The sequence below is a fragment of the Pelophylax lessonae genome, assembly GCF_965119305.1.
Source record: "Pelophylax lessonae genome assembly, chromosome: 5".
NCBI classification, from domain to species: Eukaryota; Metazoa; Chordata; class Amphibia; order Anura; family Ranidae; genus Pelophylax; species Pelophylax lessonae.
The window spans coordinates 459,396,765-459,540,943 of NC_138772.1; the positions used below are offsets into that span (position 1 = coordinate 459,396,765).

At 42.6% G+C, this 144,179-nt stretch overlaps 1 protein-coding gene across 1 annotated transcript; it reads right to left on the minus strand.

Annotated features, from left to right (window-relative positions):
* Nucleotides 1-15,187: 15,187 nt before the first annotated feature.
* Nucleotides 15,188-79,573, minus strand: ZNF704 (zinc finger protein 704; the record flags this gene model as incomplete). Its single annotated transcript, XM_082257500.1, has 8 exons — nt 15,188-15,299; nt 18,349-18,440; nt 26,576-26,674; nt 28,773-29,037; nt 32,129-32,229; nt 39,011-39,240; nt 41,239-41,339; nt 79,425-79,573. 8 exons carry the CDS (start codon nt 79,571-79,573, stop codon nt 15,188-15,190), a joined length of 1,149 nt encoding a protein of 382 aa, XP_082113626.1.
* Between the last annotated feature and the right edge of the window lie 64,606 nt (nt 79,574-144,179).

Consider the following 144,179-nt stretch of genomic DNA (forward strand, 5'->3'; position numbering starts at 1 on the left):
ACTTATTTTACCTGCTGTATATTAAAGTGCTAAAAATAAACATTGCAAACAAATTAATTAACCAACAGCTCCTGCATGGCTAAAAAAAATGAACACTGAAAGGAATCAGTGGAGCATTGCTTCTATTTGCAAAATGAGCATATGTTTATGGGTTAGTCAAGGATTTTTTTGTGATATCTCTCTAATATTACTCACAAGAGGCAATAAGATGGGGAAAGCCACATATATCTGCAGCCTTCTGTTCCCTGTTTTCCAATTTGTGCAATTTACCGCATGTTATCAAATAGGGACCCAAACTAGTTTGCGTTCATATTTGAAAAAGAGATTCAGTTTCCAGTCTCGTTACTACTGTACTACTGTTGCCTGAAATTAAAAAAAATCTGAGGATTATATAACACAGATACCTGTCAGAGGCGCTATAAGTTACTTGTATGCACAGGCCACAAATACTGCCAGTGAAGACTGCATTAGGGAGGTAGTGGAGAACTCATAGATCCAAGGGAGTTTAGACCTATCACATATGGGTTCAGTGGTTCTAATGTGGTCTTCCAAAGAAGAAGATAAGGCTGCAGTGAGCAATTTGAAGTATGCCACAGCAAATATGGAGAGATCGGTGTATACATACTAAGTAAAGCAGTGATTTTAATTGCTTTAGTTCCTGATTATATGTATGATAATATACACTATATTACTAAAAGTATTTGGACACCTACTTTCCATGCACATGAACTTTAATAGCATCCCAGTCTTTGTCCGTAGGGTTCAATATTGAGTTGGCCCTCCCTTTGCAGGTCCATAAAGACATGGATGGACAAGTTTGGGGTGGAGGAACTTGACTGGCCTGTACCTCAACCTGACCTTTGGGATGAATTAGAGCGCAGACTGTGAGCCAGGCCTTCTCTCCAACATCAATGCCTGACCTCACAATTGAATTTCTGGAAGAATGGTCAAACATTCCCATAGACACACTCCTAAACCTTTTGGACAGCCTTCCCAGAAGAGTTGACGCTGGTAGTGTATAGTTGCAAAGGGTGGGCCAACTCAATAATGAACCCCACGGACTAAGATTGGGATGCCATTAAAATTCATGTGCATGGAAAGGTAGGTGCCCCAATACTTTTGGCAATATAGTGTATATAGCATGGCAATAGGTTGGGTCCTGTCCATGGCAATTATGGAAACATATGCTATCCATTCCACTATGGACAGTAAAGAATCAATTTTTTGGTAAAACACATTTCACCTTTTGCATTGTTCAAGTCTCTGAAATCTACCTGCTTCTGGCACCACACAGGCAGTAAACCGACCTGTCTTGGCTGTCTTAGCCAATGTCAGATAGGGGTGCTGAGGACAATACAAAACAACATGTTCAGTTGTTCCTATTTAATGAAATAGAACAATGTCCAACCTAACTCATCTCCTTCATTAGGTTTGATGTTAAACATAAAAAAATCTTCCAAGACTTTAGAGATGATACAAAAGTGATTTTACGATGTAAGTATATGGCTTCCAAGATCTCTCAAAAGGGATAACACCGAAGTTGAAGACCAGAGCTCCTAAGTTTCTATGTACCGCTTTATATAAGTTAATCAGAAGTTAAAGGACACGGGACATTATCAAAATGCTGTTAGGTGTTCATAATCCTGTATAAAAGAATATTGCTATGTGGGCTTTAATTTACTTTTCTTCTAGATTTCTTATTTTTCTAATCTTGCTTAAATGAAAAATGTATTTTCTGTGAGGCATTATGTGAAAGATTATTCAGTTTCTATTTGTGCGTTGATTAGCAAAAAGCTTCAATAAGAATGAGCACAACTAGGTGTCTTGCCTGTCCCTCCTCTGTATTATTTGTCTGTATAGAGACTATTGGCTTCCAAGGGGCAATAATCATAGGCAAATGGATGATCATGATTATGCCTGCATAGTAGGGATCCATGATCTCCATGGAGGAAAAGACAGCCCATGGTAAAAGGGTTTTTGCTGTGATGGATGGGCAAAATGTAATCTTTTCCTGCCATAAAAAAACAACAGAATGGATATGAGACAGTCAAGAAACCACTTGTGTGCACACATTTTAAGTGAAAGGGTCAGTGACACAGCAGAAATTAACAGGTTTCTAAATCTCTCTGTGAATCTAAGGCCCTCTCTAGTGCAAAAATGATTTACTGTAACTTAAAATGATTCTATATCACAAATTTAACACTATTAAAATTGGTTACTTGATTTACACATACTGTATAACATCTATCACTAATCATATATATAAATATGCCCATCAATAATACATAATGTAAATATCCATCAATGTCATCTTATATTCTCATGAAGTTCACTTCATCAACAAATCACAATTATCTCTTTAACTGTTAAATCACAGTATAATTATTTTAAAATGGATTAGAAAAGCTAAACTGTACTTATGTGCATGTGTACAGTTCTTTTTTGTATTCTTCCTGAACGGTACATAACTCATATTTTATTCACAGTATAAAAAGACAACAGAAAGAGTTGTCAGACTAAAATGATATAAAATCATATAAACTAGCTTGAGCTTGCTGTAATACACCGGGCAGTGTGCCCACAGCAAAAGAGGAAACTATGGTGCAATAAAAAGAAGATATTATATAACATCACTAACAGTGCTTCATGAATGGCTGTCCAATCAATGGGCCATGTAAACTAGAAATAAGAGCAGCTTCTTATATATCAGACAGTACAAAAACAGTCTTCAGAAAAAGATATAAACAGAGTACCCAAGATCATACTGAAATAATAGTTTAGTCCTCAACGGGCACTCATAGCACACTCAAAACTTCAGGTAGTGAGATTTAGCCAACAACCATACTACATAAATTTAGCCCTACTGGAATAAGGGTGGCCATAAATGGCTGATCATAGCAAATGCCCCGAATTTTAAAAAAATGCTTGAGATAATGAGGGTATTTCTGAGTTCATAGGGGGTTAGAGTTGCTTGTTGGAAAAAATTACAATCCTCTATTCATCCTTGAAAATAGATTGAAGGATCAAAATTGTATGCATGGAGCTGTCAACCTCAGAAGACTATAGTGCTGGTACGAGTGGCTGGAGAATCAACAGATATCTGTTCGTGGCCACTCTTAAGATCACTGTGTTTAAAGCTGTACTCCATGCAGGTATAAAATACACAAATCTGTGCATCTCTACAATTATTAACACATTAAATGCATTTGTTTAGTCACAGTTACAGAAAGGAAAACAAGATCTTTCGTTTTTATCATGGGTTATTCTATATGCATCAACCTTCAAGTGATTGGACACTGGCAAAAAAGAGAAGACTTCAGGGGCATCTCTCTATAAAATCCCTCCCACTCCCAGATAGCCTCAGTTTTTTTTTTTTTTTTTTTTTTACTAATGTTCTTAGGTAATAGACCTCTTCTTTCTACTGAGATAAGCTTACCCTTTTCTATGGAAGTTTTTTCTTTTCTGATGATTCTCCTATCAAGCTCCCAGACTGTATTATAGCCACTGGGGCTCCTTCTGCTGTTTTCCCAGACCCTGTTGGATAGAAAAGCCATGCTGGCCTGTAATGTTGCCGAAATGCACTGGATACTGCTGTAGGCACTCCAAGAGGCATGTACTGCGACATGTGGAGTAAGCCCCGGTGGTAAAGCCCTGTCCCTAAAGACTCCTTTGGGGTATGCCCATCATGGAGGGTGAAGCCAGGACGGGGTGTGTTGCTCTTTTAATTCTGCCTACACAGCTTCAGCAGCAAGTATAAGGCAGAAGCCCTTTAAACATTCATTCCCAGGGTGCCATGGATTAATTTAATCCCCCAATGGGGTGTGTGGTGTGAGGCAGGAGTGTTGGTTTATTTCAAATAACCTTGCATAACCCTCCCTGAGCAGCATCCTAGAAAGTTTGCTTGACACTATATCTGTGCAGCCTCATTCTCAAAAGGGTTGGTACCTCTTTCTTTTTCTGGGCATGCCTTTTGACCATCAACAGCTCCTGGCTCTTTCAATGACACACACAGTGGTCCAACCGTGTTACCTGGGTTTACAGCTCCATACAGTGCTTGGCAACATGGCCTTCCCCTCCCTCTTTAGATCAGCTGATCTTATGAACACCCCTCTGAGTACAACATTTCACAGAGCATGGCAGGCAACAAGAGCAAAGGAAAAAGGTCAGATGGACTTGCTAACCTAGGTTCACCTGATCTATATATTTCCTTTCCTTGCAGATTCCCCCTTATCTTCTCCTCAGGATCAAGTTGGAGGGTGATCCAGTGATTCTTATCACACCAGATTATCTGTCCCAAGGGCCAGTGCTCATCCTCCTTCTTAGTTGCTGGCTTTAACTCTTTCGTTGTCAGAGCTGTTTTTTGCGCAGGCTTAAAGAAACCATTTTAAGCCTTAAAATTAGTTTAAACCTCCAAACATTATATTTTTTCTAAAAGCAGAGACATTGGAGAATATAATAGCAGTAGTAACAATGGTTTACCAAACGCAAAATTGAACTTAAAAATATATTAAATTTAACTTTAGGAAACAACAATATGTTATCCATTTTCTAGTTAAATATAACCAATGAGGTTGGGAGTAAATGGATACCCAACATGTCAACCTATACATTTGCATATGCCTGCAAAATTAAGGTAAACTTTAGGGATCACACCAGGGGAAGCAGAGAGAGGCTGGCACACACTCAGGGGGTCACAGAAAGCGATCAGGTGGCAGTACACCCAGACAGCTGTCTTACTGCGGTGGCAGTAAATGGGTTATTGGCCTGGCTGTTAAAGCCACAAGCCTGAGAGAAAGGGGCCTATCAGGACATGGCCATCCTAGAAAATTGGCTTCTCCGAAAGTTTACCATCACACCCGGAAGGCTTATTTTGCTTGATGTGAGTCAAGGATCTTATGTCATCATCCTAGTATTTTGTCCTTCTGTATTCTGGTGTGCACCAGCACCTTGGTTTAATTACCACCAAAAAGACAAATCTCAGCCTTGGTCATTCACTCCCTGGTTAAGGCCTTTGTTCAGGGTGTCGCACACATCTCTTCCCCTGCACGCCGTTCTGTGTCTCCTAGGAATCCTAATCTGGTTCTCAGTTCTTTCAGAAGCCACATTTTGAACATATTAGGAATATTTCTTTGTATGATTTCACTAGCAAGGTGTTCTTTGTTGCTATTACCACTTAGCAGATTGTCCCTGAGTTAGAGGTCTTATCTTGTAAGAAATTATTCTTTATGTTGTACATGGACAAGATTGTCTTGAGGCTAAAACCTTCTTCCTTTCCCTAAAATGGTTTATTCACCTTAAACAGGATATTGTCCATCCTTCTTTATGCCCTGTTCAGAAAAATTGCAGGGTAATTTCTCGCCACTTTAAAGGGTTCCTACAGGGGTATACTGCTTGTTGCTCCCAACAAGTTATCATTTCAACTTATGGTTTTAACCACTTTACAACCGGAGGATTTTGCTGTCTTCCGTCCAGGCCACTTTTTGCGATTCGGCGCTGTGCGACTTCAACTGACAATTGCGCGGTCGTGCGACGCCGTACCCAAACGAAATTTACGTCCTTTTTTTCCCACAAACAGAGCTTTCTTTTGGTGGTATTTAATCACCTGTGCGATTTTTACTTTTTGCGCTATAAACAAAAAAAGAGCGTTTATTTTGAAAAAATAACAATATTTTTCACATTTTTTTATATGAAATTCCCCCCAAAAAAGATGTAAAAACCAATTTTTTTAAAAGTTTTTGGCCAATTTGTTTTATGCTACATATGTTTGGTAAAAAAAATCGCAATAAGCGTATTTTGATTGGTTTGCGCAAAAGTTATTGCGTTTACTAACAAAGGGAAAGATTTCTGTCATTTTTGGTGTTTTTTTTTTAACGCGTAATGGCGGCGATCTGCGATTTTTTTTTGCGGGACTGCGACATTGCGGCGGACAGACCGGACCCCTGACTGACATTTTTGACACTTTTGGGGGTACCAGTGACATTACTGCAGTAATCAGTGCTATATATATGCACTGTTACTGTAAAAATGACACTGGCAGGGAAGGGGTTAATTTTATTGGAGAGGGAGGGGTTAATGTATGCCTGGTGCTTACTGACGTGTAGGGGGGGAGGTGACTGTGTGATTCATGGACAGATCGGATGTCCAGCTATGCTGAACAGTCCGATCTGTCACTCCCTGTCACTATGGAGATCCGCCCGCTGTGTTTACACACAGCGGGCGGATCTCCAGACTCGATCCCCGACGATCGGGTAAGAGCAGCGGCGATCGCCGCTGCTCCTCCCCTGGTCCGACTCCCGCTGTGAATGAAAACAGCGGGAGCGAGCCTCCGGCGGCGCGCAAGCGCCGCCCAGAAGGGGAGGAGTCCAGTCACGTTAATACTACGTGGCTGGACGGGAACGAGCCACTCTGCCGCAGTAGTATTACTGTGAGCGGTTGCAGAGTGGTTAAAGAGTTCCTTCCTGCCCTGTTAAGGCCCACTCTACAAGATCTGTTATTGCTTCATGAGCTTTTCAGCTTCAGGCATCTGTGTCTCAGATTTTAAACATTGTCACCGGGGCTTCTGTTCACACAATTGTTAAGTTATACCAGGTTGATATTTCAGACATAGGGTGCTACAAGCTGCTCCCTGAGTTTGTAGTGCTGTTATTGACCCATTTGTTATGTGGTCCTGCTAGCGCTTGTTTGCTGTGTTGCCCATTTCTCAGTTTGACTGCTTTTGGACTTCCCATAGTAGGACTAAATATCCTGTACAATACAACCAAGAAAACAGATTATTTGACTTACCAGTAAAATAAGAATCTTGGAGTACAGTATGGGACACAGGCCCTCCCCAATGTTCTTATGACCTCCCTGCTGCTTGCTACAAACTAAGGCTAACTAGGAGATGGGGAAGAAGGGGGTTGGGGGCTATATAGGGAGGTGTTTGTACAGACTTCTCTTTATTGTCAGTTTTTGTTCACTTGAAGGTAGCAAATAACCCATGATAAAGACTAAAACTCCTGTATTTATAATATACTTCAAGAAACAGATTTGGCAAATTTGGTGTACCCACCTTTTTCACTTCTGTTTTTATACGTCAAGTTAGACCAGTGGTTCTCAACTCCGGTCCTCGGGACCCACCAACAGGCCAGGTTTGCAAGATAACCAAATTACATCACAGGTGATCTCATTTGCTGCTCAGTGATTGTGGTATTCTAGTCTGCATCCCCCAAGGTAATACTTAAAATCTGGCCTGTTAGTGGGTCCCGAGGACCGGAATTGAGAACCACTGAGTTAGACAATAATCAAGGAACTCATTTATCAAAGTGTAAGGCCGCTTTCACACCTGTCCACTCCATTGGCAGACTCCATTCTGCTCACCGGGGGATCGATCCGGCGATCCCCGCTGTGTGCGGAGACGGAGGTGTCAGATCCCTGCTGTTCTCTATGGGGGAATCGGATGAGATCATCCGATCCGCCAGATGGATGGAAAATAGGGTTTCCATCCATCAGGATTTGACAGACATGTCTCGGGATTTGACGCATGTGTGAAAGGGGCCTAATAAAAAAGGAAACACATTTAACTGGTAAATCAAAAATTAGATTTTTTATAAAAATGCAAGCAGTGTAAGTACATACACTGCATTTGAAAAAACATGTTTCCTGACAGACTTCCATGGCAGCATACATTTGGCGTAGCCCCACCCTTGCTCCCACCCCATAGGATCCCACTCTCATATATTTTTAGGCTGAGGCAGAGGGCGTGATCCTTTTTGTTCCTCCACACTCAAAACGACCATCCTGTATGAATTTTCCTACCTTTTGAAAGACGTGGCGACTGGGGTCTCATGTGGGACAGCCGTGCGGATATTGGGAGCATCCTGTGGTGTCCAGAAGTTCCAGGATGGCTCCAGTAGTCACCGAATGCCATGTAGGGTGGTGAATGGCACACATGCACAGAAGATTGACACCTCCGATAACAGAAGCTCTGCCAATGGCGAGCAGTTGCTCTAGGTCGGATGCCCTGATAAAAGAGGTTGACTTATAAAGTGTGCCCAGAATGATGGTGTGCTCTGATGTTCCTGGGATCCAAGTTGACCTAAGGAATACGGATGCATTGATTGCTCTGTGGACGAGGTTCAGGATACGTGAGTATGTTTAGCTTGAGGTCAGCAGAAGGGACCAGGCGCCATGCGGGCTGCTAGGTAGTAACTCCACTTGTGTTAAAAAAAAACAAAAAAAACAAAATGAAAACTTATGGAGACGTCTATGCTCTAATGTGCATTGTAGCATTTTTATTAAAGTTTGGTGCAGTTGGTTTCTGTCCTGAACAGATATCTGTTTGTTTTAGCAAATTTTTCTTGCTGTGTTGAATGCTCTATCTAATGAAATCACCTGTGTAGAGAAGTCTGCTGTGGTAGTATTCCTTTAGCAGTGGTTAACCCCTTAGGGGTTTTCTCTCACCTAGCAAATAAACAACTGTTACTTTATCTCTCTGAACAGGTTTAGAAATTTCAGCAGCTGCAGTTTGTATTGGGAAGGTTATTTAATAAATTACTGCATGGCTTGAGTAGCAATTGTACATGTTATAATATTCCGTTTCTTAACAATGTGGAGTTCTCCCTTAAACTTTCTGAGATTTGTTTATTTCTGCAACAAATCCTCTGCAGCCTTATACCTCTATGTCTTGTCTGCTCTATGCAGGTTATAGCTGGAGGGGGGCAGTGTATTCCTTACTGACACTGTTCCTGGATTGTCAGCCCTTATGCGGGTCTCTTAAAGCTAGTGTATGAAAAACTGACTAATAAACACTTGCTATTAAGTGTCTCCAGATCTACATGCATACAGTAATACACACTGTAAACTGGGCCTTTGCTGCTCATGCCTTGGCTGGTAAAAACCTGCAGGAATTTCCTGCCTTGATCAGGCATCCAGGTTGCAAGATGACAGTGACCATCAGGTTGCCACGGGTAGTCAAGACACTCTAAAGGAGTCTGTTACAACTCTCCCTGTGTGAGGATTCTCTACTCTGACAAGCTTTCCCTTGCAGGACCAGTCAATTGGCCAATTTAACTCTCTTCAAACAATTCTTAAAAGGAATATGGAGCTGAGAAAGATCTTTGAGCAGGTTTTTTGGTACCTCCTTTCGTAGGCTGCTAGGATGCCTAAAATGGCAGCGGTACCTCCAATGCAAGTATTTAGCACTTTCAAAGGAGTGCATTGCCATTTTTCCTATGATGTTTAAGCTAGAAGATCATTCTTCAAGAGGGGTGTAAATTGAACAGAAGGTCAGAGCAGCAGAACGTCTTAGTGGTCAGCACCTTGCAGTACTGGTTTGCTCAAGTTCAAACCCCAACCAGGACACTTCTACCTGCACTGCAGGATGTCAGATTAAGGCACTTATGGGGAAGAGGTTTTCCAGCATAATGAGTCACCTGTTTGGTTATTGTGGCCTTCATCAGCTTAGCCGTATACACAGAGTTGTTGTTAGGGGATGCTGTGCCCTTCAAATGTATAATCAATCAGGATGATTGGGTGAGTTCTTGGGGGGTGTAGCATGTTCTGGTGATAGCCTTGTGTTGGCCTTGTTCCTAAGGGGTATATCTGTCTGAAGTTGCAGCCTGGGAGCTTGCCTTAATCCTTGCCTCTCTTATAATGAAATGGAAGTTGGGATGAAGAATAGTCTTGCCTAAATAATAATTCTGACGAGTGGAACAATCTGGTCTGCATTGCAAGAGCTTATTCTGCCCCTTCAAGGGCTAACTTTATCCTGATGGCAAAAAGCTGGAGATGATTCTACAAGTAGAACATTCTTGTCAGCATTGTGAGAGTCTAAACAATCCCCTTAAAGGGCTAGCTTCATTTGATAGCAAATAAGTGGGAATAATTCTACAAGTGGGACAATCATGTCTTCATTTTGAGAATCCAAACAGTCCCCTTCAAGGGCAAGCCTCATTTGACAGCTAAGAGCTTTGTTTAGTCTGGCATATTTCCCTCAGAATACATGTCTGCTGAATGAAAGAAGACTGCAGTTCAAGAGTCAGTGTCTAACTCCAAAAAGGTTTGCTCCTGCAGTCTTGGCCTGGAGTCCAGAAAGAATTGAAGAGAGAAAGAGTTCTCAACCAAGTAGTCAGCAAAGAGCTCCACTTCTGTGGGAGAGGTTGCTTACTGGCCTTTTTCATATTTGTGCCACCCATACGTATCTTATGGGTACCTGGTTGCTCCTCTTCTGCTAGGAAGACACAGCTTTGGTCTTGGATGGTTGGACCTTCAGGTCAAGCACTTAAGGCCATGTTGGTCAATTAGCCACCTTCAAGCCTCTGACTGTGCCAGGAGGAATCCTTTGCTCCAGCAACAATAAGCAAGTTCTGCTAGCCAACGTGGTTCTCACCGTCTCTGGGGATGTCAATTCCAATTCCAGCACATGTGATTTTACAAGGAATACTATTGTTGCTCAGAGGGATTCCTATTTCCAATTCCCAGAGCTGTCTTCTGACATACCCCTGTTTCTACATGGATTAAGATGTCATGCAGCATATATGTCTGCTGGTTGGGTTCTCGATCCACTCTTCCTTTAGACAGGAATTCCTGTCAAATATACATAGGGAGTTCTCAGAACCCTACAAGAGATTGGCTGGCTAGTCTTTCAAAAAGGGTCTTGTGACTCTTATGCAAATCCTTGTGTATTTGAGAGCTTATTCCATCACGGTTCGGGATACATCGTTTTCGCCACTAAACGTACTGGTGGTAGTATGCTGGGTATTCCTGACTTTCCTCTCTTCACCTGTCAGTGTCTCAATATCTGATGATCAGGGCTATGATCTCTCCTATCCCTATATTGAGGTGTGCTCTATGGCCTCCTGTCCTGAAAGGGTTTATCATGCACCCAGCGATTAATGTCTTGCAAACAGGCAAATAAAGCCGTGGGTGCTGGCACAGTAATAAATCTTCTGTGCTGCTGCGGTATTGCCATTGTAATTCCCTTGTCAGGACGTTGTTTTGCCAGTAGAACTCCCCGGTTGGGAAGTTAGTTTGAACACTCTTTTTTTATGGCCAGCTCTTTCCTGCTCCCTTCGCCTTTTGTCACCTGACAGCAGGCTTTTTAGTGTCCAGTGAGGCTGAAAACTTCACAGTGGTGTCCTACACCGGTGGACTGGTCAGAACCTGCAGGGTCAGTCCAGAAGAACAGGTGGAGAAGAGGTAAAGATGGCTGATCTGGGTGGAGTAGAATCTTCCTTATCTCTTTTAAATCTACATAGCATTTCTAGGAAGAATCCATATTCTGTTGCCCAATTGGGCAATAAGTGGTTCCTACATACAGGTAACTCCAAGTGGATTTTATCTCTTGACAAGATTTTAGAGTTAGATCTGGTACCATGTCCTTACTGTTACAAGCTGAAAAGCTTTTCCATAGGGGCCTGGGCCAAGCCCTGGGTTTGGATTCTGGGTCAAATCAGGAAAGGTCTCACAAGCCATATGCTTTCCAGTTTGATCCATATAAAAATTTTTGGGAGGTCTGTTGCTAAGACCGTGGCAATGTTTGCAGTAATTCCCTATTGGTCAAATAGGCCTTGGCTCCTGCCTTTGATATCGGGGCATCGGATTGAAGTCCTTTCTCTCGGATGAGATCTTCTGTCGTAAAGAGAAGTCTTTCACCTTTGTTCATCTCTTCCACTTTCTCATCTTTGCAGGAAGAGACTAATCAGGCTTGGCTAATATCTATAAATCCTACAAAAGGATTTGAATAGAGCTTGTTCAGTTTGAACTGCTTTGTTTTCTTTGCTTCAGTCCTCTGGTCAGGTGCGTTCCGGACTTTAACTGATCCTAAAGCTCTCTTAGAGGGCAGATCTCTGTAGTCCCTGTCATATCCAATGTCTCCTGGGTAGACTATCCCTTACTCATTTAATACCTTGATTGGAGGTTGCATCTGAGACTCGTAGGAGAACCAAGCCTCTCTAGGCAGGGTTTACTTCTTGCTCTGGGCTTCCTTGCTGGCTCCAGATGAGATATTTTTGCAGTTCAGCCTGGGTAAAGACTGAGCTTTGAAGACATGCACTCTAAGGGCTATCTCTTCAGCCAGGATGTTTGCCAAGATTAGGCTAGGAAGGATCCTTTGGTGACTTACAGCTCCAGATGGGATCCTCTCCAGTCCAGTTGGAGTAGGGATTGAGCCATGATGTCAATCTCTCTAGGTCTACATCCTCAGCAGGAAGCTTGGCCAGAATCAGGGCTCCTTGACAGCTTGCTGCTCCAGGTGGAATCCCTTTCAGTTCAGTTTTGAGTAAAGTCTCAGTCATGAAAGCAGCCTTTCAATGGGTTATTTTCAGGAGACGGGACGGGATCTGGGCCTTGTGCCAAGAGAGATCCTTGTGTCTTTCTGTCTAGTACAGGTAGTGTTTATATCCATACTGGGCGGCAATCTGAGGTGGCTTCGGTATTCTATGAGAACAAAGGATTTGTTCCTCCCATATGCAGGACCACCAAAAAAAAACTGGTTCCATGCCATGGATATTGGGAATTTTCGAGCATGCTCTCAAGATACTGTTTTGCTCAGAGTTTTAAGACATATTTGTCACTTTCTCTGGCAGAATCAGTGGGACAGAGATGTCATCCAGAAGTTTTGCTGGATGGGTCATTCCAGCTAGTCATTAGGCTTCTAATGTTTAGGGCTTGGTTCCTATGAAAGAAGTCACCACACACTCATCCAGGAGTGTTTAGGCTTTGTGGGCTTCCTGTGAAAGGGCACCAGGAATAGTTGGAGGATGACATATCTTCCATTAAAGCTGTTCTGACTCTTTGTGGGGTGTAGCTAACTTCCTTATGCTGTCAATAATTATCCATAGGGTTTGTTGGCTATGATTGAAACCCTACTTTGCCAACATACCACCCTTGTTTTTTGGGCTAGTTAATTCCCAAATGTATGCTGCCATGGAAGTCTGTCAGGAAAGCGGAAAATGTATTATCAAATACTTACCATCATTTTCCTTTCCTGATGGACTCCATGGCAGCAGGAGTTTCCTCCCAGAGTCATGAGTAGTCTAGTTACAGAACATGGCCTCTGGCTCAGCCTAAAACTTTATGGGAGTGGGGTCCTATGGGGTAGAAGTGAGGGCGGGGCTACCCAAATGTATGTTGCCATGCAGTCCATCAGGAAGGGAAAATTATGGTAAGTATTTAATAGTAAATTTTCTGCTCTCCTGCCCTTCCAGACAGGGCTGTGTGGTAGAGCTGTGTACATTTTAGGACTGGACAGACAAAATTAAAAAACTATTAGCAGGTAAAAAAGCTCCTATAAACATATTTCATCTGTGTATTTAGCGGTTTGTCTGGAGTTTAGCTTTAAAGAGGGATATACGTACATGTTAGATTCTGGAAAGATCTCACTAATAAACAAAGTTTCTCATTATGAATGCATATTTAGACAGCTATGGGCAGCTTGCTACAATGCCTTATATGTGGCCCCTCTTCTTGTGTAAAAGACTGCATATTTTTCAAAACCATTAGATACAAATTATAGAAAAGAAACTACCATCTGTACCAAAGATTACATCTATGATGTTAAACTTCACACCCAGATATACTAATATTTATTAGTATTCCAGCAGTGACATAAGGGTAATATATTTAGTAGAAATAAAAGAGAGACTGTTACCTAAACTGACCTGTGCCATACCTTTTGCAAACACATCTAACAGTTCCTGTACATACAAGTAGTAGGTTTGTCCTAATACAATTACATCATCCCTTCATTTGCGTTTTCCTGGAATAATTGTTTTTTGGATGACCACAGCTTTTTATAGCTGCTAGGGATTTCTACGGATCTGGGACATGAAAGAAAAGCAATAAAAAGCCTATAACAGTTTCTGTGCACAACTACTGTTATATAGGATAGCAACAAGAATGGCACGAGTCACTTAATATTTTCACTATATATCTTATAATATTTAATTTAAAACAAATACCTGATGGTGGAGATTTTTCCTCCATATAAATGATCTGGCCATACATGGAGAAATCTCCTTCACCTGAGATACACATCCGCCATTCGGTGCATGCTGCGCAATCCCTACATTACCACCCATTAAATATTAATGTAAGTGCCAGGAAATTCATCTGTTTATCGGCAGAGATGAACAGAAGGATGGACAAGGCTTTCCAAATCTCCTGATCTCTTTGGGTGCTTACGTACCATATACAGTAACAGTGTCATGTAACCATTTGTGGCCACCTTTGTGTTTTTAGAACTCCCAAAGAGTCAAAATGATCAAAATAGCAGCTGCTGTCTATTCTACACTATAGTTACTTAATAGTGGGCCAGTCTTGTTGGGCCCAGACAAAAACAGTTCTTATTTTTTGCTCAAGAATAAAAATTAATTATGATTAAAAATTGCATTGGGGAGAAAAACTTTGTATTCTGTATGGCTGTCTTCATATTAGGAAGGCGTTGGCTAAAATCTCTGCTATCCACCAGATGTGGTGAGTGTCAGCATTATTTAGCATACTTTGGTGTGTCCACCTTTTTCCTATCACTTTTCATGTGTGATGTTAGACAACAATCAAGGACCTCATTTATCAAAGTGTAATAAAAAGGACTTTCTGTATTAGCCAACAGCATTCTGGCTCAACGTTTCTTCTCAGCAATCATTTTTCATATCATGTTTAAATCTAACTTGTTGCTCTATTGCAACAAGACAATTCTTAGGAAAAATATTATGATGCACAAGGCCCTTATGTGCTTTACACACTTCCTGGTCCTCATCTATTTTTTTTATGCACTTCCTGGTCCTCATCTATTTTTTTTTTGCACTTCCTGGTCCTCATCTATTTTTTTATGCTTTTTAAGTATTTTTGCCCTATCATTATTTCTTATTAACTTGCAGTTATCTCCAAATCAGGAAAATCAATAATGATGTTTATGTATAAAGTTGTGCATCTGTTCCGAGTCCAATAAGATCACTGATGTACACGTGTACGATCACAAATACATGTAGGAAATGTTCAAAAACTCTGGTGAGCATTAAGCTCATACATCATCATGCAAACATGGATTGAACATCCCTTTAGTTTTAGTCAATGTTTCACCTTTGTGTGAACCCATTCCTTCCCAGGTGATGTTCCTTTATCTGTTTATAGAGAGCATGATCAAAGACATGAGCACTTGAGCTCTCCATCAGTGTCTTACACAGGTGGAATTTATCACTTCATCTAGTCAGTCAGGAAACCTCTGACAGGCCTTCTTCCAGCGGCAGGCTGTACACCATTTATCCCGATTCTCCATCCCGTAAACTTTACGACATTTCTTGCCTTCACCGCGAGGTTTTCTGAAAAGAAAAAGAAGGGGGTATTTTTCATTTTAGAACAGCTGAACCACAGTCATAACTCACATAAATGTAAGTCAGGCAGAGATACAAAGGAAATAAAATATGAATATTGTAACTGGCATGTCTGAATGTGTTTTTACATTAAATATCTTACTCATTAGTTAACTTGATGAACGGTACAGTAAAAGTTTGATTTTATTTGAAATCTTTATTTTTTTACTTTGCTTTTACTTTGCTCGTCCAATTAAAATCATCTCCTATTTGAAACTAGATGAACGTGCTCCTGGTTTGTGCCTATTTGCCTGCTCCACCTGGGTAAGCACTACAGTATTCAAAACCTTCTTCCCTCCTCATATTCTATTATAGGATTGGTTGTCACAATGAAATAATATTTCACTGCTTTATTATAGATGATTCGTATGTAATTCCTCCTGATGAAGCGGTTTTTGCTGTAAAACATGTAGAGCAGTGGTTCTTAACCTGGGTTCGATTGAACCCCAGGGGTTCGGTGAGTCAGTCTCGTGGGTTCGGCGGAGGTCAAGACACACACCCGACATATGATTCGTGATGACACGCCCCGCTCATTGGCTGTAGGTCATCACGCAACATTGCTTGGCCTATCTGTGCTGCAGGGAATTTGGCGCGTCCACTAGTCGAATTGTAACTGCTGTGATGGTACGTCGTGTGATTTCTTTCTTAATATTTTAATCCCTTCATACTAACTATGTCGAGCAAAAAAATAAAGTGGTCGGACGAATATGTACAATATGGATTCACATGTATAACGGAACGTGATGGGAGTCAGCGTCCTAACTGCATGATTTGCAATGCTAAGTTGAGCAATTCTAGTCTAGCACCGGCAAAACTAAGAGAACACTTCCTAAAGCTGCATGGAGATGGAAAATTCAAGAACACAACGCTCGCTGAATTCAAGGTGAGGAGAGCCAGATTTGATGAAAAGGCTAGTCTGCCTGTTCCTGGCTTTGTACCCATCAACAAACCGATCCTCATAGCATCGTACAAAGTTGCTTACCTGATCGCAAAGCAGGGCAAACCACACACCATTGGTGAAACACTCATAAAACCAGCTGTGTTGAAGATGGCGAATATCATGCTGGGAAAAGCGGCTGAAGTTAAGTTATCCCAAATTTTTTTCTTTAATGGTTTTGTTCATTTTGTGCACCTATGTATAAATTTATACCTAAATATATACCTATGATTTGAATTTGAAAAAATCATATTTTATTTTTCCAATTGAGAAGGGTTCGGTGAATGCGCATATGAAACTGGTGGGGTTCAGTACCTCCAACAAGGTTAAGAACCACTGATGTAGAAGATTCAACATAATTCCAAGCATCTCTAATGCCCCATGCACACGTGCAGATTATCTGCAGACTTTTGTCTGCAGACTTACCAAAACCATATAATATGAGGTCAAACCTAAACACTTTCAATTTGTATGCAATCCGGCAGGCCCTTGCACTACATAGAAAAGGTAAGTCTGCAGACAAAAGTCTGCAGATAATCTGCACGTGTGTATGGGGCATAAGAGCATAAATATCCTCAGTTTCATCTGAGGACATTGTTTCTTCAGCAACACCAACTTGGACTAGTGATGATACCAGATATGTCACTTTAACAAATGTTTTATAACTATGGAAACATGTCTTGATTGATTTTAACTTTGGTTTATTAAAATTGTATTCTGTACAAAAACATGTTTGTAATCCTTGGGTACCGAGATAGTCAATTCAGTTCCTTTTGGTGGGCATTTGAGGGATGCCCCTAAACCCTTTCTTTGTCCTATTTGATACTGCAGTTGTTAATGTAAATTAAATGAACAAAATACTGATTTTTAACCTATAAGAAAACAGCTACGTATAAATGTTTGTTGTGTCTACGAAGCACCCTGAAAGATCTACCCATTGTCTTGAATTCTTCCTGAAAAATAGCGGTTCACTTCCCTTTGTATTTTGAGCCTTATAGCTTTATATCTGCAGTGTGAAATATCTGCTAGTTTCACAAGATTTTGAGTGAGATTTGGTGAAGTCATTACTGTTTTCTGTGCTGGAGAGAAAACTGTACATGAGGGCCTACAAGTGCATGCATCTCCCTGCTTCATTCATTTTGTGAATCTGTGCTTTCTGCATCTCTCCTTTTACTTTCTGAACATGCCCCTGACAATCAGTCAGTCATCAGGAGGCAACTAGGACATGAGGAAGACAAACCCTGCACCAGTGTTGCTAACCGTCAGTATTTTTATGGGCAGCCAGTAAAAACTGGGTACGTTTCTCCTGCCAGTTAATGTCCATGACAGGAAAAGGTTGTTCATATTTGGCTGTGGCGCTCGACCAAGACCATCAGAGTGCCTGCTACAGCCTGCTACAGTGTGTTCGGGTGGCACCGGCGGGGGTTGGATCTGGCGAAGGTGGAGCCTGACTGTGTTGTGTGATGTCATGGTGCAAGGAAGCAGAGCGGCCAGAGTCTCGTGTGCGTGTCTTCTGGATGGGAGCAAGGCAAGCTGGGATCAGGACTGTCAATGCTGTATGGAATGGAGTGGACTGAAAGGACCCCCTGGTGTGGCGAGAGACTGTTACAGTGATTCAGGAAGGAACGTGTCATGTCGGTGAGGTGTCATCATTATCTGTGCTGCTGCACACTGCTGTCAGTGTCACTGTGAGAGTCAGTTTCATGTGTGTCTGTCCATTCCAGATTCTTTCCCTCGTGTCCCTGAGCTACTTACTATATCAAAAATAAAATAATAAATATGATTTTGCCTTAAAATCTACCATAAATCACATTGCTAATTGCATATTGTACTTGTTTGTAGTTAAAATACTGAAATTTACACTTAAAACTGTAATTTTGTAACTTTTGAAAATGGCAGTAAAAACTTGGCTGTGCCAGTAAATTTTGGGTGTCATGTCAGTAAATTTCAATCTGGTCAGTTGGCAACGCTGCTCTGCACCTACCAAAAGCATATAGTGTATTTTGTGCCTTTTTTTATTCTCCAAGCTGGCAGTCTGACACTTACAGTGGTTTATCATACCTTGTTACTACAGCAGCTCTGGTAGAGGAAGATAACACCGTCTGAACTGGTTGTGTATGTTCCTCAAGTTTTGTACTGCATGGAAGACGGACCTGAAAATATAAACAAAAATATTATATTATCATGCTAATTGTTCAGCAGTATGCACTTTGTATTTCTTCCTTTTTCTGAAATAATTGGTGATCCTGCCAGTTCCCCTGCTTTCCTATTTAAAACTGACCATGCATGAGAACGCATCCATCTCAGCCTGGTCAGTTTTCTGGCTGTGCTGGGAGAATGGCCTGCCTGTCCTCAAATGGCCAAAACTTGTGCTCACATGCTCAACTGCACAGCCAATCACTGGGAAGATCAGTGTACTGCTGTTTTCCACCTCTCTAAGCTCCTTATGCAGCTTAGAACAGAGGTTATGTGATCACATATAAAACAAGAAAAAAACGTGTTTAAAATTTTCTATTTTATATACTGTATATATACACATTTGCCTTTCATTTCTATCTTAAGCTGAGTGCGTTGTTTTACAAGGTAAAGGTTCACATATACTTTAGTTACCAATATGGTTCTCAGAGCCATCAATCAGATTCAAACCTAGCTTGAAAGTGTGAATGTAGCATGAATAAGAGAGAAAGTTAAGGCCCGTACACACGTACCGATCGTCGGCATACAAACGTCGGTGGACGAAGGATCTGCCGATTGTACGCGTGTTAGTATGGTGCCTCCGACAGATGTCTGCGCACAATCCGCGGACAAAAGTCTTTCGTGCAAACATGAAAATATTTGTATGCCGACACCAGAACGGACGATTGTTCGCCTGTCAGTACACAATTCGGCCGACAGACCGCAGATTTGCAAGACTGGGCATGCTCAGAAAATAGAAAACACAGGGAAAGTTAACCATTACATGACATCACTTCTGCAGTCGGCGGACAAAATTCTTGTGCTGTCCTTGTGCTGTCTTTGCACTTTTCAGCAGACACCGACATCCCGGGGAGAAAAGAGGAACATTTGTAAGCCGACCATCGGTACGTGTGTACGGGGCTTTACACAGCACAGGTTTTAAGTACACTCCTGCTGAACCTGTGAGGTGGTCTGTTTGTGCTGTTAATGCAATACATTACAACAAAAACTCAAAAACAAGCTAACTGGAATGCTTTAACCACTTAAGCCCCGGAAGATTTTACCCCCTTCCTGACCAGGGCCTATTTTGCGATTCGGCACTGCGTGACTTTAACGGACAATTGCGTGGTCTTGCGACGCTGTACCTAAACTAATTTGACGTCCTTTTTTTCCCACAAACAGAGCTTTTTGGTGGTATTTGATCACCTGTGCGATTTTTTGATCATGCGCTATAAACAAAAAAAGAGCGTCAATTTTGCAAAAATAACAATATTTTTCACATTTTTTATATGAAATTCCCCCAAAAAAATGTAAAAATCAAAATTTTTTAACATTTTAAGCCAATTTGTTTTATGCTACATATTTTTGATAAAAAAAATTGCAAAAAGCGTATTTTGATTGGTTTGCGCAAAAGTTATTGCGTTTACTAACTAAGGGAAAGATTTTTGTCATTTTTGTTGTTTTTTTTAACGCATAATGGCGGCGATCTGCGTTTTTTTTGCAGGACTGCGACATTGCGGCGGACAGATCGGATCCTTGACTGACATTTTTGACACTTTTGGGGTTACCAGTGACATTACTACAGTAATCAGTGCTATACATATGCACTGTTACTGTAAAATTACACTGGCAGTGAAGGGGTTAACTTTTTTTTGAGAGGGAGGGGTTGTGTGTGTGTCCCTAGGGGTGTGATTATAACTGTGATTGGCTGTGGCTTGAGGTGTAGGAACAGTGATCAATGGTCCTACATAGTAGAACCGTATGATTACTGTTCTTACACAGGGGAGAATGACAGGCGGCTTGTTTACATCAGCCGCCTGCCTTTCTCCCACTCTAACGGACGATCGTGAGTGCCCGGCGGACATCGGGTCCGCCGGGCACATGCGCGGGGGGGTCCGTGACCGAGCGGGAGCACGCCTCCGGCGGCGCGCGCTCGCTCCCCAGAGCCTCACAGGCTAGTGACGTACCCATACGTCACTTTGCCTGTGAGGGGCTGACCGCCGCAGTATATGTACTTGCGGCGGTCGGCAAGTGGTTAATAGGTCACTATCTGGTATAACTTGTTGATTTGTTGGTGTGGGTTACACATATCACAGTTCTTTGCATTAGGCAGTTATATAAATATCTTTCAGAATTGAATATAAGTGCACAGAGAAATTTAAAATAACCTAAAAGTGATCAAAACGTTAAATAATCTTTTACCAATAGGGTGAATATCAACAAACAAAACTGTTCTTGCAAGAAGTTGCTTAAGAGAAGTCATACTGGTTTTGGGTAAACATTATTTTTGTATTTTTTAAATATTTACGCTTCTAAAACATTGTTGTATTTCTGTTTTTGCAGTAATGGCAATCTTTGTTTTATATGTAGCAGGATTTCTAGGCCTTGAGCCTAAGGTGGGTCTGCCATTGTTACCAGTAACACTTTCAGCACATTTGAGATGTAAACCCAGGTGTTAGAACTGAGACAATGACCATTCCAGCATCTTTGGTTTGTTTGTTTTATTGTATTTAGGGGATGGGTGAAGGTAATGATTGGATTACTCCTCTGGCTCAACTAAGTACACTTTGGGACACTTGAAGAAAAATGCCTGTTGGCACTGTCTTGACGCCAGCTGAATAGCGACCAGCGCTTTGATGCTTATAGATACTATAGCACTGAAATTGTGCTGGAACCTCGACTTTAATTCAGAAGATCCAGGACTGTAGAACACTTGACTCCTGACACTGCTTTGGCTCAAAAGTCACTGAACAGCTCCCTCCAGACCTGCACTGGCTGAGGTAGCTCTGTGTAGACACCTGTGCTACTGCAACTCTCAACTTTGTACACTTCCCACTGTACACTGACTCTTCAGGGCCCAAACTGCAGGGTCCTCTGACTAGGTACCCCCTTTAACAGTTAGCTGACTCCTGGATCCCTAGAACCTTCTCCGGAGTGGTCCCCTCTGACACTAGGCAGACCCCCAGGGGCAGTCCACAGTACTCACAACCTTTGTAAGCTTTCCTGGAACTGGACCCCTCTCTCTCCCTCCGCTGGTTCTCAACACACCGGATCCCTCTGCAGCCCAGCTTCACTCTCTTTGGATTCCCAGGCCGCCACCCAGGACACCCGCTTCCCTCCTGGGACTCTGCTTCCCGCCAAAGATGCTGTGTCATGCGCCCCCTTCAAACTTATACCCACTCCTAGAATCCTCTGTGGCAGAATCTGCCTTCTGGGGTAGATACAAGCCTGACTGAGCCACTGATTGGGTTTCCTCCACTGCCCTATGAGAATCCTCTCACAGAGCCAGTGGGGAGACTCCCCTCTCAGTAACCTCACCTGGGAGACATGACAGTCCAGCTGAAATCATGGCCCTGCTGTTAAGTAGCCAAGGCCCACTATACTTTACCTAGCACCTACCTGTAGGGTGCTACATACAAGTAAACATTTAATCTATGACAAAGGATTCCCAGAGCTAGAACCCAGCCACAGAACTTGGAATCTTGGAACTTGGAAGCTGTCATTAGCCTGGCACTGCTGTAACAATAAATATCACCTTATCGATAATTTGCATTTTTATTCTCGTGGGTGATCATGTAGGCAGAGCCCCAGTGTACTGCATTGACCAGGGGCCTATAATGCTCTTAAGATGGCACTGGAAGAGGCACCTAAAAGGAGATATGATATGATATAATATAATATGAGCACAGGAAGGAAACTATCCAGTCTTAGGTTTTTAAGAAGACACACAGCCCCTCAGTGAAGTTAGATGAGAAGCAGATTAACCTTAAACAGTTGGTGATGTCAGTAGGGAGTGTCAAAAATTTCAACAAACTTCTGGACAGGCATTTTAGGGAATGTAATATACAGGGATATGGGAAATGGTAGCCACAAAGGCACACACACAGTAATCTGGATAGACTGGTATCTTTAGTCAATCTTACCAACTATGTTACTATGTAATGTAATGGACCTGCACTCAGCACATAGTGAGAGGTAGGGTCCAGTGACCTTGAATGGAGAAGTCAGGCACTGGCTGTCCCAAAGAAGTTCAGCAGTAGAACCTGAGGGAAATTTGCATGGAGATGTAATCATAGGGTGCCAATGGCTGCATCTTCATCAACTTTGGTCACTGATAGACAACATTTCATGCTGAAGTGCATGTACGTATAATAATATGAGGATTATACAAAATGTTGTGCTGAAGTGAATGTATTTATGATGATATGAGAATTGGACCCACATAACTTGAGCAGTACAAGGTCAAGTGAAGGAGTCTGAGAAAGGGGCAACATCCACTGCAGAGGAAGGTGAAAGCTTCAGTGTTTGATTCTATGGTGACAGATTTGATTCCGGAGCTTTTCAAGATAAACAGTCTCCAAGACATCCAGGAATATGAGGGCTTAGGGTTTAATTAAGGGTCTAATGATATAACACCACAAACTGAGGTGAGTTTCCCAAAGTAAAAACTACACTAAAGTAAGGATATAGTAGATGAGGCATAAAACCCATCACATTGCAGTTGCTATTAAAGGCAGAAGATCTCTCATCAGAGAGATATAATGATAGGTCAATAGGCTAGGTAGAAGCCCACTGCTACCATAGTCTTAGTGACAAGTTTACAGGAGATCAGCCAGGAGGTGGGTACTGCAGTAAATAGAATACATGCTTTTAGGAGCATGATGGAACACATTGTTAAGTGGATCAGGGTCCATGTGCAGGATTTCAATCCTTGTAATCCACCCTAAGAGAGAAGGAAACGATTACCCATTGTGATTTAAAGCGGCAAGGAGGTGTAGGAAAAAACATTCTGCCTTGTGATGCAGAAGGTAAGAATATGTTACAGGAAAAAGCACAGAGAGAATACAGCAAAACAGCTTCTTTGCGTACCTCTTTGTGTTTACAGAGTGAAATAAAAGGCTAGGACATGTTTTCTCTAATGTGGAAAAATTGTTAACAGATATAGCTCTCCCCTTTATTAAGAGAGTTAAAGGTCCATAGCAGAAATGTCAAAATTGTTATGGTCCTTAAGGGTTATACGGAGACAAGAGCTATTCACACAAAGACGGTGTCTGGGTACTGTCTATAAATACTAATAGTTAAAAATAAATTATGCACAAAATAAGTATACTGTACATTCCTTTTAAAATAAAAGGCTAAATGAGCAGATTTTAGTTTAAAAGTGTATTTTTAAATGCCACATTCTTTGCTCAAGCTGATCTGTTCAGTCTCTACAAAGGGCTCCACAGCTGTGATCAATTGTAGTCACACTCTAGGAATAAATGCAGAATAATGAGGTAGGAATAACTACAATTCTGTTGTCTCGCCATAAAGTCAACAATTAAATTCATGAACTACCCAAACAATTAAACAATTTCTAAGCTCAAACAAGTGACAAGTTAATGAATACTGTGGTGCAGAAGATGTGATTTTCCAGCCATGCTTAATATTTGGACTGGGTAGGGTGCCATTGTTAGGCACTAAAATGACAATGCCTATGAATGGGAACTATAGCTGGATCCTTCATGGAGGATTGTATGAACTTGTGCTGAGGTTTCTAGGTGTAATTAGAATTTTCTGTTCAACTTCCTCTTTTGTATGTATGAAATAACCATGCTCTCTATATAGAATCAAGATTAATATATTGAAATCCCTGAGGCACCTATGGGTATTATTTTATGACATTTGGCTAAGCAGGCCAGAAGCTCAATGCTGCCACAAGGAAAAAGAATTTGATCTAGCAGATGTCATGACCAGGACTTGATAAAAGAGAACTTTAATTTTTTAAATGATATGATGCCAGTCCACTTTTTTTCATATGTAAGCCACAGGATATGGGTAAAGTTATAAAAATGTATTATTAAGGAGTTTGGTTAATGAAAAAGTTTTTAGTTTTTGCATATAGATTTTACACATTATAGCAGCAAAGAAGGAACAGAGATACAGTATATTATGTTATATGAATAAAGCATGCACATGAAAAGGCTTCTTCCAGGTAAAATTCTTTATTCCAACATGGATAGCGGTGACAACATGACAAATGCTGACGTGTGATGCTATGAGGAAGGCGTAAAGCCGAAACGCGTCAGTATATGTCACAGCTATCCATGTTGGAATAAGGAATTTTACCTGGAAGAAGCCTTTTCGTGTGCTGGCTTTATTCATATAACATTTGGTTTGGACGTTCAGCCTGAGCACAGACACTTAGCTCTTTATTTTCTCACAGTGCAGTGGAGCTTAGGGTGAGTTATTGTTTATACAGTATATTATCTTATGGAAACATCATGAGTATTATTCTTTCCATAACACAGGATAGTCCATTTTACCTATCCGTCATCTCTTATTGCTTCAACCACTCTAATACCTCTCAGGGCTCCTCTTTGCTCTAGATGCCACCATCTCATGCTCTTCACAATTTGTACTTCTTGCACAGGCTCAGATGCCTAACTCCTCTTTCTTTTTAAAAATATTATGGCCTCCTATGCTCTGCTTATCCCCTGATATCCTTGACTCCTAAAGCCCAATTTCATACATTTTCTTGGTTTGGATATAACAGAGAAGGACTAAAACTTTTGTCAAATTTTATTGCTGTACATGTTTGGGAGGTTTTACTTCCGCACCTCCTGTCCACATGACAAGCGTCAGGGAAAACAGGAAGTAAGGGAACATCCCTGCAGAAAGGATACAGGCAGTATTCAGGATAATTATTTTTCTCACTTCCTCTCTAAGTGAAAACAGAATGACTCAGTTGGCTAGAGGTGTCATTGCCGTCATCCCTGATAAATTATCAAAGACTATTTTAAACCTCATTGATTGGGAATTGAGGCAATCCAGACAAATTTATATAAAACAGGTATTTTATTCAAAGCATTTTTGTTAAAAACAAATAAAGACAATTTGGATTAAGAAGCATGTGCGATTGTAGACATTGGAAGCAAAATAATCAAGAAAAAATTATTATATATCAGTTAGTTACAAAGTGGCATTCACCAACTGGCTGCTGTATAGATCCATATATGGTAACAGCATAGATGATACCACAGAAAGGGAAATATCCAACACGTTTCAAAATATGTAACAGATTCTTCTTCAGGGATTTTTCTGCAACTTCTGCAATATATAATAATTACATTAAAGTTGGGTGCTAAAAAAATATATTTGCCAACATTAATTTGACATATAAAGTTGAAAAAAAGCTTACATAGTATATATGACCCTTTGATTTGAGTGCTTCCATAGGCTAAAATACCTCCAAGCTGCAATTAACTCATAGTGTTGCAACAAGGGTCGCTGGAAAGTATATCCAATTTCAATGTCCAACTTAAAAAAATAGAAAAGAAAGAAAAAGGGGAGGTATTTGGATCTATACAGCAGCCAGTTGGGGAATGCCACTTTGTAACTGACCTATATATAACAATTTTTTCTTGAATATTTTGCTTCCTATGTCTACAAACACGCATGCTTCTTTATCCAAATTGTCTTTTTTGTTTTTTAACAAAAATGCTTTGAATAAAATACCTGTTTTTATATAAATTTGTCTGGATTGCCTCCAAAATCGCACACAATGAGGTTTAAAATATTCTTTGATGACTTCCTCTCCAAATGACAGCTGTCAGACAGAACAGGAAGCGAGAGGAAATCTCCTTAACAAAGAAACAATCAGAACTTAAAAGACCTGACAGAGTTTCTGACCCTCTTACTATCCTAATTATTTGACTGCCGTTGGGCTTTAAGGTATTAACAGATAGAAGCTGACTGTAGTTGGGTCAGGAGACAGCTTCATTTCTGTGCTTTGTTGTAATTCTGTGTCTGATGTCTTCCGACAACTACAAGTTTTTGCCTGCTGTTACAATAGCCCATACTAAGACTTCTTTATTGCCATGTAATATGTGTGTTGTGCCCTTCCATTCGGAAGTGATATGCTTGTTTCAGTCATGCCATGGATTATATACATTGGATCTGTATATTGATTTTGTTTTTCTATGCTAATGTGAAATGAATAATTTCACTATACTTTCTTTTATTGTTTATTTTGCTTCCCCAGTGTTTCCACTATCTGTCTTGGATCTTCACCAGTGATGTGGTCTGCTCCACTCAATACTCCTTATGACTTCCTTCTATTATATTTACTCACTGAGGTGCCTTTGTAAGTAGTTTGAGGCAGGAGTCGAGGAACACTGAAGTTGTTGACATTACTTTGTCTTGAGTTTGGAATGTTCACTGAAGGAGTAGCCTAAAAGAAAACAAAAATATTCTATATAGTTATATACTTTAAATAGCAGGCCACCAAAGCTCTTTTGTAGACCATTCCAGGACTCTGAAAACCCAGTTTTTTTAGTCACTGACACTGTTTCCCTCCTTCCCTCCACACTTTATATCCCTTACTATTGGCTAGCAATGACCATCACAGTGATTAGCTATTATGAAGGCTTGAGAGGGTGGTGGGGCCAACAACTAAGAAGCACTTATGTTTTAGTAATCCTGGACTAATCTGCAAGAGATCTGAGATGGTGTACAGATATGGATAGGTGTTTCCTATTTATAGTACTGCAGAAATGTTTTGCCCCCACAAGTTTGCTTAATTCGTTTCTGGCTAATGCCACAGTGCTTTTGGAAGTTGCACTCATCCAGGAACTAGCCACCAGATGAAATGCAACTAATGAGGTTCTGTTTGAAATATATTATGGCACTTTTCCACTGCAAGTACTGGCTCGGCTCCACTTGGCCCGGTTTGGTTTTCCACTGCATGGTACCGCATGGTATGGTGTTGGAACAGTTCGGTACGGTTTGCTTTTCCACTAAAGTAGTACTAAAGTAAGTGGGTGGGATAACAACGATCCTCTGACCAATCAGTGGCAAGTAGTGACAAACAGTCAAGGCTGCATGCAAAGGATTGTGGAATATGGTACCGGTACGGCCCTCTTGGAACCACAACTGAGGTGATACTGTTTAAGGTACTGTTTAGAGAGCCATACCATTCGGTTCCATGTAGTGGAAAAGGGCCGCCGTACCGTACCGAACCATTCCTACACCATACCATGCGGTACCATGCAGTGGAAAAGCACAAAAGTGAGCCGAACCGTTCGGTTCCATGCAGTGGAAAAGCACCATTAGTGAGACCACCTAAATCTTTAAATTCAAATACCTAACTCATTATTGGGGCAATCATGACAACCATAAAAGATATTCCTTATCACATTGCATCCATACAAAAAGCACATCTATGGCTTTGTTATTATCAAGTTGTTAGTATCTTGCTGAGCTGTAAGGAGACTGTTGAACAAACCTTGAATGTTATCAGATGATGAGGTGGCCAAAAAGAACTTACCTCTATTTAGGTAGGCTGGTTTGAATTATTGACTGACAAGCGAACAATACAGAACAGATGTAAGACATATCTTTTTTTGTGACATCTTGTCCCATTTCAGACCCACCCATTACAACAGCTATAAGAACCAAATCAAAAGCATTGATCAATTACAACTAAGAACTCATTTGAGATTTTTGCTGTTCTAAATTCCCTCTCTTACTCATTTTCCAACAGTTCCCGACCTTCAGACTGAGCAGGCGTGCTTCTTCCTGGTTTCCCCATTCTCTTACGTGTCTTCAGCTTCAAACCAAAACAAAGAGAGGACACTGGGTCCTCCTTGTCCTTGAAGCCATCTCTTTGTGGTGATGAGTTTTGGCCTTTCCTTGTGATGGTGAACGCTCATATCCCGAATTCAGTGCAGTGTTGTTAAGCATGTCTTCCAGGACTGGGAATTAAAAACGAATGATGGACAATGTATAGGGTCAAACAGAAAATGGTAAAGTAAAAATGTATGGGACCTGTTAGAGCCAAAATAAAGGACTTGCCAATTAATGTATTCAGCTAATATTCTGTATATTGGTGGAGATGAATTATAATTGGTGGAGAACTAATTGATCATTTAAGAGCACACCATAAAACATTGAAATAAATGTCTTTAGTTACTAAATTCAAAATAAATAACTAAATGTAAAACACTTTATTTTTTTCCAGATGTAGTACAACTCTTACGCCATAGTATTTATCCATAGTATGGCGCCGCCATTTCTCTTCTTTTTGAAAATCCTGGCATTGTTTTCACATATCAGTGTTGTGGCAGGAGAAAAAAAAAGTTGTTCCACCATGATATACACAGTGGGAAAGTGAGTAAGCTCTTTCTAACACAGCAGGTAAGTGAGTGACAGTTCATAAATATATCCAGACCTGGATTTCACAATAAAACGTTTATCAGCATTATGAACCTTGCTATGTGGTAGGCAACAATAAATTTTCTTTACAGATATTAACTTACATCATGGTTTACCTGATAAGCATGATCTGAGCTCACTAAGTAATAGGTGTTTGGAGCTGATCTACTCAGACGGGTATTTAGCTTGGTCTCTGTCTTGGTACAAATGGTTTCATAACTTCCAGCACTAGGAAGGAGTACTGTAGACGGAGCTGATGCATAGGTCGGTGATACTTGAGACAGGCTGTACAATCCTTCACTGCCAGATTCATTGTTTAGTCTGATCTCTGTATAGTAGAAGTCTTCTTCACCATCACAGTCATCAGATTCTCCACTGCGGCTGAAGAAAGAAACATTGAAATAAGAATCTCAAAATTAGCTCTTTAAGTGAAAGCTTTGTAGTTCACATGAGTGTTTGAAAAATACAGTACAAAGACATGACTAGTAACACACACACCAGTGGTACTTCACCAATAAACTTCTGAACAAATAGGAATATAGTATTATAGAGCAGAGGTTCCTCTATATCAGTGATGGCGAACCTTGGCACCGCAGATGTTTTGGAACTACATTTCCCATGATGCTCATGCGCTCTGCAGTGTAGTAGAGCATCATGAGAAATGTAGTTCCAAAACATCTGGGGTGCCTAGGTTCGCCATCACTGCTCTATATGCTATGTGATACCACCATCTGCCAGCCCCTATGTCACTATAGGACATACTAATGACCTAGGAGCTGGTGAATAGAACCATGTCCACTGTATCTCTGCAACAGAGTGCAGATCAGCGGTGTGGGTAACAGGACAGGTAAGTAATAACCTTTACAGAGAGCCAGTTTTTAACCACTTTACCGCTATGTACCGGAGTACTACTGCGGCAAAGTGTCACGATCCCGTCTGACGACGTAGACCTACGTCACCAGACTCCTCCCCCTGTAGGCGGCGCTCGCGCGCCGCCGGAGACGCGCTCCCGCTGTTTTCATTCACAGCGGGAGTCGGGCAAGGGAAGGAGCGGCGGCGATCGCCGCTGCTCTGCCCCGATCGTCGGGGAATCCAGTTTGGAGATCCGCCCACCTGTGTAAACAGAGCGGGCGGATCTCCTCAGTGACAGGGAGTGACAGATCGGAGTGTTCAGCATAGCTGGACATCCGATCTGTCCCTGTCTCACACAGTCACCTCCCCCCCCACACATCAGTAAGCACCAGGCATACATTAACCCCTCCCTCTCCAATAAAATTAACCCCTTCCCTGCCAGTGTCATTTTTACAGTAACAGTGCATATTTATAGCACTGATTACTGCAGTAATGTCACTGGTACCCCCAAAAGTGTCAAAAATGTCAGTCAAGGGTCCGATCTGTCCGCCGCAATGTCGCAGTCCCGCAAAAAAAAATCGCAGATCTCCGCTATTACTCGTTTAAAAAAAAACACCAAAAATGACATAAATCTTTCCCTTTGTTAGTAAACGCAATAACTTTTGCGCAAACCAATCAAAATACGCTTATTGCGATTTTTTTTTCACCAAACATGGGTAGCAGAAAACAAATTGGCCAAAATTTTTTAACCACTTAAGCCCCGGAAGATTTTACCCCCATTCCGACCAGGGGGTATTTTGCGATTCGGCACTGCGTGAATTTAACGCACAATTGCGCGGTCGTGCGACGCTGTACCTAAACGAATTTGACGTCCTTTTTTTCCCACAAACAGAGCTTTCTTTTGGTGGTATTTGATCACCTGTGCGATTTTTTGATCACGCGCTATAAACAAAAAAAGAGCGTCAATTTTGCAAAAATAGCAATATTTTTCACATTTTTTTATATGAAATTCCCCCCAAAAAAAATGTAAAAATCAAAATTTTTAAAAATTTTCGGCCAATTTATTTTATGCTACCTATGTTTGGTAAAAAAAATCGCAAAAAGCGTATTTTGATTGGTTTGCGCAAAAGTTATCGCGTTTACTAACAAAGGGAAAGATTTTTGTCATTTTTGTTGTTTTTTTTTTTAACGCGTAATGGCGGCGATCTGCGATTTTTTTTGCGGTACTGCGACATTGCGGCGGACAGATCGGACCCTTGACTGACATTTTTGACACTTTTGGGGTTACCAGTGACATTTCTACAGTAATCAGTGCTATATATATGCACTGTTACTGTAAAAATACACTGGTAGTGAAGGGGTTAACTTTATTTGGAAGGGAGGGGCTGTGTGTGTCCCTAGGGGCGTGGTTTCTACTGTGATTGGCTGTGGCTCTAGCTGTAAAGACACTGATCAACGGATCTACATACCAGATCCGTTTTATCAGTGTCTTTGCAGCGAAGAGAATGACAGGCAGTTTGTTTACACAAGCTGCCTGACATTCTCCCTCTCCCCCGCCGATCGCCGAGTGACCGGCGGACATCGGGTCCGCTGGTCACACGCGCGGGGGGGTCCGTGACCACGCGGGAGCGGGAGCGCGCCCCGGGGGGCGCGCGCTCGCTCCCTAGACCCTCACAAGCAAGCAACGTAGCCCTACGTTAGTTTGCCTGTGAGGGGCTGACCGCCGACGTAGATAGTCGTGCGGCGGTCGGCAAGTGGTTAAAAAAGTTGGTTTTTACATCTTTTTTGGGGGGAATTTCATATAAAAAAATGTTAAAAATATTGTTTTATTTTTTCAAAATAAACACTCTTTTTTTGTTTATAGCGCAAAAAGTAAAAATCGCACAGGTGATCAAATACCACCAAAAGAAAGCTCTGTTTGTGGGAAAAAAAGGACGTAAATTTCGTTTGGGTACGGCGTTGCATGACCGTGCAATTGTCAGTTAAAGTCGCACAGCGCCGAATCGCAAAAAGTGGCCCAGACGTAAGACAGCAAAATGCTCTAGTGGTAAAGTGGTTAAAATGCATCCACCAAATTCATCCAACAAATTAAAACATATACACATAGCTAATATAAAATAAAAATACAGTAATTTTTCAATATATATGTAATCAATGAGATTTGGTAAAACAAATGAACATTTTAGCTATGTGAGCAGAATAATTTACTGTAGATAATGCTTTATATCTGTCCATTTCCAGAGATTCCAGAGATATAATCACTTTTTTAGCTCAGAGCAGTACACAAGAACACCAGAACTGCAATCACCCTAGCATTGTGAACATATCCCATTACCTTGCACCTGTTAATGGAAAGATTGGCTTTAGAGACTGATTTGTGTGGTTTCTGTACTGCATCTTCTCTTGGTATTACCAAGAGATCAGAAGGTAGAGTAGGGCTTAGAATCATTAGACTTATTTCACTAAGCTGCCAAGATCACAATTTGCCATAAGGACCGTTATTTTCAGCAATGAGGACAAATGAGATCCTAAAATAACAGTTGCACAGATGAAAATACCAGATGAGTTATAGCTAAGCAATTTCAACACATAGGCTACCGCAAGTACTGTAATAGGTTACCCCAGGTGAATGGTCCGAATGTGTTTCTTGATCCCAGCAGCAGTGCTTAGAATTTTCCCACACTTTTTCCACAGACATTTGAACATCACTTTCATAGAGTTCTATGAATAAACAGGACACATTTTAGAGATTCTTTACAAACATATGAATAATATAAAAAGATAGAAATGTTTTAGAGCACGCTCACACTTATACATTTTAATGGCTATTAATATAGATTCACAGAACTGTCATTGTTTATATTGGTGCTAGTGCAGTGAGTTGATGTGCTTTGGCGAAAAAGTTCTAGTCCTCATGTTGTCATGCCTTATAGGAGCTTTTGAGTAGAATGGCAGTGTGCGCCAACGTATGACAACCTATCTGCCCCCCAAAAAAAAAACTGAAAGCCGACCGCCGGCTCTAAAAAATGGTACTGGGACGATGCCTCTAGCTATAGGCATCACCCCGGTATAACCATTTCTCTGAGCTGACGTAGGGCTATGTCGATTCGCGGGAAGCGGTTAAATGCTACTTCTTTATTCTAATTTTATCAGTGTAAAGTACTGATACAAGCGTTGCTGTTTCCTTACTGCCCTACATGTGGCTTTTTTTGATATGCGTTTGCCCTTCCAGTGCTCCTTGCTGTTAAGACCAGTTATAGGTGGGGAAGTGACCATTTTTTGCATTGTTTTTATATTGGACAGGCAACGCACTGACACATTTTCTGCCATTGTGCAACGTGCTGGGTGTTCAGTGTGATCCTGCACCTTTAACCACTTAAGCCCCGGAAGATTTTACCCCCATTCCGACCAGGGTTTTTTTTGCGATTTTTTACTGTGTGACTTTAATGGACAATTGCGCGGTCGTGCGACGCTGTACCTAAACGAATTTCACGTCCTTTTTTTCCCACAAACAGAGCTTTCTTTTGGTGGTATTTGATTACCTGTGTGAGCGTAAATTTTGCAAAAATAACAATATTTTTCACATTTTTTTATATGAAATTCCCAAACAAAAAATGTAAAAATCAACATTTTTTAACATTTGCGGCCAATTTGTTTTATGCTACATATGTAAAAAAAAATTGCAAAAAGCGTATTTTGATTGGTTTGCGCAAAAGTTATCGCGTTTACTAACAAAGGGAAAGATTTGACTGCGACATTGCGGCGGACAGATCGGACCCTTGACTCACATTTTTGACACTTTTGGGGTTACCAGTGACATTACTGCAGTAATCAGTGCTAAAAATATGCACTGTTTCTGTACAAATGACACTGGCAGGGAAGGGGTTAACTGTATTGGAGAGGGAGGGGTTAAGTATGTCCTAGGGGCGTGTTTCTAACTGTAGTGGGACATTCCTATTGTAAAAACAGAGATCAACGGTTCTACATAGTAGAACCGTCTGATCTCCATTTTTACACAGGGGAGAATGACAGGCGGCTTGTTTACATAAGCCGCCCGCCTTTCTCCCGCTGTACCGATGATCGTAGTGTGACTGCTCCGTGAACGAGCCATGGCGGGGGCGCGCTCGCCCGCTATTGGCTCACAAACCGGTCACAGGCTAGTGGCTCACACAGTCCGGTCCGTGAGGCAGACTCCGTTTATCTCAGCCAGGGATCAATCCGCCGATCCCCTGCTGAGCAGGAGGATGGTAGCTCTGTCTCCGCGCTGTGTGCGGAGACAGACCTGTCAGGTCCCCATTCATCTCTATGGGGGAATCGGATGAGAATCTGTCCGTTCTCATCCGATCCGATCTACCAGACGGATAGAAAATAGGGTTTCCATCCATCCGGTATTGACGGATCGTATCGGATGGCAGCGGACATGTCTCCGCTGACATCCTATGCCCCATAGAGATGCATGGGGCATCCGTTCAGATCCACCTGAAAAATGGACAGGCGGATCTGAACGGACTCCCTGTGTGAAAGGGGCCTAAAGGTAGAGTTAGGGTCTGCAGATATCAGGGTGCCTTCCCGGGGGGCCTGCAGCTTATGCATATATTTTCAAATGTGTGCAACTAAACCCCTGTTTTTAATGCATTCATTTGGTTGGTCGCAGGCTGGTTGGTAAGTAATGACTGGAAACTCCTTGGCTTTTTGACATGTAACCCTTTAGCAGTATATAGCAACTGCTCTAAGTGGGTAAATTATTATTTTTTTAACTAAACATTCCATGTTTATTTCATTAAACATAAACTGATTTATTCATTCATGTATTCAATTTGTGGCCTCTTAGCCCCAGACAGCTGCAGGGGTGGCACACTTGTAGTTGCAAATCTGGGTTCGGGCGTTAAGTGTGTTTTACTTTCTGCAATAAAGGGTTAATTGAATTCTAAAATGTGTCAAAAGCAGGCTATGTTTGTGGGGAGCATTGTGTAGTGGCATGGTAAAAAGCTCACATTAGCATTCCACAGGCAATGCAGTGTGACATATAACACCTGTACATACATTAAAGAACATTCAACTCATAAAGCAGTGTGCGCTGACACCAATGTGGAGGATAGGGTGATCTCAGAATGATAAATGGATTGTGCTTCATCAATTCGACCTTGGGATATCACATTTTTGAAAAGTAGAATTATTAGGGAAGGCTCTAAGAATTTAAAGTTTTTAAGATCTGAATAATAAACAGCCTGGCAACGTAACCCAATATTTCTTACAGTCAAATTAAAGGCTTACCTACCCTAACACATACAAAGTGGTGCAATTATAACACCTATCACTCTCATCATTTTACAGTCCTTTAATTTAATGTGGTATTAAACCCGGGAGCAAACATTTATTTAATTGCAGCTTACCAATACTTAGATGTGATGGCTGCGCTAGTTTTTTTTTTTTTTTAGGCTTTCCTTTTATTGATTTTCACCTGATGATCTGGCCAGTAAGTCTGTTAGTTACTTGTTAAGACAAACCATTTACCACTGACAGTGGTGCTTGATCAGTTTTTTTTTTTTAATTTATGTAAAACCTTTATTCCAAAAGAAAAAAAAAATACATTTGCTGTGACTGCTTGTGTAACTGCATTGTGAGCTGGAGTTTGGCGTCAAATTGTGTTAAGTGTATCTAAATCTGATATTCCATCTAACACTCCCTTCCCATGCAGTGTTTTCATTATCCAGCAGCATGGTTTAGCCCCACTCCACTTTACTACACCAAGCTGTAAAGATACCTGTTCCCAGGGCCGGGGTGGGCAGGAGGGGCATTTGCCCTGGCACTGTGGTATCATGAGAGGTGGAGGGGCACTGCAAGGACATGGGAGGGGATTTGTGCTGGGAGGAAGAATTTAGGGGTAATAATTGCTCTGGAGGGGGGGGGGGTTGTGCTATTAGGAGGGATTTGCGCCATGTGGGTGGGTGGGGGGTAATAAGTGCTGGGAGAGGGGATTTAGTGTGGGGGGATGTGTACTGGGAGGGGGCATTTGAGGGGTAGAAGATTTGTGGAGTGGAGTGATTTTTTTTGGGGGGGGGGGGGGGAATCGATTTGTGTGTGTGTGTGGGGGGGGGGGGGGTATATGTGCAGAGAGAGTGGATGTGAGCTGGGAGGGGTGATGGATGGGGGTCAGAAATTTGTGCTGGGAGGGGGGATTTAAGCAGGGGGTGGATTTGTCCTGGGAGGAGGGGGAATTTATGCTTAGGGGGTAAGCATGCAGATTAGGACAAAAAACCGTACCACTGGTCGCAACTCTGCATGCATTATTTATGCATTCTACACAAGAATGGTTTGATGTGATACAAACTTTCAATAAACTGTGGTTTGGAATTTTATTATATTTTGTAAATAAAATGTAAATTTTAAAGAATACACCTTTTTGGTTTTCTAAATTAATTAGGTAATTGCCAGTATAGTCCCAAAAAGAGAGGGTTTCACTTGTCGCAATTAGTTAGGGATGAGGGCAAATCTTACCCCCTCTAAGTGGTAAACAATACAAAGCATGCAGATTAGTGCTCACTTTTTGGGGGGGGGGGAGGGGGATTGCTGACAAATATTGCTTTTCCGACACTGCATGTCCCACATGATATGGAGCCTCCATGTACAGAAGTGGCAACTGTGTCCCCAGGCCAGGGGGAGGAGCCTGTGGAGAGGCATGAGTTTTCTGGGATGCCCCTAAGGTTGCTGCCAGGAGCCTGTGGAATCTGTGGCTCACATGCACCACTGTATTGTCTGAGAGGGGTGCTGCCAGAAGCTCCCCATTCCCTGGGAGACCTGACATCCTCCATACATGAAAGCTGAGGAAGATGATGATGGGGATGAGTCTACCAGCACAAAGAAGGAGCACCCAGGTCCCCTATAGTCCCCAGGAACATGGACTGAACAGGCAGCAGAAACAGTTGTCGGGCCTGCAATGGTGCATAATCCATCAAGTCCGGGAGCTCCATGAATTAGAGTTCCTTTACTTTCTGGCGGTCTTCTAGTTATAGGATTACAGCAGCAACATATGATAAACAGTCTGCTCCTTTTTTTTTGCCAGTTTTAGATATGTTCATCCTCTGTAGTATAAAGACTTCTGCTAATTCTATACAGTATGCTTAAGATTGTTTATGTTTCTTAATGTGATTTTGCCTACTGCGAGAGAACCTCTCTTTAAAGTATGTTCCACTGAACATAGGCTTAAATTTTGACCTGATTTTGTCTTGATGTCATCATGATGATTATATTAACACGCTTTTTTTCCACATTATGGTGATAACTGCTATAAATATATATATATGTGTGTGTATAATATACTGTATATATTATTAGTAGCAGACCTAAGTATAGCACCAGATCTACTATATAGATTAGCTCTAACAGTTTACTTCCCCTACTGGTCTCAGGATGCATTCTTGATGTATATATTGATAATTTTATACATACAAAGAATTCTGGCTATCTTTGCTTTATAACTGCTATTCGTATAAGGGGAATTATGTGTACAGATTTAAGTGTAGTGACATGCTATTGTTTAACACCCGGCTAACTATATTGGCAGGCTTGGTAGCCTTTGGATTGCCCACTCAGCCACTTTTTCGTAAAGTACAAAGAAGCGAGATACTTGGCATTGACATCTTGCTGCTGAGTGATTCTGAGTCGCTAGCAACTGCCTATGTGTTTTTTATAATTTTTTACATGTTTGTTTGCATTCTTTCTTGGAATAAACCTACTACACTATGAGACTTCTTCTATGCTCTGGATGAGCTTATTTATTCCCAGTTGAATCCTGGCTTGAACCCTGGATGGAAGTGATCCACTGCGATGCCTTCACAGAGATCTTTAAATGTGTTTGAGGCGCCAACGCTGCTGTTATGGCAGCCATTAAGTCCAGCGAGTTTGCAATCTTTCTGTTGATGGTGGTTCATCTGGTTGGACACGATTGCTTTACTCCTCACTGGAATGGTTACCTGTGCCATCGACTATTATTGGTTTTTTGAACTATCTGCTATAGACAATTTTTTTCCTAATAAAGTCAATTTGATTGATATTCTACTTATTTTTTGAATAATCTGCTATTTTTTGTTTGTATTTGTGGGCGCTACACTTTCTTAATATTTATGTTATAAGTTGACTATACTACCTCTGTGTTACATTTTATTAGATTTTAATTAACAGACAGCGTAATATTTTTATATTTTATTTATAGGACAACCTGGTAACACTTGTGCTACTGGCACTTGGATTCTCATAACTACATTTGCTGCACTGTTTAAGCATGATGCCAGGGATAGGGACATTGATACCTTGTCTTTTTTGAGTTTGCAAAATTTAAACCATGCTATTATACCTTCGGTTATGGTATACTGTTTGCAGATAAAAAGCATTTATTAATATTTTTTTTTTTAAGGAGGTTGTAAAGCATTGCACCTGCGATCATCAGATCACAGGTGCAATCTCAGGCTCCTGAAGACTGTCAATGTTTCTATCTGCTCGTACCTCATATGGGTAGGCAGTTACATAATGACAGGAAGACTCAATGAACTACCTAGACCGCTCACTGCATTACCATTCTTTATACAGCTGTGTGCTATAAACAATGAATCTGTACAATGCGGAAGAGATTTAAAAGTGGTTTTGTTGCTGCTGTGTCCCAGTGGAAGAGATTTTCTTATTTGGCAAGAGAGGAAATTAGGGGAAATCTCCCCAAAAAAGGAAAAGAAAGAAAAATGAGGGGGGATTGTCCATACATTCACTGTAGTGTCACTTTTAACTGATAATACTGTATATTAGAGTACATTGATTCAATAAAAGTTTGACCTTAATAATTTGCTGTTAAAGGAAAGTGTAAAAATAATGGGGAAATATAATATAAAAATAATGGGGAAAAGTATACTTTAAAAAAATATAGGCGAAAAGTATAAAAAATATAAAAATTATGGTATCTATAATACTAGGGCAAAACTAAAAATATATGACTGTGAAAGACTGATTATACTTGCAATCAACATCAATCGGGAGGAAAAACAAATGTTCAACCAAAACAGAAAAACAAAAAACTTGCACCCTTAAAATCCCAAACCCTCAGTTGACAAAGGCAAAATACCTTCATTAAGCATTATCCAATTTAACAGGAAAAAAAAATCCTTCCTTACTACTTAAAGTAATCAAACATTCTCCTGATTAACATTCTGCAGTATTAGTTATTATAAATATTAATAGCCAGGTATAGTTTGTGCATTTAAAAACAAATCAAGCAATCTACTGAGTTGGCTAAAACCATCTTATGTGGAAGACTATCCTATATTTTTACATGTCCTAATATACTATAAACTACTATAGAACCCATGCTGCTTAACAGAAAGAAAGAGATATGGCTCATTCTTCATTTAAAAGGCTCATTCTCCATTTAATGGCTCATTCTCTATGTAAGGAGCTACGTTTTTTTTCAAATATTCTAAATAAAATAAATTATTAAAAATCACACAGTTAGGCTGACCTTTCTTTTTCTTGGGACAGGATCTTCAAACAGTAGGTTGCCAGTGTCAGTATCGTCAGTGTTGTCGTCTGGATGAGCTGTACATCGGAATTGTCTGAAGTTGTCTGCAAATAAAGGGGGTGATGGAGTTGATGGATTGGAATGGTCACTTGTGTTACTCCAGCTCCAGTAACCACTGCTTTCATGGCTGGATGGTGCACACCCCGTCTCTTTCCAAGATCCATTCACATCTGCCAATAGAAGGGTCACAGTATATATGCATGCTTACTGGAGAGGAGGATGTCCACTGGAAAGCTGAACTTTCTAAAACTAAAAAAAAGAACTGCTACCAGGAAGATTTTTTTTTTACATACAGAAGAGACCTAACGTCCCATTAGCAGTGAAAGCTTCTGACCTTCCTGTTTGCAATTTTTTCCGCGTACACTGAGCTGCTGCATCTGCCAACTGCCGGGTTTTATTAACTCCTGTGCCCACACGGATGTCAAATTGGGAGCAGCGGCTGTGAATGTGCAGCTGCTGCCTCCCAATTTGCATAAATGGGAGTGGCTGAATGCTGATGCATGGAACACCTGTGCACTCCATGCAGGCAAAACACGGCCCTCATATAGATATACACTAAGGGCCTATGCACACAGGACACAGAAACACGTCTAAGGTACAGGGCCATCTTTAACCAGCACAGAGATGCACAGGTGTTGCGTGCATCCCCTGGCAGCGTCCCACAGATTTGCATTGGGTAACATGGCTATATGGACACAGCCGCTGTGTTCCAATATATCTTGCAAGAAGACCTATTCGTACACCGTGTTTGTCTCTCAATAGAAAAAAATGGGAAGCAATACCTGTGGATCCCCACGCCGGTAAAAGATGGCCCTGCTCCAAAGGGCGCAGACATGCATCTACAGTATGTGAATGGACACTTACAGTCAGTACTCCCATGTGATTGAGGCTTTAGAAATGAAGCTAATACAGATACAGCAGTCACTGTATATTTACATCACAACTGAAGTACAGTATTATTACGCATGTTTCCTGAGTAGCCATTGTTGATTAATTTGAAAATTATGAAGGGTAAGTTCTCCATTTGCTTAGTAACTAGGCCACAGAAGGGTCCTATATTTTGTATCCAGCATATACTGTACATTCTCATATACTTGTCACAGCTGTATTGTATAACTCCATCTGAGGTTTCACTTAGGGGCAATCCCTGTAATTCATAAAGATGTCTCTTCTAAAATTGGTGCAGCATACGCCAAATTCATGTACCTTTCTAGAACTTGAACTTGAATTTGGCGTATTTTTTGGATTGCATATGAGACCCTTTTGCAAAATGTCTGCACCAGTTTCTCTCTGTACACCAAAAGAGAGTTGGTCTTCATTAACGCCACTTTTGTAAGATACAAACTGTTGGTAATTTATTTTGAATTTGATGCACCACAATGTAAAAGTGGCACCTTTTAGAACTACCTGAATTTGGTGCACAAGTCCATGTTAGAAGCAAAACTTTCACAGATTCTATATGAATTTGGGGCAATATATCAACAAAAGGGGTTAATGCCAGAAAGGTGGCGCAGCAGCTTTATTGAATTCCCTCCAGTGTGTCCTAAAGGACACTAAAAAAAGTTCTATTGTGTTCTCTCTTTAGAAAATCCAGCGTGTTATATTAGTAGTATAGTCAAAAAAAAAAAATACATACAAAAAAAAAGTTTAAAAATGTAAAATAAAATAGACCCAAAACCATTATGGAGTCCCCTTAAATGGCAGTAAGCGCTATGATACGGTTTTAGACACATCATCCAAAACCGGGACACCTAAAGACAGGCAAAAAATCCATACATTGTCAAGTAAATATAAATTGTCAAAATAAATGCTGTGCCTACATACACAGGTTTGTAATGCCTGTGATAAAGAAGTATTTACATGTATACGTAGTTGTGTGATCACTCGGTATTATGAGCCTGCGCTGGTTTCTGATTGTTCAGTAAGGGAATTACCCTTCATGGCACCTTGATCACTACATGTGGCTTTCAAATAGGTTTGAAAATTATGCATGTTATCAGCAGTTTATAATAAGATCGCATTTATTGTTGGGATTATTGGTAGCAAGCACTTTCTTTGCTTTTTTTGCACATGTATCTCCCTAGTTAGTCTAAAATTAAAAAAGAGCTTATTTTCTTTTCGTTATATAACGGAGGAGAGTAATATGCTCTTCTGTACACATTACATACCAGTATGCCGAACTGAAGGACTCTGAACCAAGGGACTTGTGGACAAACTGGTCAGTACCATTGCAGCTGTCACTTTATCCATGTCTATCTCTTCATATTTCCTAGAACACAGAGGAACATTTATTACTAGCATCATACAGCCTACATCCAGCAATGCTGACTCAACAATTTAAACTAAAATAACCATCAAGCATAAACCATACTTGGGGATAGAGTTACAAATTGACTTTAGCTAAAGTGTTCCTTCCTTGCTGCTGCCATCTTCAGCACAGCCAAAGGATGGTTCTGTATGAGGCAAAGGCTATGATCAGCAGATAATGAGTTCCTCACCCTCACACAGAACCCACCCTGGGCCGGGGTGAAAAAGGCAACCAGCAGCAGGGAGTGTGCGCCAGTGAAAAGCTACTTACAGTATCTCAAAAAAGTGAGTACACCCCTCACATTTTTGTAAATATTTTATTATATCTTTTCATGTGACAACACTAAAGAAATGGCACTTTGCTACAATGTAAAGTAGTGAGTGTACAGATTGTATAACAGTGTAACTTTGCTGTCCCCTTAAAATAACTCAACACACAGCCTTTAATGTCTAAACCGCTGGCAACAAAAGTGAGTACACCCCTAAGTCAAAAAGTCCAAATCGGCCCCAAAGTGTCACAATTTTGTGTGGCCACCATTATTTTCCAACACTGCCTTAACTCTCTTGGGCATGGAGATCACCAGAGCTTCACAGGTTTCTACTGGAGTCCTCTTCCACTCCTTCATGACAGAGCTGGTGGAAGTTAGAGACCTTGCGCTCCTCCACCATCCGTTTGAGGATGCCCCACAGATGCTCAATAGGGTTTAGGTCAAGAAACATGCTTGGACAGTCCATAACCTTTACCCTCACCTTCTTTAGCAAGGCAGTAGTTGTCTTGGAGGTGTGTTTGGGGTCATTATCATGTTGAAATTATAGTGTTTGATGTGAAAAATTATAACAAGGTACCAACATCCCAATTGAATATCAAATCTGGGTAGGAAAAAGAACCTACCAAAAGAGTAGGTGGTGGCTCAAGGTGTCTAAACCACCATCCAAAGAGGATGAACGAAAGACAGGAAAAAGTGAAAAAGGAAAAACAAATAAGACAAAAAACAAGAGAACAGGGAGGGAGGGAAGAAGGCAGAAAGGAAAAAAGGAAAAAAGGGAAATTAGGGAGGAAAGGGAAAAGGTGTGAGAAGGAAAGTATGTAGGAGAGGGCTGGTGGGATTTTAAGGGTACCGTAAAGCACAAAATAACAACAGTAGTAAAATCAAGTTATTTATTATAACATTTTAAAAAAAAGTGGGAAGACACATACAGTACATAGTGAAATACATGAAGTCCATTACAAAGGTACATAAGGTAGGCAACCAGTACTATATAACTCATCCGATGTACAAGACTTCGGAGATTAACCCAACATGTTTCGCAGCCTACTGGGGGCTGCTTCTTCAGGGGTCTGTGTCATAATATACATTTATAAGCCTTTATGACCTGTATAATAAAATAACAATTAGTAAAGCAAACAGACATGTGGTTATATATGATAAAAACATAACGGTCCGACATGCAAATGTGGCCCCTATATATACCATGCACAGTGCTCCACCACAGAAGGTCACCCGATAGCACACCAAGGAGAGGGAGGGTCTGCAACCCCCACATAACGTCTTACCCACGGATGTGGAGGAGAAATAAGACAGGGACACCCAAAGAACGTGTAGTTCATGAACCGGAAAGACATCCGTACAATGCCAGTTAAGTTCAAAAAGTTAGAGGAAAAGCCAGAGAAATCCCCAGGGTAACATCCAGAGAATGTGTAAGAAAGAGGTGGGAAACCTATTAGGAATTATTTACCTGAATGGTACTAAACATCCAATATGTTAAATAATATGAGACCCAATTAAGGGACTACATAAACTGGAACCCAAAGGTCCCTATCTCTAAAAAAGAGAAAGATAGAGAGTTTTTAGAGACCATATGGTCGCAGGAAAAAAATGTCATCAGGAAAAGAATATGGGGGGGAGACAGGGGGGGAAGAAAAGGGAAAGGGGGGAAGGGGGGGGAAGGGGAAAGGGGTGGGTGGGGATGGGGAAGAAGGGGAAGGGAGAATGGGGGAAACAAAGGCTACCTCAGAGAGATAAAAAATAGGTGATATTGAGAGGCCAGTAGTAGAAAGCAGCTAGGAATATGTATGGTATGATCGGCAATTCATAATAAAAAAGCCAATTCTCAGGCAAGCCTGTGGAGACTCCAAAGTGGCGTCCAGGCAGCAGTGCCACGATAGGAAGATACCTAGTAGGAAACAAAGGAAAATTGGAATGTCGCATGAGACATATGGTCTCTAAAAACTCTCTATCTTTCTCTTTTTTAGAGATAGGGACCTTTGGGTTCCAGTTTATGTAGTCCCTTAAATGGACAACTTCTGGATATGACACTGAGCACGTGCACTCAACTTCTTTGGTCGACCACGGTGAGGCCTGTTCTGAGTGGAACCTGTCCTGTTAAGCCACTGTATGGTCTTGGCCACCTTGTAACACTAATGAGCAGGCCTGGACTGGAGTTCACATGTTGGCCTCTGCTGGATTGCGTGTCTATGGCGTACGCCTATTCGAGCGCACAGGGGAATCTTCGCATTTAGGAACAGGCGCATGACGCGTGGTGGCCGTGTTCTAACGCAATTTGACATGGATGCCACGCACCATGCCGCACATGCATAAAAGGGCACCTTCTGCAAGGAACTGTTTCCAACACACTAGCCTCTGTTAAAGGGCTGAAAGGGACACAGAGCAGCAGCAGCTGGGTTGCGTGAGTCACTGTGGGTGTATGTTACTGGCACTAATAAGTCCTGTATCTTAGGTAATCAGTGTTGTGTGCATTAGGCTGTAAAAGCTTGGCACAGACCTTGAGTCTGTCTGAAAGAGGGGTGGAGGGAGCACAGTTAGAAAGGGCACTATCATACCACCGTCAGGCCCTGAAGGTCCTAGTCATGCTTCCACTGTGTCTACTCCTCCTGATAAGCCAGAGGCAATTAGCAAATCTGAGCCATTACGGTTGTCAGGCATGGTAGCTACTCTGTGTACTTCTGCCACAGCCTATGTTACCAAGGACGATTTGGCCATTAGCCAGCCTAGAGGGTAGGATTGCTGACATGATTGCAACACCACATGGAGGAAAGAAGCAGGTTAGAGCCCTCTCTCTTTAGCCGCCCCCTGAATCAGTTCAGGATTGGGCAGAGAATGTGGAAGATGTAGCTGAGGGTGACCCTATAGAAGGTCAAGCTGACATTTCCACTTCCGGGAAGTCAGAGCCAGAGGAATCTCTATCAGCCTCTCAATCCCAGAGATTGCTTATCCCAGTCTCTTGCTGAGATGGTCCGGGCTGAGATTAAACTCCCGCCCTTAGAGACAACTGAAACCTCTTTTTCCTCCCTAGGCTCATTGCACCCTCCTCAGGGTCCTCGGTCATTTCCCATGCATTCACTCTTGGAGCAAGAAGTGTATAATGACTGGGATCATCCGGATAGGATGTTTGTTCCTCCTAAAAGGTTTTCATTGATATATCCTATGGAGGATACGTTTTATAAGAGATGGGAAATTCCCACTGTGAATGCAGCCATTGCTTCAGTTAACAAGAATTTAACCTGTCCTGTGGATAATGCCCAGGTTTTTAAAGATCCAGCGTATAAAAAGTTGGAATCTTTACTGAAAGCCTCCTTTGCTGTTGCAGGTTCCGCAGTACAACCAGCAGTAGCAGCCATAGGAGTGTGTCAGTCTTTGAAAGACCGCATAAAGCCCTCTTAATCCTCTTGTATTTTATTGTATTGTAACTGTATTGTCTCCCTCTAACATTGTAAAGCACTGCGTAAACTGCTGGCGCTATACAAATCCTGAATAATAATAATAATAAAGCAAGTGGCCAAGACCGTTCCTTCTCAAGGAGAGTCTGTGGAAGATCTTTCAGATCTACCTCGCACTTTGTGTTTCGCAGTTGATGCTCTTACGGACTCCATAAGGCAAATGTCACGATTTGCTCTGATGACAGTGCATATGCGCAGAATACTTTGGTTAAAGAGCTGGTCTGCGGAATTACCATGTAAAAAAATGACTGTCTAGTTTCCCCTTTCAAGGAGTATGCCTTTTGGGTGATGATCTGGATAAATATATCCAAAACATCTGGGGGGGGGGAGAGTACATTGCTACCCGTAAAGAGGAAGAGCAGGCGTCTTTCCTTTAACCTCCCTGGCGGTATTCCCAAGTGTGGCTCGGGGTTAATTTTCAGTATCAAAAGCGGTAACCCCGAGCCACACTCGAGATTATCCCAGAAGCACACTCACCTTTCCTGCGATTTTAGACGAACTGGAAAACAGCAACAGCGAAACTGAGTTACTTGAAGACCTGAACGATAGCGATTCGTGGGAAAATTCGTCATCAGGTATGGAAAGTGACGACAGCGACGATTCTGATGTCTCTTTCTGGCACATAGCTTGTGGAATTTGGGAAGTATATGAAATGATTCTTCCGAATTTCTAACGGAGCTATGTGCCAGAAAGAGACATCAGAATCGTAGCTGTCGTCACTTTCCATACATGATGACGAATTTTCCCACAAATCGCTATCGCTCAGTTCTTCAAGTAACTCCATTACTGTTGCTGTTTTCCAGTTCGTCTAAAAGCGCTTTTGCGCAAAAAGAACGCTTTTTGGATGCCATGGTCGTTCTCTATTTTCCAGGCACAAAGAACTGGAAAAGCACAGGCAGGGCGCTGGAAAAGTCACCAGGTGCAATCCTGTGGTGAAATGGCATGATACACTGTAATCCGTTAGGATCACAGCTTTGTATCATGTAATTTAGTGTATTTACATTTTTGAAATTGCCGCCGGTTTCACCCCCTTGCATCACAATGCTCGCAGGGATGGGAACCGGAAGGCAGGTGGCGGCATCGGCTGGGAGGATAGCGGGAGGATGGCTGAAGGATGGCAGGGGAGGATGGCGTGGGATCGCAAGGGAAGGTGAGTTTTAAAATATAAAACAATAGATTTCCATGCAAAACACTGTACCGCTCAGTCATTGAGATCCCCAGCACTCCTAATACCAGTGATTCCAATTCCAGGCAGTGGCGACAGCCTTAACCGTCTGCATCCGGAACCAAGCCTTCAGGGCAGGGTCAGAAAAAGCCCTGGGCCCAGAGATCAGCCAAGTCTTCCTCTAAGCCCTCTCAGTGAAGGGGCGCCCCCACTCGCCTGGGTGGGGGGAAGGCTCCTGCAGTTCTCAGGGGCATGGGTGGAGCTAATTCAAGACAACTGGGTTGTCTCCACCATTTCACAGGGATACAAGCTGGGATTTTGGGTGTTCCTGCATCCTCGGTTTGTGAGGTCAAGTATACCAACAGATTCCTTAAAAGAAAGATCTCTCTTTCAGGCATTGGACCAGCTGAGAGCTCAGAGAGGTATAACCAAGGTTCCAGAAAATGAAAGGTTCAAGGGTTTTTACTCAAACCTATTAATAATTTCCAAACCAAACGGGGATGTGGGACCTATTTTGGATCTCAAAGCGCTGAATCAGTTTCTGATCGTTCGTTCTTTCTGCATGGAATCAATTTGTTCAGTCATAGCCTCCCTACAGGGAGAGGAATTTCTTGCATCCATAGACATCAAGGATGCATATCTTCATGTGCCTATATTTCAGACCCATCAAAGGTTCCTTCATTTTCCAATTGGAAACCATCATTTCCAGTTTGTGGCCCTGCCCTTCGGGTTGGCCACAGCCCCAAGAGTGTTCACAAAGATCCTAGCTCCAGTATTTGCTGTTATGAGGTCCCGAGGGACATCTGTAATAGGATATCTGGGCGATCTATTACTAATAGAACGATCGGCGTCAGCTCTAAGCCGAAATGTCGTTCAGACAGTACATTTTTTGAAACGTGTGGGTTGGATACTGAACTTAGCAAAGTCAGCATTACAGCCAGCTCAGTGTCTGGAATACCTGGGGCTTCTTGTCGACACGTGCAGGCAAAGATATTCTTGCCAGCAAGAAGGGTCTCAGACCTGAAGGGTCGGGTTTAGTCTATAGTAAAACTGAGATATCCGTCTATATGTCTTTGCATGATGTTACCGGGGAAGATGGTGACCACTTCGAGGCAATTCCCTATGCCCAATTCCATGCTAGACCAATTCCATGCATGGAACGGAAAAGTTCAGTCCTTATTTCTGCTACCAAGAGTTCGACAGAGTCTGAATTGGTGGTTGTTGACCAGAAATCTGGAGAAGGGGAAGGGACCTGGAAGGTAGTGACTACAGATGCCAGTCTCTCCGGCTGAGGAGCGGTTCTGGAGGAAGCCACTGTCAAGGGGAAATGGTCTTGGGTGGAGAGTCGTCTCCCCATCAACATTTTGGAAATTCGTGCAGTCAGTCGGGCTCTGAAATTCTGGACCCCCAGACTTTGGGGTCACCCTGTCAGGGTGCAATCCGACAATGCCACGGCTGTGGCTTATGTCAACCATCAAGGAGGCACAGGGAGTCGATCAGCCCAGAAAGAGGTGGATATTATCCTGTCCTGGGCAGAGAAGTTTTTGCCATGCCTGACAGCAGTGTTCATTCCAGGAACAGAGAACTGGCAGGCAGATTTTTTGAGCCATCAACAGATGTTTCCGGGGGAATCGTCATTACATCCTGAGATTTTTCAATTGATCTGCCTACGCTGGGGGGTCCCAGATGTAGATCTGTTGGTATCCAGGTTCAATTACAAGTTGGAGAGATTTGTGTCCAGGACCAGGGATCCACTCGCAGTCGGAGTGGATGCTTTGATGACTCCTTGGGAGGAGTATTCCCTGATCTAAGTCTTTCTTCCGGTACAGATGATATTGCGTTTGTTAAGCAGGATCCAGCTGGAGGGGAAACCAGTCTGTGATAGGGGGTCTGTGATGGGTCAGTCTGTGAAAGGGGGTTCTGTGATGGGTCAGTCTGTGATGGGGGGGTCTGTGGTGGGTCAGCCTGTGATGCGTCAGTCTGTGATGGGGTGGGGGGGGGTCTGTGATGGGTCAGTCTGTAATCGGGGGGGGTCTGTGATGGGTCAGTCTGTGATGGGGTGGTCTGTGATGGGTCAGTATGTGATGGGGGGTCTGTGATGGGTCAGTCTGTGATGAGGCGGGGGGGGGTCTGTGATGGGTCAGTTCGTGATGGGGGTCTGTGATGGGTCAGTCCGTGATGCGGGATCTGTCTAGGGTCAGTCTGTGGTGGGGGGTCTGTGATGGGTCAGTCTGTGATGGGGGGTCTGTGATGTGTCAGTCTGTGGTGGGTCAGTCTGTGATGGGGGGTCTGTGACGGGAGGTCCTGTGATGGGGGTCTGTGATGGGTCAGTCTATTATGAGGGGTCTGTGATGGGTCACTCTGTGATGGGGGGTCTGTGATGGGTCAGTCTGTGATTGGGGGGTCCTGTGATGGGGGTCTGTGATGGATCAGTCTGTCGTGGGTGGGTCTGTGATGGGTCAGTCTATGATGGAGGGTCTGAGATGGGTCAGTCTGTGATTGGGGGGTCCTGTGATGGGTCAGTCTGTGATGGTGGGGGGGTCTGAGTTAGGTCAGTCTGTGATTGGAGGTCTGTGATGGGGGTCTGTGATTGGTCAGTCTGCGATGGGGGGTCTGTTATGTAAAAGGGGGAGGGGGTGTGAAGGGGGGTTCTGAGGACACTGATGTAAAAGGGGATATCTGATGTGAGGGAGGGACTGAGGATACTGATGTAAAAGGGGGAACTGAGGACACTGATGTAAAAGGGAGTCTCTGATGTGAAGGGGGGACTGAGGACAATGATGTAAAAGGGGGTCTGTGATTTCTGCACTAGCAAAACACAGGTCTCTGCAAGGGCAATAGAAAAATGGGATTTTTGACTTACCATAAAATCCATTTCTCTTATGTTCATTAACGGACACAGCTCTCGATCTTCATAACCATTGGGTTATTCTGCCCCCTACAGGAGTAGGACACTAGTTAGAAAAATAATCTGGCTATGCCTATGGGCAGTCCCAGGGGGTACACTCCCTCTCCCTGCTATAGTTAGTCAGTCTTGTTACAAGCAGTGTCAGAAGATTTACAACTTCACAGAGGGGTGGGTCCTGTGTCCGGCAATGAACATCAGATAAATTAATTTTACGGTAAGTCGAAAATCCCATTTTCTCTTTCGTTCAGTGACGGACATAGCTCTAGATCTTCATAACCATTGGGACGTTCCAAAGCAGCATTAAACATGAGGGGTGGGAACAGCAAAAAAGTTCCCCAGGCTAAACAGTAGCCAACCAGGCAACAGGAGCTCAACCAAAACAACTCGAGCCCACCTGAAAAAAAACAATACACGCTCAAAGAGGATCAAGTCCTCTAAACAGCAGCCTGCAAAACCTTGTAGACCAAAAGAAGCATCTGCAGATGCCATAAAATCCAAAAAAAGTGTGCACTGCCGACCAGGTGGCCGCCTTAGAAACCTGAGTCACTGACGCCTGATGACGGAAAGCTCAGGAGACACTGCGCGCCCTAGTAGAGTGTGCCTTGACAGGGAAAGGAGCAACCTGACTCTTGATAGAAAAGGCATGAATCACAGTCCATCTGGAAATAGTCGCAGAGGAAATGGACAACCCTTTCCGAGGCCCATCCGTGAGCACAAATAGTGAGTCTGACCTCCTAAAAGACTCCATAGCTGCCAGGTACAACCTAATTGCCCGGACCACATCGAAAGCAATTTCCTTCGGATGTTTTGGCTTGGGACACAGGGAAGGCAACACAATGTCTTCATTCAAATGAAATCAGAGACCGCCTTTGGGAGGAATGACGGACAGGGGCGAAGAACCACCTTATCTCTGTGAATCACCAAGTAAGGTGAACGACAGGATAACGCCAGCAATTCTGACACCCTGTGCGCAGAGGTGATAGCCACCAAAAATGCCACCTTCTAAGAGAGGGTAAGCAAGGGAATCTCCCAAAGATTTTCAAAAGGAAGCTTCTGGAGGACAGAAAGCACTAAATTGAGGTCCCAAGGTGGCAACGGGGACCGCGCTGGAGGAACCAAATGTCGGACACCCTGAAGAAAGGTACACACCAGGGAGTGTGTGGCCAAGGGTCGTTGGAAGAAGACCGCCAAAGTCAACACCTGGCCCTTGATGGTACTTGTGTCAGTTGTGGGTATTTTTAACTGATTCATGACAAATGTTCCCATACATGTGTAATAATATCTCTCACCCACAGGTGGTTTAGTGAGTTTTTGATGTTGTGTATTTTAAAGATGGCTGTCGCATATTCAATGAACCATGTGGTTGTGGGGGGAAGTGCAACCATGTGTTGATGATCTCACTCACAAAATGACCTATGAGTGGTCAAAGGAATGACCACATCCTGTGGGTGGTTTCTGGTATAGAGGACTTGAATAAAGAGTCATTAGGTCATTAACATTGGGGGAAGGAGTTCGTTGGGAGAAGGTTGGCTGTTTGTAGTTGTAGAAACATGCGGCCATGACCTCATTGTCCTGTTGTTCCAGTTATCGAGTGCAAGCTGTTGCCAGAGTTAAGTATTATTTGACCTTTCTTTGGGATATTGGAAATAGGAGTGTCTTGTTATTTGGTGTATTTGTTTATGGTAACTTTTATGTGTAAGGAAGCTTTATTTATTTTGATGTCCAGTAAAGTTTTGTTTTATGCTTTTTATCAAAACTGCTCTTGGTGTGTCTGTTCATTTTAATATTCACTAGATATTTCAGTGGCTGCCCAGTATACCTTTATTATAAATGTTGTTGTTTCCCACATTTTATACAGTACTCAAGGCCAATTTCTTTTCAACCCCCCTGTTGAAGGAAGGTCAATATCTGAGCCACCGAGAAGTAGCGAGGATGAAACCCAAGAGTCGTACCACACAAAGTACGTCTTCCACGTACAGGGGTAGATCTTCCTAGAAGTAGATTTCCTAGCTTTTTACAGCTTTGGAATCACCAACTCAGATAAACCCCTATCCATCAGTACCTGGCGTTCAACAGCCAAGCCGTCAAAGCCAGTGACTGTAAAGCAGGGTGGAAGATTGGTCCTTGGGACAGCAGATGCTCCCTGAGAGGAAGCTTCCAAGGAACGTCGGCAACCCGCACGAGATCGGCATATCAAGCCCGCCGATGCAAGTCCGGAGCCACTAAGATGACCGGATCCTGCGTAGAAGTCTTGGCAGAGGCTTGAGAGGAGGGAAGACGTAAATCATATGATACTGACCCCACGGGTCCACCAGCGTGTCTGTGGCATCCGCCAGAGGATTCCATGACCGAGCCACAAACCTCTGCACTTTTCTGTTGAGCCGAGATGCCAACAGATCCACCTCAGGGATGCCCCACTGGAGACACAACTGATGAAACACCAACGGATGAAGGGACCACTCTCCTTGGTCCAACGCCTGCCAACTGAGGTAATCCGCGTGCCAGTTTTCCACCCTGGGAATGTTCACGGCGGAGAGGGCTGGAACAAACCATCCTGCCCACCTTAAAATGTCGGCTACCTCCTGAGCTGTTAGAACACTTTTTGTGCCACCTTGGTGATTGACATAAGACACGGCCGTGGCATTGTCTGATTGAATGCGCACTGGACATCCCTGAAGATGATCCAATGGTCCAGGCATAGTTTGATTGCTCGAAGTTCCAAGACTGTGATCGGTAGTCTGAACTTTTCCAGTGTCCAGATCCCCAGAGCATCCAGAGACTGTGGGGTCTTATCCCATTTGGCCAGAGTCTCTCCTTGCAGGGACCTCGTATGGAACTGTGCAAATGGAACTGTCTCGAAGGCAGACACCATCAGGCCCAGCACCTGCATGCAGGTCCGGAGGGATGACCATTTGCTTGACAGGAGGAGATGAATTGCAGCCTGCACTTTCTAGAGTTTGTCCAGATGAAGGATCACTCTGGCTAAGGCTGAGTCAAGAGTCAGACCCAGTTAGTCCAGCTTGTGGATGGAACCAGAGTAGACTTCTGAAGATTCAGAATTCAGCTGAACTCCTTCAGAGTTCGTATGGTTATTTCAAGATTTTCCACCAGGGCAGTAGGGGACTCCGCTCGCAGAAGTAGGTCCTCCCAGTAGCCCAGTACCGCAATCCCCAGTTGGCGTAACAACGCTAGCACCGGGGCTAATGCTTTTGTGAAGACCCGAGGAGCAGAGGCGAGACCAAAGGGTAACGCTACAAACTGATAATGCTCCTCTCCCACGGCAAAGCGGAGGAAGTGCTGGTGACCGGCACATATTGAAATGTGAAGGTAAGCATCCTTGATATCGATAGAGGCAAGAAAATCCCCCTGATGCAGGGATGCTACCACCATGCGAATGGACCAAATCCTGAACTTCTGCACCTGCACAAAGCAGTTCAGCGCCTTGAGGTCCAAGATTGGACGCACCTTGCATTCCTTCCTGGGAACTGTAAACAGGTTTGAGTAAAAACCCTGAAAATGTTCCAAAATCAGAACGGGGACAATGACTCCTTGAAGCAACAGGTCTTTTGTACTGCCCCAAACAGACCCTGTAAATGGTACAGGGACAGGCGCAATTTGGAAGGAAAGAACCTTGCCCGGGGACAAGAGTGAAACTAGATCTTGTAGCCGGACTGAATGACCTTGTGGATCCTGGGGAAGTCCACGGGTCCGGAAACCAACAAAGATGTCCCCCCACCCCCGATTGGGGTGAGGGCCCACCTTCATGTTGAAGGAGCCTTGTCCGTGGGCCTGGAGAAGCCCGCTTTTGGCTTTCCAGATGAGGTTCATTTGGATCTTCCAGAAGAGCCCCTGAAAGGCTTCAAGCCCATGTCAGTCGACCCAGAGGGACGAAAAAACTTCTTATGAGCCAAGAAGGAGGGCCCACGTCTACGACGTGGATCTATGCCCTTAGTATCCTGTGGAAGAAAAGTACTCTTTCCCCCGTAAGACCTTTAATGATGTCATCCACTGTAGCCCAAAACAGGTGATCCCCTTGAAAGGGGAGATCAGGCAAGGCCTTTTTAGAAGTCTGATCTGCAGACCAGCATTTAAGCCAAAAGACACGGCGATGGACCACTGCCGAAACAGAGAGCCTAGCCACTAGGGGAGCCGCATCCAAAGAGGCATCACAGATAAACTGCAGCCCCTGGACCAATTGGTCCACCAGCTCAGCAAAGGCAATTCTCCCTCTAGGTCACGGTGTAAAAGCTTAACCAACTCGGTCAGAGTTTGCGACACCAGGGCAATGGTGAATATTAGCCTCCGTGCTGAACCAGCCAGAGTGTACATATAGCGGGCCACAGCCGCCGCCTTCCTGTCAGTCGGATCCTTAAAGGCCAGGGACTCTTCAATCCGAATCATGGTTGCCTTGTTCAATCTGGAAACCGGAGGGTCCACCACTGGTGGAACAGTCCACTTCTTAAAAAGGGACTCCTCATAGGGGTAACACCTAGTAAATCGCTTAGAGACCCCAAGGGGACGCTTTGGTCATCCCCATTCTTTAGCGACAATGCTGTCAAAATAGCGGGGAAAGGAAACACCTTTGCTGCTCTGGATGGCTTGTGGGTGCCAAAGGGAACCTGCGCCTTCATCGCAGCTGCGGCTGCGTCCTCTATCTTCAAGGTCTCACGCACAGATACAATTAGTGCATCTACCAGCGCCTTTTCTTGCACAGTTGCAGATGTGGAGGAATAATCCTCACTATCTCAGGGTTCTCGGTGCGAGGTCACAGACCCAGCAGGGTGACCCACGTCCGCGGCGGCCGAATCAGATTCAGGATCTGATGAGACAGATGAGGCAGGGGTAGGCGGGGGGGCTTTTTGCTAGCCGTCACCCGAAAACCACCTCCACCCGGGACACAAAGGACTCCAGGACCGCCATCAGTGCATCGATGTATAGTTGAGACCCGGAGGGCCCCGCAAGCTCAGAGAGGGGGTAAGGTGAGGAAATGTGCTCCAAAGACTTCATGAGTCACAAGGGGGACCCCACAAAAAGTGTAAAACACTGCACAGGGACATCCCCCACTGCGATGGCCGCACTACCCGATCGCCAGTCACAAGCACTAAGCGATCCTCAGCAGAGCGGGAGAGAACCCCACCAGACTTACCACCCAGCAGACACAGGCACCTGCAGTCACCAGGACAGTCTTCACTCCATGTGCGGTGATCAGGAAGTAAAAAGATCCAGGAGTCAACACCAGGGGATAAGGAGAGGCTCCCATTGCCAAAAACGCTGCCCACAGGGCTCCACTGTCATGGCCGCCGCTATTTTCAATGGCATACCACAACGAAATGGCCGCTGGACTACACAAACATGCATAGAAACACGTAGGCTACAGCAAAATGGCGGCCCTGCGCGGTGCCACAAGACTTTCATGGACCCAGAAGGGATCCCTAGGCCTTAAAGACGGACTCTGTAAGGACGGGGGCCCTGGCAGGAGCCCCCACCAGGTACAACACCCCGCACAGCCAATCGTCCGGTCGCTGGCGGCGCACCCCCCCTGGCCCCCATTGCTAGCAAAGTGCCCTGCCCCCACCCCAGGAGGTGGACCAGACCACCCACACAGCCCCAGCATAGGTGGAAGGGGGGGTAGGATGGGGAACAGATGGTCATGTAGGTTAGTGTAGGGGTCAGGTAGGTCAGTGTAGGGGGCAGGTAGGTCAGTGTAATGGTCAGGTAGGTCAGTGTAGTGGGCAGGTAGGTCAGTGTAATGGTCAGGAAGGTCAGTGTAGGAATCAGGTAGCTCAGAACTACTTTACTAGTGGAAGAGACTCAGGGTGTGTTAAAAGTCCCCAGGTTAGGGGGCGCAAATTACTTGCCTTGCCCTGGGTGCTGACAACCCACGCTACGCCCCTGTGGATCTTTATCTCTGACTCCAAAACTGATGGCAATTAGATTCAGATTCATTCAGAATACTTTATTAATCCCAAAAGGAAATGATTAAAATACAGTTACATTCATTCACAATGATGAACAGAAACAAAACACAATAACAACAATAATGGTACCAATAACAGAAAATGAATACTAAATAATACTAAAAAAAATACTACACTGTAAAGAACAATACTATCCTATTAAAACACTGCATAGAATAAATACCACAGATTTAAAAAATAACAGAAAAGCAAACTACCAAAATGCAAATATTACACCACTTTCGCTAACACCAAAAATCATTACGCATAGTTAACCTAATACCAACATTATATGAAAACAGTGGCGTCACTAGGGGGTAAGGGGGCCATGGCCCCCCAACATTATGCTGTGGCCCCCCATGTGTCCCCCAACAGGATCCCACCTCCTGCTCTGGGATGGTGAGTTGATAAGCCCAGATTCCGGAATCCCGACCCGCCTTTCCCGAGCGTCAGTGTAAAAAACTGAGCCGCATTAGAGGAAGTGGAGCCGATGCTTCCTTTATAGTTCCGGACTGAGTGATACCAAATATACTTTACCTATGACAGGAAGCATTGGCTCTGCTCTCTGCAGCCACATGCTTCCTCCAGCACCGCTCCTGTCACATCTCCATTGATGTCTCTTTGAGCCAGCTGTCGCAGCCAGCAGTACCCACCAGCAGTACCCATCAGCAGTACCCCCCTGCCCCCACCCCAGGAGGTGGACCAGATCACCCACACAGCCTCAGCATAAGTGGAGGGGGGGTAGGATGGGGGACAGATGAAAGGGGGGATGCCTGGCGGGAGGAGGGGAACCCGGGGGGGGTCCGGCTGTCCCAAGGAGGGGCCCACTTCCCCCCCAAAACCCTCCAGGGGGGGACAGCTACTTACCATACCAGGAACCAGGTGGGCACCGCTCCAGACAGAACCCCTCACAATCTAAATGGGTGGGCTGTCGGGCTGGAGCAACTCTGTGACTCAGTTTGCGAACCGTCATATGTGATCTCGCGAGGCGTTTAACTCGCAGGCCAGCCCCCATCCAGTGGGGCTATGTCGCGGCCAACCTAGCGTGGAGCTGAGGTCTGTGTGCGCTCCCTGGCCAGACCGGGGTTACCACTGGATCTAGATTATCCAGCCCGTCGCCCAGTTCGGTAGTTGATTGTAGATCTCAAAGGAAAAAACCAGGAGAAAAAAATAAAATCTAAAAAAATTTGCCAGTACCAGAGATCTCAGCAAGGAACTAGGTCTGTGACGTGCACAGGAGGCTGCGATGTGGAGGATATAATGTGGAGTCATAGCACCAATATGATACTGGGACCTCCACTAGAAGAAATTTTTTCCGAACGGACCACCGTGAATTTTAATTAAGTACCCCTGCTCTATGGAATCACTCCCTTGCTAATTCTAAATGCTACCAAATCTCCTGAACCTATTAAGAGACTGACATCTCGCTGATCCAGCAAGCGAGGGAGAGGCTCTACTAAAACAGATTACCAGCAGCTAACAGAAAGCTCCCAATCGCTTCTTGTGATCTGGAGCTTTCCGATCATGTGATCTTCACGACAGCCAATCATGGTGATCACATGATTATAAGCCCCACCCTGCCTCCCAATATCTAAAAACCTCTTAAAGGGCTGGGAGGCACTGGCACAGAGGGGTTAAACAGACCTTCACCTCTGTATTTAAATACACTGCACCAAAGAGCACAACTGGTTCACGTGTGCATTGTGGTACATAAAGTGTAGATGTATGGTGCATTAGGAATGTGCATGTGGATGCCTTTCAAAATGAATAGCATTGCAATTTAGCATTAAATATATGGTGCATTACCTCGTAATACAGTAATACACAGATATAAATCCAACCTTACAGTAGACAATCCCTCTTTTCTGCAGTTTACATACCTTATCCCAGCAGGTCCTATGCTGAAAACTACCTGCATCTGACACCAAGAACAAATAATCGTAAATAATAGTAACATAGCAGAGACATGGAAAAGGAACATAATTGGGAGGAGGAGAAACAAAAAGAGGTAAGTGAGACAGAAGCTGGGAGGTAATGAGTGAAGCAAGAGATACTATAGGAGTAATAGACAGATGACCTAGAGAGAAAACAAATGAAAATGAATGAGGAATGAGATTGTAGTGTGTGTGAGAGAGAGAGCAAGAGAGCGCACAGAGATACGGAAGGAAAGGCAAAAACCGCTTTCCATTTGCTCTCTGCTCATTTTATTCACAGCTGTAATAAATAGGATATTGAGCTGAATGCTTTTGAAACATATCTGAAATGTTCTTTTATTATTGCAGTAATTTATACAGACTATTCTCCTTATCATATTTTGCTACAAGTGTTTCCTAAGAAGTTTGTGGAGATAAAAATAGAATTTTGCATTTCATGCATGAAACTCTAAATTGGATTTTACATTGTTATGTCCCAGGGGATGACAAGATGCTTGAGAGTAACTGATAGAACAGGTTAAGAATTGCTCTGTAAATAAATAGCAGAAAACGTGTTGCTGACGAAAGACTACCTGCTCTTCAACTGCCATGCAGCTGCAGGATAACTGAAAGAAATACAGAGGCTGATTGCTGCTTTGCTGCCATCAAAGTCACTGATCCAGAACAAGTATACAGTTTAAGAGCTTGACTATATTCTGGCCTCACTTGTTGCATACTTGTTTCAGATCAGTGACTTAAAGTATTGAATTCAGAGGTTTAACATGATAGCCAGGTGAATACATTTTCAGGAGTAATGTGCGGCTGAATGATCAGAGAGCAAGAAACTGTAACTTGCAGTTTACTAAATTGATGCACAGTTAGAAGCAAAAAGCAAAATGTTCAGGATGGCAAAAAACATGCATGCACAATGTAGAATGAAAGCTGCACAGACATGGACTCTTCCCAGCAATGTCTCTGTGGCTCAATCAGGGTAACATGGCTGAATAGCATGATCTCTAAGACTCGATAACAACAGAGAGTCAAGATTAGAATCCCTACTCAGATAAAAACAGAACACTGTTGGCTCTGTGATGTTAGCCATGTTAGCGGGCTTTGGCTGTACTTCTTCTTTAGGTATATATAAGATAAGCCATGGCAGAGTCATGTCACCCTAAACTCCGGTCACCCTGACATGGCAGAGTGGGGTCACCCTAGCATGGCAGAGTCAGGTCACTCTAAACTCCGGTCACCCTGACATGGCAGAGTGGGGTCACCCTAGCATGGCAGAGTCAGGTCACTCTAAACTCCGGTCACCCTGACATGGCAGAGTGGGGTCACCCTGGCATGGCAGAGTCAGGTCACCCTAAACTCCGGTCACCCTGACATAGCAGAGTGGGGTCACCCTGACATGGCAGAGTCAGGTCACCCTAAACTCCGGTCACCCTGACATGGCAGAGTGGGGTCACCCTGGCATTGCAGAGTCAGGTCACCCTAAACACAGGTCACCCTGACATGGCAGAGTGGGGTCATGCAGCTGCCATGTAAGGGTGACCTGACTCTGCCATGCCAGGGTGACCCCACTCTGCCATGTCAGGGTGACCGGAGTTTAGGGTGACCTGACTCTGCCATGCCAGGGTGACCCCACTCTGCCATGTCAGGGTGACCGGAGTTTAGGGAGACCTGACTCTGCCATGCCAGGGTGACCCAACTATGCAGATTTTGGGTTAGGGGTATACATATATATACAGTGGGTACGGAAAGTATTCAGACCCCCTTAAATTTTTCACTCTTTGTTATATTGCAGCCATTTGCTAAAATCATTTAAGTTCGTTCTTCTTCCTCATGAATGTACACATAGCACCCCATACTGACAGAAAAACACAGAATTGTTGACATTGTTGCAGATTTATTAAAAAAGAAAAACTGAAATATCACATGGTCCTAAGTATTCAGACCCTTTGCTGTGACACTCATATATTTAACTCAGGTGCTTTCCATTTCTTCTGATCATTCTTGAGATGGTTCTACACCTTCATTTGAGTCCAGCTGTGTTTGATTATACTGATTGGACTTGATTAGGAAAGCCACACACCTGTCTATATAAGACCTTCCAGATCACAATGCATGTCAGAGCAAATGAGAATCATGAGGTCAAAGGAACTGCCTGAAGAGCTCAGAGACAGAATTGTGGCAAGGCACAGATCTGGCCAAGGTTACAAAAAGATTTCTGCTGCACTTAAGGTTCCTAAGAGCACAGTGGCCTCCATAATCCTCAAATGGAAGACGTTTGGGACGACCAGAACCCTTCCTAGAGCCGGCCGTCCGGCAAAACTGAGCTATCGGGGGGAGAAGAGCCTTGGTGAGAGAGGTAAAGAAGAACCCAAAGATCACTGTGGCTGAGCTCCAGAGATGCAGTCAGGAGATGGGAGAAAGTTGTAGAAAGTCAACCATCACTGCAGCCCTCCACCAGTCGGGGCTTTATGGCAGAGTGGCCCGACGGAAGCCTCTCCTCAGTGTAAGACACATGAAAGCCCGCATGGAGTTTGCTAAAAAACACCTGAAGGACTCCAAGATGGTGAGAAATAAGATTCTCTGGTCTGATGAGACCAAAATAGAACTTTTTGGCCTTAATTCTAAGCGGTATGTGTGGAGAAAACCAGGCACTGCTCATAACCTGTCCAATACAGTCCCAACAGTGAAGCATGGTGGTGGCAGCATCATGCTGTGGGGGTGTTTTTCAGCTGCAGGGACAGGACGACTGGTTGCAATCGAGGGAAAGATGAATGCGGTCAAGTACAGGGATATCCTGGACAAAAACCTTCTCCAGAGTGCTCTGGACCTCAGACTGGGCCGAAGGTTTACCTTCCAACAAGACAATGACCCTAAGCACACAGCTAAAATAACGAAGGAGTGGCTTCACAATAACTCCGTGACTGTTCTTGAATGGCCCAGCCAGAGCCCTGACAAACCCGATTGAGCATCTCTGGAGAGACCTAAAAATGGCTGTCCACCAACGTTTACCATCCAACCTGACAGAACTGGAGAGGATCTGCAAGGAGGAATGGCAGAGGATCCCCAAATCCAGGTGTGAAAGACTTGTTGCATCTTTCCCAAAAAGACTCCTGGCTGTATTAGATCAAAAGGGGGCTTCTACTAAATACTGAGCAAAGGGTCTGAATACTTAGGACCATGTGATATTTCAGTTTTTCTTTTTTAATAAATCTGCAACAATGTCAACAATTCTGTGTTTTTCTGTCAGTATGGGGTGCTATGTGTACATTCATGAGGAAGAAGAATGAACCTAAATGATTTTAGCAAATGGCTGCAATATAACAAAGAGTGAAAAATTTAAGGGGGTCTGAATACTTTCCGTACCCACTGTATATATATATATATATATATATATATATATATAAAAATATACATATATGTATATAGACGCAATATATATATGAAAAACATATATTTCTGTTGCATTGTGGGTATTTGGGAGGGTCTCCAGATGTGTTTTGCAAAAAACGCCTCTGAATGCAAACGCCGCTAAACGCGTCCAAGCGCAGCATGCAAACGCGACACAACGGGCGTTTTCAAACGTCGTTCTGTAGCTGTCAAGTTCCAGCGTTCAAAGGACTTTTTCAAACGTCCCGTGTACATGTAGCCTTAAGAGTTTTCCTCTTTCTCAGGTATGAAGCAATACCTGAGGAAGAAAGGAAAACTCTTGAAAGCTTGTCTTTTAGGTGTTAGGTATGTACAATAAAAAGGTATTATTGCATACTGAATTACTCTTGTATTTTGTAACCTTATTTATATATATATATATATATATATATATATATATATATATATATATATATATATATATTTATATATATATATACATATATATATATATATATATTATACTTTTTTAGGTTTTTTCAGGGGTATGATATAATGGTGAAAATTATGAGTGCCCCCCCCCCAGTTTTGACTGTGGTATCTTATGTGCCCCCCCCCCCCCTATATATTGTTTCTAGAGTCACCACTGTATAAAAACCACAGGAAAATCTGGATCATAAACCAGCACTAAAAGAGAAGAATTATATAATTTGATGGCCACAGGCAAAAATGATTTTCTGTGTCACTTTGTGGTGCATCATGGATGTAACATGTATCAGAAGCTTAACCAGGGCCCCAGCCAAGAGATTTGTTTCTTCATATATGTAATAATTAAAAAATAACTCTGTATTTGAGGGTTTGCATATATTATTACTTTTAGTTTGGGTGTGTATGTGCATGTATGTATAGTATCTCACAAAAGTAATATTTTATTATATCTTTTCATGTGACAACACTGAAGAAATTACACTTTGCTACAATGTAAAGTAGTGAGTGTACAGCTTGTATAATGGCGCGACCACTAAAGTCGCCTCATAAGGGGCGACCTCTAGCGCGACTTCAGCGCGACTTCGGCGCGAATTAGCGCAACTTCGGCGTGACTTAGCGCGACTTCACGCGAGACGACTTTGTATGACTTTGTATTTGGCCAATCAGAATATTATGTGTTGTGACCTAATTTCCCTTTCCTGTTTTTTTTTTTTGCTGGCATTTATCGGGCATTTTTTGGGCGTCTTTGGAGGCAGGCATGTCTTTAGTGTCTGGGGGGTCTAAAAAGTGTACCCGTGAAGTTTCATCTCTGTAGCATGTCCAGAACCAGAAAAAAAAGAGCATTTTTCTTATAATTTTTCTTATAATTTTTATAAGAACAGGAATATGGCTCCTCTCCACCTGGCCGTTATTCTTGCAGGCATTTATCGGGCATTTTTGGAGGCAGGCATGACTTTTTTTGGATTTAGTGTCTGGGGGGTCCAAAAAGTGTCCCTGTGAAGTTTCATCTCTATAGTATGTCCAGAACCAGAAAAAAAAAACATTTTTCTTATAATTATTAATACAGCAGTGTGGGTTCAGTGGGTTCAGTGTGGGTTCTGGACATGCTACAGAGCTGAAACTTCACAGGTACACTTTTTTGACACCCCAGACACTAAATCCAAAAAAGTCATGCCTGCCTCCAGAAACGCCAAAAAAATGCCCGATAAATGCCAGCAAGAAAAACGGCCAGGTGGAGAGAAGCCATATTCCTTTTTTCTGGTTCTGGACATGCTACAGAGATGAAATTTCACAGGGACACTTTTTGGACCACCCAGACACTAAATCCAAAAAAAGTCATGCCTGCCTCCAAAAATGCCCGATAAATGCCTGCAAGAAAAACGGCCAGGTGGAGAGGAGCCATATTCCTGTTCTTATAAAAAATATAAGAAAAATGCTTTTTTTTCTGATTCTGGACATGCTACAGAGATGAAACTTCACAGGTACACTTTTTTGACACCCCAGACACTAAATTCAAAAAAGGCATGCCTGCCTCCAGAGACGCCAAAAAAAATGCCCGATAAATGCCAGCAAGAAAAACGCCCAGGTGGAGAGAAGCCATATTCCTGTTCTTATAAAAATTATAAGAAAAATGCTTCTTTTTTCTGGTTCTGGACATGCTACAGAGATGAAATTTCACAGGGACACTTTTTGGACCCCCCAGACACTAAATCCAAAAAAAGTCATGCCTGCCTCCAAAAATGCCCGATAAATGCCTGCAAGAAAAACGGCCAGGTGGAGAGGAGCCATATTCCTGTTCTTATAAAAAATATAAGAAAAATGCTCCTTTTTTCTAGTTCTGGATATGCTACAGAGCTGAAACTTCACAGGTACACTTTTTAGACCCCCAGACACTAAATCCAAAAAAAGTTATGCCTGCCTCCAAAAATGCCCGATAAATGCCTGCAAGAAAAACGGCCAGGTGGAGAGAAGCCGTATTCATGTTCTAATAAAAATTATAAGAAAAATGCTCTTTTTTCCTAGTTCTGGACATGCTACAGAGCTGAAACTTCACAGGTACACTTTTTAGACCCCCCAGACACTAAATCCAAAAAAAGTCATGCCTGCCTCCAAAAATGCCCGATAAATGCCTGCAAGAAAACCGGCCAGGTGGAGAGGAGCCATATTCCTGTTCTTATAAAAATTATAAGAAAAATGCTTTTTTTTCTGGTTCTGGACATGCTACAGAGATGAAACTTCACAGGTACACTTTTTAGACCCCCCAGACACTAAATCCAAAAAAAGTCATGCCTGCCTCCAAAAATGCCCGATAAATGCCTGCAAGAAAACCGGCCAGGTGGAGAGGAGCCATATTCCTGTTCTTATAAAAATTATAAGAAAAATGCTTTTTTTTTCTGGTTCTGGACATGCTACAGAGATGAAACTTCACAGGGACACTTTTTGGACCCCCCAGACACTAAATCCAAAAAAAGTCATGCCTGCCTCCAAAATGCCCGATAAATGCCTGCAAGAAAAACAGCCAGGTGGAGAGGAGCCATATTCCTGTTTTTATAAAAATTATAAGAAAAATGCTTTTTGTTTCTGGTTCTGGACATGCTACAGAGATGAAACTTCACAGGGACACTTTTTGGACCCCCCAGACACTAAATCCAAAAAAAGTCATGCCTGCCTCCAAAAATGCCCGATAAATGACTGCAAGAAAAACGGCCAGGTGGAGAGGAGCCATATTCCTGTTCTTATAAAAATTATAAGAAAAATCCTTTTTTTTCTGGTTCTGGATATGCTACAGAGATGAAACTTCACAGGGACACTTTTTGGACCCCCCAGACACTAAATCCAAAAAAGTCATGCCTGCCTCCAAAAATGCCCGATAAATGCCTGCAAGAAAACGGCCAGGTGGAGAGAAGCCGTTTTCATGTTCTAATAAAAATTATAAGAAAAATGCTTCTTTTTTTTCTGGTTCTGGACATGCTACAGAGCTGAAACTTCACAGGTACACTTTTTAGACCCCCCAGACACCAAATCCAAAAAAGTCATGCCTGCCTCCAAAAATGCCCGATATATGCCTGCAAGAAAAAATGCAAGGTGTAGAGAAGCCGCCACACTGCTGTGTTAATAATTATAAGAAAAATTATATTTTTTTGGGGTTCTGGACATGCTACAGAGCTGAAACTTCACAGGTACACTTTTTAGACCCCCCCAGACACTAATCCAAAAAAAGTCATGCCTGCCTCCAAAAATGCCAGATAAATGCCTGCAAGAAAAACGGCCAGGTAGAGAGAAGACATATTCATGTTTTAATAAAAATTATAAGAAAAATGCTCTTTTTTTCTTGTTCAATACCATTTTTATGGAAAGTCGGATCACAAGTCACTTCAATTACGATAAGGAGGTGACTCCCATTGAAGTATATGGGACAAGTCGGATCACAAGTCGCCTCAAAGTAGTACAGGACCCTTTTCTGAAGTCGGAGCGACTTCAGTAGTGCCAATTAAGATGGCACTGATTGATTAACATTGCTTTTGTTATGTCAAGCGACCTGGGGCGACTTGGGGCGACACAAGTCGCCTCACAAGTCGCGCTAGTGTGAATGGGCTCTGACAGTGTAAATTTGCTGTCCCCTCAAAATAACTCAACACACAGCCATTAATTAAAACAATAAGTGCGGCGCTAATAATAGTAATAAAACAAACAGTGAATTATAAGAAGTACATGTAAATGACATCACAAAATAATACTGTAATTATGTAGGTTATATGACTTGTGCATGCAATAAATTGCAAAACAATGTGATGGTACATAAAAAGTACCGTGACTATAATTAAAAATCAGTGTAAAGAAAAAAAGTCCATGGATTCAAAAAGTCCAAATCAGTGTCAAAACCATAAAAAATGTGAATCTTCAATATGTGATCCAAGTGAATATTAAATAGGATTGTGATTGAATCAACCACCATCAACATCATGGAGGCTTGCCGGAACAAGTGGATCCAATATACCATATGCCAAATGGGTCAACAGAAGCAGTGATATATATACCCCCAGTAGGGAAGGGAAGAAGGTAGTTGAAATCTCTCCCACCACTTTCCACTCTGTTCTCCACACACAGGAATGCTCCACATCCACCCTCAATGGAATCGACTCAAATAGGGATCCACAGAATCATATTTAAGAATAGATAGAATGTTTTTCAATTAAGCTCAGTATATGGATAACCGGAGACAGAAAAAAAAAAAAGTCTCCATATAGTGAAAAATCATACAATAAAGAGGTTCACTAAAGATCAAGAACACTTACAACTAGGTAGATAAAAAGCGCTTTCAATATGGTATATGGTAGACAGCAAAGATACGCATTGGCACATAATGGAGCTCGACCCTGGGTCATACCATATTGAAAGCCTTTTTTTATCTGCCTAGTTGTAAGTGTTCTTGGCCTTTTAATAAACCTCTTTATTGTATGGTTTTGCACTATATGGAGGCTTTTTTGTTTTTTTGCCTCCGGTTATCCACATACTGAGCTTAACTGGAGAACATTCTATCTATGATTAAATGTGATTCTGTGGATCCCTTATTGAGTCGATTCCATTGAGGGTGGATGTGGAGAATTTCCGTGTGTGGAGAACAAAATGGAAAGTACCTACTGGGGGTATATATACCACTGCTTCTGTTGACCCATTTAGGGTATGCTATATTGGGTCCACTTGTTCCGGTAAGCCTCCTTGATATTGGTGGTGGTGAATTCACTCACAATCCTATATAATATTCACTTGGATCACACATTGAAGATTCACATTTTTTTATGGTTTTGACACTGATTTGGACTTTTTGAATCAATGGACTTTTTTTCTTTACAATGATTTTTATTTATTGTCACGGTACTTTTTATGTACCATCACCTTGTTTTGCAATTTATTGCATGCACAAGTCATATAACCTACATAATTACAGTATTATTTTGTGATGTCAACAGTCATTTACATGTACTATGATTCACTGTTTGTTTTAATACTATCATGATAGCCGTACCTATTGTTTTCATTTGTATATACAGATTGTCCTGTGGCGGCTGCTTATTTATGATTTTTTGCATCAGGGTTATTCGAGCGGTACTTCTTGATTTTCTTTACACACAGCCATTAATGTCTAAACCGCTGGCAACAAAAGTGAGTACACCCCTAAGTGAAAATGTCAAAATTGGGCCCAAAGTGTCTATATTTTGTGTGGCCACCATTATTTTCTAGCACTGCCCTAAAACCCTACTGGGCATCACAGGTTGCCACTGGTGTCCTCTTTTACTCATCCATGATGACATCACTTAATTGGTAGATGTTATAGACCTTGCACTCTTCTACCTTCAGTAGATGCTCAATAGGGTTTAGGTCTGGAGACATGCTTGGCCAGTCCATCACCTTTACCCTCAGTTTCTTTAGCATGGCAGTGGTCATCTTGGAGGTGGGTTTGGGGTCATTATCATGTTGGAATACTGCCCTGCGGCCCAGTCTCGGAAGGGAGGGGATCATGCTCTGCTTCAGTATGAAGCAGAACTGCTGTGGGGGGGAGAAGCCTAAGGGGGGGGGGCCTGGTATCACCGAGAGGCCATGGAAACCGAGGGATACCTGAGGGTCCAATTTTCCCAGGGAGGGGCCCACATCCACCCCAAGACAGCCAGAGAAATGGGGGGACACTTACTCACCATACCAACGACATCAGGTGGGCACAACACTGAACAGACTACCTCTCCATCCGGGGTGGGGGTGTTCTCTGCGACTCAGGGCGACCCAGGTCGTATGAGTCCCGGCGGGGTGTTTCACTCGCAGGCCAGCCCCCGTCCATCGGGGCTCTGTCGCGGTGAGGCCTAGTGCTGGACCATAACCTGCGCATGCTCGCTGGCCGGGCTGGGAGACCTTAAGAATCTAGCATATCCAGTCCGAAACCCAGCCAGCTCTTGCTTGTATTTCTCTCAAGAACAAAAATAACTAAAAAATAAAGTCTTACAAAAAGGTTCCCAAAAAAAAACAGCTAAGACTGAAGTCCCAGCAGGGAACTAGGTCCTACTTCTAAACTAGGCAGAAACAAACTGAAGCCTAAAGCAGAGTGTGTGGGTGTATGCCTGCAGGGACGGCCCCATAGGCGTGGTAAAGCTTTTTCCTGCCTAGTGTTTTACTCCTATAGGGGGGCAGCATAACCCAATGGCCAAGAATTATGTAGAGCTGCGTCTGTCAATTAACGATAGAGAAATATATCACTAGTATGACTGCTGATAGGTAACACATTGATGAGATTATAAAATTACTGTCATATATAAACACCCTTTAGCCAAACAACAATATGTCAATGCGATTACTGTTACTGTAAAAAAACAAAAATAAAAGAAAAAAAAATGGATATTAAAATGTAATCACAATTTGCATTGCAAATCTTTGTCTCACTTACAAATAAGCAACCACAACATATTGGGTCTCTGTGGCTGCAAGCCATTTTCTTTTCCGAGTTGCACCCTACCAGTGAGGGAATTTGCTTTCTTATGAAAGTTTATTGGATACATGAACACTAATGTCTTCCCAGTTTATTCTCTGCGCTGCAGTTTGGACACGTGAGCTGGTGAAGAGAGTTAAAACAAATATCTTTCTCGCATGTGAAATTCTGCTGTAACAGCAGCCTGAGCAAATCACATTTCAAAATAAACGACAAGCTGTTACAGTTTTGTAAAATAAAAGTTCATTCTTGAATATAACTAAGATTAATAAACTGATATTTGCCAGTCAAAGATGGCAACGCTTTGGTGATTAAACTTGAAGCAAAAGCTGGCAGATAATGCACCACCACCATTCATAGCATTTTAGTGTGTCTTGTTTGAGGTATATTTAAACTGCAACAATGAAGTTCTCTTATTTGCTCCTGTCTAGTTATAGCTATTTGATAACTGAAAACAACTTAATTTACCTGTAAATTCTATATCTTGGAGTACAGTACATGGCACAGGAATTTATTCATAGGCCATAGGGTTTATACCACTACCTTCAAGTGACTGGGCACTGGCAAAATCTTTGCCAGGTCAGCCTCCCCTAGTGTCTCCATATAACACCACCCTCTGCATGTGGCCCTTGTGGCCCTCTGCATGAGAAAATCACAGAGAAGAGAAGGGAGGGACCTGTGTCCTGTACTGTATTCAGGGATATGGAATTTACAAGTACATCAGAATTCCTCTTATCTTTATAGTACAGGACAGGACTCGATAGGCCATAGGATGTTCCTAAGCCATAATTGAGGGATGACACATACAAGTCATGCCTAAACCTTAACATCCAAAGGAAGCTAAAAACAAAATGTTAAAGGGGAACTTTAGGCAGAAAATTAAGTCCAGTAAGATCACTTCAGGCTGGCCCATTTTGCAGGTATAGCTATGTACAGTATCTCAGTGAGTACACCCCACACATTTTTGTAAATATTTTCTTATATCTTTTCATGTGACAACACTGAAGAAATTACACTTTGCTACAATGTAAAGCAGTGAGTGTACAGTTTGTATAACAGTGTCAATTTGCTGTCCCCTCAAAATAACTCAACACACAGCCATTCATGTTTAAAACGCTGGCAAAAAAAGTGAGTACGCCCCTAAGTGGAAATGTCCAAATTGGGCCCAAAGTGTCAATATTTTGTGTGGCAACTATTATTTTCCAGCACTGCCTTAACCCTCATGGGCATGGAGTTCACCAGAGCTTCACAGGTTGCCACTGGAGTCCTCTTCCATTCCTCCATGATGACATCAAGAAGCTGATGGATGTTAGAGACCTTGTGCCCCTCCACCTTCCATTTGAGGATGCCCCACAGATGCTCAATAGGGTTTAGGTCTGGAGACATGCTTGGCCAGGCCATTACCTTTACCCTCAGTTTCTTTAGCAAGGCAGTGGTCGTCTTGGAAGTGTGTTTGGGGTGGTTATCATGTTGGAATACTGCCCTGCGGCTCAGTCTCTGAAGGGAAGGGATCATGCTCTGCTTCAATATGTCACAGTACATGTTGCCATTCATGGTTCCCTCAATGAACTGTAGCTCCCCAGTGCCAGCTGCACTCATGCAACCCCAGACCATGACATTCCCACCACCATGTTTGGGAATGTCATCCATGCCCAGAAGCTGTGCAAGGATGATGCGCCTGCACCGGAAGTAACGAGCAGGGCCGGTGCAGGGCATTCTGGGACTCCGACGTCACCGAAGAGGACCCCGAAGAGGATGCTCTGGCTTCAGCTGTCCACACCTGAGATGGCAGCACTGTACAAGACATTTTCAAGCTAAGTATTTCTTCTAAAAGGTAAGTGAACCCGGGGACAGTTCAGAGGCTATCATTGCTGAAATGCACTAGCCCTGACTGTCCCGGGGGTATTTTTATCGTAAAAAATTTTTTGAGGCCGGAACTCCGCTTTAAGGACTAGTGGGAAACACAGGATGGGGTTCCTTTTAAGATCAGTAGGTGGAACTGTCTTTGCAGAGGCTAAAAAGGGGAGGGTAATCAACCTGCCTGAATGAAGATGTAAGGGTGACATCTAAGGCAAGGAATAGAATGTGCTAACCTAGGGAGTATCCAAGAAGTAGGGATATAACCATGGAAGGCTGCCCTGCAGTCATAAGCTAAGGAAGAAAGCTTCTATAGACCACAAGTGAAGAGGAAAGAAGGTCACATAAGAAATCCTGAAGACAGGGGGATGTTCATGACCTATGGAAGTGAAGGCAGGTTAGGCTCCATTGCTTGGGAACGTGTGAGTTAGTGTTCTACAGCCAGCTACAGAAAGAGGAAGTAAAAAAGCGCATTGGGGCTCAGAACAATGCCTGAGGGCTGAAGCAAGGGGTGACATTCTATGGCAAAACAGTGTAGCAGAGGCTCTGAGCACCTCCTGAAAAAGGTATAATGAAAGAAAGTTCATAGTTGAGCCAAGGACAAGAACTGTAACTTTGAATAGAGATTAGGGATATCTACAATAGACGAAAGTTCATTATGAATTTCGACGGCAACTGCTAGGCTAACAATGGACAACAGTCAACTGTAGGGCATGGCCTGCGAAGCTCAAAGGAGGCTTTTAGAAGAATCCCAAAATGCTTATCCACTGAGTACCCCCAATATAAACTGTAGATTGAACATTTAGTGCAAGAATGGCCAGGTCCACAATGAAGATAGACCATTTTTGCATCTATGTACATAGGATACAAGGCTTAAAAGTTATCAGGAGGGGGGAAAATAACCTCTCCAAGCTTGGCCAATCATTTTATAAGGCCCAACTTGCCAGATCCAGTAGGAAAGGACTTTATAGAAAAGGTCCTTTTTTTGAGCATCTTTGAATATATGGGGTTGTGCAGTTCTAGGCAAAGACTATCCAAAGACTAGTATGCACTGCCATGAGTGTGTCAGGCAATTTTGGTTTTGGGCTACATTTTACAGGGGGAATCAAGGCAGAAGAATGCTTCTGTCTGATAGTGGCGGATTCCAGAAGTGGCGATAACCCTTTGAATGGGCCTAACATGGTGGCTGGAAATTCTGCCTTAGTCAAAGAGGTTGCATGTTTTGCACCAGTAATGTAATTAGAGTCATGGGTTGGAGCGGTGTCTGAATTAGACCTTGCTCAGGGACAAGGGAACCACTATCAACTTATAAGGAATTTAGAGTTTCTTCTGTGACTATGGCAGATTCCCTGTTGTTTGTCCCATGTGTGGATTAAGGGAGGTGAGCATATCAGGTATGAGGAAGTTGCAACAACCCAAGCACTAACTGAGTTACAACTGCTGCAGAACCCTGCAACAGGTGGTATGGCAAACGCAGCAGAAAATGGAAACCAAATGTGGAGCTTGGTGGAGTAGATGTTGAAAAGAGCTTTGGCAGGGGAGAACTGCACAATGTATCACGACACATTTCATAGGTACCATAGCCTCACTTCTTCAGGTCCATAAACATCCAAACATTGTGAAGATCTTTATTTTTTGACCATTAAACATAGAATGTAGGGCATGGGAACCACCAAACCACATTAAACCCTCCCCTAGAAGGAGAACAAAGCAGAGACTGAGAAGAAAATAAAGGGGGGGGATAGATACACTCAACAGCCACTGTATTAGGTTCACCTGTTCAATTGCTAACAAAAATTGGTAACAAATTGGTAACAAAAATTGCTAACCACATAACCACATGGCAGCAATTCAATGCATTTAGGCATCTAGATGTGGTGAAGCCAAACACTAACCATGAATGAAAGAAAAGTTTTTTTGTTATCATTCATATTCTCAGAAAAGTGGCCAAGAAATGATAAAACTGATGAGCACAGCTGTATATACATACAGTATATATATATATATATATATATATATATATATATATATATATATATATATATATAGATAGATAGATATAAAATATTTGTCCAAATTGTTGTCCAAATTTTTTACAGTTTAATTATATATATATATATATATATATATAGTTAAACTGTAAAAAAATTTGGACAAAAATCTGAATTGCTCCAAATGAAGACATACCCCAAGAGATCTTCATAAAACGACCACAGTAGGAGGGAAAAAGGGAGAGAAAGAAAGTATACCTTTCTATTTTTAAACAGGGTCTAGCAGCTAGCAGTCCTTCTCCATAGATTCCTGACCAGACACATACATTCCCTGAAGGAGAAAAGCGACTAGAAGTGCCCATAATCAACACCATTGGTCCCCCCAAGGGAGCTACTAACCAATCTCTACTCCAGAGAGAACCTGAAGAAGTGGTGTTATGGTATCCACAAAATGAGTTGTGATAAACCGTGCAATTCCCCCTTGCCAAAGCTCTTCTGAACATCTACACTACCAAATGAGACTACACTAACTTTAAATGAGACTTCTGACCAACAGAGTCTCCATCCCTGTTGCTCGAAGCAAATAAAGGGGGGCAGAAACGCAAATTGGGACTTTGTGTGAGGTGTGACCAGCCATAGAAGTGTATACATGCATATTAACAAGAGCCAGAAGAGTAAAGGTAAAATCGTCTCTTTATTGACTGTCTATAGACCAAAATCAGGTACAACCAAATTGCAAATGGAACCAAGTACCCCATGGTAATGGAGTATACATAATTGAAGCATAAATGGATTTAGTGGTCCAAGACAGAATTACATGGTAATGCGATATTCTCCTGGTACATACAAAACATTAAATTGATATATTATGAAACATAGGTCCTGGAAACATGATTGATATTGACTTGTGGTGAATAAAATCGCCTGTATTGAGCTCAACGCATTTCGTGAAATTATCACTTCATCAGGAGCAGGCGTGATACAAGCGTCTAAAGAAAATGGTACACATAATAAGTAACAGTATACACAGTACATAGATAAACCTCACATATGTATACGGGAGGTACAGCTTACAGTGAGGTAGCGTGTATCCGGGAATGGATCTCACCCGGGAACTGAGGGAGCGAGGCCTGTGTGCACCAGGCAGGTACAAGAATAAAGTAATGTGTAAAGTGACAGGCTTCATAAGGGGATCACATACAGCCTCCATTGAGCATAGCGGTAAAAATCTGTAAAGGTACGAGTATATGTATACATAAGTATTATAATAAGAAGATGATAAGGAAAAATGAATGAGTAGGCTGTTGGTGAGAGCCAGAGGAGCCAGGGATCGAAGGGAGTGAAACACGTAATAATGGAAAGTGAAGTGGAGAGTGACTGAGTGCTGAGAAATAGATATCTAACCCAATAAATATATAGGGGTAGGATATGTAGGGCAGTATATACCACTGAGTGAAATAAACAGCAAGGGTGTGTGAGAATAGATGCAAATGGAAAAAGAGGTATAGCCGCAAGGAGAACCAACATACCAAGTAACTAGTGCTAGGTGAAGCGACAATAAAGATTGGATAAGAAATGTGAACCAGGTTAGAGGTGGAGAGAGTGAAACCAAAAGAAGGTATATACCTGCGTCGGTGCCAAAGCAGGGATCGCACCCAGCGTCACGCGACTACACAAACAGAGGGAAGCCCCCAGAGTGACCTGCTGTGCAAATCACATGCAATGTCTGTGCGATGCAAATTCAGCCATGCAATCTGCATGGCTGAATTTGCATCACATTCGAACTAAAGTTGCACAGGACCCTTTTTTGGTCCGCACCAGAATCGGATTGCATGGGTGTTCACATCTATGCGATCCGATTCCTTTCCAAACTGACAGTTCGCACTGCCATATGCAAACTAATCAGGGGGTGTCGTTAAAGTTGTATTGACACCCTCAGAAGTTCGCATAGTCGGGTGCGATGAGGGAACCCGCAGTGGATTTGCAGGGTTCCCGCATCGCCCCAGTGTGAACCGGCACTAACAGAATTCCCCCTAATGGGTTCCACAAACAACCAGAAAACACATATCTTTTTTCAGTGTTATTTCAACACTCAGCCTTTTCACACAGCAGCAGAGAAAGTGGGAGAGAGCCCTAAGCATCTGCCAGCTCACTTATATAAAGGCCTATGGACTGCTGAGTCTAATGAGTTCCAGGTAAGATGTAAACTCGAGGAATGGAGACCTTGACCTTATACCATCCAAAGCTCCACAAAGTCTCCAGACTCCAGAACCCAGAACAGACATTATCAAGACTCTGAGAAAACAAAATGTTTGGTTAACCTTGGAGCCCCTCACTATATGTACATAAGAAACCAAAGTGACGCATGCAAACTGTCCACAGTTCTGCCAGTCAGTGCCTCAAAGTACATATTTCAGTTTCAAGTTTTAGTATTATGGATAAAATAGAGAGCTGGTGTAAGCACCTGAGATACATTGCACATCAAACGCCTGTATTTAATTCCTGCTATACTGTATATCATGAATTCAATAAATGCCTTGCTTGGAAGATTATGTTTTTTAAAGGTTGAATATGGAAACCCTTTTCATGCTGCCCCCAGATAATTCCCCCTCGAAGAGAGCACCAATATATCAGTAAATCACATATATAGTTCATAATTAAAGAAAATTAGCATTTAAATGACACTTGTGACAAAACCATTCCAATTTTTTTCTTTCATGGTCACATTCACTGGCCTAATTTAGTAAAGCTGTTAATCTCAGTTTCCAAAGACACTAGGAGAGGTATTACATGCCTGAACACTTTCTGTGAATGATCACTCCTCATATCCGATTAATAAAAGACATGTATAGCTTGTGCTACACATACCTGCATACAATGATGGGTAAAAGCCACCTTCTATTTTATCCTTAAAGTGGGCTTACAGGGCCTGAAGGACCATGGCAAAATGAATCCATGTTCTTGTTAGTCTCTCTCATTAAATGTTCAAGTTCCTATGACATTTAAATCTTATTCTCAATATACACTATATTGTCAAAAGTATTCGGACACCCGTCCTTACACGCACATGAACTTTAAAGGTTTCCCAGTCTTAGTCTGTAGGGTTCAATATTGAGTTGGCCCACCCTTTGCTGCTATAACAGCTTCAACTCTTCTGGGAAGGCTGTCCACAAGGTTAAGGAGTGTGTCTATGGAAATGTTTGACCATTCTTCCAGAAGCGCATTTGTGAGGTCAGGCACTGATGTTGGACGAGAAGGCCTGGCTTGCAGTCTCCGCTCTAATTCATCACAAAGGTGTTCTATTGGGTTGAGGTCAAGAGCCTGCACAGGCCAGTGCAGTTCCTCCACCCCAAACTCGCTCATCCATGTCTTTATGGACCTTTTTTTGTGCACTGGTGTGCTGTCATGCTGGAACAGGAAGGACCATCCCCAAACTGGTCCCACAAAGTTGGGAGCATGAAATTGTTCAAAATGTCTTGGTATGCTGACGCCTTAAGAGTTCTCTTCACTGCCACTAAGGGGCCAAGCCCAACCACTGAAAAAACATCTCCCACCATAATCCCCCTCCACCAAATGATTTAGCCCAGTGCACAAGGTAAGGTCCATAAAGACATGGATGATTGAATTTGGGATGGAGGAACTTGACTGGCCTGCACAGAGTCCTGACCTGAACCCGAGAGAACACCTTTGGAATGAATTACAGCGGAGACTGCGTGCCAGTCCTTCCCGTTCAACACCAGTGCCTCACCTCACAAATGCGCTTCTGGAAGAATGGTCAAACATTCCCATAGACACACTCCTAAACCTTGTGGACAGCCTTCCCAAAAGAGTTGAAGCTGTTATAGCTGCAAACGGTGGACCAACTCAATATTGAACCCTACAGACGAAGACTGGGATGCCATTAAAGTTTATACGTATGTAAAGGCAGGCGTCCCAATACTTTTGACAATACAGTGTATGTTTAAAGAACAATTCCAGACAAAAATTTAAATCAATGATTGAAATATTAATGTGATCAGGGGTGATATTATCAGTAAAAAAGTCAGATAGGAGACTCCATTTTTTTACTCTACTACTTTTACTACTTTACTTTTTAGACAATCCACAGTCAAACGTGATATGAAATGTCACACCACACTATCTACAGTGCTCCAACTTAGGCCGGCTATAGTGGAGGCCCATTTCTCTGCAAATCTGAAGTCAGTTGACTTTACATGCACATGCCCAGAGTTGTATAAAGTACTCGAAACCCATACTTGAGTAAAAGTACAAGTGCTCTATCAAAAAGTGACTTGAGAAGAAGTGGAAGTGCTCGATCAAAAAGTGACTTGAGTAGAAGTACTAAAGTATTCAACATTTTTTGTACTTAAGTATCGCAAGTAGTTTTTTTAAAATTTTGCTACTCAAGTACTGAAAGTAAAAGTACCCATAGTTTTGAAAAAAAAAATTGCTACTCAAGTACTGAAAGTAAAAGTACAAGTACTGTGTTATGTAGTTATTAAAGAAAGAAGTCAAAAGTTTGAACATCATATTGTTTTTTATTATTTCAAATGCAGCTTTTATTTATACATACAGTAGCTTTTATTTCCGTATGCGCTGATAATACACATGTTTTGAGCTTGATGAAACCTGCCATCTACTATTCTGGTAGTGGTAATTTTTATAATTGTCCCCCCTGTCTCTTTTAAACTAGGAGACGGGGGGGAGGGCTCAGAAGTAGAGTCAGTCAGGAGGGAGCAGAGGACAGAAGGCAGCTGTAGTGTCAGCAGCGACAGTAGGTCCACAATGTCAATTGGCAGGTCTGTGCGGGAAAATCTCAGACCAAACAGGAATAAACATAACCGCCAATCACGTTTAACTTCCGTAAAACTAAGAGGGGTATATGCTAATGCCAGGAGCCTAGCTAATAAAATGGATGAGTTGGAAATGTTAGTACATGAGGAGGACATAGACCTTGTGGGAATAACAGAGACTTGGTTTGACCCCTCACATGACTGGCTGGCCAATATCCAAGGGTATTCGGTGTACCGGAAGGACAGGGTAGGAAAAAGAGGGGGAGGGGTATGTCTCTATGTCAAGAACAATATAAAGGTGATAGAAAGGAGTGACATTACGGATGGGATGAGCATGGATTTAGAATCTGTGTGGGTTGAACTCCATAGGGAAGGAGAAAAGGGGAAAGTAATTGTGGGGGTTTGCTATAGGCCACCTAACCAAGGGGAGGAGGTAGAGCTGGAATTTTTAGCACTAATGGGTAAAGTGGCAAAATTGGGATCTGTCATCGTATTGGGGGACTTCAATTATCCCGACATTGACTGGGAAGAGGGGACTGCACACTCACAGAAGGCCCGTCTATTCATGGAAACCTTACTGGATAATTACATGTCACAGTTGGTGGATTCCCCTACCAGAGAAAACGCAGTCCTGGATCTATTGCTCACTAATGACCCAGACATAATCTCGGAGGTAGGAGTCCAGGACAACCTGGGCTCTAGCGATCACAGGATGATCACATTTAGTGTAAATAACAATATAACAAGGCAAGTGGGGAACATAGGAACCCTAAACTTCAGAAGGGCAAACTTTCCAAAATTGTACTCATTGATGGAAAGGGTAAACTGGGACCAAACCCTGGGATCCCTGACCACAGAGGAAAAATGGGAATGCTTTAGGAACATATTAGGCAAAGGCATCTTGCAGTGCATTCCTATGGGAAATAAATTTAGAAGAGACAAAGCCAAATCTGGCTGGCTAAACTGTAGCGTCAAAAAACTTATTAGGGGGAAAAAATTGGCCTTCAAGAAGTATAAATCAGAGGGCACAGTATCGGCTTTCGAGTAATACAAGGAGGCAAATAAGAAAAGTAAACAAGAAATCAAGATGGCTAAAATCAACTTTGAGAGACAAATAGCAGAGGATAGTAAAAAAAACCCAAAGAAATTCTTTAAATATATCAACAGCAAAAAAACTAAGGCAGAGCATATTGCACACATAATTAACGATGATGGGAGGATGGTTACAGAGGACACTGAAAAAGCAACCGTGCTGAATGCTTTTTTCTCGTCAGTCTTTACACAGGAAAAGGAGGGGTACACTGACCATGACTGTATGGTTAGTAGTAATACACAGGACTTGCCACTATGGCTAACAGAGGGGGAAATCAGGGAAAGGCTGGATAAACTTAACACAAACAAATCACCAGGACCGGATGGCGTACATCCGAGAGTACTCAAGGAACTCAGTAAAGTTATATCGAGACCACTGTTCCTGATCTTTGCTGACAGTATTAGGACAGGAGATGTACCAGGGGATTGGAAGAAAGCTAACGTGATTCCGATATTCAAAAAGGGCCAGAGGCATATCCCGGGAAATTATAGGCCTGTCAGTTTGACATCAGTAGTATGTAAACTTCTGGAGGGGATGATAAGGGACTATATCGTAGAGTTTGCTAAAGACAACAACATCATCAGCAGTAATCAGCACGGGTTTACAAATGGGCGTTCTTGTCAAACCAATCTCCTAACATTCTACGAGGAGGTGAGCTGTGAGCTAGATAGGGGGAGACCAGTGGATGTGGTGTACTTGGATTTCGCTAAGGCGTTTGATACAGTTCCCCACAAGCGCTTAATTTATAAAATAAGGTCTGCAGGTATCGATAGCAGGGTTTGCTCTTGGATACGGAACTGGCTAAAAAGGCGTGTCCAAAGGGTAGTAATAAACAGCGCATACTCAGACTGGTCTGAGGTGGTAAGCGGGGTCCCCCAAGGCTCAGTCTTGGGACCAACCTTGTTCAATTTATTCATAAACAACATTGAGGTCGGGATCAGTAGTTCGATATCAGTTTTTGCAGATGACACAAAATTGGGCAGGGCAATAACTTCACAACATGAAGCAGATATCCTACAGAATGACCTGGACAAAATAACGGAGTGGGCAACGACATGGCAAATGAGGTTTAACGTGGAGAAGTGTAAGGTTTTGCACTTGGGGACTAAAAACATAAAAACACAATACACGTTAGGAGGGGAGCCCTTGGGGGAATCAAAAATGGAGAAGGATCTGGGAGTCTTAGTTGATGATAGATTAGGAAACAGCATGCAATGTCAAGCGGCAGCTGCCAAAGCCAGCAGAACATTAGCATGCATAAAGAAGGGGATGCATTCCAGAGATAGGACTATGGTCCTTCCACTTTGTGGAACTCTGGTCCGACCGCATCTGGAGTATTCTGTCCAGTTCTGGTCGCCAGTCCTCGGGAGGGATGTGTTGGAGCTGGAGAGAGTCCAGAGAGGGGCAACTAAACTGATTAGGGGATTGGAGGACCTTGACTATGAAGAGCGTCTACAATCGCTCGATTTATTCTACCTGGAGAAGAGACGTCTGAGGGGAGACATGATAGCAATTTATAAATATCTTAATGGGGATCCCAGCTTAGAAAAAAAGCTGTTAATTCGAAGGGATTGCATGAGGACTCGAGGGCATACAATGCGATTAGAGGAGAAGCGTTTTAACCTCAGGCAACGCGGGGGGTTCTTTACTGTTAGGGCAACAAGATTGTGGAATTCTCTACCACAAGAGGTGGTTTCTGCGGGTAGTATGGTGGCTTTCAAAAGACTCTTAGACTTACATCTCAAGGATCAGAACATTCAGGGGTATGTGAGATGATTACAGCCACACACACCTACACAGGTTGAACTAGATGGACTATTGTCTTTATTCAACCTCACCTACTATGTAACTATGTATGTAACTATGCAGCACAAAAAAAAAAAAAATATTGGAGTAGAAGTATTGAAATCATTGAAAAAATGTAGTGAAGTAAAAGTGGAAGTAGGAGAAAAAAATTCTACTCTAGGAAAGTACAGATACCGCCTTTCGGTACTTAAGTACAGTAGTGAAGTAGTTCTACTTAGTTACTATACATCTCTGCACATGCCTGTACTATAGCACTATGAAGTAGAAGCACTTTCCCTCTGATCCTTGAAGGCCTGTTTGGGATTAACTCTGCCATAACCAATAATGGTTCAGGTGTAAGCACTAGAGTTTTGTCTGAGAATAGGAATGTCTGTTGATTACTGGTGCAATCTTCTTTCTGAAGACTGAATAGATTGAGATATAATATGTAGTCCTTGCCCTGACGCCTTTATTTTATAACTTCCATTCTAATGTATTACATACCTTGCTTGAGGGACATCAATATTTGATGACACCACCTTGCGCTTCTGTTCCAGCAGACAGACTGATCTTGCACATTCTTGACTTACTTCCTGTTCAAGTTCGATTATTCTGCTAGAGCTTCTCAGTACCATGTAGGAAGCATCCTTCATTTCCTCAGTAATTCTGGGATCCAAGCTACCGGGACTTCTCCTGATGTTCACTGGATGCTCTTTTGCTTCCCAGTTTTTTTTCTCACGTGTTATCTGCAAAAAAGATTCAGTACTTATATGTTTTAAGGAAAGCCAAACTTTTAATATTGAAAACAGTAATGCACATCTTCATTTACAATATATCTGTCACTTTAGACACAGGTTATAATCTATAGTGACCCATTGCAAGCAGCAGCTTGTGCGGTAACCTACAGTAACCAACTAGAGTCTTATGTATTACCATAGCTATCAATCAGACCTGCCCTGAAACTAAGGTGGAAACCAACTTGTGACAGTAGAAAAATAACTCCACTCCTCAGTAAACATTAATTGATACATAAGGCCCTCTGAGTTAACTGTAATCAATTTATCCATTATACTTTATTTGGGGAGGCTGCTTGACACAGAAGGCTTTTTATCTTAATGCATAGAACCTTCTGACTTTAAAACTCCTTTAATCCTCCCTGTCCCCGGCCCTCCCTCCATCAATATGCAATGAACATTTTTTAATCAAATAATTTTGCTTTCAAGAAAAACCTATTTTGAGACCTGGTGACGTCTTTCTGCTGGCCTTTGTGCCATAGCAAGATTGCGTTTGGTGAGAAGGGCTAGAAGACACCTGTAAACATCACAGCACCTTGTCTTGAGTGTTATATGAAATAACAGATCCCTGGCATCCCTTTTGGTGCGCATTCCAGCTGGCAGCAGCTGACTATTTGTGATTGGAGGTTAAAAGATTTAGAGTTTCTGTCAACTTTCTTAGCTGTCTGTGTTCCTAATTCTCCCCACCTTCTATTTGCTGAGTGTCACGTAGAAAAATACATTTGGGAAAATCTTCATGCTTGTAGGTAGGTTGAAATTCCGGCTGTCTGTTTACACTGCCCCAGTCAGGAAGCTAAGAGTTAAGTGTGTTCCAGGGTTTTCTGTTTGGCAAGCGTTGCTGGGTCTGGCCCAATGGTTCCATGTGATATAAAAGGAACAGAGGGTCCACACCCAAGGGGGGAAGAGAGAGAGAAAGCCGGAGCCTAAAAAGGGAAGAGAATAGGATACGGCCAGAGTCGGATGAGGCCCAGAAATGTGGGAGTTGGAATGCTGCCATGCTTTAACCCACTATGGACTCATCCAATTATGGACTTAATCTAATCAGGTATGCTGGGGCAGCCACATGCCTGAATTAGAGACTAGGGATGTTAGGGGAATGTCTGCACTTTATTTCAAACTGTTACATGTAAATGTCATCATGTTAATTTATTCTTCAGAAAAGCTTTTTGAAACTTTGCCTTTACCTGGTATGAAGTTATTAAAGGGGTGCAATGTAAGTAACCAGCACATATAGTCTACAGCTTGGGTCACTAAACACATTGGGTATGAAGACACCAGTAAAAAGTTAATGCAGTGTGAAGACACAAGTGGTTTCCAAGGGTAAAGACGGTTTCTCAAGCAGCCTATCTTCAACCATGAAATACTTGTGGCAGAAGGGATAGCTTCTCGCAGTGAGGGAGATTTTGTCGCCACTCCTTCAGCTGCAATCTGTCTCCCATAGCAACAGGAGCAGCTCAGCACCACAGAGGGCCCCCATACCGTTATTGGGAATGAGGTAGCAATGATATTCTAGACAAGCAGAGAGGGCATTGGTTCTGCATGTCCCTCCTAAAAGCACAAGTGACCGTATTGGTGTGTGATATCAAAAGAGATTACTAGAGTTTGTTAATGGTTGTCATCTACCAGGTCGTGAGCCTGGCTCAAGTGAAAGGTACCCCATGTGTAAGGCAGTGACCTTGTACAACAGGCCTTGACAAATTTGCTAGAAATCTAGGAGCCAGCTAAAAAAAGTTAGGAGCCAGTTTTTATCGCGCATGCCGAAAGGCCGGTTTCTGTCAGACCGGCTGCCATACATACGAGCCCAATGGTGGCCAGTTTTTAATGAATCGGCTGATGTTGCCTGGCATTTGACCGTGTGTACTTTGTTTACTTCTTCTGAGAGATATTGAAGGGACACTCCAACCACCATGACCACTTGAGTGATTTGAAGCGGTCATGGTGGTAGGAGTCAGAAACACTGCACATGCTAGGATATTTACAATTATATGCGGGGGGCTAGTTGCCCCCCTGGCACATGTGACTTACTGCTGGCGGGTACTGCTGGCTGGTACTGCTGGTGGTTACTGCTGGTTGATACTGCTGGTGGTTACTGCTGGCTGGTACTGCTGGTGGGTACTGCTGGCTGGTACTGCTGGTGGGTACTGCTGGCTAGTACTGCTTTAGGTACTGCAGGCTGGTACTGCTGTGGGTACTGCTGGCTGGTACTGCCATGGGTACTGCTGTAGGTCCTGCTGGTGGGTACTTCTGGCTGGTACTGCTGGCTGATACTGCTGGTGGGTACTGCTGGCCAGTACTGCTGGCTGGTACTGCTGTGGGTACTGCTGGCAGGTACTGCTGGTGGAGAGTGTAAGGAGGGGCGCTGAAAGAAGCATGCAGAGCCAATGCTTCCTGTATCTCTCCTCTCACAGGTGGAGTGCATTTGATATCACTCCGCCTGTGAAAGGACAGAGCCAGGACTATACAGGAAGCATCAGTTCCGTTCTGTTACAGCTGACAGACACCGTTCTGCTGCCAGACATCCCAAGTCTCCTGCGAGGTGCGGGATTCTCCCGCATGCAGGCGCGGCACTTGCGGGTGTCAAGGAACCGTGCCCCACATGCGGGAGACTCTTGCACCTCGCAGGAGACTTTGAATGTCTGGCAACAAGACACCTGCCGCAGTGTAACCCAGGCGCAAGGCTGCTAATTCTAGTCGCCAAAGCAACCTGGCACCCGGGGTTTGTCAAGCCCTGCTGTACAAACTGCAGCCCAGCCCAGAAGAAGCCACCCCAGGGTAGGCCACTCCTGTCCCCTCCACAGCCCAGCGCTCTAGTGAGCACATGTGTGGGGGCGAGGGGCAAGCAGAGAGCGGTGACTGACAGTCACCAGCTCTCTGCTCAAGGAGCACTGAGAACCGAGCAATCAGTGGTGTGATCCCTCGATCCCCAGTCTTAGAGCCAGCGGGGCACAGATGCAGCACCGGATCAATGCTGCATCCACCTAGGTAAGTATCATTAAAAAAAAAATTCCCATACTTATCTTTAAAGTTTAAAGCATTTTTGGTACCTAACAGCTGTATAGATTTTAAGCAAGCAGACAAGGAACATGTGAGTGGGTGTATTCTATGCCACAAAAAGCCCACCTATCACTAGCAGGAGAAATTTAAACATATGTAAAGTGAGAAATAACTTGAAAACCCAATACAGTAAAACCTTGGATTGAGAGTAACTTGGTTTAGGAGCGTTTTGCAAGACAAGCAACATTTTTTTTAAAATAAATTTTGACTTGATAAACAAGCAATGTCTTGATGTACAAGTAGCATCTTGTCACAACTGAGTATAAAAGAGAAGAAAGGTGCCTCTAAGTGTAGCAATATGGTTACATTTAATGAAGGTTCAACATTTAGCAACTCACATGGTTGATGATTAAAACAGGCAAATCTATGTATGCAGGCATATGGGGTAAAGCTGTCCATATAGACCGTCCTCCTCACCGCCATCAACATCATCCCTTCCACACTGTGCTCCACGAGCGCCTTCAAGCCTCGCGTTCAGTTCGCTCTACTGCAGGGCAGTCTTCCCCGTCATGACTGCAGACTGACAGCGCTGAGAACTGGCGGTTAAGAAGGCGATCTAGGTGGACAGCTTTAGCCCAGTTGCCTGCATAGATGTGCCTCTTTTAATCATCAATCATGTGAGTTGCTAAATGTTGAACCTTCATTAAATGTAACCATATTGCTACACTTAGAGGCACCTCTCTTCTCTTTTACACTCTGTAGTTCCTGCAGGATTTTGCTTCTAATCCCCTTGTGGAGGCTGCCATTTGTGGATGGACATTTTATGGTTACACATCCTATAACATTGCTAGAATCTTTTTATATGGACTATAAACTGAAAGACTTATGAATAAATGGTTGTGGAATGAATCACCTAGGTTTCCATTATTTCTTATGGGGAAATTGGCTTTGATATAAGAGTGCTTTGAATTACAAGCATGTTTTTAGAACGAATTCTGGTCACAATTCAAGGTTTTACTGTAATACCCCCCGCCACCTTTATCTTTATCCAATACAAAATTCAAGAGTTGGAAAAGACTCTAGGTAAAGTAGAAAAGTCCTCTGAAGGATCTTTCATAACAAAAATGAATTCAGAAACATGCTAGTAAGAAGAAATATGGTATTTTATTGTTTAATATATAAATTATAATGTAAGTTTCTTTCTTTGTATCTACAAGCTATTAATCCATGTCTGAACAGTACAGAACAATAAGGTGTGATAAGTGCTGGAGTCGGCGGCTTGTGTTGATTATCTTCTGTGTCTATTATAATTAATACTACGTAAAAACTGTGAGTGTACATTGAATAAAACATTCTCCTGAATGTGACTTTTTTTTGTATCAAGTTAGCAAATGGCACATTGTTGATATCTCACTGTTCATTAGTAACTGTAACACCTTTGCTGTGATTTACTGCAATTATATGGCAAATAACATATTGTAAATGTATCCCATGGTTTCTACTTTGACTTTGTCACCATTTTAGTGGACGGTTTTCAACATTACCATGGCTAATTTATATACCTCCCAACTTTATGAGATGAGAACGAGGGACACCTATTGGCAAAAGTATGTAGGCAAAGATTAGCTAAACCCACAAGTACTTTTTTTTACCACTACTATTCCTTTATATTGGCTTTTGATATTTACAGATGCAGCAATTTAGAAATTGGATGAAAGGTTTAGCTTTGGGTAACACTTTTTAAAGATAAAAAGTGCATTTTATAAACAACTATATAGATCAGACCAAAATGTTGGACAAATGAGGAGGAAAGAGGGACAGAGGAACTTTATTCCAAATCAGGGACAGTCCCTCGAAATCAGGGACATCTGGAAGCTATGGATTTAACCAGTCACTACTGATGCATATGGGCATACCTATTGCTTCTATAATAAAGGGCATTATATCCACTGCAGAATGATAGAAATTGTCTGTAAACCCAACTATGAACTATCTGCTCCCTTTTGTTCTGTTAAATATACCACTTAGGGCTCTTTTACACGGTCCGCTCCGTAGGCGGATCCGTGTTGCTCAGCAGGGATCGATCCGCGATCCCCGCTGAGCCGGCGGGTGACAGCTCTGTCTCCACTTGCAGAGCGGAGAGGGAGGTGTCTCAGCACCCGCTGCCGTCTATGGGGGATCGGATGAGAGCGGACCGCTTGTCTGCTCTCATCAGATCCGATCCGCTCCGATTACTGAACGGATGGAAAAATAGGGTTTCCATCCGTCCAGATTTCACGGACAGGATCGGATGCGGATGGCAGCGGGTGTCAGCGGAGGTGTCTCCGCTGACACCCGCTGCCCCATAGAGCTGCATGGAGGATCCGATCAGATCCGCCTAAAAAACTGACAGGCGGATCTGATCGGACCGCCCGTGTGAAAGAGCCCTTAAAAGATTTTGTTATATCTGTTGGATAAGTGCAACAAAATATCTGTTTATTATGGCAGAAATCCAGAGCACTTCTAGCTTTCTGTGGACTGTAATTGTACTGCACTCCAAGAACCACATAATACATGGGGGTTGATTTATAAGACAATTATACTGTGCACTACAAGTGCACTTGCTTCAGAGCTTAGTAAATAAGGTAAAGCTTTACTTTGCAAAAAATCACATGCAAGAAAAATAAAAAACAGCATTTTTGATTGCACGTGATTGGATGATAGAAATCAGCAGAGATTCTCTGCATTTCAAAGCTTCCCCTCAGATCTAGAGGAACTGCACTTGCAATGCACAGTTTATTTGCCTTTAGTAAATCAACATCCCTATATTATGAAGATAAGGAGACAAGGGGTGTTCTGTAGTCCAAATCAGGAGGAAGAAGCCTTTGGTTACCCCGCTGCTCTTCCAAAGATACAGTACTGTGAGTGAGCGTTGTCACCTTATGACAGGAAGTGAGTTACTGGCAGGTTCAACATACAAAGATGAAATAGAAAGAGGATGGGTTAGCTAAGGTTCAGTTAGTGAAGACAGAATGGCAAAACTGATCAGCTCACAACCCATGTATTTAAGGCAAATGGCCACTAGAATAGACAGCTGTCTGTTCCCGACTGTGGCAGGTGGCAATGTAGTGCACAATTTAGTGCATCACATACAGGTCCCTTTTTTTTTGTACAAATTTTTTTTGAAGTGTACAAACTTACACTTTAACCACTTCTGGACCGGAAGATTTTTCCCCTTAATGACCAGGCCCTATTTTGAGATTCGGCACTGAGTTAGTTTAACGGACAATTGGGCGGTCGTACCCAAACTAAATTTACATCCTTTTTTCCCCACAAATAGAGCTTTCTTTTGGTGTTATTTAATCACCTGTGCGATTTTTATTTTTTGCGTTATAAACAAAAAAAGAGCGACAATTTTGAAAAAAAATATATATATTTTTCACTTTCTGCTATATACTGTAACATCCCCCCCAAAAAAAATCAAAATTTTTTAACATTTTAGGCCTTTAGGCCAATTTGTTTTCTGCTACATATTTTTGGTAAAAAAATCGCAATAAGCGTATTTTCAATGGTTTGCGCAAAAGTTATTGCGTCTATTAACTACGGGAAAGATTTATGTAATTTTTTATTGTTTTTTTTTTTTTTTTACTAGTAATGGCGGCGATCTGCGATTTTTTGCGGGACTGCGACATTGCGGCGGACAGATCGGACCCCTAACTGACATTTTTGACACTTTGGGGGGACCAGTGACATTACTACAGTAATCAGTGCTAAAAATATGCACTGTTACTGTAATATTGATACTGACAGGGAAGGGGTTAACAGTATAGGTGATCAAGCGGTTAAATGTGACCCTACGGGATTGATTCTAACTGTGGGGGGGCGTGGCTTCTGAGATTACCACAGAGACATGTGATCCTATATAGCAGGATCACATGAGCTCTGCGATCATCCCTGGGAGAAGGACTCGGCTGTGTTTACAACAGCCGACCGCCCTTCTCTCTCAGCGGGGAACAATCGCAGGTGTCAGGCAGCAATCGGAGCAAACCCAAGACTGATTCACTAGCAAACCGATCTCATATGTCATAACACATTGGCCAAAAGAATCCACCAACCACAAAACAGTACAGATGAAGACTGGCTGTTGCTGTAGATCTACCAAAGGGCTCAAGGGGCTCCTAGTAAGCTTAAGCTGGATACACACTATACAATTTTCTGTAGATTTTTTCCTTTAGACTTACCAAAACCATATAATATGAGGTCAGACCTAAACATTTCCAATTTCTATGCAATGAGGCAGGCCCTTCCACTACATAGTTGAAAGTGAATCTAAAGGAAATCTACCAACAAAAGTTGTATAGTGTGTATCCAGCTTTAGGACAAATGTCTGCTTTTCTTTGCATCATAACCTATTCTTTCAGCTATAATACAGCCTTATTCAAGAGAGTAAAAAGCATGCACACTGCAGCAACATATAACAAACAATCTCAAATAATCACTAGACTAATCCAACCTATTATTATTGAATGTGTGTTTTAGGTCAGCGATTCAGCAGTACTAAAGCCAAAGCCAAGCAACTAGCATTTTCATAAGGTTAACATTAGCAGCCTTCATAATTCTCTAATGACTGCTGTTCTGTAAACTGGATTATGTAATTGAAGAATGCCAGATGCCAAGGTTTTGTTAGTAGAGAGGCAATGAACCATTCCCATCTATGGATTAGCTGAAATGATGAAGCCACTCAGGCTATGCGGTCACATTCCCTCTTACATGTAGAGAATGTAAAAAGATTTCTTGGAAGCTGCTTTAAATGAGAAAAATATAATCGTACACTTAGAAGCTGCAAAACAGTTTTCTTTTCTACCGCTGCACATAGAAAATGAGTTACAACCTCTTAATGGCTTTGTTCCTGGAAAGCACAAAGGCTGAAGAATAATTGTATTTGCAAAGAACACTGCCATCTACAGTCAGAACTGCCCAGCCAACATCGGGAAGGAATATCGGAGACTCGCTGCTGATTATATAACGTAATAGACATTACTCTGCCACGACCAGCAGCAATTTTCTTCTAATCAGAATTCTGTTGCAGATGGATTCATTTCTGCTAAAAGGCAGACAAACCTAATACCCATTACCAAGTACGATATTTAAAGGAAAGCTGTACTGAGGAAAAATTATAGGCAGCTATTGGTAACCTCCTTCTAAAAATACAACTTGCTTTGCTGTTTCTGGCTTTAAGAATTTCACAGATTTGGAACAAGTGTCTCGAAAATATGTCAAACACCAGGCCGTGGGACGAATCCAGCCGCCAAGCGATTTCATGTGGCCCTCAGAGATTTTTTCAGCTGAAACAGAATGCAACTCTATTCCGATACCTAAAGCCCTCGCCCTCCACTCACCACTGTCACTTGTATAATTTCTCTTTATTAATTTTTAACAGTTACATAGAAAAACAAGACCAAAAAATATAAAATTAAAAACAAACAAACAATTACCTCCCCCATTCCCCAGAGCACCCAGTCCACCCACTACAGACACCAAACAGCCTCAGCATCAGGAATATACTAAATATATTAAATATATTGAGCCACCTACGGCTCCAAACCACAATAGTTAGTGTACCTAATTACTGAACAGACCCTCTGTCTAATACTTGAACGGTCCAAACATTTCAAAATCAGTGGCAAAAAAAAATTAAATTCACCTAATATAATTTCATCAATCAATCTGAAGCAGTATAAATAGAACCAACCCATCCACTCCATACCTTATGAAATTGCGTGGGCATTCCTCTGTTCAAATAAGTTGCTTTATACAACGGAAGAACCCTATTCACCAGCGCCTTCCGCACATCTACCTTTTTCCAGGACAGTATAATCAATTTTCTGGCATAGAATAACAAGAGGTTTATGAGGGTACGAATTGCCCTAGTGGGAGCTACCCTATCAACCAAACTCAATAGACAGACCCTTATGGACCGGCTGAGTTCAATACTAGTGACCGACTGAATGCAATCCATAACCCGACCCCCAATAAGTGCGGATGCTGGGACACTCCCAAAAGATGTAAATGAAATCCACTCCAGTGGCAGAACAACGCCAACATAAGGTTGGGACTGTACTAAAAATGTTCCCCAACTTAGAAGGAGTCAAGTGTATGCGATGCAAAAATGTATAATGAATCAGATGGTCCCTTGCTGATATGAGTCTAAGGAAGGGAGCCTCCCACACATCCTCCCAATCCTCCCGATCTAAATCCGGGACATCGACTAGCCATTTATTTCTACATCTCTCTAACAATTTAGATGTCTCCGGAAATAAAAATTTACATAAAACTGATAATGATTTAATTTAATTAAGTCCACATCTCTCAACAACTGTTCCAGTCCCGAGGGAAATAAAATAAGTATATAAAACCCGCGCCCTTATAGCAGCGAACTCATACAGCTGGATGTATAAAAGAAAATGATATAAAAAGAGTCGCGCTCGGTAGAACAGTCAATAAATCCCATGGAAGAAGAGCAGCAATAACTGGGAATCACATCACAGCCACATTCAGCCTTGATGAGTATACAGTTCAGGAAAATGCAAGGTAAATTTCCACCCTGGTGTAAATTGCAGACAGACGCTTGTGAAGCCCTTCACCACATATAGCCTCTTACCAGAGAGAGACGGGGCATACACGGTAAGTAGTTAGAGGACTACTTCGCCTGTATCCAGAAAATCAGCTCCAGTACGAATCCAATCATACGGTGTTCACCAATGTAAAAGATGTGCTGACGCTTTAAGGACTTCTAGAAGCTGCTGAATGAGCCCGGGGATCACTCCACATGAGTGGGTCCTTAAAGCGTCAGCACATCTTTTACATTGGTGAACACCGTATGATTGGATTCGTACTGGAGCTGATTTTCTGGATACAGGCGAAGTAGTCCTCTAACTACTTACCGTGTATGCCCCGTCTCTCTCTGGTAAGAGGCTATATGTGGTGAAGGGCTTCACAAGCGTCTGTCTGCAATTTACACCAGGGTGGAAATTTACCTTGCATTTTCATGAACTGTATACTCATCAAGGCTGAATGTGGCTGTGATGTGATTCCCAGTTATTGCTGCTCTTCTTCCATGGGATTTATTGACTGTTCTACCGAGCGCGACTCTTTTTATACCAGTCCCGAGGGAGCCATTTCAATAAATGACTCACCAAACTGTGCCCCATAAGCGTGTCTCAGTTGTAAAAATCTAAAGAGATGACTATTTGGCAGATGGAAGGCTGACTTCAGAGCATCAAACATTTTGAATTCCCCATGGTCGGTAATATCCGCTAAAATTTTGATCCCAAATTTCATCCAAACCACCGGGTCAGGATAACAATAAAAGTGGGAAAGATGTGGATTTTTCCATAGGGGGATATATGGAGAAATAGAAAAAGGCCCACCAAAGGCAGCACTATGGGATACTTGCTAAGCACCTAGCACCGACCCCATAGATACTGTCTGGGTATGGGGAGATCTACTCCCCCTATATACCATATGTGCCAAAGCCTCATAGGAACCAACCACAGCAGCCTCCAGCGCAACAGCCGCGTCATCCAAAGGACCCGTTAGCCATCTATGCGCAAAGAACCACTGTCCTGCTAAAAAATATTTATAAAAGTCAGGAACCGCTACACCCCCCTTCTTCCATGGCTGTTGTAATATCTGCAATTTGATCCTAGTAGTACCCCCTAGCCATAAAAAATCTGATATTACAGTATGAAAGGATTTGAAAATGGCCTTGGGGATCCACACTGGAGAATTCCGGATTAAGTAGAGAAACAGGGGCAAAAATGTAATTTTAACCAAATTAACCCTCCCGAGAGGAACATTTTTCCAGGCACCAAGGCACTGCTTGGGAGACAATAAAAGTGGAGAAATATTTAATTTATTAAAATCCGTAACAGGATTAGTAATATGGAGTCCCACATATTTAACTTGTGCCACCCACTGTAGCTGGGACGCAGCGGCTGAGGGAGGCACATCCCCCTCACCAAGGGGGAGAACCTGCGATTTATGCCAATTGCCTTTCAAACCTGAAAGTGGAGCAATTTGATGCAAGACCGCTGACAAAGAGGCATCTGCATCATTTGAAAACACCACCAGGTAATCAACATATAATGTCACCTTTTCGACTAGACTACCCACTTTTACCCCATTCACTGCTGTGGATGACCGCAACGCCTGGACAATGGGCTCCATCATAAGAGCAAAAATTCCAGGTGACAGGGGACAACCCTGCCTGGTACCGCGGTCGACTGAAAAAAAAACTGACAACTTGCCCCCAATTTTAATGGCAGCCACTGGTTGATCATAGAGTATTTGAATGCAAGTCAAAACATTTTCCCCAAATCCCATTTTAAGGAGAACTGTCCTCTTATAGACCCAATCCACATAATCAAAGGCCTTTTCAAGATCAAGAAAAGCCATAACCCCGGTGTCTGGAAAATCCACCCGCAGCGGAGTATGAGTAAAAACTCAGATTCTCAGATTAATATCCGTCGCCTTTGCAGGCATGAAGCCAGTTTGGTCTGAGAATACCAGGAGATGAAGAATTCTTGACAATCTTGTGGCTAAAATTTTGGTCAAAATCTTTTGGTCCATATTAAGGATGGAAATGGGTCTATATGAGGCACAGTACAATGGGTCCTTTTCCTTTTTTGCTAAAAGAACCATGTGAGCTTCATAAAAAGACAGTGGAAGGCCCTAAAGCATTCCTTATAAAGACGTAAAAACTTAGGAGCCAGCTCCTCTGCATAATGTTGGTACCACTCTGCCGGGAGCCTATCAGGACCTGGGGCTTTATTAATAGGAAATGAGCCAATTTCCACAAGCACCTCCTCAGCAGTAAATGGAGCATCCATCCTAGCCCAGGAATAATCTGAGAGAACTAGGAGGGGTATACCCTCCAAAAAATTTGCCAGGTCAGAGTGGTCCACCTCAAGCAGAGGAGCATATAAAGTGCGGTAAAATTCCACAAGCACCCGAGGACCCCCTCAGCCGAAGATTGCAGAGTCCCCCCAGGGAAATATGCTGCAGGAATAACAGTAGGAGCCTTATCATCCGCTGTCAACAAAGCCAACAGCTTGCCCTTTTGATCACCGTTCTCAAAAAGATATTCCATCCGTTTTTGGGCATTACACTGTGTTAAGTTAGAGAACTGCAGAGAAACCTCCCTCCTAACCTGCCGCAGAGATGCCAAGGACTCCATTGAGGGGCCATCAGCATGAGCTTGCGCACATGCCATCTCTTTCTCCTGTAATAATTTAATAGCAGCCTGCTGATTAACTCTAGCAGCCGTAATGGCTGAAATATATTCCCTCCTAAAAACAGCTTTAAATGTGTCCCAGACAATCTGGGGAGTGGATGAGCCATCATTGACCGGCCAGTACATAGCAAAACGTGCCGTTACTGCCGGTTCAACCTCAGACTCCTTCACTCAGCCAGGTTGAAGGTGCCAGGAACGGGCAGCCCAGGGACAAGGTAAAGACAAAGTAACTTGAAGAGGAGTGTGGTCTGATATACCCACGGCGAGATACGTGGCATCTTTTACCCAAGGTAACAAAGATGAACTAACAAAAGCCATATCATTCATTGATGAGGAGTGAAAAGTACCTGACAAATATGAATATGATCTTTGTGAAGGATGTCTCCATCTCCAGGTCTCAGTAAACGCAGCTGACTCAGCCCAATGCCAGAGATCTGGATTTGGGGCCCTGTTGGAGTTGGATGTATCCAATAACCCATCTAAGATATTACTGAAATCACCCGCAATCAAAAATGTAATAGGAAGAAACGGAGTTAACTTAGCCAGCATTTTATAAAGGACATCCCTGAAAAAAGGGGGAGGCACATAAACATTAACCACCACTATCATGTGAGTCTCAATTTTAAGGAGAACAGCCATGTATGTCCCCTCAGGATCCAAAAACACTCCCTGCACCTCACAATGCAAAGACCTATGTAACAAAATAGTAACTCCTCTGGCATAAGAAGAAAAAGTGGCATGAAATGCCCTTTGGATCCAATTTCTCCTCATTTTCAGAACTTTGTTTCCAAGTAGATGAGTCTCTTGTAGCAAAACAATATGAGGGTTCTGGGATTTCAAAAACTGAAGAATCTGTGACCTTTTAACCTTTGAGTTCAGACCCCTTACATTCCAGGAAACTATTCTGACATCAATTGCCATAGTTCAATCTGAAAAATAAAAGATAAGAGACCACAGGAGGACTCCTCAAAAATATGAAAGGCCATCCGACACCCATAGCAGGCAGATTGGTACTGTCCCAACAAGGGGCGAGGAGGAAAGTAAAAAAAAAAAAAAACCCAAACAAAAAAAAAAAAAAGAAAAAAAACCCCAAAAAAAGAAAAATCCCCTGTTCCTTCAGCAAAAAATCCACAAATGACCTTCTGTGCTTTTGCAAATCAGGAGAAAAATCAGGAAAAAGGTGCAGAATAGTGTTTTCAAAACAGGTGGTCTGAAGGGCCGAGGAGGGGAGTCTGGAGGCCTCATACTGGCAGGCATCCTATATGCCCTCTCTACCTGGTACATTGGAGAGATTTGTTGAAGTTTAAGGATTTGCTTGAACAGGGCCTCAGCAAATATAGCTGGTTGGGCCCCCTCCACTCCCTCCCGGAGACCGACCACCCGTATATTATTCCGGCGGAGTCTGTTTTCCGCATCATCTGAACGGGCCATAAGAAGCTTAACTGTATGCTGCATTTCAGCCAAGGTGGTGGTGTGAGACGAGGTGATGACCTCCACCCCTGCAATGCGGGCTTCTGCTGTACCAAGGCGGCCCCTAAACTTATCAAGATCTTGCCTGATTAGGCCACATTCCAGGGCTAGGGAATCAATCCTCGTCAGAAGAGAGGTTTTGCTTCCTTCAATGGCAGCTAGAATGGTAGCAGTTGCAATTTCCCCGGCTGGGACCCCCCCCCAGAGGACAGGGCAACACTCTCACCGGACTCAGCGGTAGACTCAGCAGTAGCCATAGGAATCAGGCTTCCTCCCTCCAGCTGCACCGCGATAGAGATCCATGTCGGCCCCCTTGCAGGTAGGATGACCGTGCTGCGCGTCACAGGCAGTGAGCCGCGGGACCCGCCAGAGGCTTGCTTCTGCACTGAGCCCCGCTTCGGTAACATGGACAGCAAAAGCGAAGGTCCTTGCAGTGGAGGGAGTAGTTGGTAGGCAGCCTAGAGGGAAAAACCCCCAAGCACCAGGATAAAAGGCTTAGGATCCTAGGATATCAAGAACCTCTGCAGCGCGCATCCTCTTGGCTTCACATCCGGAAGTGTAACAGGTGGTCCAGTAAGTATATTATTGCCTTCTCTGTTTACAAGGACAGCTTTCATCTCATAGGCTCTCACAGATCTCTGCCTGCCCTGCACTCATGGCAGGGACAAGGGTGATGCAGATGCAGTGTGGAATGGGGCATCACATGGTAAGTTGCACTGTGATCCTCATCTGTGCCTGAGTTCACAGATGCCCAACAATGATTTCCCTGCAAGTGAGAGAGAGAGACAGAGCCACCTACATTGTACTAGAGCCGGGCTGGGTAAGTGAGATGCGAGGAAGCTTTGGAGTACACCCCTAAACCCTGCACTCTGTATGTAGTGCACTTTTCAACATAGTACTCTGTACACAGTGCACCCCTGAACTCTGCACTCTGTATAAAGCCCATCCCTGAACTCAGCATATAATGCACTCCTGGCATTTATTGCTTCTTTAAGATCTGCCTACTGTTAGTACAAATTAGCCACACCCACCATTCATTCCAGTTTGGTCAGGGGTTGAGATCCTGCATCTATTCTCTGAGAAAAAAAAAAAGTCCTGGATACATTTATATAGTCTTACAGATACAACCGGCCCTTTGAGGGTGTCAAGGTCTTACCTTTCCCTCCTGTTGGCAGCCATCTTGGACATGTGCAGACTGCTGCCTCTTATAGACTCTGATTGCATCATCACTTCCTGCTGCCTGGGCGTCACACATTGATGATATCACACACGACCCCGGCTTGGAGTACTACCCGCTCCTGGACTTGACCCTGGCTTGTTCCTGCTCTCATTTACTCACTGTTGCTGTGCAATTATTATTATTGTTGTTGTTGCTCCAATAAACTGCTTCATTTTACCTGCATTCCCATGTGGTCTGGTTTCCTGGCAACCCTGACAAAAGGCAGCCATAATGCTGATGCAGCCTGCGATAAAATTGAGTTTGACACCCCTGTTCTAAGAAGTTTATTAACATTTATGGCTGTCTATCAAAATGGAAAGATTTAAAGAGATTCTGTTCAAAATTAAAACAAAAAACTGCAGCATTCATAAAGGGCAGGAACATAGTCATGCTTATTGTATATATGCCTGCAGCAGCTTCCCAAATTTTCCTGCCAAATGTGAGCGGTCTGACCTGTCAAAGCTTCTTCCCAGTGCTAAATACTGCCCATCCTTTCCTGCCTCCTGCATATTCCCTTAGGAACTGAAAATTCCCTTAGGCGCACTGAAAATCCTAAAATTTGATCAAAAACCGGAAGTGCGCCTTATAATCCGGTGCGCCTTATATATGAACCTTGAGTATTGAAAGGATCTCAAAACAATTTCTGTTTCACATTGCGCAACAACAAACTTGAAGCAGAAATCAGAAATCCTGTAAATCCAAAGTGACTTCGAAATGGAGACTTGCTTACGAGGCAGATTTTAAATTGAAAGCAATCAACCATGCAAAAGAACATGGAAATAGATCTGCAGCTAGAGAATTCAACATTAATGAGTCCATGGTGCGCAAGTGGAGAAAGCAAGAAGATGACCTACGTCTTGCAAAGAAGATGAAGAAAAGTTTCCGCAGCAATAAAGCAAGATGGCCGCAACTAGAAGACAGACTAGACCGATGGATTTCGGAACAAAGAGCAGCTGGCAGAAGCATCTCCATCTCTCTCTGTATTTTTTTTAGTGTTTTGATTCTTTTTAGGCTGCCTTTAAAGGCTACAACGATCCATGAAAAATGTTTGCAAATTTAGCACCTGCCAGTAAACCCCGCGATCGCGCGATTTCGTTAGTAATTTGTTTGCTTGTGAAAGTTGCGCGCGGATCAACGTTGCAAAAAAAAAAAAAAGCGCCTTATAATCCGGTGCGCCTTATATATGAAAATAGTTTGAAAATTTACCATTAACTGATACTGCGCCTTATAATCCGGTGCACCTTATGGTTGCGAAAATACGGTAGGAGCTTTGATTTTGCTGTAACTGGCTGTACACTTACACTGGTCCAAAGCTTTGTACACACTATAAGAAAATGGAAGTCAATCGTACAGTTTTCTGATAGTGTGTAATACACTTTATGAACGAAAACTTCCGAAGGGACAAACTCCAAAATTTCACAGGCAATCTCAAACACAGCGTACACTGGGATTTTTTTTTTTTTTTTTACACAATTGGCTTGGTTTCATACAGCAGCAGTACACCAATCTGAATAATTTAAATTTGCAATATTTTTTTCAGTTATTTTTAGCATGAATATGTGCTTTTTCACAAACAGTATTGCACCCAGTAGAAAAATAGCTGATACTCTGCTGCAGGATCCAATACCCCCTCCACCATCAATGACAGGAGCCAGTCCCCTGTAGTCGTCAGTCACTAAATTAAACTCTGCCACTGCTCAGAAAGGAGCAATGGGAACCCTTCACTGTATTAGAAACCTTAAGGCTTCATGTACACTTGTCCGTCATTTACTGCAGCTGCGGGAAAATACAGCAAAATTGTGGCAAACTTTTGCGATCAAAACGTTCTTATCCTGAACGCCATTTTTCCACGTTAAGGGGAGCGAGGCTGGACCTCACCAAACTGTAGCATCTCCTAAACTCTGCTAAAAATATATGTGTACATTGACACATAGGCTTTTATATAGTAGAATTTAGGAGCTTTGGCAAAAAAAAACAAAAAAAACAAAAGCTCCTAAACTCAAGTTTAGGGGTTGCTAGTGTGCATGAAACCTAAATCTGTTTATTACTCGATCCAACAAGCAGACCAGTCCATCTGATGTAAAAAACACCCTAATGCATATCAATCAAAAAGGAGCTTACTTATAGCACCCTATGAGTAAGCTCCTTATAAGGTGATGCACATTAGGGAGTTTTGTACTTTGGATGGACTGGTCTGTTTTTTGGATTGAGTAACAAACTGATTTGAGGCTTCTAATACAGAAAGCAGTTCCAATTTCTTCCTTTGGAAAAGTTGCAAAGTAATAGACCTGCTTTGACCAACAGATAGAAGTTTGCCAATAGTTCACCTTGGCTGCCATGTTCTTGCTCATGCAAAACTGTCCTGCTGCTGGCCAATTTCTAATAAGCATTTGTTGAAAAATTAGGAGACTTAAGATGATACAACAGTATAAAATTGGCCAGCAGCAGAACCATTTTATTGAGGGAGGGGTAGCCATAATATAGTAAAGAAAAAGGGTACAGGCAGGTGTTTTACAACATAAATTATGAGACCACAGTGTAAATCTGGCCATCAGAAAGACAATTGTACATACTGTAGCAAGGCTAGACCCAAATTTACTACAGACATAAAGCACAGGCTTGGGTTTTACTACAGAGATTAAGATACTGTAGAGGATACAGCAGTGTAAAATTTTCCAGCAGCAGAACAAAATTATTCAGGGACAACAGGCCCAACTGGTGTATGCCTATATATTTTATCTATGGCGAGCAGATGTGGTACAGTTATGTAAAATGGTTTAGGTGAACACAGTTCTCACACTTTTTATTTTTTCGAACGTTGCAGTAACACACTGCAAACAAAAGGCTGCTCCTTTGAGCACCCCAAACTTAAAAAAAATATTTATAAAATAAAAATAGAAAAACAAACAGAATAAATTAAAACTCCAAAATACCACCCCGAAACAAAAGCTAATTTTTTCCCTTCAAGACGTTTTTATTATTTTCAAAAAGCAAAGTAATACAGGCATTCTGTGAGTCCAGACTTTTTACAAAGAGTAAAAGTTAAGCTGGCCATTTTTTTTTTTTACTTGATTTCCCCATCCACACATTTTAAGTGGATGAAGGAATCCCTCCTGCTATACAGCACATTGCTTAGTAAAAACTGCACACAGTACACATAGTAAACATTGTTAGGCACACTTTTAACCCCTTGATTGACCTAGATGCAAACCCCTTCCCAGCCAGTGCCATTAGTACAGTGATAGTGTATAGTATTAGCACTGATCACTGTATTAGTGTCACTGGAAATGTCAGTGTCAAGTAAGCAAGTTCCCCTCTATTGTCAGTTATTGTCAGATTGCCAGCCACACAAAGTTGCTGATCACTGCCATTAGTAGTATAACCACTTCAAGACCAGGCATACAGTATTTCTGACATTTGTTGCTTACAAGTTAAAATCTGTATTTTTTGCTAGAAAATTACTTATAACCCCCAAACATTATATATATATATATTTTTAGCAGAGACCCTAGAGAATAAAATGGCGGTCATTGCATCATTTTATGTCACACTGTATTTGTGCAGCAGTCTTTTAAACTCAATTTATTTGGGGAAAAATACACTATAATGAATTTAAAAAAAACAGAACAGAAAATTTAGCCCAATTTCTTTATAATGTGACAGATGATGTTATGCAAATTGATACCTAACATGTCATGCTTTAAAACTGTGCACACTCGTGGAATGGCATCAAACTAGGGTACTTAAAAATCCCCATAGGTGAAGCTTTAATTTTTTTTACTGGTTAACTGTTTAGAGTTACAGAGGAGGTCTAGTGCAAGAATTATTGCTCTCGCTCTAAGGATCACGGTGATACCTCACATGTATGATTTTAACACTGTTTACATTTTTGGGTGTGACTTATGTATGCGTTTTCTTTGGCGCGCAAGTAATGGGGCGCTTTAAAAAAATGTTTTTTAACACTGTTCATTTAAAACTTTTTTTTCTGATCATCTTGAGACAGTAAAAGGCAGTGACAGGTACGCTTTATGGAGGGATGTGGGGTCTAAAAGACCCCAAACCCCTCCTCTGTACCTGAAAGTATTCAAAACGCGAAAATCCACGTTTTTGAATACTTCGGATTTTTTAAAACTGGCATCGTTGGCTGCCGAGTAAACCAGAAGTGACATTGTTTTGTCGCTTCTAGGTTACTACATCAGAGACCCAATCAAAGCTGATTCCGGCTATTTTCTGGTTTCCGGGCCACCCGACGGATGTGGCGGCTGGTTGTTTGGACGGGGGACACGGGGGGGGGGAAGTGGTGGAAGGCGGCGGGAGGGTGTGGCGTCCCCTCCCACTGCTTGTAATAACAGCTCAGCGGCTGTTCAGCTTCATCGGTTGTTATTACAAGAAAGCCGATCATCGGCACTAAAAAATGGTACCGGGGTGATGCCTGCAGGTATGTGATTTTGCGGCAAGTGGAAAAATAAATAAATAAATAAATAAAAATACTAATATATGTACCATAGAATTTAAACTCTGTAACTTTCACACAAACCAATCAATATACACGTATTTCGATTTTTTTTTTTACCAAAGACATGTGGCAGAATACATTTTGGTCAAAACTTATGAAGACATTTTTTATTGAATATGTTTTATTGCAGACGGTAAAAAAAAAAAAAAAATATATATATATATATATATATATATATATTTTTTTTTTTTTTTTTAAATATTTGGTCTTTTTTTTGTGTATATCACAAAAAAAAAAAACAGTGTTGATCAAATACCACCAAAAAAAGCTCTATTTGTGTGACAGACAAGTTTTAAAATTGTCACCAATAAAAGTAGGGGAAATCTTCTTCAATTTGGGGACACTCACTTTTTAGGTTTATAGAACAGGAGGGAAGGAAAGTCTGCCTAATGGAACACAGATAGCCAAAACACTTTGCAAGGGTTTAACCGTTCCCTACTCCAGACAAAATAAGAAAAGTTGTTCATCATCAAACTACTAAAAAGACTCTCAAACTTCGAAATTTATACTGTAATAGTATCAGTGAATAATAGAGCTCAGTTACATAATATAACACCTTTTAAGTTTTCTGGTCTTTTATGTTAGTCACTGGGCATCTGTTATTTTAAGATCAAATGTGCTCTGTTACCAGCTCTGTATTCCCTACAATATCACAGCTTGAGTGGCCAGCATAGCAAATTTATGGATATTTTATTATCTTCTTACTTAGCTGCTGCTGCACAATTTCTCTTCAATTTGCTCTCATGCTGTTGTGGCATATTGGACTTGTCTGAATTCTGCAAAGCAAGCAATTAAGTGGCACACAGAAATGATATTCCCTGTGAATGTTTTCATGTGAATATTTGTGGTTTGCTCACACAAGTCTTAGGCCTCAGCAGGTTCCTCCACTACAGTGGGCAGCAAATAGCTGCTCTGGGGCAGATCCACTCCGAGGTATGGAAGGTGCCTCTGTTCTTAGCATATAAGATTCAAGCTGTCATTGTTCCATCTTTAAAATAAGAATGACAGCTGAAATTGGATGGCTCATGCAACATTATTTTCCCTTTTTTTAAAAAAAAAAAATAAAATAAAGTTTTCACAAGGCCCAGTACACACATATAAAGCATCTAAAACTGTAAAATATATAGATATATATATATATATACACATCCTAAATATGAAGACACAGAAACATAGAAGAGTGATATCAGAAAAAGAGCAACTAGTCCCTTAAGTTTACCCCAGTTTTTTTTATATGTATACTGTTTATATATGTAGCAATACCCCCGCAGGAGCCGCTGGCAATTTTGGGCCTTTTTCCCTAACTTACATCATGCACAGCCAGGCACACAGGATTTGCAGCATTCTTGTTTTGGCTCAAGAATCAGTCTAGGGGTTTCTTTTGGGGGTAATATTGGAAACAGGAAGCACAGGATAGGGATTGGAAGCATGGGATACTCCAAAACCTTAGAACTTGAGGACAGCTAGGCTTCTGGCTGCTCTGTAAAAAAAAGTGCAGGCTGTATTGCACAACCTCAGGCTGCACTGTATTCTATTAGCTGACTTGTACAACTCCTGGATGTCTCGCACATCTCCTGGCTGTACACTGAGTACACTTTTAGCAGTATTTCATGCTCCTGGCTTTCTTGCACAACTCCTGGCTGTACTGAGTACACTTTAGCAGTATTGCATGCTCCTGGCTTTCTTGCACAACTCCTGGCTGTACTGAGTACACTTTAGCAGTATTTCTTGCTCCTGGCTTTCTTGCACAACTCCTGGCTGTACTGAGTACACTTTAGCAGTATTGCATGCTCCTGGCTTTCTTGCACAACTCCTGGCTGCACTGCACTTGCTTGTGGGATAAAACACCCCACAGTCACTTCTCTATATAGCAGGATCAAGTACTTACTCAGTCACTGAATAGTTAGGCTTCCTCCCACTAACTCACTCCTGGCTCTGCTCAGTCTCTGATCCAGGCTCTCTTCAGTAGGCCCCCCAACTAAGCCTAGCTGGGACCTTGATGTCTTTAATAGGCTCCTCTATCTCTCTCTATCCTAGGGGAAGAGCCCCCTACATAGGGGTCTCCTCCAGAAGGCTGGACCATGGAACTCTGCTCCCTGGCTGCCAGGCCTCAGAACATTTATGGGCTTCCCTCCACCTTCCTGGAACACCTCCCCAGGGATTGCCTGTCCTGTCCAGGGATTTAGGCTGCCTATCCTTTCCACTATACTTCTAGAAGTCTCCAAAAGACAGGGGGGAGTAGCAGAACAGCAGCCTGTGAGACATTGAACAGCCCCAAGCAAGCAACCCTTGCTCCACTGTTTACAGAGGAGCTAACTAAATTTACCTAGCAGACTACTCTGAATTAGAAGGGTGCTACATATATTTTTTTAAGATCTATCATTAGAATTTTTATTTTACAGTTCAGTTTCCCTTGGAACAAAGTATATTTAGTACTTTGTCCCATGTTTCTACGTGCTTTCTAACCCTGGTTATAAGTACCAACCTGCCCACCATTCATTTTTTTCTGTTGCTTGACTCAAGAAAGTGTTCACAGTCGAGGCAAGTATAAGTTATGTATCAAGTGTTTCCTTCAAAGATGTTGTTGGATCAGCCACGGCAGGATAGGACAGGAGCAGGCCGGACCTCATAACTAGGGTTAGAAAGCACTTAAAAACATGGGACAAAGCACTACCTTGTATTTTGTCCCATAGGGGATGGAACTGTAAAAATAAAAATTCTCATTTTAGATCCTTCATTTTTTTATTTACTCGTTTTTTTTTTACTCTTTGTCCCAAGCATGTTGGAATCCACTTGACTTGTTGACTCACTACCTCTGCTGGAATACTATTCCAAACAAGCAGAAAAGGAACCAGCTAAATGTTGGTTTCTTCGGCCACTGGCTTCCCTACACAGGTACTTCATAAAGTATGTCACCTGGCTCGAATGACAAATGCCAAGCAACACTGTATTGACTGCTGCAGAATGACAATAACAGCAAATACAGTATAACGGCTCTACAGGGGTGGATGCTACAGTATAATCAATTCAAAGACATTGTAGGAAGTTCAGGGTACCTTTTTACAGACGACATCCGCTTTGCTTCTGTGCAAGTGCCGCTCTCACTGCTCTGGTGACAGGCTGTGCACTGCTCCTAATATACAGCGGCCAAGTATAATGCAGACATCCCAAGTCTCCCACGAGTCGCGGGAGTCTCCTGCATTTCAACTGCAGCTCCCTGACACCAGCAAGTGCAGCGCAATATCCTGGCTGTCAGCCGCAGCAGCCCTTTGCCACCGCAGCCGTACTCCACTCACTCAACCGCAGCGGGTCCCGGATCACGGCATGCTGTGTAAAGCTGGCAGTACTGTCTGCACCCGGGAACCCACCAGAGGCCAGATGTCCTCACTCAACGGAAGACCAGTCTATGTGAAGAGGAGTCACACTGACTCTGGTGCGCACAGGCTGGTCCTCCAGAGTGTGTGAGTTCTTGCACAGTGTGGATAGAGTGACACAGTGACGCTGAGCATTACTGTGTCTTTGCGGCGGTCGGCTTGTAGTTCTCAATTAACTACCATGTTGAGCGCTCTAGGTAGTTCATTGTCTCTTCCTGTCAGCGTGTATCTTCCTGCCTGTATGAGGCATGAACAGACAGATACACTGAGAAGTCTGCAGGGGGCTTGCATGGCAGCCGCTGTCTGCTGATCGTGGGTGCAATGCTTTCCAGGCTACAATTAAAAAAAATAATAAATGCACTTTTTTTTCTTGCAAAAAGATGTGCATTTATTTTTTTTCAATACAGGGCACTTTCACCCCCTTCCTGCCCAGGCCACTTTTTAGTTTTCAGCACTGTCACACTTATGACAATTGCGCAGTCATGCAACGCTGTACACAACTGAAATTTTTAGCATTTTTGTCACACAAATAGAGTTTTCTTTTGGTGGTATTTAATCACCACTGGGTTTTTAATTTTTTGCTAAAAAAAAAAAAGAAAAACGTACATTTTGAGAAAAAAGTGTGACAGAGCTATGTAAATCTCATGTCTGAATGGGCAGAAATGCAAATCTTTTGTCAAATAAAAACAACCTGCATATATTTTTCCTGTGTTCAGCTTCTGCCATCAACACTGAAAAAATAGAAAGGGAGGCAGATTAATTCAGAGATAATATGAAAACCTCAATCATGCATTAAATGGCACAGGACATTCCATAAGAAGGTCCAGTGCAAATCGTAAAAAATCTATAGGTAAACTGTAAGATATCTTTGGGAACATCATAAAAGCTTAAAAAAAAAAAAAAACACAAAGTATGGAGAAATACAGATTGTTATTTTTATTTCACTTTAATCAGAACTTTTTTTTTTCGACCTAAAATAGCTGAATTTAAATGGCAATTCCTCCCAGAGTCTGTAGCTCCAGACACTTCTCCGACATCAGTGTGGGGAGCCTATCAATGCCTGATTTGAGGTTATTTATTCAGCATGGGGCCAAATGAAAAAAAACAGGCAGGCACACGCAGATACATTAATTTCCTAAATTGCCACCTTAGAGGCAACACATAAATTCTCCTTCGCACAGAAACAACTGACTGAGCTCCAAGCCCTTAGAAATAAACTACTTTATCTCCTGGTGCAGAGAATAAAACATTCCTTTACCATCAGCCAAAAGGTACTTTGAGTACAATAATAATAAGTACGGAAAAATGCTAGGAGATCCATTCAAAAGAAAATATCCTAAAAGATTTTTGAGACATATTACTACATTATTTAATAAGGCAGTACAAGAAGCGTAAAGTGCAGTGACCCATAGCAGCCTACTGGATTTTGGTTTACTGCATTCAATCATTGAGAGAAGGTCTAAGTTGCTAGAGAGTATTTCATTGTTTTTGTCAAAATAAATATATAAATGAGTTACTTGATGAATGCTTTCAGCACCTGCCAGCCAAGTCTCACCACCCCACAATGTCCAGATGGATCCTCTCAGTCATCAAACATATGTGTGAACAATCCTAACATCAAAGTGTATTGTACAGCATAACTAAAGGGAAAACTTTTCTTTTAGTTCTGGATAGAGTGCAGAGGAATTAGAATGCTTGTTAATTTGTATTGCGGTCTGTGCCCCCGTTAAGGTGATTCACCCTCTCTATTTTTCCTGTTTACCTTTATCATGGTTGTGAAAGTAAAAGAAAATCTCAAATTTTGGGTTATCGACAGCAAAGTAAGAGGGGAAATCTTCCAATGGGAACACTAGTTCTGGTGACATGGGGGTCCCCAAGAAATTCCTTTATTTTCAAGGATTTCCTCTCACTTCCTGTTTGGCTATGAGACAGAAAGTGAAGGGAAATATCCGTAATGGGGCACAGATGATAAAAAAAAAAAAAAAAAAATCTGACAGCGGTTATAACCCTTCCTATCCAAAATGAAAAAAATAAATTTGCCCAGATTTCTACTTTAAGTTAAAATATTATTTCTGGCTTTGGATAGAGTGGGGAGGGGTTACAATGTTTTCAAGTTTTTATTGCTTTCTGTGTTCCCACTCGGGAGATTTAATGCTTCTGTATGTCTTGGCGATCATTTTCACTGGGACAGACAGTGAAGGAAAATCCAATATTTTGAACTGTCACCAAACTAAGAATAGAGGGAAATGCTTCCATTTTGAACTGTCCCCAAGCTAAGAATAGAGGGAAATGCTTCCATTTTGAACTGTCACCAAATTAAGAATAGAGGGAAATGCTTCCATTTTGAACTGTCACCAAATTAAGAATAGAGGGAAATGCTTCCATTTTGAACTGTCACCAAATTAAGAATAGAGGGAAATGCTTCCATTTTGAACTGTCACCAAACTAAGAATAGAGGGAAATGCTTCCATTTTGAACTGTCCCCAAGCTAAGAATAGAGGGAAATGCTTCCATTTTGAACTGTCACCAAATTAAGAATAGAGGGAAATGCTTCCATTTTGAACTGTCACCAAATTAAGAATAGAGGGAAATGCTTCCATTTTGAACTGTCACCAAATTAAGAATAGAGGGAAATGCTTCCATTTTGAACTGTCACCAAATTAAGAATAGAGGGAAATGCTTCCATTTTGAACTGTCACCAAATTAAGAATAGAGGGAAATGCTTCCATTTTGAACTGTCCCCAAGCTAAGAATAGAGGGAAATGCTTCCAAAAGTGACACTTGTTCCACTGACAACTAAGATTAAGGGGAGACAGCTGGGGTTAAGACAACTTAAAGGATTTCCCCCGAGTGTCTAAAGGAAACAAAGTAAAGGGAAATCTCCCCAATCATATAGCGTGGGTTTAATTTAAACCAACTTCTGAAGAGCAGACATTGAAGGACCTTTTTCTGGGCTATCCAAAATTGTTGCCGAAACAAAAGATTATATGATTATTCAAAATTGTTTTCCTAAACTCAAGACTCCAGGGCTATATGAAATTGTTTCCCCAAACTCATGATTCCAGAGTTATTTAAAATAGTTTCACTGAACTCAAGTCTCCAAGGCTATGCAAAATCAACTTCCACAAATTCAAGACTCCAGGGCTATCTGAAACAGGGTTCCTCAAACTTATGACTCCAGTGCAATCATTTCCCCAAACTCAGGACTCCAGGGTTATCTGAACTAGTTTTCCTCAAATCCATGACTCCAGAGCTATTGTTTCCCCCAAACTTAAGACTCCAGAGCTACCTGGAATAGTTTTCCTTCAACTCATGATTCTAGGGCTGTCATTTCCCTAAAATAAAGACTCCAGGGCGATCTAAAATAATTTGCCTGAACTCAGGACTCCAGAGCTATCCCAAATCATTTTTTTTTTGATCCTTGCAAGAAGCTCACACCCCAGGACCAATCAGTGGCATCCTGACCATCCTATATGGAGCTCTCCACTTTCCAAACCAGGGATAAGATATCCCACACATTCATGACCATTACATAGGCTTTTAACTTAGTGTTCCATTCGCAAACCCTACAGGGACATGAGCAGGGCCGGTGCCAGACTATTTATGCCCTAGGCAAGACCAGCTACTTGTTGAAATATTTGGGCCCCTTACACAGCTTTAGGCCTAAACCCTATTTACCCCTTACATTAGGGTCCCCAAAGTCCACCCCTCTTATATCAGAGTTCCCAGAGTCCACCATTACAACAGAGACCCCACTTTCATTAAGATCCCCAAAATCTTCCCTTACATCAGGGTCCCCGTAGCCTCGCTTACTTTAGGGTCTCCAGAGTCCCCCTGGCTGTGGCTGCACCCTAGGCGGCTACCTAGTTAGCCTAGTGGTAGCACCGGCCCTGGAAATGAGGCACTTTCACAATGACAAAGTCAGGACTAGTCCATACCACCACTTTTAGCCCACTCTATAGCAAACAACTCCACCCTCCACTTTATAGCAGATTCTTGCATTGTGATAATGTTCTTAATAACAGCAAAGTCCAGACCAGACATTCTGCTCATTACTTGTGAATTTTGGTACAAATCCAGCAAAGAGGTGCTATTCTTTAAGGAAATTGCTTCTTTTCTTCAGAGTATACAATGCCTTGAAAAAGTATTTATACCCCTTGAAATTTTCCACATTTTGTCACGTTACAACCAAAAACCATAAATGTTTTTTATTGGGATTTTTTCTGATAGACCAACACAAAGAGGCACATAATTGTGAAGTGGAAGGAAAATGATAAATGGTTTTCAAATGTTTTTACAAATAAATATCTGAAAAGTGTGGCGTGCATTTGCATTCAGCCCCCTTTACTCTAATACCCCTAACTAAAATCTAGTGGAGCTAATTGCCTTCAGATGTCACCGAATTAGTAAATAGAGTCCACCTGTGTGTAATTTATTCTCAGTATATATACAGCTGTTCTGTGAAGCCCTCAGAGGAGAACCTTAGTGAACAAACAGCCTCATGAAGGCCAGGGAACACACCAGACAGGTCAGGGATTAAATTGTGGAGAAGTTTAAAGTAGGGTTAGGCTATACAAAAAATATCCCAAGCTTTGAACATTTAATGGAGCACTGTTCAATCCATCATCCGAAAATGGTAATAGTATGGAACAACTCAAACCTAACAAGACATGGCAGTACACCTAAACTGACAGGCCGAGCAAAAAGAGCATTAATCAGAGAAGCAGCCAAGGGGCCCATGGTAACTCTGGAGGAGCTGCAGAGATCCACAGCACAGGTGGGAGAACCTGTCCAAAGGACCACTATTATTCGTGCACTCCACAAACATGAGCTTTATTGAAGAGTGGCAAGAAGAAAGCCATTGTTGAAAGAAAGCCGTAAGAATTCCCATCTGCAGTTTGCGAGAAGCCATGTGGGGGACATGGCAAACATGTGGAAGAAGGTGCTCTGGTCAGATGAGACCAAAATTAAACTTTTTGGCCTAAAAGCAAATCGCTATGTGTGGTGGAAAACTAACACTGCACATCACCCCGGACACACCGTGAATCATGGTGGTGACAGCATCATGCTGTGGGGATGCTTTTCTTCAGCAGGGACTGGGAAGCTGGTCAGAGTTGATGGGAAGATGGATGGAGCCAAATACAGGGCAATCTTAGAAGAAAACCTGTTAGAGTCTGCAAACGACGAGACTGGGGCAGAGGTTCAACTTCCACCAAAACAATGATCCTAAACATACAGCCAGAGCTACAATGCAATGGTTTAGATCAAAGCATATTCTTGTGTTAGAATGGCCCAGTCAAAGTCAAGACTCCAATTGATAATCTGTGGGAAGACTTGAAAATTGCTATTCAGACGCTCTCCATCCAATCTGGCAGAGCTTGAGCTATTTTGCAAAGAAGAATGGGAAAAAATGTCACTCTCTAGATGTGCAAAGCTGGTAGAGACATCCCCAAAAAGACTTCCAGCTGTAATTGCAGAGAAAGGTGGTTCTACAAAGTATTGACTCAGGGAGGCAGCATACAAAGGCACGCCACACTTTTCACATATGTATAAATGTTAAAAAACATTTATCATTTTCCTTCCACTTCACAATTATGTGCCACTTTGTGTTGGTCTATCACATAAAACCCTAATAAAATACAGTTACGTTTTTGGTTAAAACATGGCAAAATGTGGACAATTTCAAGGAGTAAGGAAACTTTTCCAAAGCACTGTAAACAACATATAATTCTTCACAGTGCATTTGGTATGAAAGAATAATCCAGGTGTCTCCGCTTATCTCCCCTAGGAAAGAGTGGAGCAGTTAGTTATAGAGTGGACTAAGTGTAGTGGTATAGACTAGTCTGACCTTGGCATGCTGGAGGTCCCTCATATCCCTGTAGTGCTCCCCCCCCCATTGAGCTCCACCCACCTCTCTTTTTAAAGTACTTACTGTAGGAAGAGCTGGCTTAAAACTTCCTGGGCAGGGCACAATCAATTCAAAGACATCTAATACCGGTAGCACCCATCAAATTACAACCTAGCCTACACCACGAGTATACAACAGCCCTACATACGTGAAAAAAAAAGACAAAACCAGGGTGTGTAGTGACATCTAGTGGTGTTTAAGAAAACAACAACTGACATCCTACAGGATAGGGATGTAACAGCAAGGGAGCTATGCTCGGGCATACCCTAATCACCCTGTGCTGCACATATTCACATATTCCCCCTGCTGCGTGGCTGCAGGGAAAGGGGGTGGGTAATCTCTGCCCTCAGTCCTTTCTCTGTCTCAAAAGTGAGACATCAGGGGTCTGTTTAGATCCCTGATATTTCACCAAAGCTCCTCAATGAGGCTCCTGACCAATTTTAAAAAATAAATAAAAAATAATTGTAAAAAAAAAATAATAATTTTGTGTGTGTGTGTATATATGTATACACATATATACATACATACACACACACACACACATGCATGTGTGTTTGAGCTTTGTGGTGCATACCTGAATGCAATAGGCTGTGCCCACACCTATGCACCTAGGTACATTGGACACATGGCCAAAAAAAAAACAGGGGTTGACAGGGGTTTTAAACATTCACTACTCTATCCAAAAAAAAAAAAAAAAAAATTTGCCTTTAGATATAATTTTATATATGCATTTGCACAATGTGGCACACTTAACTCCCTAACTGCTCCCTTCAGAAATGCAACATCTAAGTTGTTTAGGCTGCTGATACCTTTGCACGGTCTTCTTAAGGGTTCAGAGTCTAAAGTCACTTTGATTGGCTGGCCTAGGATGAGGTCATTCCCGTACATGCACATGAGAATTACTTTGAGATTGAACACCAAGCTGCACATGAGCAGCTCAGTTTACACTCAGAACAAAATTTCTGCTAGGAAGGGAAGAAGCTTTTATTACAGAAGCGATAGCAATGTTCGGTTTCACACTATTTATTTATATGTTTACTGGCAGAAAAAACTCTCATGAAAGGTCTTAAGTGCACCTTTCATCAAAAAGCAAGTTCTGCTCATTTTTAGACTGCTGCTCCCCTTAAAAAAAAAAACAAAAAAAAACAAAAAACATATTTTTACATTAAGCAGGGGGTCTACAAATAAGTACATCTGGCGATTCATTTTTTTTTTTTTTTTCATTTATCTCCTAATTGTCTGATTTTTTTGTAAGATACCGTAACTTTTTGTAGGTTTTGCTGCTTTTTTGTATTTTTCTTCTTGCAACACCGAGGCAAGGGTGATGTCACAGGATTTCCAGGGAGAATATGAGAAAGCCGAAGATCCCAAATCTGGTGAGAAGATGCACTTAATGTAAGCTAGAGCATCTTCTTGTGGGATTTGAGATGCTCAACTTTCCTGGAAATTCCTGCGAGGCCCATGACATCGCCCTTGCCTAAGCAGTCAAATAGGTTTATTTTTATTACTAGATAGTCAAACAGGTATAATGAATACTCAATATTTAAATGAATCTGCCTGCCCATTGACTGCAATGCACGCACCTCACTGACATTAATATATCAAACATGGTTACATTATTGTGTAAAAAACATTTTTAACAAAAAGATATTTAAACTCTGTCTAAGAAAAGAAAGTAATCCACCCTACAACAGCTATAGGGAATAAATTAGCTCAGCATGATTGATAGTAACCTCATTCAGGAGAAACCTAATCTAACACATGAAAAGAATGCAACTACTTGATAATCAGACATTTGTTAATTGGTGTGCTGTTAGCATGATTCATGCAGGAAATACAATTATAAATCAGCAATCACTGAAATCAAGCATCCTATTTATTCCATGACCATTTAAACCATTGAAAAAAAAGGTCAAAAATAATGTCCATATAGTCACGACTGCCAAATATGTACTAAACAGCCATTCCAGTTTCCATAAAAAGCTCTATGGAACAGGGCTGTCAATAGCACAGGTATGTAACAGCTTAAAGGATATGATGCAAAAAGCAGAAGTGGAGCCGCTCAACTTCAGAACACGAAATAGGTTTATTAAAGTTATCCGATACAAGAAAAATCCACCTGCTCCTCACTTACGCGTTTCACTCTATTGGAGTCAAAGGGGAGCACGTTGATTTTTCTTGTATCAGGTAACTTTATTAAACCTATTTTCGGACTCTGAAGTTGAGCGGCTCCACTTCTATTCATTGCATCATTATCTTTAGCTAGTCACAGACTGTTTAGAGCTGGCACCTATCTGTCGGTGCAGCAGGGGGGAAAAAAACCTAGAACAGAGTATTTGGAGACTGTTTGCAGTAAAAGCTAAAAGATATGTCCAGCCAAAACCTTTTCTTCATTTTGCATAGACTTAGCAGGGGTTTAGAACCCCTCTCATGTTCTTACTGCTATCCAGGTCTAAATTCCAGAAATGTCCTCACATTTTTTGTTTTGATGAAAACATTTTTTTTTTTTTTTTAGACAGGAAGTAAAAGAAACTCCTTAACAGCAACACAAACAAAAAATAAAAATGCTTTTCTATAGCAAAGTAGGGGGAAGGCTAGAATTTCTCTATATGTAGGTGTCCCTGTTACAGATGTGCATCTTGTCTAGGGAAAGTGTTGTCATCAGGACAGGAAATGAGGGTAAATTTCTCTAACAGAGCCTTGAATTGTAATGAAAACTAAACACATTATCCAAAACTTTAAAAAAACTGGATTATTGTCTTACCGTAAAATCCTTTTCTCTGATGTTCATTGATGGACACAGCTTCATATCTTTCTTGACTGATGGGTTACGCTGCCCCCTACAGGAGTAGGACACTAGGCGTAAAAAAAAATTGATTACACCTATAGGGCAGTCCCAGGGGGTATACTCCTACTTCCTGCTATAGGATCTTTGTAACAAGCAGTGTCAGAAGAATACATAACCCAACTCCACAGAGGGGTGGGTGCTGTGTCCGTCAATGAACATTAGAGAAAAGGATTTTACGGTAAGACAAAAATCTAGTTTTCTCTTTCGTTCATTGACGGACACAGGTTCATATCTTCCTTGATCTATGGAACATCCCAAAGCAGTGTCAGCATGAAGGGTGGGAAAAAACACAGCAAAAAACAGAATTCCCCACAGGCTTAACAAAGCCAACAAGGTACCCAAAGAGCTCAAATAGGAACAGCTGGAGCTCACCTACCAAGAAAATTACACCCTCAAGAGGCAGAAGCCTCTGCAACAGCTGCCTGCAGAACTTTGTGGCCAAAGGCAGCATCTGCAGATGCGAAAACATCCACCTTGTAAAACTTAGCGCCCTCGTAGAATGCGCCTTAACAGGGAAAGAAGGAACCCGACCCTTGATGGAACAGGCCTGCCCCACCGTCTGCCTGATCCATCTGGAAATGTTTGCAGCGGATGTGGCCTGCCCCTTACGAGAACCATCCGTTGGGACAAATAAGGAATCCGATTTGCTAAACGACTCAGTCGCCACCAGGTACACCCCAATGGCCTGAACCACATCCAGGGAATGCAAGGCAATTTCTTTTGGATGTTTTGGCTTAGGACACAACGAAGGCAACACAATGTCTTTATTTAAGTGGAACCGGAAACGACCTTAGGAAGTAACGATTGACAGGGATGTAGCATCACTTTGTCCCTGTCAACCACCAGGTAAGGCGACCGATAGAGCAACGCAGCCAACTCAGAGACTCTATGTGCAGAAGTAATAGCTACCAAGAAAGCCACTTTCCGTGACAAGGTAAGCAGAGAAATCTCACGAATATTTTCAATGGGCGGTTTTTAAAGAAACAACAGTACCAGATTAAGATCCCACGGGGGCACCAAGGACCGTAATGGAGGAGCCAGGTGGCGAACCCCCTGCACGAAGGTGTAAACTAAGGAATTTGTGGCCAATGGCCCTTAATGGTGCCCAGGGCCAAACGTTGATCTACATCTCTTTGTAGAAACTCCAGCAGACGTGACACCGAACAAGAACAGGGGAAAACCCCCCAAGACTCACACCAAGTAATATACGTCTTCCAAACTCAATGGTAAGTCTTCCGAGAAGTAGATTTCCTAGCTTTTAACAGAGTAGGAATCACCGAATCCGACAACCCCCTTACCTTTGGTTTCTGGCTTTCAATAGCCAGGCCGTTAAAGCCAGCGACTGTAAAGCAGGATGGAAGATCGGTCCTTGAGACAAAAGATCTTCTCTGAGAGGAAGCTGCCAAGGGGCATCAGCTACCAGTCTTACCAGGCCCACGTACCAAGCCCATCGAGGCCAGTCTGGGGCCACCATAAGTACTGGAATCCCTTCTACCTCAATTCTGCGCAGAAGTTTCGGCAGAAGCTGTAGTGGAGGAAAGGCATATATTAAGCGAAACTGGCCCCAAGGGGAACCAGAGCATCTGCGATGTCTGCCAGAGGGCCTCGAAACCTTCCCACAAACCTCGAAACCTTCCGGTTGATGCGGGAGGCTAACAGGTCCACATCTGGGTTCCCCCACCGGAGACACTGGTCCCTTCACCCGGAGGTGTTGAACCCCGGGCTGATTCTGTGCCCAAGACACCTCCCCACCCGGTCATCCTCAACAGGATCAGATTGTCCAGGAACCGTGGATTCTTGTCCCATTTAGCTATAATCTCTATTTGCAGAGGTCTGGTATGGAACTGAGCAAATGGAACCACCTCGAAGGTGGAGACCATCAGGCCCAGCACTTGCATGCAAGTCCTGAGAGTTGACCGGAGGTTGGATAACAGGAGCCCAATCGCATGCTGCAATTTCAACAGTTTTATTTCTGTTAGAAGGAAGCTGAGGCTGAATCCAGAGTCAGACCCAGGTAGTCCAGCCTGTTGGACGAAGTCAAAGCTGATTTCTGAAAATTCAGACTCCAGTCGAACTCTTGCAGAGTTCGCACCATGATGTCTAGATCGTCCTTCAGGGCAGACGAAGACTCTACTCGCAGAAGGAGATCATCCCGGTAACCCAGTACCGCGACCCCCCTCTACCTGAGTAAGGCTAACACCGGGGCCAACACTTTTGTGAAGACCCGAGGAGCTGAGGCGAGACCAAAGGGTAATGCCATGAACTGATAATGCTCGCCACCTACGGCAAAGCGAAGAAAATGCTGATGCGTAGGATATGAAGGTAAGCGTCCTTGATATCGATGGAGGCCAGAAAATCACCTTGATGCAGGGAAGCCACTACTGTGCGAATGGACGCCATTCTAAATTTCTGAATTTGCACGAAGCGGTTCAGGGCCTTGAGGTCCAAGATTGGACGGACCTTGCCCTCCTTCCTGGGAACAGTAAATAGGTTTGAATAAAACCCCTGAAAACGTTCCTACTCTTGGACTGGTGCAATGACTTCTTGTGAGAACAGATCTTGAACCGCCCTGAAGCCGATCCGGGGACAGGCGCAGGTTGTAAGGAAAGAACCTTGCTGGGGGTAAGGACTGAAACTTGATCTTGTAACCAGACCAGATCAACTCGCGTACCCATCTGTCTTGAATGAAAGAGGTCCACGGGTCCGGAAAGAAGCAAAGACGTCCCCCCTTCTCATGTACAGGTGAGGGTACCCCTTCAGGCAGAGGACTTGTCTGCGGGCCAGCGGAGCCCGCTGTTCACTTACCAACCTAGGGTCTCTTGGAACCTCCTGAGAAGGCACGGGAGGATTTTGAACCTATGTTCTGCAACCCTGCGAGACGAAAAGGCCGCTTGTGGGCCGAGAAGACAGGACCATGTTTGCGGCGAGGCTCTTTTCTTTTTATAACCTGCGGAAGCAGGGCGCTCTTGCCTCCCATGAGCCCTTTTATGATCTCTTCCATGTAAGCTCTGAACAAGCGATGCCCCACGAAGGGGAGATTCTTCAGCACCTTTTTGGAGGTCTGGTCCGCAGAGCAGCATTTCAACCAGATCATACGGCGCAGAGTCACCGCTGTCACCGACACCCTGCAGGCTAAAGGGGCCGCGTCCTGGGAGGCATCACAAATGTACTGTAACCCCTGTATAAACTTGCCCGCCAGCTCCACCAGAAGGAGGACACTGCTCCTTTTTTTCCCAAGGGAGAGGGGGGCACCACTCCGGGCAGATCACTTCCCCATCTTGGAACGGGGGGGGGGGGGGTGCTGCAGGTCAGTGGTATGCTGCGACTCAGGCCGCCTAGTGTCCTACTCCTGTAGGGGGCAGCATAACCCATCGGTCAAGGAAGATATGAAGCTGTGTCCGTCAATGAACGAAAGAGAAAAAATGTTTTTGTTTGGCAGAAACTGGGCTACTGGGTTATAGTGGTGCAGATTCTTCTTGCAGTGTGATAGGCTGTGAGGTTGTCACAGGTACAGTAAATCTTTTAGCAAACGTTATAAAAAGGCTGAAGAATCTATCAGCAACCTCACATGGCAGACACTGCAGCAGCTGAATAATGGGTCCAAGAGGCATGGGGCTGTTGTGGCAAATCAAAGAAAATAACTATTGATGGAGTGTGGCTAGGCCAGGTGCCATAGGGAGCCAAGCTGGATGAATTATGACAAAACACTGGACAATGTCAGGCATGGTTTGTGATCCTTACATACATATTTAGCAATTGTCTAAGGCTCCATTCACATATATGCAGTTTGCTTTTGAGCGTTTCTGCAGTGCTTTTTGCGTTTTTTTACAGCGATTTAAGTGGTAAATATGTGGTAAAAACTGACTACATACTTTTCTGCAGCTCCTCTGTTAAAGTCTATTGAACTAAAAAAGCAAAAAAAGCACTGTTTTGCATTTAAAAAAAGTCCCTGATCTTTTCCAAAAACGCAGAAGCACAAAAATGCATTGATGTGAACATGTTCCATAGGAACCCATGTTAAAAATACTGTAATGTTCTGCGTTTCTGCAAAAAGCATGAAAAAACGCATAGGTGTGAATGGAGCCTCAGTGAGCATGGATGTCAGGCAGCTTGCTAAGGCTAAGAATGCTAGTAATAGATGGAACAAAAAGGTTGGAGAATTTGGCATGTACACATAACTAGTATACATTGTGTTCAGAACCTAAAATTCCATTGATGCAGCCTATAAGCACACGACCAGTGGAACCCAGAGCAGCACCCTTCTTCTAGGATCACCCCATTTACTCAAAACAACTTTTGTTCTCTTAGTCCTAACCTGGCATAGAATATTGCCCAACTCCAGGAATTAGACAAAAACCTACCCTTGCCTTCAAAACCCCCCACGCACTGCAAGAGTTAACTGCTTGTTAATTCTAGGACATGAGGAATAAGGAAGAATACATACCTTACACTTCGCTCACATAGGCTCCCAAGGCCTCCTATAGCACTACTAACTGCCATTGCATGCCTGCCTCCTCCATGTACAGTATTGGGGTATTTAGTCCTGCATTGTACATGATGATGCAGAGGGAATACCCAGAGCACCAGAAGGAGAAGGGGAAAGCACTGAAGGTTGTCAGAGCAGGGGTGTAAGGTAGGTATTACAGCCTCTTCAGTTTCCTTAGGCCTTATGGTCCCTAAAGCCTCGTACACATGCAACGAATTTCGGTCGTCCGTCTTTTGTCCAGAGTGGTGTCTGCTGGTTGGAATGTGCTCTAGACTGCACACGAATTTTCCCGCATGACAGAATTCTACTTCAGAAGTGATGTCATGTGTTGGATTACTTTGTATGTGTTCTTTCATCTCTGAGCATGCCCAGTCTTGCTCATAAGATTTTTCCCCATCGATATCTGTACTGACTGCACGAAAATCAGACGTTGTTTTGACGGAGGACAAAAATTTTAAAGCCTGCACACCAGGATTTTTTCGGCCGAAAAGTCGGAGTCGGTTGTCGAGAACACCATACTAACAGATCGGTCGTCGGACGAAAATTCCCGGCCGAATTTCCACTCGTGTGTATGGGCCTTTAATCTACTTTGACCCTTGAAGTGCGGGGGGGGGGGGGTAGATCTTGTATAGTTCTTAGAGTTGGGCATTAAGACACAATATGTACCATTTAACAAATATTTAGCAAATTACTGGGTGTAGAGTATAAAATGAAACCCCATAGTTTATTATTCAAGCCATTGGCCAATTCATTGTTTAGAGTCTCCATTGACTATATTATTGTAAATGACTGTACTGAAACATGCTGTTAATAACAAAGAGAAAGCAGCACATGTGTTATGAACAGGGTGACAATAAAAGACCAAATCTGATGGTGATCTCATAAACATTCTGCATATTTGACTCCATACTGGGTCTAAGGGACAAAAGTGTTCATTAAAAAAAATAACTGCACACCGAAACACCTTTTTATCAAAATCACTCCCTCTATTCTCTGTATGCATTCTATCTAGAACAAACAATCGAATGGCTTTAGATGTCCACCATACTTATAGAAAAAATGTTTGGATACAGAGGAACAAAGCTTTGGATGTCTGTGATGTGGTTATATACACATATATGACATCAAAAAATCTTGCGCGTTCCTAGGGAAATGGTAATAAGTATACTGTGCCCTCCAGATTACAATTACCATAGTGTGTGGCATAAATTATTCTTTCCATTTGAAACAAGAATTAGGCAATCTGAGCCTTGTCCCTTATGTTGGCAATAATTAGGACTCCTGCAGAGAAATGTACATTTTATCTCACAGCTATCACCTCCAGATGATCTCTTGTAGGGACTATTGGTAATCCTCTCACATCTGGCACTGACAATGTAATGTGTAGATTGAAAGGACAATTTGCTGCACTAAGAGATCGAATCAAAAATAGTGCTGTTGTTTTCACATTGTTGTAACATATAATACGATTACTGTTATACATTATGTAATTCTTTTTTTTTTCTCAAGATGGTTTGGATGTCAAACATTGCAGAATAAAGCACCTATAAACTAATGGCAGTTGCCCATTCATAAGATAAGTATGCCTATTACTAGCTGAAATAGTGACTAATGTAGAACATTGTGCTACTGTCTATGAACATTTGCATGATTGCAGGCCTTAAAATGTCCATGAACTTCACCAAATAACAAAAAGCAACAAAGCAGGCAATCAAACTGAATTTTAGTCACATAATCACGCGATCAGAAATCACACGAAATTTTCCCCACATGTCGGCAACGACCCATGCAATTCATACATACAAACAAATCAAAACAAATACGTTCAAAAATTAAATTATGCAAAGAAGAAAGGGGTTCCCCTAAACGAGACTTTTTAGGCACTGAAATATATAAATCGATCGATGAATTTCAAAAAAGTGATATTTTATTTAAATGTGTATAAACAAAGAGGAATAAAAACAGGTGCAAGCATGACCAGATAACATTTATAACCAAACATTAGAGCTTTAAACCCGACATGTTTCGAAGACAATAACTTACTCTTCTTCTTCAGGGGAAGCTCACATAAGTGCTAAGGTTGGTAGTATCTGGACTTAAAGCTTGCAAAAGGATTAAAACCAAAAGAGCTGGGCTTGATCTGACTGGCGGTGTAACTTGCTGGTGTGATTTATGCAGGTATAATCTGCTGTCTGCTCGCTGGAGAGGATCTGCACACTACATCTAAACGCCTTCAAGTTGTTTGGCTTACCTACCAACAGTAGAGGGGATCAATTTTTGGCACCTGCTCTGGCTTCCTACTTACTTTGGACTTCAGATGCCTGCAGTGAGAGACTCATGCCTGACTCCCCCTATTTTGATATGATTATACCTGCATAAATCACACCAGCAAGTTACACCACCAGTCAGATCAAGCCCAGCTCTTTTGGTTTTAATCCTTTTGCAAGCTTTAAGTCCAGATACTACCAACCTTAGCACTTATGTGAGCTTCCCCTGAAGAAGAAGAGAAAGTTATTGTCTTCGAAACATGTCGGGTTTAAAGCTCTAATGTTTGGTTATAAATGTTATCTGGTCATGCTTGCACCTGTTTTTATTCCTCTTTGTTTATACACATTTAAATAAAATATCACTTTTTTGAAATTCATCGATCGATTTATATATTTTAGTGCCTAAAAAGTCCAGTTTAGGGGAACCCCTTTCTTCTTTGCATTGTTTATTAGGGATGTGGCACCATGAACACTGGTTATGTACACCCCCATCAAAATTAAATTATGTGTATTAAAATGGAATGACACAGGGAAAAAGTATTGAACACGTAAACTGAAATGCATTTAATACTTTATACAAAATCATTTGTTGGTAATGGCAGCTTCAAGATGCCTCCTATATGGAGAAACTAGTAGCATTCATCGCTCAGGTGTGATTTTTACCCATTCTTCCACACAAACAGTCTTCAAATCTTAAAGGTTCTGTGGACCTCTTCTATGAACTCTGATCTTTAGTTCTTTCAATTAATTTTCTATTGGATTCAAGTCAGGTGATTGGCTGGGCCATTCTAGAAGCTGCCCCTTTCACACATACGGTCCGTTCAGTTCATCAGTTCAGTCACGTCAAAATGTATCAGTTTTCCATCCATTTTTCATCCGTTTTTCATCAGTTGTTATCTGTTTTTCATCCGTTGTCATCCGTTTTCATCCGTTGTCATCCATTTTTCATCAGTTGTCATCCGTTTTTCGTCCGATCCGTTTTTTTGACGGATGAAAAATAGGGCATTCATCCGTTCATAAAAACGGACATTGACGGAAGCAGATGAAAATGGATGTTAACTGATGATCATCCATTGTCATCCGTTTTTACATAGAGATACATTGATGTCCGTTTTTCATCTGTCAAACGGATGGATGAAAAACGGACAAACGGACAGCATGTGTGAAAGGGGCCTTATTTTCTTTCTTTGAAATCAATTGTTTCTTTGGCTTTGTGTTTGGGTTCATTGTCTTGCTGAAATGTCCACCCTATTTCATATTCATATCCTAGCAGATCCTGGTAGATGGCAGCAGATTTCTATCAAGAATGTCTTGCTACCTTTTTCCATTCATCATTCCTTCAATGATAAAAAGTTTCCCAGTGCTGTATGCTGGAAAAACAGCCCCACGCCATGATGTTCATACCTCCAAACTTCACTGTTGGTATGGTGTTTTTGGGGTGATGTGCCATTTGACCTCCAAACATGGTATGTATTAGGCATCCAAAGAGTTCAATTTTGGTCTCATCTGACCAGACTATGTTCTCCCAGTATTTCACAGGCTTGTCTAAATGTTGTGCAGCAAGCTTTAAAAGAGATTCAGCATGATTTTTCTTCAGCAATGGAGTCTAGCGTGATGAGCTTGAATACAGGCCATGGCGGTTGAGTGCATTACTTATTGGTTTCTTTGAAACAATTGTACCTGCTAGTTCCGGTCCTTTCTGAAATTCTCCACAAGGGGTCCTTGGCTCTTGGAAAACTCTTCTAATAATTAGTTTCACTCCTCTGTCAGAAATCTTGTAAGGAGCACCTGTCGTGGCTGGGTATGGTGAAATGATGTTAGTATGGCCCCAACAGTGCTCACTGGAACATTCAGAAGTTTAGAAATCCTTCTGTAACCAATGCCATAAATATGTTTTGCAACAATAAGTTTGCAAAGGTCTTGCAATAGCTCTTTGCTTTTACCCATCATGAGATCTTTCTTGTGTGACACCTTGGTAATGAGACACCTTTTTATAGGCCATCAGTTGAGACTGAACCAGCTGATATTAACCTGCACTGACAAGGGGCAGAATTGCTTTGTAATTACTGATAGATTTAAGCTTGTGTTTTGGCTTTCAATGTCTTTTCTCACCTTACCTTCTTCATGTGTTTAATACTTTTTTCTCTGTGTCATTCTATTGTATTACACATAACTTAATTTCTGAACTTATTTAATTGGATTTCTTTATATGTATGGATTTTATGGGTTGCTGCCTTAATTTGATGAACAATTCATGTCACTAGCACCTATTGAAATATATTTACATAGAAAAATTGTGACGTGTTCAACACCTATTTTACCCACTGAATGTGCCTAAGACCCACCTCTATTGGCTACACCTCTTACCACCCATTGCTTAGCATTGATCTTGTCAGTGAGTAAAGCCCCATACACACGCAACGATTATCGGCCGACCGATCGTCCGACTTTTGTCCAAGTTGTGTTTTGTTGGTTGGAATGTGCCTAGACTGCACACGAATTTTCTCGGCCAACAAAATTGTACTTCAGAAGTGATGTCATGTGTTGGTTTGTTTTCTTTGTGTTTCTTCACTGAGCATGCCCAGTCTTGCTCATCAGATTTTTCCCTGTCGAAATCTGTACTGACTGCACGAAAATCGGCCGTTATGTTGACGGCCAACAAAAATTTTATAGTCTGCACACCAGATTTTTTTTCGGCCGAAAAGTCGGAGTTGGTTGTCGGAAGCATCATACTAAAAAGCCGAAAATCGGCAGATCGGACGTTGGCCGAAAATTCCCTGCCAATTTTCGACGTGTGTGTACGGGGCTTTACTGAAAAAGGGTTACAACTGTTCTCTGCATATGCATACATGTAGCTAGCATCCTCTCAAGCCTCATCCCACTTATCGCCCCTTTTACATGGGTGGTTCGATCCGGTCAAGCTGTCACTTTTTAAGGAGGACCTGATGAGAAGCTCAATGTTAGTCTAAGGGTCTGGAGAGCTGCAGGATTTAAATTCAGCAAAAAAAAAAAAAGAAAAGAAAATGAACAGACATGGGTGTCACAAAAGTGACATTATTTCAATTCAGCTTCCATTCAGCAGGGGGTGTTCAGATCCCCTGCTGATTGGGCCAGACATGGCTAGTGTGAAAGGGGCATAAGAGGACATCTATGTACCACAGCACATCAATACTTAACCTACATATTTTGTTTAATATAAAGGCCCAGCCACCCTCTACCCAAATGCTCCTGCATGGTGATGCATGTACAGAGAGCCAAATAAAAAATGGAAATGAACTAGAAATACACGGGAACACGCATTGTTACGCTCATCAACATACATGTACATTTTTGCTGAGCATTAACGCATGTGCATTATTGAGCATTGTGTTGTCATGCTGTGTGCAGTATTGTCAGGTTTATTGGTATGCTGCAACACAGGTTCATTGCCTTAGTGCCCTGGTGCCCAACTTGCAGCCCTTTGACCCTCAGACTTCAGCATTCTGTAGTAGGAACATTAATTAGGGTTAAAGCATTGACCTCTACTAGCCTCATGTAACATATTCCCTGTTTCGTATTGTCTTCTGCAACACCTCCCCAAACAAAAATGTGTCCTGTCCACACTCTGACCCTCATTTCCTCTATTAGGTCCGTAGTTTCTGATAGTCCTCTCAAGCATTACATACACTATATTAGCAAAAGTATTGGGATGTCTGCCTTTACACGCACATTAACTTTAATGGCATCCCAGTCTTAGTCTGTAGGGTTTATTATGGAGTAGGCCCACCCTTTGCAGCTATAACAGCTTCATCTCTTCAGTGAAGACTGTCCACAAGGTTTAGGAGTGTGTTTATGGGAATGTTTGACCACTCTTCCAGAAGCACATTTGTGAGGTCAGACACTGATGTTGGAGAGAAGGTCTTTCTCACAGTCTGCGCTCTAATTCATCCCAAAGGTGTTCTATCGGGTTGAGGTCAGGACTCTGTGCAGGCCAATCAAGTTCCTCCATCCCAAGCTCATCCCTGTCTTTATGGACCTTGCTTTTTGCACTGGTGCGCAGTCATGTTGGAACAGGAAGGGGCCATCCCCAAACTGTTCCTGCAAAGTTGGGAGCATGAAATTATCTAAAATGTCTTGGTATGCTGATGCCTTAAGAGTTCCCTTCACTGGAACTAAGGGGCCAAGCCCAACTCCTGAAAAACAACCCCAACTCATAATCCCCCCTCCACCAAATGATTTGGACCAGTGCACAAAGCAAGGTCCATAAAGACAAGAATGAGTGAGTATGGGGTGGAGGAACTTGACTGGTCTGCACAAAGTCCTGACGTCAACCCGATAGAACACCTTTGGGATGAATTAGAGTGTAGCTTTGTCATCCACATCAGTGCCTGACCTCACAAATGCGCTTCTGGAAGAATGGTCAAACATTCCCATAGACACACTCCTAAACCTTGTGGACAGCCTTCCCTGAGGAGCTGAAGCTGTTATAGCTGCAAAGGGTGGGTCATCTTAATATTGAACACTACGGACTAAGACTGGGATGCCAAAGTTCAGAGGTATGTAAAGGCAGGCGCACCAATACTTTTGGTAATATAGTGTATACTGTATACTGAAAATTATGTTCGGCCCTTTGGTGATGTCAGGGGCCACATTTGATGCCCCCTTTTGCTTATAAGTTAACAACTACTACTACCTTAGTGCATTGGGGAGCCTTCAAAATGAATAGCACCGCAACACAGTATTATGCACAATGCTTAGCACATTACCACAATATGTTTGTGTCACTAGACCCTAAGAGCCGGTTCACATACAGGCGACCCAACTTGCCAGGGCGACCTGTGAATTCAAGGTGCACAGCGCGCACCGCGACCTCGGAGCGGCATGCACGGACTTCATATCATTGAAGTCAAAGCAGGTCGCTCCAGGTCGCCCCAAAGTAGTACAGGACCCTTTTTCTAAGTCGGAGCGACTTGTGTCGCTCCTATTAGAACGGGTACTGTGCTAATCTATGGCAGGCGACCCACGGCGACTTGTCAGGCGACCAGGTCGCCTGACAAGTCGTTCCAGTGTGAACCGGCTCTAAAAGTAGCAATGCAGAAAAAACCTATTCTTTATCTTTGTGTAGAGTGAGGAGTCATTAAGGCTACATTCACACCTGAGCGTAGCGTTTTTCGCGCGTTTTTTACCGCGATTTTAGCGGCGTTTTTTACCGCGATTTTTACCGCGATTTTTGTGCAGGCGTTTTTAGATTGAATAGAGATCAATGGAAAACGCCTGTAATCTGCCCAAAAAGAAGCTCATGTACTTTTTTGAGCGTTGGGCGTTTTGTATACAGCGTCAAAACGCTCAGATGTGAACAGGGGCCATTGAAATGAATAGGATTTGTCTTGTTGGGCGTTTTGAGAGCTGATCCTAGAGCAGAAAAACGCCCCAAAAACGCCCCAAAACGCCTAGATGTGAACGGAGCCTAAAATATCCTTTATGTTACTACTAGTTTCTGTGTCCCCACTTGGCAGATTTCCCATCTTCCATAGGGACAGCAGTAAGGGGAATCTATTCAAGAGGACAAAGACAGCAATCAAATCACTCCTATTAGTAAAATGAGAAAGGATTATCTCATTTCCTGCTGTGTCACCAGGATATAAAGTGATCAGAAATACATCAAGTGGGGAAACAAACAGCAATGGAAACCTAAAAGTGGTTCTAACTTTTAAAGCGGAGTTCCGGGCACATAATCGATCTTTTTTTTTTTTTTGTGCCCGTCCGCTTGTTCTCCTTCCCCTGAAACAGAATTGGATAGTTAGGTTTTTTTTTTTTTTTGTACTCACCTTGTAATTGTAGATCGAATATACTCACCTATTCTTCACTTCCTCCCTCTGCGCCGCGGCTCCGCCGTCACTTCCTGGCTTGCAATGATTCCTGGGAGCTGAACGTCATCGCTCCCAGGAATCAATGCGATGGCACCGGCCCCGCTCGTCACTTCCGGGGCGACGCCGCATTCCCTGCTAAACAGCTTCTGGGCATGCCCAGAAGCTGTGGAGGAATGCGGCGCCGCACGGAAGTGACTAGAGGGGCCAGCGCAGGCGCATTCTGGGAGAAGAGGACGCGGAAGAAGACGCAGAAGAGGATCGCGCTGGCTTCAGCTGCCCACAAAAGAGATGGCAACGCTGTGGAAGAAATTTTATAAGTGAGTATTTCTTCTTGCAGGTAAGTGCGAACCGGGACAGATCAGAGGCTAGCCATTGTGGAATGTACTAGCCCTGACTGTCCCGGGGGTATGTTCACTGAAAATTTTTTTCTGTGCCCGGAACTCCTCTTTAAGCCTCGTACACATGCAACGATTGTTGGCCGTGATTTTTCGGCCACCGTCCGATCGGCCGATTTTCGGCTTGTTAGTATGATGCTTCCGACAACCGACTGCGACTTTTAGGCCGAACAAAATCTGGTGTGCATGCTATAAAATCTTTGTTGGCCGTCAACAGAACGGCCGATTGTTCCTCAGTCAGTACAGATTTCGGCAGACAAAAATCAGATGAGCAAGACTGGGCATGCTCAGAGAAGAAAAAACACACGGAAAGTAAACCAGCACATGACATCACTTCTGAAGTTGGTTTTTGTTGGCCGATAAAATTTGTGTGCAGTCTAGAGCACATTTCAACCAACACAACAACACTGGACAAAAGACGGCCGATCGGTCGGCCAACAATCGGTGCGTGTGTACGAGGCTTTACAGACAAAAAAAACAAAAATGTTTTGGCAGAAGTTTGACTGTTCAGCATCCACAAAGGTCTGCAGCACAGATGGGGCCACTACCAGATATTTTTACATTTGGAACTTTGAGCACATACACAACAATGCCCTTGGCAGACTGCAATGTGCGGCTCTGGCACACACGGGAAATGGCAGTGAATATTTAGACACTGAACGTGACCTTTTTAATGGTTTGAACAATCGTGTGGGATAATTTGCACTTTTAACTATGAATTAATAACTATATAGATTTCTGGCATGAATCATAGACTTACTACAAGCAAGCTAATTAACAGCTGTTTGATCATCCAGTAATTGCATTCCTTTCATTCTATCATGTGAACTTGGTAGGGCTTCTCCTGAATTATTTTCACTACCAATCATTCTGATTAAACTTGAAGCAGTATTAAACCCAAAAGCAAACATTAAATATATTGCAGCTTATCAATTCTTAGACCTGGTGGCTGCATTCACTTTATTTTTTCTATTTTCATCTAGTGATCCAGCCAGCAAGTCAGGTGACCTGATCTTTCTTATGTCACTGGACAGCAAAAGAAGCAGCACAATGATGAGCTGATCTTTGTCACTTTGCTCTTTCCTCCTATTAGCATGCTCCTTGCACTGTCACACACCTGACTGGCCCCTGTGCTGCTTCTCCCTTCCCCTCTCTGAGCAATGCTGTACTGCAAAAGGCTGAGAGCAAGTAGAATTCAGGTACCTGCACAGCTTGATATGCTGACGCCCTAAGGCTCCGTTCACATATTGGAGTCTCGCATCGCGGGCAGAATCACCATGGCACCCCAAACGCAGCGTGATTGTGCCGCGATTGTCGCCCAACAATTTGCGGTAAAATTGTGCAAACAGAATCGCGGGATGCTTGTGGCCCAAAAAAAGTGCAATAACTTCTTTTGGGCGACAGAGGTCCTGTGATTCTGTTTGGGCAACAAGTGCGGCAAAATTGCACCGCATTTGGGGTGCCATTGCAAGTCACAGGAATCGCACGGGCTTCCCGTGATTTGCAATGATTTGGGATCGCGAGATGCCAATATGTGAACGGAGCCTAAGAGTCACTGGAACTAAGGGGCCAAGCCCAACCCCTGAAAAGCAACCCCACACCATAATCCGCCTCCACCAAATGATTTTGACCAGTGCACAAAGCAAGGTCCATAAAGACATGGATGACTGAGTTTGGGGTGGTGGAACTTGACTGGCCTGCACAGAATCCTGACCTCAACCCAATATAACACCTTTGGGAAGAAATTAATGAACCTGAACCGGTCAACACAAACGCACAGAACATCGCAAACCGCAGCTGGACATGTGTGAACCCAGCCTGAGCACTCGTTCACATTGGAGTAATTTGTCATGCGATTTGAGAGGTCAAATCACATGACAAGTCGCCGCTTATTGCCGGTGATGGCATTGTTCCAATCAGTTCAACACCGACTTTGCAACGCCACACCGATTTGCAAAAGTAGTTCCTGCACTACTTTTGCCGATTTCAGGTGTGACTTCAATAGACATCTGTGCATAAAACTATACAGATGTCTTTCACGTAGCAACTGAAATCACACTGACCTGCTACTTTGAAATCATGCTACTTCATGTTAGATAACAAGATTTCAAAGTAGCATCAATGTGAACCAGGGCTAAGTGTCATTTCTCTCTGCTGCTTTGTTCCTTTGCTATCAGCATGAATCACTTCTGTCATGTTTTCCAAGAGCTGCACGATTCTGGATAAAATGAGAATCCCAATTTTTTTGTTTAGAATAAAGATCTCGATTCTCTCACGATTCTCGACGTAACATCATCTTTGACATTATACAAAGAAAATGGGCTAACTTTACGGTTTTTTTTTTTTAATTCATTAAAATGTATTTTTCCCCCAAAAACTGCGTTTGAAAGACTTCTGTGCAAATACCATGTGACATAAAAGATTGCAACGATCGCCATTTTATTCTCTAGGGTCTCTCCTAAAAAAAAAAAATATATATATATATATAATGTTTGGGGGTTCTAAGTAATTTTCTAGCAAAAAATACTGATTTTAACTTGTTAGGCTCCATGTACACGGGACGTTGTTAAAAGTCCCTTTGAATGCTGGAATTTTTAGGACGTTTGAAACGTCCGTTCGGTCGCGTTTGTACCCGCGTTTAGCAGCGTTTGCGGGCGTTTGCGTTTAAAAGCGTTCCTAGAGGTCAAAAAAATGATTCCCCTTTAAAATGGAAAAACGCGAACGCTAAACGTGGGTCATCGCGTTCAGACGCGTTTGGACGCGTTTATGCGTTTGAAACGCCGGGAAACACACGTTCGAACGCAAATAATTGCGTTCTAAAAACAGTCCCTGAACGCAACTGCCTGCAAATGACTGTAAACGACCTGGTGTACATGGACAGATCAGATAAAATGTAGATGGGTTCAGGGGCTTCTGAAAAAAACGCCCAACTGCTCCTAAACGGCCATTTCCAGCGTCCCGTGTAAAAGGAGCCTAAGCAACAAGCGTCAGAAAAAGGTTTAGTCTTTAAGAGGTTAAACTGCCCTCACTTACAGACGGAAGTTCATTACTTGATCTAAAAGAAGGAAATGATACATTGTAAAACATTGTGTCTGTACAGGCATACCCCGCTTTAAGTACACTCACTTTACGTACACTCGCGAGTACGGACACGGCCTGGTCAGCTTGGCATGGCACTATTCCTGATTTTTAACATTGACGTCTATGGGAAATCTTGGTCAGCTTGACATGGCACTGCTCTCAAACCATAAGTGACAAGAATACCAAACTTAGGGAGCACCGAGAGGGGACCCAGGACTACAACATATCCTATTTGTGGCCGGCCAGCTTGTCTAGGTAATCTACCATGTCATAGTCCTTGATCCGCTTAACATGCTCCCCAAGCTTGGTGTCCTTGTCACTTACAGTTTGGGAGCAGTGCCATGTCAAGCTGTCCAAGATTTCCTATGGAGCTGGTGTATTTACATGCATTGAGAAATGAAAAAAGGTATTGCTTCACTTTAAGTACATTTTCGTTTTACATACATGCTCTGGTCCCATTGTGTGCTTAAAAGTGGGGAATGCCTGTAGTTATCTAGCATCCTTAGCAATGTTGATAATGTTTTTTTGTTTTTTTTGACAGCTGCGAGTGAGCAGAGAACAGCTCTGTAAGAATCGAGGACATGCAGTTTTAAGTTTGTGAGGGGGGGGGGGGGGGTGAATTGAGATCGTGATTTTTGAATGGTTAATCGTGCAACTCTACCTGATACCAAAAGATAAATGGTGACAGGGGAGGGACCTCCACCCTTGAGGTTAGCGTGGCAATAGGAAAGATTGAGCCTTTGGATCTCAGATTCTGACCACATCTTGCTAACGCTGTGTTCCTAGTGGCACTCTCACGTTTTCTACACGCTTCAGCCAATACCTACAGGAGACGGGGTGTATGTTCTTTTTTCGGCCCTCTTCCCTCTCTTCCCCCTCCCCCCCCCTCCCCACCCTGGGTTTCGATGCAGATTTTGAAGTCCTTTCTAATTAATTGGGTCCTCATTCTATGTACCCATTGTGGTTCTGTGGAGCTATGAGCAGTGGCACCCTTTGGTCTAACCTTTGAGCTACAGGTGACAGCAAAAAACACTCTTTTGTGCTTTTCATTATTGTGCAGCCCCATCAGAAAGAATGCACTGTGTAACCATATACCCCCGAGGAAGAAAAACGATACAATTTTTCGAAACGTGTTGGGTTCATATCGCTGTCATTACAGTTGATTTGAGGTTACGCCTCCACAACAGTAATATATACTTCAACCGCAATGTTATGTGATTTTATTGTACTTTTGTATTCTATTGTCTTTTTATACATATATGTAAAATAAAATGTCATGCACTTTAAATTGTTTTGGTGATCTTTTTGCCCTAAAAAATCCCACATCAGGGGGGTCTTGCCAATAGAGTGCAAATGAAGAGAAGCCAATAAGCAAATTAGTGGCTCCCGATGATTCAACTCCTTAAAGAGCATAGAAAGGAAGCCCCATTGTGTTATGGGAAGTTTTTGTTTTTCCTTTGTTCATACCTACTCAGCTATGATTGGAGGAGGGGGACTGGTCCCATACAAAGAAAAAAATAATTTAATTCCTGAGCATGCACCGGTTTTGAAAATTGTGACTTTCCTAAAACTGCTTATTACAAATAACACTGAACTGGGTTCTTTAAATGACTTTATAACAAGGCCTACGTGTTATCATTCCATTGTTCCTGAACTATCAGTTGGAAAGTCGACTCCTAGCTTCAACGGTGTTCTCTGCCATCACAAATGACTAGCACGCAGGAATTAATTAAAAACATAAAAACCCTACACAGGCAAGTAGATTTGAAGAGCTACATCTATGTGCCGTGCATCTGTGATGGTGTCATTTGCTCAGCATGCGAGACAAACCTATGACAGCTCATTTGCTTGCATAATAGTTAGCGGTGTCAGAAATCATTATGTGCTTCACAATATAAACATATGATGAGCTTGTGCTAAAATGATATATTCCTTATTATTAATGCCTTCTTGTTTTTGACGCAGTTGGGAATAAAAACGAGATGTAAATATGGAAATACAACACTGAGTCTAGTTAGCTTATCCTTCTATAGCTGAACGACTGTTTTCCCCCAATGAAATGTATAATTTAAAGTACTAAATATTTATGTATACACTCATCAGCCACTGTATTGGGTACATCTTGCTAGTACCAGGTTGGACACCCTTTTGCCTTCAGAACTGCCTTGATTCTTCATGGCATAGATTCAACTAAGTAAAAATGTCCAAATTGGGCCCAAAATGTCAATATTTTGTATGGCCACCATTATTTTCCAGCACTGCCTTAACCCTCTTGGGCATGGAGTTCACCAGAGCTTCACAGGTTGCCACTGGAGTCCTCTTCCACTCCTCCATGATGACATCACGGAGCTGGTGGATGTTAGAGACCTTGCGCTCCTCCACCTTACGTTTGAGGATGCCCCACAGATGCTCAATAGGGTTTAGGTCTGGAGACATGCTTGGCCAATCCATCACCTTTACCATCAGCTTCTTTAGCAAGGCAGTGGTAATCTTGGAGGTGTGTTTGGTTGTCGTTATGTTGGAATACTGCCCTGCGGCCCAGTCTCCAAAGGGAGGGGATCATGCTCTGCTTCAGTATGTCACAGTACATGTTGGCATTCATGGTTCCCCCAATGAACTGTAGCCTCCCCGTGCCGGCAGCACTCATGCAGCCCCAAAACATGACACTCCCACCTCCATGCTTGACTGTAGGCAAGACACACTTGTCTTTGTACTCCCCACCTGGTTGCCGCCACAAACGCTTGTCACCATCTGAGCCAAATAAGTTTATCTGTCTCATCAGACCACAGGAAATGGTTCCAGCAATCCATGTCCTTAGTCTGTCTTCAACAAACTGTTTGCGGGCTTTCTTGTGCATCATCTTTAGAAGAGGCTTCCTTCTAGGACAATGGCCATGCAGATCAATTTGCTGCAGTGTACAGCCTATGGTCCAAGTACTGACAGGCTGACCCCCCACCCCTTCAACCTCTGCAGCAATGCTGGCAGCCCTCATATGTCTATTTCCCAAAGACAACCTCTGGATATGACGCTGAGCATGTGCACTCAACTCCTTTGGTTGACCAATTGCAGGACTGTTCTGAGTGAAACTTGTCCTGTTAAACTGCTGCATGGTCTTGGCCACCGTGCTGCAACTCAGTTTCAGGGTCTTGGTAATATTCTTATAGCCTAGGCCATCTTTATGTAGAGCAACAATTCTTTTTTTCAGATCCTCAGAGAGTTCTTTGCTATGAGGTGCCATGTTGAACTTCCAGTGACAAGTAAGAGAGAGTGAGAGCGATAACACCAAATTTAACACACCTGCTCCCCATTCACACCTGAGACCTTGTAACACTAATGAATCACATGACACCAGGGAGGGAAAATGGCTAATTATGTCCAATTCGGACATTGTCACTTAGGTGTGTTGAGTTATTTTGAGGGGACACCAAATTTACACTGTTATACAAGCTGTACACTCACTACTTTACATTGTAGCAAAGTGTCATTTCTTCAGTGTCGTCACATGAAAAGATATAATAAAATATTTACAAAAATGTGAGGGGTGTACTCACTTTTGTGAGATACTGTGTATATATATATATATATATCTATCTATATATATATATATATATATATATATATATATAGTTTTAGCATACTATAAAAATATATCTTTAAGCACATTATTTGACCAATCCTTGGGCAGGGAGAGACTGTCAGGGTCCCTTTGTTGTTGCTGAGGCTATCGTACCCCCTACCAGCTTTTCCCCCTCTTCCATGATAGTCCAGTATCAGCAGATTGGAGTTTTATTGGAAGTGCCTCTGCTGGGAGTAGGTTCCCTACTGACCTTCCCTAGTCTAGCCTAAGGAGTATGCACACCTAAAGGGATTCCAACGTATGCTTTTTTTTAATAGCTCTGCATGCAGAGTATCCATGTCTGCAGGCAATTTAATCATGAAGTGGAAGGAAATCTAAACTTGATGATCTCAATACAGCTCTCAAAGGAAAGCATAGAAAAAGGACTATTATATTTGCAGACATAGTTGATTTGCCTGGAAATGTCAAAAACCCAAGATGCAGTGCTAATAGCTAAAATAGAGTGTGAAACGGAGGGTCTAACCTTTCCCTACTTTATCCCAAGCTAAAAAAAAAATTGGCTTTGTCTAGTCTTCACAGGGGTGTGCGGTGGATCTCTTTTCAGAGGCCACGTGACAGGCAGTGAGGAGGTCATATGTCACCTCCTCACTCCCTTTTTTAACCCTTGAAATGCCAGCCCACCATGCCGCAAAAGCAGCTCAGCCGTATTCACTTCAGCAGGTTGTTTTCGGCAGTAGTGCTACTCACCAAATGTGACATGCCATTTCATTTTTGCCCTTGCATGTGTACAGCCCTGTGTTTAGGAGGGGGAGGTAAAACCACAGTTTGAACCACCTGCTTTTACCCCCCCCCCCCCCCCAACTGCTCGCATGAACAAGCCCTACCTGTGTCATACACATATTTTCAATTTTAATATTTATACAGCAGAGCCACTAGACAGACTCTATGGGGTTGATTAACTAAAGGTAAATAGACTGTGTTTGCAAGAGTAGTTGCTCCACAGCTTGATAAATGAGCAGAAACTCCGCTAACTTTCATCATCCAATCACGTGCAAAATTAAGCCTTTCTTTTTTCCTTACACGTTATTGGCATGGCTGGACCTATCATGGGTCCGGCTGAGTTTATTGGACCCAGGCGGCACTTTGAGAGGGATGGCGCTAGGGCAAATGCCCGGGCCCGAAACAGCTGCCCCTGGAGCCAACGCTGCCTACACGTTGGGGGCTGCCCCGCGCCCCATGATGCCACTGACATTGAGTCAGTGGTAGTCTACAGAAAGCAGGGGAGGGGGCAGGGCCAGAAGTGCCACTGACTCTCAGACCCTGGCCAGATGCAGTTTATATGGTCGGGAGGAGGCCGAGGCTGCAGGTGCAGCTAAGTAACAGGTTCGGAGTAAAAATTATGAGACGGCACTGATAAGCTGCACTGATGAGGCTGCACTGTTCGGGCGGCACTGATGGACACTGATAAGGCTGCACTGGTGGGCACTAATAGGCTGCACTGATGAGGCTACATTGTTGCGACTGCACTGATGGGCACTGATATGCTGTACTTATGAGACTTCCCTGATGGACACTGATGAGACCACACTGATGAGAGTGCACTAATAAGGTGGCATTAATGGGCACTGATGGGCCCTGATATGCTGCAGTGATGGAGCTGCACTGATTTTCAATGTAAATGTCCCCTGTCTTAGAAAAGCTGCACTTTACCGTGACCAGTGATGCGCTGTGTCCAAGGGAATGAGCTCACCACTGATCGCCGTGCTTCGCGTCAAGAATGACGTCCTCCCAGAACAAGAGCCGTTCCTCCCGCCTGTCATTGTACCATAGGCCGGGTGGGAACCAGTTAAATGTTGCTGACATACAATAGATCTAAATGTGGGAACATCCAAATAGCAGGCAAAATATTTCCCTGCAGCGCAGTGTTCCTATAACCTTTTATCTCCTAGATGTGGATGTCCAAGCCTTATTTTATCCTAAGGCTTAAAGTGGCTGTAAAAAACCTTTCAGTGTGCAGCTCCCCCCAAGCCCCCCTAATACTCCCAGTTCTCTCCCTTTTTATTTGCTTACACACAGCAGTGAGGAGGGAGCGGGAGTGGGAAGCGGGACTGAGCCATACTCTGTATGTCCCCTTGGTGAAAAATGCTTGCCCAGGGTTCAATCAATATTAAAGACATCCCTGGGTGGCCACCCTTCTGCCCTAAACACGCATACTCATAGTTGCCGGGCCAAGGGTGCTCATCTAACACCAGCTGTTAAACACCCAAGCACACATGAAGAGTTCAAGTGTGTGTGCTGTCGGCGGTGGGGTACCCACAAGAGACAGAGAGCAATGAAAGATCCTTTTCCCAAAGGCTCCGCCAGCAGCCGATGTTCGGGCGCTGCTTGCTAGGCTTGCATTTCTATTGGGTGGAAATGGAGGAGGGGGTGCGGCCGGCCTCACGCTTGGCCCCCCTTCTTCTGCTCTGGTGCTTGCGTGAGGCTAGGCACCGAAGACTGTGGGAGCACTGGGAGAGAGCAACAGAGAGGTAATATAGGTTCGTACTGCTACCCTAGCCAGTCCATATACTACCCTCGCCCACCCATATACTGCATATAGACAAGGTGCTGTTGCATTTAAATATGACTTCCTGATAAATTGAATTGTAGTTTTAATTATCATTAAATAAAATAATGTATGTGGGGGCCTTTTGGTGGGTGTGACTTTTTTTTTGGGGGGGGGCAGCATTTTATTCTTAGACCCAGGCAGCACAATATCCTGGGCCAGCCCTGGTGATTGGGTATTCCTCGCAAAGTGAAGCACAGGTTTTGATTTCCTGAAGGCAAATAACTGTGCACTTTGGAAAGTGCAGTTGCTTCAGAGCTTGGTACATGAGGGGAAGCTCTGCTGACTTCCATCATCCAATCATGTGCAAGCAAAAATGCTGTCTTTTAATTTTCCTTGCACGTGATTGGGTATTCTTTGCAAAGTGAAGCTTTACCTAATTTACTAAGCCTTGGAGCAACTGCACTTGCAGAGTGCACAGTCTGCTTGCCTTTAGTAAATCAACTCCACAGTCTGTTTGCCTTTAGTAAATCAACCCCAATGTGCTAAACAATGTGAGAGGATCTTTCCCCAAGACAACAGCAATTTTTTTTTTTTTATATATCTGACCAGTCTGTTTACATTTCACCATTCTGTACATGTTTAGTTTGCGCCAAGTAAATAGATACCCATCATGCCCAACCTTAAAATTGTGTGCGCTCATGAAACAGCAACAAACTTCAGTACCCTATATTTTCTATAGGTGACGCTTTAAAAGCCCCTTCAGGTCATCAGTGTAGAATTCATTGAGAATAATTGGCCAGGAATTCTTGATCTCACTCTGATATGCGCAGTGATATGTAGTATGTGTAGCACAATCACTTTTTTTTGGGGGGGGGGGGGCGTACGCGCCCCCAATGCCTGCAATTATATTAGTACTTTTGTATGTGTGAGGGTGGGTGCTCAAAAAACTTTTTGAGGGGGGGATTTTTAAATATCTCTGCAGAGGAGATCACTGTACTAACATCAGATTGTGGGTACAATGGCTCTGACCTGAGCTGATACTTTGTTTTTCGTTCAACTGAAAAAAAAAAAAAAAAACTGATAGTGTGTACCAGGCTTTAGGCAGCTAATGTAGGGCAGATCACAGTACATTTGTTTCTTCCGGAGGCATACTGGCTGGGTAAAGTGACGACGGGACCCGTAAGCGACAATTCACACAGCATTTCTGGGTCATAAGCAGGAACGGGAGATCAGTGAATGGATGCTCAGTGATCTCCCTCCTCTCTACCCGGTGACACCTGCCATGCTAATCCAAGGTCCACCAATGGGTGCGCAGAGCCTAGGAAACATGGCGTTGTGCATGTGGGTGGGGAAGGACCAAACCATAAGGGGGTGTGTGGAATCAATCCAGCAGCTACAAAGCCACCAGATTTCTTCCAACTGACAGCCAATAGTTGGCTTGACAGATTTACACCCACTTGTGTGTAAAACTACCTGAAGCCACCGCCATCAGGCAAAATACACTAAAATGGAAACAGATTATTACAATTGGGGGACTGGTTCATCTCATTTCAGGGCTATGATTTGCCAAGTGCAATTCTCCAGTCCGGTAGTGTCCTTAAGCACTGAATGCCAGGTGTACGCAGCCCAGCAGTGGGTATTAAAGCTGATCATACACGTAAAGATTCCCCATCCAAGCTAAACAGCATGGATGGACAAATCACCTGATGCCGACTATTACATTCTGACAGCGGGCACCCACAGCTATCAGCAGGGGTCTAAAGCTGTTGGCCCTCCAGCTGTTGCAGAACTACACTTCCCATGAGGCATTGCAAGGCTGACAGTTACAAGCATGACTCTCATAGGCAGAGGCATGATGAGTCTTGCAGTTCCGCAACAGCTGGAGAGTCGCCAGTTTTAGACCCCTGGCTATCAGAATATCCAAACAGCTGCAGCCACTGTTCAGCTGAATTTTTTTACACTGGGCTCTAACGATTTCTCAAATTTAGGTCAATCAACAGGATTTAGCTATAATTAGATCTGTGTAAGGCCAGCTTAATGCCGAACTGCCTTTACATGCACATGAACTTTATTGGCATCCCAGTCGTAGTCCGGAAGGTTCAGCTATAATTATTATTATTATACAGGATTTATATAGCGCCAACAGTTTGTGCAGCGCTTAAAAATGAAGGCAGACATTACAGTTACAATATAATTTGGTACAAAAGGAATTAGAGGGCCCTGCTCGTTAGAGCTTACAATCTAAAAGAGAGAGTCAACTGATACAAAAGGTAATAGCTGTGGGAGATAGCTGATAGATAAAGTAAAACAGTGTATTAGTTGGAAGCCAAATAGGCTTCTTTAAAGAGAAGGGTTTTCAGGGATCATCTAAAGATGGACAGATTAGGGGACAGTCAGACATTGGGGTAGAGAGTCCCATTGGATGGGAGAAGCTCTGGAGAAATCCTGGAAGCAAGCATGGAAGAGGTGACAAGGGAGCTAAACAGCAAAAGGTCTTGGGAGGACCGAAGAGAGCGGCTTGGTTGAAATTTTGAGATCAGGTTACTGACGTAGCTGGGGGCAGAGTTGTGGATGGCATTGTAAACTATTGTTCGTACTTTGAATTTTATTCGTTGGGAGAGTGGAAGCCAGTGAAGGGATTGGCACAGAGGGTTGGAGAACACTGAACAGTTGGTAAGGTGGATGAATCTTGCAGCAGCATTTATTATGGACTAAAGGAGGGATAGTCTATGTAAAGGTAATCCAATGAGGAGGGAGTTGCAGTAGTTGAGGCGAGAGATAACCAGGGCGTGAATTAGAAGCTTAGTGGTGTCGTTGGTTAAAAAAGGGCCGTATTCTAGCGATGTTGCAGAGGTTAAGGCGGCATGATTTGGACAGCGATTGGATGTGGGCCTGAAAGGGCAATGCTGAGTTCAGGGTAACCCCTAGCACCCTGGCATGTGTGGAAGGACAGATAGTAGTTCCATTGATCTTGACAGAGAATTCAGGGGAAGGGGCACGTGGAGGAGGAAATATTATGAGTTCGGTTTTAGATAGATTCAGTTTGAGGAAGTGGTGTGACATCCAGGCTGATATGTCTGTTAGTAAATAAGTTATGCGAGAGAAGATTGATGGGGTGAGCTGAGGGGTAGAGAGGTAGATTTGGGTGTCATCAGCATAAAAGTGGTAGTGGAAGCCGTGGGAGGCTTTTAGCTGACCCAGGGAGGAGGTATAGACTGAGAATAGTAGAGGTCCAAGGACAGAACCTTGGGGTGACCTCATCGGTAAGAGGAGTTGCAGAAGAGTAAGTGGAGTTGTAAGTGACACTGAAGGGGCGGTGAGATAGGTAAGAATCAAACCAATGGAGAGTACAGTCATGGAGACCAAGCAAATGGAGTTTTTTGAGGAGGAGGGGGTGGTCAACTGTATCAAAGACAGCAGAGAGGTCCAAGAGTAAGAGTACGGAGTAGTGACCATTGGTTTTAGCTGGTAATAAGTAATTTGTGAGTTTTAGAAGAGAAATTTGCGTGGAGTCCTGCCGGCGAAATCCAGACTGAAAAACATCAAGATTATGAGGTGCTTGCTCAGTCGGTTGTAGACTAGAAAATCAACGAGATTGGAGGCAAAAGAAAGTAAGGAAATGAGGCTTGGGTTGTTAAGATTGGTGTGGTCTAGTGAGGCTTTCTTTGGTATGGGAGTGACTAATGCATGTTTTAGAGGGTTGGGGAAGATGCCAGTGGAGAGGGAGAGATTGAAGATATGAGTTAATGAGTGTAGGATAGAGCCAGAGGGTGACCGTAGTATTTGAGAAGGAACAGGGTCCAGGGGGCAGGAAGTTAGGTGGTGTTAGAAAAAAGTTTAGTGACTTCCTCTTTAGTAGTTGGGTTAAACAAGGGAAGTACTGATTCTGCAGGAGGACAAGGAGTGTAAGGTGAGGGAGATATCTGTAGAATAGAGATCTCGTCAGGAATTGTATCAATCTTATTTTTGAAGTGATTTGAAGTGATAACAGCCTCAACTCTTCTGGGAAGGCTGTCCACAAGGTTTAGGAGTGTGTCTATGGGAATGTTTGACCATTCTTCCAGAAGCGCATTTGTGAGGTCAAGCACTTATGTTGGATGAGAAGGTGTGGCTTGCAGTCTCCGCTCTAATTCATCCCTAATGTGTTCTTTTGGGTTGAGGTCAGGACTCTGTGCAGGCCAGTCAAGTTCCTCTACCCCAAACTCACTCATCCATGTTGTTATAGACCTTGCTCTGTGCACTGGTCCAAATCAAATGGTGGAGGGGAGATTACGGTGTGGGGTTGTTTTTCCAGGGGTTGGGCTTAGCCCCTTAGTGTCAGTGAAGGGAACTCTTAAGGCGTCAGCATACCAAGACATTTTGGACAATTTCATGCTCCAAACTTTGTGGGAACAGTTTGATGATGGCTCCTTCCTGTTCCAACATTACTGCACACCAGTGCACAAAGCAAGGTCCATAAAGACATGAATGAGCGAGTTTGGGGTGGAGGAACTTGACTGGCCTGCACAGAGTCCTGACCTCAACCCGATAGAACACCTTTGGGATGAATTAGAGCGGAGAATGCGAGCCAGACCTTCTCGTCCATATCAGTGCCCGACCCCACAAATGTGCTTTAGGAAGAATGGTCAAACATTCCCATAGACACACTCCTAAACCTTGTGGACAGCCTTCCCAGAAGAGTTGAAGCTGTTATAGCTGCAAAGGGTGGGCCAACTCAATATTGAACTCTATGGATTAAGACTGGGATGCCATTAAAGTTCATGTGCGTGTAAAGGCAGGCGATCCAATACTTTTAGTAATATAATGTAGATGTGTAAAACTGGTGTTGCTGTTCTGTTCTGGGAGCAGGTTCACTCTGTGCCCCCAACACTGGAACTGTGCTGATACTGACAGCTAGAGCTGCACGAACAATCGTTAAAAATCACGATTTCGATTCAACCCTTCCTTACGATCTCAATCCAGCATTTCCACAATTCAGTGCAGAGCCGTTTTCTGCTCACTCACAGCTGTCAAAAAAAAAAAAAAGAGGCTCTGGAAAATGTTTATCAACATTGTTTAGCACTGAGAGATAACTATAAACCAAGTATCATTTTGTTCCTTTAGATCAAAGGGATGAACTTCGGTCTGTAAATGAGGTCAGTTTAACCACTTAAAGACTAAAAACTAAAGTTAGTCCATTTTTTTTGTATAATGTGAAAGATGATGTTATGCCGAGAATCGAGATCTTTATTCTAAGCAAAAAAATTGTGATTCTCATTTTATCCAGAATCGTGCTGCACTATTGACAGCTTTACAATCGAGAACCAGAGGGAATATGCTTACAATCACTTGATCACTATGACAGCCAATCACAGTGATCACATGACTGGGAAGCCCACAAAATACCTTTGACGTTAAGTAAACCCTAATTTTATGACATTTAGTGTGCTAAAGCGCTGTTGTAAAAATTACCAAGACTTTTTTTTCACACAATATTTTTTTATTTTTTTATTCATCATTTGTTTGCTTTCCTGTCCTGCTGCTCTCCTGCAGTGTCTTTTCAGCCACTTCCTTTTTACATGCATTGGTTTGCTGACAGTGACAACATTGAACCACGCTTGCACACTGTGCGTCAGTATGGCCACCAAGGATGCATGTGACAGCTCAGCTGGGAGACAGTGGTCACCCAATAACAGGAAAGAGCTTCATGGCAGGATCACCAGGTATTCTTTTAATAAAATTCTACAGATTTAAAATATTACAAAACGTATATTATATGGAGGAGTTTGGATCTATTCTAATAGCCACAAAAGTTCTCTCACTGGACAGTTGGGGAGGGCTTAGCCTTAAAGTAAGGCCCTTTAAAACAGGGAAACTGAGTTTATAAACTGAAAGTTTATTTAAAATGTATCTAAAGCCCAAACTTCTTTTTTTAGTTCTAGACAGAGTAGTGAGGGACCACTGTCAGGTTTTCATTGCTGCGTCCCTACTGGAGAGATTCACCCTTTGTATAGGTTCTGTACTTTATTGTCACTGGGACTGAAGCTAAAATTTGAAATGGCATCTAGAACAGGAACGGAGAATATCTCCAATGGGGACACTAATTTGGGTGACAACTTTGGAGAGATTTTCTTTGCCTTCGTGTGTCTTGAGGACAGGAATTAAAGGGAAATGTCTTAATGGGGCAGAAATAGAAAAAAAAAAAAAAAATGGGTGGCAGTTTAACCCTCTCCTACTCTATTTATCCACTTTACCACCGGAGGATTTTGCTGTCTTACGTCCAGGCCACTTTTTGCGATTCGGCACTGTGCGACTTTAACTGACAATTGCGCGGTCGTGCAACGCCGTACCCAAACAAAATTTACATCCTTTTTTTCCCACAAACAGAGCTTTCTTTTGGTGGTATTTGATCACCTGTGCGATTTTTACTTTTTGCGCTATAAACAAAAAAATTAGCGTAAATTTTGAAAAAATAACAATATTTTTCACATTTTTTTATATGAAATTCCCCCCCAAAAAAATGTAAAAATCAAATTTTTTTTACATTTTTGGCCAATTTGTTTTCTGCTACCTATGTTTGGTAAAAAAAAAAAAAAAATAAGCGTATTTTGATTGGTTTGCGCAAAAGTTATTGCGTTTACTAACTAAGGGAAAGATTTCTGTCATTTTTGGTGTTTTTTTTTTAACGAGTAATGGCGGCGATCTGCGATTTTTTTTGCGGGACTGCGATATTGCGGCGGACAGATCGGACCCTTGACTGACATTTTTGACACTTTTGGGGGGAGATTTCTATAGTAATCAGTGCTATAAATATGCACTGTTACTGTAAAAATGACACTGGCAGGGAAGGGGTTAATTTTATTGGAGAGGGAGGGGTTAATGTATGCCTGGTGCTTGCCAACGTGTGTGGGGGGAGGTGACTGAGCGACACAGGGACAGATCGCATGTTCAGCTATGTTGAACCCTGCAATCTGTCACTGTTTGTCACTGAGGAGATCCGCCCGCTCTGTTTACACAAGAGGGCGGATCTCCAAACTCGATTTCGCGACGATCGGGGAAGAGCAGCGGCGATCACCGCCGCTCCTCCCCTGGCCCGACTCCCGCTGTGAATGAATACAGCGGGAGCGAGCCTCCGGCAGCGCGCGAGCGCCGCCCACAAGGGACGATAACGAGCCACTGTGCCGCAGTAGAGGCACAGTGAGCGGTCATAAAGTGGTTAATATAAAAAGTGGATTCAGATATGTTTTTATTACATTTAATACAGGGGGTTCCTAGATGCTCAGTTTGCAGTTGTACTCTCCAGGAGGAAGTGTCCTTTGAGAGTCATTCTGCATTGTGTATAATCGGATCTCTCTGCTTTTCAGGGATTCTAGCATGAAGCTCACCACATGAAGGCGGTATATGGTAAATATACATACAATCATCCCACTGGACATAATCGACTCAATGGGGTTCATTCAGCAAAGACAAATAGACTGTGCACTTTGCAAAGGCAGTTGGACTCTGTGGGTTCATTTTCTCCAGAGCTTAGTAAATGAGGTAAAGCTTTATTTTGCAAAAAATACCCAATCACATGCAAGGAAAAAAAAAGAAAACACATTTTTGTTTGCACGTGATTGGATGATGAAAGTCAGCAGAGCTTCCTCTAATTTACTAAGGTCTGGAACAACTGCATTTGCAAAGTGCACAGTCTATTTGCCTTTAGTAAATCAACCCCTTTCTCTCCTCATTAGTTCCCTGTCTCTACTGGTCCATTGTAATTCCACTTACAGCTTCATTTTCTGCTGATACCTGCTTTAATCTTTTATTTTCTTTCAGTGTATCCAAATCCCAATTCTCAGAAACTGTTCCAAGGTATATTTTTATCCAAAACTATTCATGCTGGTAGCATAAAAATGCGTCTTTAATACATATAGTACAATTTGTAGTATTACTACACTTCTGATATATACTGTATGTGTGTATATATATATATATATATATATATATATATATATATATATATATATATATATATATATATATTATAACAGCAATGGCCAAAGCTGTATCTTTAGTATATGCAGTTTATACATTTTCTTACATTAGGAATTTATACCCGGAAACTTCCTAATCCTTTGTAAGAGTCCATTTGTAAAACACTAATTGCAAGATTGTCAGATGCTGTCATGCAAGGTGAACAAAATTTCCCGTATTTTTACTGAGATTAATGCCTGTATCATCAGCCCCATCTAGTGGCCAAAATAGAGTATGGTTTTCTGAAATACCTTTGAGAGAAAACGATACTGCATTTTGGCCACTAGATGGAGCTAATGATAGAGGCAATAGTCTCTTAGGAAAAATACAGGGCATTTCGCTCAACACAAATGCTTCTGACATCTTGCAACAAATATTTTTTATATTTTGATATTTTTATTGAGGTAGTAAAATAATATCAAAAAGGCACAATTTTTGAACAATAGTGCAAACAGGTATAAGATCAAATACAAGTACAGGAATGTATTTTCTTTAAGTTGTTCATAAACATTGAATCTCCTAACAGTAAAGGGATATCCCAGTAATGAGAAGAAAGAATGAAAAGAATTATCAGTCGGGGTAACAAGACAGTATATAAGAGTATGAGAAAAAAGAAACAAAAAAAGGATAAAGAGGAACCCCATTGTACATTCCTATTTGTATCATCAGTATAGAACTATATGTTCTCTCAAAACATTATGTAATTATTAAAGAAATCATATAAGCGGAGAGGAGAAATTGTAAGAAAGAGGAAAAAGGTAGGAAAAAGAGGAGTAGATCAGGCAAAGTAAAGGAAAGAAGGAGGAGTCAGTCAGAGTTTCATTAAGGTATGGATAAGGTATGGATAAGGGATGGATGGATCCATGGATCCTATGTCGCATCGAATTCCTTGGTGGAGTTGTGGAGAATACAGGTAATCATTAACCATTATCCATTTAGGTTTATTCTTCACGTATTCAAGGGGAACCACTGACTGTTTCCAGTATTTAGCAATAGTTTTTCTGGCTGCTAAGAATATATAGGTAATGAGTTTTGTCAATTTCTTGGGAACCTCCTCAGGAAGTTTTTGAAAAAGCGCTGGTTTCAGGGATATTAACCCCTGTCACTGAGTGTATCAGATTAAATACACAAATCCAGAATCTAGTGACTACAGGGCATTGTCACCAAACATGATACATTGTACCTATCTGGCCACAGCACCTATAGCAAATGAGAGATGCAGACAGGTGCATCTTCGCAAATCTGGTCGGGACTGGATACCAATAAGGAAGGGCGCTACTTGTTGGTGAAGGGACACCTGGGAGAGAATTTAGTAAAATGTTTGGTTTACTATGCCCCCAATACGAACCAAGTGGCCTTTCTCCACTACTTACTTCAATCTTTAGCTCCAGAGTTTGAGGGAGATGTTTTTCTAGCGGATGACTAACTTGGCGCTAGATCAAATTTTAGACAAACCCCATACATCTCAGCTACGATCCCCCCTAAACAGAGCCACAAATTCACTCAACACCACCATGATCTTATTGACGCTTGGAGGAAGGCCAATCCTATTGCTCGGGACTACTCTCATTTTTCTAGAGCACACAACAGCTATTCCCGTCTTGACCATATATTTCTTCTTTCGGGACTGTTACCTAGACTACTTTCAGCTAAGCTCGTTTAAACACCCTGGTCTGACCATGACCCTGTTGTTTTTTACTATTCTCTAATTTAACTTTGTCAAATTAGCTAATTAATTGGAGTTTGAATGAATCTATCTTCAGTAATGAATCCCATTGTCTAGATATCAGTAGCCAGTTAAAAACCTACTTTGATGCTAATAAAGCAGAAGACACTAACCCCACTATCAACTGGATGGTACATAAAGTTTCTATCCAGGGTTTTCTGATTCAGCTATCATCTAGACTTAGGAAGGCTCTCAACGAGGTAATTACTGCCAAAACCAAGAAATACAAAGCCCTAGCTGACCAACACAAACGTTCCCCCTACCGTGACCTACTGAACAAACTTGAACAAGCTAACACGGAACTTAATATTTGCCTAATTACAAAGGCGGAGAAAGACTTACGATGGGCTAATCATACATTTTTGTATCTGGCATGACCGACTGGGCTCGTTGTTAGCACGTAAACTCACCCCTAAACACACGTATACAGCCCTTCCAAAAATTTGACTTTCAGGAGGCAATCTCTCAAAATCCCCAAAAAATCCTGTAAGAATTTCAGTATTTTTATACCAAATTATACAATCCACCTCAAGATCCTGTTTCAATTTCTATTAATAGGTTCCTGAATGCCTTATCTTTAACATCTCTCACAGAATCCCATGGAGAGCTCATGGACCAACCCATTACAGTCAAAGAAATTCACACTACTATCAAAACATTGTCCTTAAATAAATCACCAGGTCCCGATGGTCTCCCCAGTATCTTCTATAAAAAAAAACATTTCTGAACAGTTGACCCCTCATATGACTCTATATTTTAATTCCTTATGCAACTGCGGAAAAGTTCAGTTTGATGAGAATAAGGCCTTCATCAGCGTTATACACAAATCGAATAAAAACTCTACTGATTAATTAAGCCTTAATTACCGCTCTATTTCATTGACTAATTGTAAGCTCAAAATTCGAACGAAACTTCTAGCTTTACGTCTAGGCACTTTT